Raw genomic sequence first — 144,179 nt, 5'->3', positions numbered from 1 at the left:
ATAACACCCTATCTTTTCATTATTTCCAAATAAGCCCAATCTTTTGATTATTTTTCCAAATAACGCCCTATCTTTTGATTCTTTTGAATATTTCTAAATAGTATCTCTATCTTTTGATTTATTGCTTTCTTTTGATTATTTCCTATTTCCAAATAATGCCCTAACTTTTGAATATTTTCAAATAACACTATCTTTTAATTATTTCCAAATAATACCCTATCTTTTGAATATTTCTAACTAATGCTCCACTTTTGATTTATTTCTAAATAACTTCTTTTGAATATTTCAAAATAGGCACTCTCTTTCTAAAATAGATCAAATGATCCCAATTCATTTAATTATTATCTTTTGATTATTTCCAAATAACGCCATGTCTTTTGAATAATGCCTTATCTTTTGAATATTTCTAATTAGCACCTCATCTTTCATTTATTTCTTATTTTTTATATTACTAAAAAGTATCTTGCTGAATATCTATTTTTTAAATATTTTCAAATAATACCCTATTTTTAAATATTTCTAAATTATGCCCATCTTTTGATTATTTCCAAATAAGCCCTAACTTTTGATTATTTCCAAATAAAGCCCTATTTTTAATAAATAACGATTATTTCCAAATAGGCCCCTATCTTTTTGTTTATTTCCATATAAAGCCCAATGTTTAATCTACAAATAATGCCCTATTTTTTTTATTTTTTATAAATAATACCTAATCTTATAATATTTCAAAATAAATGTATCTTTCATTTATTTGGAAATAACGCCTAATATTTTGATTATTTCTAAATATCTTTTGATATTTCAAAATAATCCAAATCTTTAACGGGGCCTTTCATTTATTTCTTATTAAGGCATCTTTTTAATCTAAATGGCACCCTCTATCTTTTGATTTATTTCCAATTAAATCCCTTTTTAGTATTACTAAAAAAAAAAAAAAACCTTATCTTTTAGATTATTTCCATATAATCTTTTGGATATTTCTAAATTTCACCAACTGTATCCAAAACTCAGGTGGCCCCAAGAAGTACAGCTCACCAAAACTCAGGTGGCCCCAGGTGGATATTTCTGATTTTTAGATGATATAACCCAGTTGAGTTCCGAATACAATTGATTTTTGGGATGTCCCATAACCTATAAGGGACCCACCAAATACACAGTGTGGATGTCCAATGCACATCACAGTGGAGCCCACACAGGTCAACCTCGTGGAAAGCTCGCATAAGGTCCACCTCATAGTAAAATATCCAAAGACACCCTGATCCATAGCTCAAGCGGTAGATTGAGTGAAAGATACCTCGTTTCAACACTGAGGTCTTGGCATCGATTCTCTAGTAGGGGTGGCTAACAGTGAAGTGTGAACTGACAGTGGGTGTACTAACAAGCTAACCAAATATATATATATATATATATCCAAAATTTTAGGCTAATCTGTAAATTGAATGGAATATTGGCAGAGGATCCACCATGGAAACTTCGAAATGGAATGCCACTCATCAGATGCACCCTACCAGGACAATGGGTACCAACCACACAGATATATTGTAGGCTTGACTTTCTCCCTTTGCTATGCCCCACTTGAGTTTCAGGATAAGATGATTCTTGGGATGTATGGTTAACATGATGAGGCCCGGATGCATGGTTTAAATTACACGTACTGTAGTCTCCACATAGATAAAACATAATTACAATGATTTCCCCCCTTGGGACCCTGGACCAAAAATCAGACTAGTCCACACTATCTGGTGGACCATGCGTATGATATGAACTAATAAAGCCGAAAAAAACAACACGGTTTATATTTCTATCTACTTGTGCAACTCACTGATTTTAGAGGGGAAATGATCATGATAGAGATATGGATGAGTGGCCCATATCTTCCATATGTTTGCAGCTTGCATATTTCCTTAAATTTATCTTCGAGCAAGTAGTATTAGATCTAAATTTTTAAATTTTACAAAAAAAAAAAAAAAAAAAAAAAAAAAAACCACTTTAGTCAGTAGCCTAAAAAGTCAGCCCCATCTGTGATTCAGGTGGACCACATTAAGCATAGAGAAGACTTTTGGTTCTTGGATCTAAAATAGGATGACGCATCTGGTAGGCCCCACCTAACACAACACCTTTTCCATCCTGCCAATTTAAAAACATACCCTAAGCTTTTTTTTTTTTTTTAAAATTATTTTATTTTACTACAGGAGTATCCTTCCAATATTTATAGGCGGGCCAAGCCGCATTTGGGCATGGCTGCATTTAATACTGAGCCCAACCCTTGGGCCTGATACCACAGCCTAATCTGGCCAAAGGAGATATAAGCCCAAGAGCTTGACAGGCTACCCCGGCCTAAGAGCTACCCCATTAATTAATTTAAGTAATTATCCCTGATCACCACCAGGTGTGTCGCCCCACACCTAGGGCCCAAAAATCATCCCCATCTATGATTCAGGTGGACGATTCAGGTGGACTACACGATTGAAAACAATGTCCAGGGCAACGCCCACCCTCCAAATTATTTCCCTTGGTGTGGCCTATTTAAAGCATGTGTAGGTTTGACCTTTGCGACATAGGCCTAAATTTTGGTGTAGAGTCTAATTGTTAAAAGTGACATCACATAATCATCATACTAAGCCCTCTAAAAATCAAGGGCAGACGTCTCTCCCAAAGATTTTCTTTGGTGTGGCTCACCTGTATCACATGTCAAACTGATTTTTTATCCCTAAGCTGAACGTAGGATTACACATCCAATTAGACGAAGTGGAGTGGATGTCACATAGACTTCAAGGTAGGCCCTGTAAAAAATCAAGGTCACTTTTTTATGACCCTGATTACATATTGAATGGTCAAAGCAGATTTCAAAAACACATCAAGTTGAACCCTAAGAAATCAAGGGTGGGCAATATATAGGACCGATATATTAAAAATAATAATAATAATAAATTTTAAAAAAAAATCTCAAGTCCAACCAGTTGGACTGTGCACAAAGTAGATAACTTCCTACATGTTTGTTAAGTGCTAACGAAATCGAATCTTTCTAGTAGGTTGGCCTCACCATGAGGATAACCTAGTGCAAACATCATTCTATCTACTCATCAAGTGACCCACACTATAAAAAACAGTGTATAGCCATTGATATATAACAAACATGATTAGTGGATGGGGATGACTTCCATGGAAAATATTGCTTACTATGGCGAAATTGCTTGAAGGTCCCATTCACTTAATAAATTAGAAAGTTACCAATTAGGTGGACTATAACCTGTGGTTCAACTGGTTAAACTTATACCTTCAATAAATAAATAAATCAAACCTCGATTTTTGACAGGACCCACCATGATGATATATATATATATATATATATATATCATTACAAAATTGCCCTTCCTAATCCTAATTAGGGGGTAATAGTATTGAACATGGTCCAAATCATTAAGAAAATGAGCTTGAATTTTAAACCTAAGCTCCCAAAAGCCCAACGGGTAGGGTTGCAAATGGGATGGGTTGGGTTAGGTTGGGTCCAGGGGGCGCCTCATACCCGACCTATTTAAGAATCCACTTGGAATTTTTGGACCTAGCCCTAACAGACTAAAATTCAGGCCAGTTTAGGTTAGGTTGAAATCAAAAGGAGTCGACCCTCTAATTTTATGGGTCGATACTGGCCCCCTATCCAAATTCGACCTATTTATCACACGAGTCGCATTAAAGTTGATAGGGATGCCAATGGGTACCCAAAGCCGTGGGTACCCGATGAACCCAAACCAATTTTCTAAACCTGACCCATTAAAATTTGGGCCAATTTGGGTTAGGTCGAAATCTAAAGCAACCATCCCACTAATTTAATGGGTCGATACTGGCCTCTTATCCAAATCCAACCCCATTTATCATAGGGGTCATATTAAGGTCTATAGGGATGCCAATGGGTACCTGAAGCTATGGCCTATGAACCCGACCCAATTTTAAGGAGCTTAGCTAGGTTCAATCAATTGGACTGAAGAAATCATGTTGAGTTTGGGTCTAGGCTCATCCGGCTCAACCCATTAGGTAGGTTCAACCCCAGCCTAACCCATTATTTAAATGGACAAATTTCTAGCTCGAACCCAACCCACTACCCAATTAGTTTGGCTTGAACCCACCTCAAAAGCAGGTTGGGTCTGTTAACACATAGGCTAACCTGACTTAGGCCTAAGGCCAACCCATTTTAAATTAGAGCTAGGCCTATCAATGGGTCTATATTAGGCCCAAGTCCAACCCAGGTTGGGACTCAAACCCAGACATGTTCCTTTCTCATGCAAGGTACAATTTCTACAAGGAAAATAAATAGCAACCAAAGTTCAAAAGTGAAGTGCTTTTCCTTACCTTCGTTAATTATTTCATACCCCGTTGCCTTCATGATCTTCACCACTGGAAAATAAAAAAGAAAAAGAAAAAAGTAAAGTAAAAACCAAAGGAACTGTAACTAATTGCTTTGACAAACAGTTGATGACCTGAAAGTGGCTATGCTGCATCAAACCAGCATTCATTTTCAGGTTTTTTTTAAAAAAGCCACACATATATATATATCTATATCTATATATATATATATATATATATATATATATATATATATATATATATATATATATATATATGGCCACAGGCAGCCACATGTTCATCTACACCCTGTTACAATAATTTATAACAGCATGCATACCTTACAATTACGGGTCAGCCCAACAGGAGTTTTCCCATATGCAATAGAGAAGTTGAGCATTTTCGCTTTTCATCTCTCAAAAGCAAAGGCATCCTGAAATAAGCACGCATATATATATAATTAAAAAAGAAAAAAAAAAAAATCATTACCAAGAAACAGGTTAAGCAGCATAACATAGTTAAAATATGTTCACGAATATTTTCAAACTTTGCGGGTGTGTTTGGATCGGCTATTTGAATTCAGATGACAATAACTATTAGTCTAGTATACTGTGGCTCCAGATTGGAACTATCCTACTTGAAGTTGGACTTAAGAGACCTATAACTAGTACTACAATATAAGAGTTACTTCCTCATCACTTTTTAGTAATTCATGAGGCACTGCTCATGATTGTCTTATTCTTTCATATTATAATTCTATATTCCTAGGTTCATTGTCTTTTTTTTTCCTTTTCATAAGATAAGTGAAATGAGAAGTTTTCTGTATAAGTACCTTTAATAGAGGAACTGGAGGTTTGTCTTCCCCAGGTTGAGGCTACCATTCAAGCAACACCCCTTTTCCCTCTACAGCCTTGCGAATATGTGGGTACATATTCATTGCCATCCCTGAATGGAAATCCCCACCAGCCTTGAAGGCATTCAACATGCTCTGACAGTTTGCAAGATGCATAAAGATCCGAAGCTCCAGCTACAAGATAAAGTTTGCTTCCATAATTAAATCTAATGTGGCAATTTTAAAATACACTAATCACCTCGCTGACTCAACTAAGTCAGCCTGGTTTGGCTGAGCTCCAAGTACCAGCCTAAACTCAAATCTTATATGAAAATGGCCATGCGGATCAATTTTTATATAATTGGTAAGCTTGCAACTGACTTGGCTAAATTGTACTCAGAAATCAGGAAACGAGCTCTGTAATGCCAACTATCACAAAGAATATTAAAGAGCGGAAGCAAATGCTACCAGGGGCTCTGTGTTATCAATAAAATATTTTCTTTGCTCCTCTGATATCTTGATTTTATGAAGGACTGAACCAAAATCTGACAAGAGAAGCATAGTAGTACGAGTAATATCAAGCTTCCATAGAAAAATATGAAGAAAGATACATACATGAGACTTGGAGAAAACAACAATCCCCACCATGTCTCCACCATTAAATATACATATAAATAGACACACAAATCATACATATAGAGCACAAAATGAGGTATCCATTTAAATAGAAACACATTAAGGATATGTTTGGGTGTATGTAGAAACCAGAGATGTAGGTAGGCAGGATGCTTTCTGCCAAATAATATCATTTGTCTCAAATCCTAACTGATGTGCAATGGATATGATTTGGGGTACATAATGTATTTCTGGGTTATCACATGGCCACAAATGCTCTCAGCAGAATGGAATATCTGTCTAATGTGTGTGGTATCACTTAATGCACCCAGCTCAAGAACCACAATGACCCTAGATTGGAGGATTTCCAAAAACTCTACCAATTTTATACCCACCATACATCAATTCAAAAGGCCCATGACAACCTCAATTTAAATGGAACATACCCCAAAATCAGATTGACTGGGGACATGCGAAACCTCATAGAAACTGTTTGTTAAACTTGGACTGTGTTCAGACTCACTTTTGGATGAATAAGGCACATATTGTGAATGGTCTAAATTGTGGTGGTTGTGCACATTATCATGGATCATCACACTCTGCCTTCATATCAATAGCTTCTCTTATACACAAAAGTTCCACCTGTACAACCTCTTACAAGTTGGAACTAGTTGATACCCATGAGAGAGATTGAGAATAGGTTATGTTATTGAAGCAGGTCGACATTTTTTTATTCCCAGACCCTGGAATAGTTGTGGCATAGTGTGATAAATAGGCGCACATTAACTACTCGATTAATGGATATGCAGCGTACGTATCGAATTACTCAAGTTTGTCCTTGTAGAGAAGCATTTTCGTCATTTAAATAAATAAATAAATAAATAAACAGCCATTTCAATTTTCAACTAGCATTCATTACAGCAATCTAATGGAAGGTACCAGAATCTAAAATCCTTAAGAGTTAGCTCAACGGAGGTAATTAGATTAGGTACGGAATGAAAATTCCCGCCTAATGAGTTACTATCTACTACCTCATTGTTCCCGTTAAACGCTGATAGCCTAATAGGGATTGGTGCTTTCCAAATGCTGTGGAGTGTGGAGGCCACCCTCCAGAGGTAGGAGAATGAAAGAAAAGATGGGGTCAAGAAAAACAACTCGAGAAAACTTCTGCTCATATTTTTCAGTAATGCGGCAGCCAATAAAGATGGACTAGCTTAGGAATCTGAGAAATTTAATTTTCGCTGTAAAAGAATTATACTTGAGAAAACTCCCACTCAATTTATCAGTCATGTGGCAGTCAAAAAGATGACTAGGTTAGGAATATGAGAAATTTATTTTTTGCTGTAAAAGAATTATACAATTTCGTCTCGATATGGCACAAATTAACCAACATCCCATATTCTAATAATGAATTCATGACTCTAAACTTAAAAAGATGCTACAAAAAAAATGTATAAAGGAACTCGCAGCCAAAAAGATAAACATGATTATATATAATGTATATTTTGTTTTAGGTAAACTGATTTTATTTTCAGTTTATGGTCGGTCTGCTCGAATTGAAACTTTCAAGATTAACCTAAGTAGTTGATTTTTATGCAACTTTTATGATCCTGCCCTACTGAGTAGTTTATTTTGTCCAAAATGCACAAGGACAGTGAAGATATTCTTTGTCAAGTAGACATGGATAGATTTTCTTTTCACAAGTCTTGTTGACTACCTCGAACTTGCAAATACTAGTGGAGGATTATGTTTTCAGATCTTAGCTAATAGGTTGTTTTGATATTTACAACCAATGTGGATGTTTCATTGTCAGCCAGTCACTTTGAGAATACAAGTTTAGATTGGAATTTAAGGAGCAAAGACTTTGATGTATTGATTTTATTTCAGAGTATATAGTCTTATGGTATTCTTCTCATCAATTTATTTCTTAATTGTTCAAAATTTTCTAGTGTTTGATTCTAGCGCAGAATCCTTTTGTAGATGATGCATAAAATTTGTCCATTTTAAATGATGCTAGCTCCCTTGATTGGGGGTTTCAAAAAGTGAGAAAAAGAAGAAGAAGAAATGACAAATTGGATTAGAGAATTTGGGATATCCTTTTGATGGAACCAATTGTTACACGCACATCTTCCTTGTCTACAATTGAGATAAGGGAGTGATTTTGAGATGGGAAAGTGGTGAGGGTTACGTGATTGTTATCAACTTAAACTATCTATCATATTTGAATATGGTAGCTTCTAGGGAGTTTAATCATTTTCTCAGCAAACATTTTATCATTCTCAATAACCTAGACCCATGTTACTGATTTTCTTTGAACTGTATTCCAATCCCCTTTATCATTTTTTTCATCTTTTTTTTTTTTATTTTTTAATATTTAAACTGTGTTTTTTTTTTTTTTTTTTTTTTTTTTTTTACTTTCTTTCTTTTTAAGGTAAATCCAATGAATTCTTTTTAAATTTTGGGCATTTAGCATTTTCTTCTTTGTTTTGTCATTCTAATGCAATTATTGGAGTAAGCAATTTTTATACAAGGTAATATCATCTAACCCATACGAGGACTTCGATACATTTAATCCACTATTGATAGATACCACAATCCTCTGACTCGAATTCTAATTTTTTTCCCCTAGCCACTATGACAATAGAAAGTATAGATTGGAATATAAGGATCAAAAGGTTTTGATGTATTGATTTTATTTTAGAGTAGATCGTCCTTTGGTATTCTTCCTATCAATTTATTTCCTAATCATTAAAATTTTCCTAGTGTTTGATTCTGGCGCAAAATCTTTTTAAAGATGATGCATAAAAATTTATCTATTTTAAATGACGCCCCAATATTTTCAGCTAAAAAGACATTTTGTTATGAGTGACTTCCTAATCTAATTAGTGTCCTTATCCAAGCCTAACTTCATCTTCAGGTAAGAGTCTGACTGTTCTTATTTGTCTTGATCCTAATTAAAGATCGACGGTTATTACTTTGATTCAACGGCCAATCAACCCTTGTGTAAAGTGGTGTGTGATTTTGCCTATTGAAGATAAAAAGTCAAGTCGTGTGCACATTCATGGAACCTTACCCCATCGTCTAGGACAAACCAAAATCTGAAAATGATCACGGGAAGGAGTGAAGTGATAAGAGGTAAGGCAGGATTTCTAATTCGAATATGGGATGTAGACTGACTTTTTGGTCGAGAGAACATATTATAGGCAATAAGAGCCGGTCAACCAACACCAGATATTAAGCCACTTCGGGGGGTCGGGCAGGCTTGGGCCCTAATAAATCCACTTTGAGGAAAAAAGATATCTATATATTGAAGTTCGGGCTGAAGGCTTTGACTGGAAAAGCCATGTTGTTCATGTAATTTTATTGATCTAAGAGTAGCTCCCATGCTTCGGGAGTCACCACTGCAAAATACGACGACCTAATCAAGAGAGCTATAAGCTAGGCTAATAGGAAAGGAGAGAAAAACATAGCAATGCCAACAACGGAGTCAATCCGTTATTCATTGACAGATGAAGATCTCGTTCAGTCGTTAAGCATCACTATAGCTTACCCCTATAACGGCCGGATGAATATTGAAAGGAATGGTTGGGCGTAGGCTTAATAGTGAACATAGAATTGAGGGTTTCAGGAGTCTCCAGATTTGAGGATTTATAAATAAATAAATAAATAAATAAAACTTCCCCTGTTACACCACGTGCATCGAGTAATCTACGGGAAGGGGAATCAAACTTGTGTCTGTGGGGAGCAAACCCACAACCAAAGTCGTCACCCAAACTCATGATGGGTAATCCACGGGAAGGGGAATCAAACTCGTGTCTGTGGGGAGCAAACCCACGAGCAAAGCCATTCTCCCAAACTCATGTTTGTAGGGAGCAAACCCACGACCAAAGACGTTATCCCGAACTTGTGACCGGTAACCCACGGAGAGGGGAAATGAACTCGTGTCTGTGGGGAGCAAACCCAAGACCAGAACCATTCGCCCAAACTCGTGACGAGTTTTGGGATTTATTTATTTATTTATTTTATTTAAAGACAGGGTGTCCCTGTCCCTTTAAGGCGAGACCATTCCCTGCAGATGCACGCAATCAATCGCCAACCACGAGCATCTAAAAATCCACAGGGATGAAATTGAACTCAGTCATTAAGCATCATGAGCATACACCTATAGGGGCGGGATCAAGCTTGAAAGGAATGGACAGGCGTAGGCTTAATAGTGAACACTGAAATTGAAAGTTTAAATTTTAGGAATATCCAAATGTGAGGATTAAAAACAAAAACTTTCCCTAATACATGGCGTGTAGAACAAGTCTTATCACCAGCCTCAAAGAGGAGGACGCTAAACGAGAATGATGAGTAACAGGCCACATTCAACAGGGAAAACTCATGAATGTACATGTTTTTGGCCTAGTGCCAAACCATATGGTGACCCACAAGATCTACTGCCCCAATCACTATATTTCCCATGCATGCTATACTACATTCATGTAAAGCCTTATTAATCTCTAATATAAAAGATTAATATAATAAGGCTTTACAAGAATGTCTTCTGCTACACCTCACTGTTAGAATAGATGAAAACCATTGTTTACAAACAAGAAACTATTTGACATTTTGCAACTAAAAATCACAAAATAAAATAAAATAAATAAATAAATAAATAAAAATAAAAATTCAGAGTACCAAGTTTCAATCAGTTACCTCTCCCATGGATGGGTGCATTTCCAGCCTTCTCCTAACACACAAGTACGTTGTCCTAGCCATATGGTACAGTTCGTATGTGTCGTAGGATTCTCCAACACGAGGATTAATCAGTTCATGTAATGCAAGCTTTTCGATCAGCACTTCTGCCTAAAATATAAGTAAAAGCGTAGATATATTTGTTGAAATCAGGACAGAATTTCATAAGGCCCAATTAATTTAGCAATATCTGACATCCATATATAACCAACATCTGCAATGCATTCCATAGTAAAAGAGAGATTGAGAATGAGGAATGCTGTCTCTGGACACCCATCTTGAAGCAAACAACACAAACGCCCCCACATGTGCTGACATGGCACGTGCAAGAACCATATCGTTCATAGGGTGATCCCAAAAAGTCTGTTCCATAGCCCAAGAATCAGTTGGTCCATTCATCAGATGGGCCAAAAGTACATGAAATGGGCAGTTAGAAAAAGAGAACCAGCAACCTACATTCAACATACATTTTGCCACTTGTTGATTCAATTGGCCTGATTTTTAGGACAGGACACAAACTCTAAGTGGACCAACAGATGAATCTCACGGATCCTACAGATATATGCCATGATAAAGAGTATGGGGCATTTCTCTTTCACAACTTAATTAAAAAGAGTTTGTGACCAACAGATATACACAAATTTCATACCCATCGAAGTAGAGACTGGCTTTGCTCTTCTTGATTTTCATTGATCACATTGCATCCTGATATCAGTTGCAACAGAACAATTCCAAATGAATAAACATCTGTCCTTACAGAAACTATGCCAAGGTATCTGCACAAGATAAATGCTGATAGCTCGGTTAAAAATTCCCACCAAAACCTAACCCAGAATCCATTACTCTCTTGCCCAACAGGCTCAGTTAAAAATTCATCAAGTCTAACCTGACTCATTTAGTGCCAGGCTCCACTGACCCTTTTACAGATTGGACATACACATGCATTCTTAAACCTGATCTCGTAGGCTGAACATGAATTCCAACATTCAACCTGATCTACCAAGTTACAAACAACCATAAAACAAACCCGATTACATCATCACACAGTCCATTTTTGGAAACGAGTCCAAGACTTAGAGAGCAATTTGGCATCATCCTCCAAGGAATAGACGGCCACTTTGGAATTTTCCGTAAAACAGTAACACTGCATGGCAAGAAAATACCCGATTACATCATCACAGTCCATTTTTGGTAAATATAATGCATGCATCTAAGATCCTCTAATCCCCTTGTTTTACTAATGCAGTTAACCTTAAAGAAAAGAAAAGAAAAAGGAAAGTATCTAAGATAGTGAAGAGTGAAGAATTTACAGATTCTCCCAGGTCAAACTATCTTTTGCTAATTTTAGACAAATTTATATAGGAGTGTGGGCAGCAAATGCAGATATGAACGGTACATTCAGTCCCTTCAGGTTCTAAATAATGGTTAGGCATTTTCTTTTTATAAGCTGTTTCTTTTTTCTTTTTGTGGGCAGCAAATGCAGATATGAATGGTATATCCAGTCCCTTAAGGTTCTAAATAATGGTTAGGCATTTTCTTTTTATGAGCTGTTTCTTTTTTCTTTTTTTGGCCAATCCAATTCATGTATAGGTTGTGTTTAGAATTTTGTAAGATGGCTTGGTTCCCATTTACTGTTGGTGTTGAAGAGAGATTTGGAAGGAGCCAAACCTAATACAAGAGACTGGGTTGGGAGAACCTAGGTGCTGCAGAGGCTGTCATGCTAATATCATGTTGCAGAAAACCTATGGAGAATATTTTGATACTCTGGCGAAGAGTATTGGATTATAAATAAGCACTTAATTAGAAATTGCATGTGGCATATGAATCATGAAGTTCTGTTGGATGGTAGACAACGAAAAATATTTACGCAACAAACTGATGCCAAACACTAAACAGGTATGGACCACCTGATCAGAATCATCCGACTAATCACATTATTAGCCAATTTCGAATCATTTCTCCACATGTGTAAATCTTGCTCATGTGAGCAACGTCCAATCATCCACCTAATTCAAGCATGCAATTTACAATTTCCAATTAAAAATCTGAATTTAATGGCATACACTCCATAAAAAATAAATGATTATTTTTGAGACATCATCAGTCATCACACATCATTGTTTCAACCTTTGAACTTTTTGAGACATGATTTTGAGATAGTCTCAGAACCCCACTGTTTTCCACCTGCCAACAACATGATATGCTTTTTTCTTGTCTTTAACTTGACATTAAACCCAATACCCCAACCCCACTAAATGGATTTCTGTTTGGCTTCAAATGACTACATGAACAAATGTTTTCTTCATAGAATAGCTGCAACGAGGCAAGCTAATTGTACAGGTTTTTTGCATATATGAGTTCCCATCGGAACACCACTCTTCCAGCAAGTTCTAATGTACGTGGGCCATGGCCCGAAATCAGAGTGGTTGGGAGATCCTAAGCTCGATTTGAGGAAAATCCCATCTTTCAGTCCTGTTCCGACACAACACTTAGGATCATCCGATTGATCTGATTTTTGAGTCATGGCTCTTATATGGTGCATCCTGCTAGATGTGTGGTCCAGATCTTGCACACATCTAGTGTTGCATATCCCCATGAATTTGGGTTCCAAAATGCACCTAGTAAGTAAATGAGCATTCCTCAACCACAAGTTTCCTCACAAGACCATGAGCAGGAAAGAAAAATGTACCAAACTAACAGTAATGCTGCAAAATTCTGAAAACTGTTCTCAAGCAATGAAAAAACATAAAATTTAAATGAGAGAATTGAATTAAATCTAAGTCGATGGATATTACCTTGGCTGGAATTCAAAAACTTCCGCACGCTTGTTGCCATTCCTATCATTCCATTGCACTTTCCACCATAGATTCTTCAGTCTTGTTGACATTCCGCCCCTTCGAGGTGGCAACAACGACTTCAATTCCTCATTTTCTTCCCTACCAAAATCGACCTCCCTCTGAGAAACGACATGAAAATTTCAACCAAAGTTTTGGTGTAGTGGGAAGAAAACTTCTTTATAGTTGAAAATTTCATTTACTAGTTATTGGGAATTCATGGGACCTTACCCCATCGTATAGGAAAAACCAAAACCTAAAAATAATCACGAGGAAGGAGTGAAGTGATACGAGGCAAGGCAGGATTTCTAATTCGAATAGGGGATGTAGATGGACTTTTTGGTCGAGTGAACAACCTATAGGCAATCAGAGTCGGTCAACCAACACCCGATGATAAGCCCCTTCGGGGGTTCAGGCTAGCCTGGCCCTCGATAGATCCACTGTAAAGAAAAAGAAATCTATATATTGAAGTTCAGGCTATTTTTTATTTTTATTTTTTCTACTTCATCCCAGTGATAATGACCTTATAAATGGTTTGGATGGCATATAAACATCAAGGTGGAGCCCAAGAAGGTTTCAACGTTAGGTATTTCTTTCCCCAATTTCCCCCCTCTTGTGGCCCACTTGAGTTTTGGATCTACCTCATTTTTGCTATCTTGTCCTGAAATGAGCTTGCCAAAAGGATAAAAGGGGTAGATTTCCGAAGAACATAACGGTGGGCCCCACCCAGCATCCTTGCGCAGGAACTTCCTGCGAAAGGCAGTCCAAATCCTTCCCCTTTTTCAAAGTGCGTTGCTGCTTGAAAACCCAGCGAGGGTGGTCCCCACTCGTGCAACCCAGCATAATGTATCTGTTGAATCCACACCGTCCATCTGTTTCTCCAGCTTATTTTACATCATGGGACCATAAATGAGGCCGGTCCAGATCTTAGGTGGACCACACCACAAAAAACAGTGAGGACATGACGTCCAACATTGAAACCTTCATGAGATCCACCTTGGTGTTTATTTGCCATCTGACCTACCAACAAGTCTCGTAGACCTGGTGGAAGGGAGAACAGAAATGTCAAGTTGATCCAAAAACTTGTGGAGGCCACATGAGTGGGCCACACTGAATGGAAGACCACCTCATTGGGCCCAACAAAGATGTTAGCTGTTTGGGCCAAGCTTAACAGCCGGGCTCATTCAAAATTTTAAATGTGCCTAGCCTGGCCTTAGCCCATTCAGTCCTAATCGAAACTGGGCATATACCTTATAAAATCAAGGTATAGTACAATCATATGCATGGCCTAAGAGATTGTACAATAATGCATGGGATTTCAGTTTGTACAAAGTGGGGCCTATTGCTCCCCGATCTGAAGCGTTCATATTGTGGTGGACCTCCCTAGTGAGTGAGGAATGCAAAATTCCTAATTTTTTTTAATACGTGGGCCAACAAAGAAACAGGTTAAAACAGTTGGGATGGTGACGCCAGGGTCCGCTGTATATTGTATGTTCATAAAGTGCATTTTACAATGATGAATGCATGTCCAAAAATCAAGGATATTCCAAAACTCAGGTGGGGAGGCCACCCTCCAAAGGTAGGAGAATGAAAGAAAAGATGGGGTCAAGAAAAACACCTCGAGAAAACTTCTGCTCATATTTTTCAGTCATGCGGCAGTCAATAAAGATGACTAGCTTAGGAATCTGAGAAATTTAATTTTTGCTGTAAAAGAATTATACTTGAGAAAACTTCCACTCAATTTATCAGGAAATTTAATTTTTGCTGTAAAAGAATAATACAATTTTGTCTCTAGGTTAATCTGAAGATATGGCACAAATTAATCAACATACAGAAACTTTTCATCAGAATTCTGGAAAACTGAAACAGTTATCCCATATTCTAATAATGAATTCATGACTCTAAACTTAAAAAGATGCTACACAAAAATGTATAGTGGAACTCGCAGCCAAAAAGTAAGCTGAATAGTTCCTCAAGAAAATGTATTTCTGATTCAGATAAGCCTCTCCTGTAAAAGAAGAGGTTCAACAAATGAAACTAAGGAAATAATGTCAAATACAAAGATGACAGGGGAATACAGCCAAACTGCATCGGATCTGCAGAATATTACCAAACGGCCATTTTCATTGTCTTGGAAACATCCACATTGGTTGTAAATATCAAAACAACTTATTAGCTAAGATCTGAAAACTTAATCCTCCACTAACTGGTAACCATATTTGGCTCTTTTTATGTATTTGCAAGTTCGAGGTAGTCAACAAGACTTGTGAAAAGAAAATCTATCCATGTCTACTACAGAGAACATCTTCACTGTCCTTGTGCATTATGGACAAAATAAACTACTTAGTAGGGCAGGATAATAAAAGTTGCATAAAAATCAGCCACTTAGGTTAATCTTAAAAGTTTAAATTCGAGCAGACCGACCATAAACTGAAAATAAAATCAGTTTACCTAAAACAGAATATACATTAGTTACCATCATTGTGTGAGAACAGAATCAACATATTAGATAACCACAATTCATACAGCTAAGAGCTTAAACAATTCATACTACTATAATAACAAATTCCTAGTATCAGATACATCATCAGTATGAGATAAAACCTTTATGGCAATACAAAATGCCCCGTATCGTATGAGCACCATATTATTAAGCACAGAGAAACAGAAGATTTATGGCAAGACTTGGAAGCATTTGGATTCAGCGATACAAACAAGCATGGTTTAAAAGCAGCACCCACACCAATTTCACCTTTTCCTTGAGAATCCCACCAACCGCCTTATTTTCCGACACCACCTCATCCTAAAAACCTTGCAACAACTGTTAGAAAACCTCTCATGTTGCAGCATAGTTCAGAAACCTGAAAACTCAACTGACTCATTGTTCAGCCATTGTCCAATCCTGCACCCAACTCAATAACTAGATCCAAAGACCTAATGGGTACCAAAACTCGAGTGGATCCAAGTCTTCAATAATATATAGCGGCTCCGAGAGAACCAAACCCGGTTAGCTAAGCCCAGGTATGGGCACTAGGAACTGACCCAAACCCAACCCATCTGCAGCCATATCAACAAACTTTTCCAAGAGGTTTGTTAAGGCCAAGCACGTGTAAGGCAATGTTGTCTACTAGGCATCACATGTGTAGACCAATGGGATATAAAAGTTGTCCATCATTTATGTCCGATTGTCAAGATATTCTCATGAAAATTTAAATAGTAGGTTCCCCCAGGGTATTTGGGTTTACCTAGTAAATCTGACCTGATTTTAATGGGTATAGGTCTTGTTTATTGGGCAGATTACTAAATCAGGTCAAGTTCACATCTCACATTTTCGGAACCTGGGATTCCTTTCAAATCCATTTAGGAATTGAAACATTACCAAAATGTGCTATTTTGAAAAAGGTTTAAACATTCCTAAGCGCTCCAGATCAGTACAGTGAGACAATCGCATGTTATTGAAATAAGGAGTGCATATGGTTAGGTTGGGTCAGGTTTAGGGGCACCCATACCTGACCAATTTAAGAATCCAATTGTTGTTTAACAAATAGACCCAAGCAATATATATATATATATATATATATATATATATATATATATATATATATATATATATATATATATATATATATCTTTATTCATTGTCAGCCAGTCACTTTGAGAATACAAGTTTAGATTGGAATTTAAGGAGCAAAGACTTTGATGTATTGATTTTATTTCAGAGTATATAGTGTTATGGTATTCTTCTTATCAATTTATTTCTTAATTGTTCAAAATTTTCTAGTGTTTGATTCTAGCGCAGAATCCCTTTGTCGATAATGCATAAATTTTGTCTATTTTAAATGAGGCCTCAATATTTTCAGCTAGAGAAACATTTTGTTATGAGTAACTTCCTAATCCAAGTAGTGTCCTTATCTGAGCCTAACTTCATCTTCGGATAAGAGTCTGACCGTTCTTATTTGTCTTAATCCTAATTAAGGATCGACCATTTTTACTTTGATTCCATGGCTAATCAACCCTTGTGCAAAGTGGTATGTGATTTTGCTTATTGAAGATAGTCCAATAAAAGGGAAGCCGTGTGCACACTCATGGGAACTTACCCTAATCCTTTCGTCAATGAGGATAGATAATGAAATTGAGGGTTAAGATTTCAGGAGTCTCTAGATGTGAGGATATAGATATATATATATATATATATATATATATATATATATATATATAAAAGAATAAAACTTTCTTTAAGGCGAGACTATTCCCTGCAGATGCACGCAATTACCCGCCAACTACGTGCATCGGATAATCCACAGGGAGGAGAATCAAACTCGTGTCTGTGGGGAGCAAACCCATGGCCAAAGTCGTTCGCCCTGATGGGTAGTAATCCACGAGGAGGGGAATCGAACTCGTATCTGTGGAGAGCAAACCCATGACAGTTCGCCAAAACTCATGACAGATAATCCACGAGGAGGGGAATCAAACTCGTGTCTATGGGGAGAAAACCCACGACCAAAGTCATTTGCCAAAACTCATGATGGGTAATCCACGAGGAGGGGAATCGAACTCGTGTCTGTGGGGAGCAAACACACAACCAAAGTTGTTTGCCCAAACTCGTGAGTCGTGACAGGTAATCCATGGGAGGGGAATCGAACTCAAGTTTGTGGGGAGCAAACCCACAACCAAAGTCGTTTGCCCAAACTCTTGACAGGTAATCCACACAAGGAGGGGAATCGAACTAGTGTCTGTGGGGAGCAAACCCACGACCAAAGCCGTTTGCCCAAACTCGTGATAGGTAATCCCCACAGGGAGGGGAATTGAACTAGTGTCTGTGGAGAGCAAACTTATGACCAAAGTCGTTTGCCCAAACTCGTGACAGGTAATCCACCGGGGGAGGGGAAATCGAACTCGTGTTTATGGGGAGCAAACCCACGACCAAAGTCATTCGCCCAAACTCATGACGGGTTTTGGGAAGTAAAACCTCACATCTTTTGTATCCTTAGATCTAAGTAAAAGGTGAAAAAAAAAAGAAAAAGAAAAGGATTAGGATACGCTCATCCTCGAGTATGGATTTGACTATCCTTCTATTGGAGGTGAATGATGTTGCATTTAGTGAAGTTGTGTATTGTGTGTTTAGGGTGTAATTAGCTATATGTGTAAACTGTCAAACCTTACTAAGATTAAGAGTTTCCTAAAACAAGAAAGACCCTTAGCATGAAGATTAGTTTGCCTAGAACAAAAATACCATTCATAAGTGGTATTTTCAAATAATCTATTTTTAAGAGATCGTAAGTAAATCTATATATGGACTTTCATTGATTGATAAAAGGTCATTCCAACAAAAAATTTTAGGCATTATTTAGTTTTCACCTACTTGGAAATCTTGCTCAAGAACCATGTTTTGTTAAGATTCTTCTTTCTTTTTTACTTTTCTTCTTCTTCTTCTTCTTCTTCTTCTTTTGTTCTTCTTCAGCTAAGCTTGTATGGAGAGCATTGAGAACGTAGTTCCACGCCTTTCAAGCAATCATGCAGTTAATGAAGAGGTGATCAATTGACTTCGCATCTCCCATACACATTATACATATGTTAGGAAGGATAAGGGATCTTATTTGCAAATTATTGATTGCCACACCCAAGGTGTCCCGTATCGGTATCGGTTGGCGTAACGGTGCCCTCCGAAACCGATACAGATACGGGGGTGTAACGGCGATACGGGGGCGTAACGGCCCGTAACGGCGCAATTTTTTTTTTTTTGCCAAAAAAATATGAAAAAATATGGATTAAATCCAGAATATTCTAAGCATTCCAAATATGTATTCATTTATAAATTGGAACATGTTTATGGTGGTGTAACGGTCCACTCTTTGGTGAGAAGTTGTATCGGACTGTCTGATTAATTTTTTAACCAGGTAACTTGAATTTGACTACAAAATTCATATATTTAATTTTTTAAATATGTAATTTATATACTTAACATCTTGATATCATTTCTCCCAATAGTTCTTTAAAAAAATAAAATTAAATTCAGGTAGATGGCGTTGCCAATTTGGGGCTGACTTGGAGGACCAATTTATTCTCCAAATCAGCCTCAAATTCATGCCATTTATTGTCATTATCCCACTTATAAATTGGTGGACATTTATTGGATAGTGAATCATAAATAAATTAAAAATAAATAAATAAAAATAAAAATCAAAAGGCCCTATTTTAAAAAATAAAAGTTCACAAATTAACAATTAAAACTATTCAAATAATTTGATTTTGGCATTGTGAGTTAGCAATTGCAGTTCATAATTTAATTGTCAAATTTCAAGTTAATATGTCTCGTGTACAATTTTTAAGGTTTGAATTAGGAGGGATTCGGATGTAAAGTGCAGCACACGTGTCAAAGTTTTTTGGGCCTCACCCGTGATGAATGTGTTATATCTACACCATTCATCCATTTTGCCAAATAATTTTAGGGCATGAGCCCAAAAATGAGGCACATCCAAAGCTCGGGTGGATTGCACCGTAAGAAACAATAATAATTAAACGTTCACCATTAAAAATTTATTGAGGGCTAGAAAAGTTTTAGATCAAGCTGACATGGGTGTTTTCCCTTCATCCACGTCAATGTGACCCAATTAACAGGTTAGATTGAAAATAAACATTACAGTGGACTTTAGGAAATTTTTAATGGTGAGCATTCTATAACCACTATTTCCTATGGTGTGGTCCACCTGAGATTTGGATATTATTAATTTTTTGAATCCTGACTTAAAATGACGTTGCAAAATGGATGGATGATATGGATAAAATATATACATTATGGTGAGGCCCACTCGGGTCTGATATGATTGGATGGAAAATAAACGTTACGTGCGCCCTAAAAATTATTTAACCGTGAAAATCATTATCCCTACTGCTATTTTTGGTGCGGTCCAGATGATCTCTGGATATAATTCATTTTTTGGCTGGTGCTCTAAAATAATCTCTGAAAATAGGTGAACGGTGTAGATGTAATAAATACATCACCGTGGAGCCCATATAACTTTGATCTCCTTTGAACCGTTCGTACAACTCGGAGCTCGAGGAGTGTCAGCGCTCGTCTTTGCGTGACACGTCAGCTGCGGCAAATAAAAAAAAACAGAGAGAGAGGGAAACGAAAAGAAAAAAAGAGGGAAAGAAAGAAAAGAAAAAAAGAGGGAAACGGGAAAGAAGAGATTGAGAGAGAGACAGAGAGAGAGTGAGAGAGAGAGGAAGAAGAAGAAGAAGAAGAACAGGAAGCAGCCGCAGCCGCAGCCGGGCGCAGCCGGGCGCAGCCGCAGATACGAACCCGAAACGCGTAACGGGTCCCACCGTTACCGTTACGTATCGGCCGTTACGGCCGATACGTAACCGATTTGGGATACCCTGGTCACACCCTCTTTCTTCTCACAAGTCAAGTGAATGCTACCACCCTTTGTGGAGCTCTCTATGACCATACGAAGAAGATATGGGTGACCAATGTACTGACCTATGTACTCAACTGTCACAAATGGGTGAAAATACAAGCACAGTTCCAGTAAGGGTTGTATCACACCGATTATTTGGATCACTAACAAGGGCCTTAGCATATTCATGGTTTGACAGTAGTGGCATATCAATCCTACAAACACAAGCTAAAAACAACCTCAATAATACGAGAGGGTTTGTATTAGTAAAATAGCCCAAATTACATGAAGGGTTTGGATCACTTTGCTTGGTTGTTAAACATGGGCCTTTGCATATCAAATGACTTGGATCACAGAAAACAACCTCAATAATATGATGCGGGTGGATCACTAAAATGGACCAAATTATATAAAGGGTGTGGATTACTAAAATGGCCCAAATTATATAAAGGGTGTGGATTACTAAAATGGCCCAAATTACGTGAAGGGTTTACATCACTACGCTTGGTTGTTTAAACATGGGCCTTTGCATATCAATTGATTTGGATCACTGAAAACGACCTCAATAATATGAAGCATATGGATCACTAAAATGGGCCAAATTATATAAAGGGTGTGGATCACTAAAATGGCCCAAATTACATTAAGGGTCCTACAAAATTGAATTGTGTTTAGAACTGAAGAGGTTCCTACAAAATTAACGATGTGGATCACTGAGAAACAACCTCAAATATTACGAATAGATGGATCAACTTAACATATCCATTGGGATGAGTCATGGAAAGAGGTTCAATCATATGATGACTTTAGATCACTAACACCAACACGAATCATATGATGCATTTGGATCGTGGAATGGGGCGAATCATAGAAGTTCAAATCCGTTAAAATGGCCCAAGCATGTCAAAGGTTTGGATCATTAGAAATGGGCGAAATCATATGGACAGTTTCGATCTTTTGTAAAGTTGAAGAGGGTCCTACAAAATTTAGGGAATGGATCAACTTAGCATATCCATTGCCATGGATCATGAAAAGTAGTTTCAATCATATGATCAGTTTGGATCATGGAAAGCATCTCCAATCGTATGATGAGTTTGGATAGCGAATGAGCCGAATCATATGAACAATTTGGATCCACTAAATGGACAAAGCATGTCAATGTTTTTATCCATCGAAATGGCCCATTTCAAAGGTTTGGATGACTAGAAATGGGCCAAATCATATGAATTTGGATCGTTGTAAAAAGAAAATTGATTGTTTGAATTGTGTATAGAACTGAAGAGGGTCCTACAAAATTAATGATGTGGATCACTGAGAACCAACCTCAAATATTACGAATAGATGGATCAACTTAACATAAACATTGGGATGGGTCATGGAAAGAGGCTTCAATCAGATGATGAGTTTAGATCACTAATAGCAACCCATATCATATGATGCGTTTGGATCATTGAATGGGACGAATCATATGAGAAGTTCAAATCCGCTGAAATTGCCCAAGCACGTCAAAGGTTTTGATCCATTAAAATGGCCCACGCATGTAAAAGGTTTGGACCACTAGAAATTGACCAAATCATATGAACAGTTTGGATCATATGTAAAGTTGAAGCGGGTCCTACCAAAATTTAGGGCAAGGATCAACTTAACCTAAGCATTGACATGGATAATGAAAAGCAGCTTCAATCATATAATGAGTTTGGATCATGAAAAGTAGCTTCAATTGTATGATTAGTTTGGATCGCGAATGAGCCGAATCGTATAAACAATTTTGATCCACTGAATGGCCCAAGCATTTCAATGTTTTTTATCCATCGAAATGGCCCATTTCAAAGGTTTGGATAATTAGAAATGTGCCAAATCATATGAACTTAGATCGTTGTAAAAAGAAACCTGATAGTTTGAATTGTTTAAAGAACTGAAGAGGGTCCTACAAAATTAACGATGTGTATCACTGAGAACGAACCTCAAATATTATGAATAGATGGATCAACTTAACATATCCATTAGGATGGGTCAAGGAAAGAGGTTTCAATCATATGATGAGTTTAGATCACTAATATCAGCGCGAATCATAAGATGCATTTGGATCGCTGAGATCACTATGAATGGGCCGAATCATATAAACAGTTTGGATCGTTTGTAAAGCTAAAGAGGGTCCTACAAAATTTAGCGCATGGATCAACCATATCCATTGCCATGGATCATGTAAAACAACTTCAATCATCTGATGAGTTTGGATCATTAAAAGCAGCATCAATTGTATAATGAGTTTGGATCGCGGAATGAGCCGAATCATATCAACAATTCAGATCCACTGAATGGCCCAAGCATGGATCAACCATATCCATTGCCATGGATCATGTAAAACAACTTCAATCATTTGATGAGTTTGGATCATTAAAAGCGGCATCAATTGTATAATGAGTTTGGATAGCGGAATGAGCCAAATCATATCAACAATTCGGATCCACTGAATGGCCCAAGCATGTCAATGTTTTTTATCCATCGAAATGGCCCATTTAAAAGGTTTGGATCACTAGAAATGGGCCAAATGATATGAATTTGGATCGTTGTAAAAAGAAACCTAATTGTTTGAATTGTGTATAGAACTGAAGAGGGACCTACAAAATTAACAATGTGGATCATTGAGAACCAACCTCAAATATTATGAATTGATGGATCAACTGAACATATCCATTAGGATGGTTCATCGAAAGAGGCTTCAATCATATGATGAGTTTAGATCATTAATAGCAACATGAATCATAAGATGCATTTGGATCGCTGAATGGGCCGAATCGTCAAAGGTTTGGATCACTAGAAATGGGCCAAATCATATGAACTATTTGGATCATTTGTAAAGCTGAAGAGTGTCATACAAAATTTAGGGCATGGATCAACCTAGCATATCCATTGCCATGGATCATGAAAAGCAGCTTCAATCGTATGATTAGGTGGGATCACGAATGACCCGAATCATATAAACAATTTCGATCCACTGAATGGCCCAAGCATGTCAATGTTTTTTATCTATCGAAATGGCCCATTTCAAAGGTTTGGATCATTAGAAATGGGCCAAATCATATGAATTTAGATTGTTGTAAAAGAAACCTGATTGTTTGAATTGTTTAAAGAACTGAAGAGGGTCCTACAAAATTAACGATGTGTATCACTGAGAACCAACCTCAAATATTATGAATAGATGGATCAACTTAACATCCATTGGGATGGGTCAAGGAAAGAGGTTTCAATCATATGATGAGTTTAGATCACTAATATCAGCACGAATCATAAGATGCATTTGGATCACTGAATGGTCTAATACATATAAGAAATTCAAATCAACTGAAATGGCCCAAGCATGTCAAAGGTTTGGATCATTTGTATTGGTTTGTATCGTTGATACGTTCCATAGAAATGAAGTCCCAGATAATATTAATTGAATTCAACATCATTTCAATGTCAATAACATCGGAATGTATCAAATTCATATTGAAATGAACGATGATGAACTCATACAATTACAAAATGTATCTGAAACTTGACAAGAAGCACAAGCGCTCCTTCTCCTATACAGTACAATTTGCAACAAGAGCTCATCTGCTTATCATATTCTAGAAAGAATTGATGAAGATAACAGAGTCAAAACAGTAAGGAAATGGAAGATTTAAATTTGCAGAGCAGCACAACAACTAGAAAGTTGGCACAGCTCTAGGAAGAAAACCGGGAAAAAAAAACAGCTGGGAAGCCAGATAAATCTAAGATCTACAAGGTTAATTAAAAATAGACCACTCCTGTCATGCTACAGCTAGCTATCCACAACCGCTACTAAATGTAAAATTCTCCGAATTGAAGATGAATCACATCCATCTCCAATGTGGATCGGTTTCTGCTAGCAGGGAGTGGGATGCAGGAAGTGCATGCTCCTAAAAAACAACACATAACAAATCTTCCTCTATTTTCCTAATCTGCACTCCAGATCAAAATTTAACATTACACAGTTCATGAACCAGGTATTTATCCTAACAAAAACAATAGCTTCCTATGAAGAAAAAAAAAATAAAACACTGTAATAAGCAGGAAAAAAAATAAATCAAAGAAGTAGGTTTGTCATAGAATTGGGAAGTTGGGTTTCTTGAGAGAGATGGAAACAAAAGAATGATGTATTGGATATTTGGATGGAGTGAAATACCTGGAGCTGCTGCCCTTCAACTGATGAACATGGGCATCAACCTTTTTGAAATCTACAGGCTGCTGATCTCTTCAAGAAAAGAAAAACATAGAAAAAGTGAGCTTTTCAATGTCCAACAAGAGAGAGAGAAGCAGATTCCTCACAGAGCTCTGCTCAAATCATTGCGAAGCTTCTCAGAATCATCAAAGAAGAGAGACACCACTTCAAAAACAAAATCTGGGTTGCTCTCATCTTGCAACTGCTGCAGCTGTGTGTAATGTATTGATCATCCAAGAATCCCTTCCAAACAGGAGGAAAAAAAAAATCAGATGGTTACACCCATATGATAGTTCACCAACACTTTGATAATGGTGGTGACTCATCCTCCTCAAATGTGGTGCCCATGTACTACCCAGACCATCCAGACCATCCAATCATCCAAATTGTGGGGCACATTATGGATGGAGCATATCTCAAATACCATACTGATCAAGCAATCCAAACCATCCAATTAATGGTACTTCAAAAATGTATGGTTAAGAATAAAACAGTAAGTACTGATCAAGCAAACCAAACCATCCAATTAATGGTACTTATCAAATGTATGGTTAAGAATAAAACAGTGAGTGGCCCTAGTTCCAACTGAAAAAATCAGATGGTTCCAATATCTGCTTACTTTTACTTTTGGGTTATGCTCCATCTATAATTCAGTCAAAGATTTGGGAGGTTTCAATATATGGCAATGAGGTTCCAAAGGTTTATGGTAAATGGAAGAGCCCTTGTGGATTTCGTAATGTAAATCTAGGCAAAAGTAAGACCAAGAGAACCAGTCATTTAAAAAGAAAAAAAAAAAACAAAAAAACAAAACAAATAAAGACACCATCACTTGTCAGTTTTCTTTACCAATTTCGTGCAATCGTGTGCTTCAGTAGATAAGCTAGGATCCAGCCCATGATCTTAAGGTTGAGACACAGTGATAATCCAATCAAGTTACAAGTGTTATCATAGTCTTGGTAAGAAGTGTTTCAGAATACAAAGAAAGAAATATCTATTATAAGAGGCATCACTGTAAAAATTGAAACCTGCTCAATCTTGATAAACTTTTCTCCACGCCCACGATCAAGGTTTTTACATACTTCATAAAACTTAGACAACCTTTCAGCCTGCAACAGGGAAGTAGCTTGAGGCATGGCGAATAGGCAAAAATTTTCAACTTAAATCAGCATGTAGTGAGTGACAAAGGGCATATGGACAAATTGGATGAGGAGAACAACTACCTGCTGCCCTGATTTCCGGTATATCTCAAGGGCTTTGATAGCGTAATGCTGTTGCATCCCCAAGTATTTCCATAGAAAAAAATAATAATAATAAAGAACCAACATCATCAATTGCCCACATCCCCGTTAAGCAAAAGTTTCCTTACAATTTATATCATGATCGCTTATTTTCGATGAAGGCTTACTTTTCTGAAAATAATCAACATATAAACAAGTTAGAAGAGTCATCCATGCAAAATACACTGCAAATGAAGGAGAGAAAAATAAAATCGCCTACGTTATTTTAGAGTAGATCGTCCTTTGGTATTCTTCCTATTAATTTATTTCTTAATCATTAAAATTTTCCTAGTTTTCTATTCTGGCGCGGAATCCTTTTGAATATGATGCATAAAATTTCTCTATTTTAAATGATGCCCAAGTATTTTCAGCTTTTAAAAAAACATTTTGTTATGAGTGACTTCCTAATCCAACTAGTGTCCTTATCCAAGCCTAACTTCATCTTCAGGTAAGAGTCTGACTGTTCTTATTTGTCTTGATCCTAAATTAAAGATCGACGGTTATTACTTTGATTCCATGGCTAATCAACCTTTGTCTAAAGTGATGTGTGATTTTGCTTATTGAAGATAGTCTAATAAAAAGTAAGTCGTGTGCACATTCATGGGACCTTACCCCGTCTTCTAGGACAAACCAAAACCTGAAAATGATCACGGGAAGGAGTGAAGTGATAGGAGGCAAGGCAGAATTTCTAATTCAAATAGGGGATGTAGATGGACTTTTTGGTGTAGCAAACAACTTATAGGCAATCAGATTCAGTCAACCAACACCAGATGATAAGCCCCTTCGGGGGGGTCAGGCTGGTCTGGCCCCTAATAGATCCACTTTGAAGAAAAAAGAGATCTATAAATTGAAGTTCGGGCCAAAGGCTTTGACTGAAAACGCCATGTCATTCATGTAATTCTGTTGGTCTAGGAGTAGCTCCCAGGCTTCGGGAGTCGCCATAGGGGCCACACAATAATAATTAAATGGATTACTAAAAGATGGCTCAATCATATGAATGATATGGATCAACTTAGAATATCAATTGGCTTGGGTCACTAAAACTAGCATCATCATGTAAACTACTCCGGATCATTAAAAGCAACTCCAATCATATGAAGCATTTCAATCGTCAAATATGCGTAATCATATGAACTACCCAGATCCAATGAAATGGCCCAAGCATGTCAAAGGTTTGGATCTCCAGAACAGGTCAAATCATGTGAAAAGCTTGGATCACTATAAACAAACTCAACAATATTAGCGAAGCATTAGTATGAATGGTTTGGGTCCGTGAAAACAGGCCCAATCCTTGAATGGTTTATAAACTGAAGAAGTGCTATAAAATTAACAGTATGGATCATTGAGATACAACCTCAGCAATATAAATAAGATGGATCAACTTAGCATATCCAGTAACAAGTGCCATAGAAAGCAGCTTCAATCATATGATGAGTTTAGATCACTAAAAGCAGCATGACTCATATGAGGTATTTGGATCACCGAATGAGCTGAATCATATGAACCGTTCGGATCCACTGAAATGACCCAAACATGTCAAAGGTTTTGATCCATTGAAATGGCACAAGCATGTCAAAGGTTTGGATCACTAGAAATGGGCCAAACCATATGAACAGTTTGGATCATTGTAAAATGAAACCATATCATTTGAATCGTTTGTAAAATAGAAGAGGGTCCTAAAAAATTAATGGTTTGGATCACTAAGAACCAACGTCAATAATATGAATAGCTAGATCGAACTTAACATATCCATTGGGATGGGTCATGGAAAGAGGCTGCAATCATATGATGAGTTTAGATCACTAACAGCGGCACTAATTATATGATGCATTTGGATCGGTGAATGGGTCGAATCATATAAGAAGTTCAAATCAGTTGAAAGGGCCTATGCATGTCAAAGGTTTTGATCGATTGAAATGCGCAAAATCATATGAACAATTTAGATCATTTGTAAAGCTAAAGAGGATCCTGCAAAATATAGCACATGGATCAACATTACATATCCATTACCATGTATCATGAAAAGCAGTTTTAATCATACGATAAGTTTGGATCATGAATAGGAGCTTTATCGTATGATGAGTTTGGATCGTCGAATGAACCGAATCATATGAACAATTTATATCCACTGAATAGCCCAAGCATGTCAATGTTTTTTATTCATCGAAATGGCCCATGTCAAAGGTTTGGATCGCTAGAAATGGGCCAAATCATATGAATTTGGATCGTTGTAAAAAGAAACATGATTGTTTGAATTGTGTGTAGAGCAGAAGAGGGTCCTACAAAATCAACAATGTGGATCACTGAGAACCAACATCAAATATTACGAATAGATGGATCTAACTTAACATATCCATTGGAATGGGTCATGGAAAGAGGCTTTAATCATATGATCAGTTTCGATCACTAACAGCGGCACTAATCATATGATGCATTTGGATAGCTGAATGGGCCGAATTATATAAGAAGCTCAAATCTTTTGAAATGGCCCAAGCACGTTAAAGGTTTTGATCCATTGAAATGGCCCAAGCATGTCAAAGGTTTGAATTATTAGAAATGGGCCAAATCATAGCAACAGTTTGGATCATTTGTAAAGCTGAAGAGGGATCTACAAAATTTAAGGCATGGATACACTTAGATATCCATTGCCATGGATCATAAAAGCAGCTTCAATCATATGATGAGTTTGGATCATTTAAACCAGCTTTAATCATATGATGAGTTTGGATCATGAAATGCTGCTTCAATCGTATGATGAGTTTGGATCGCCGAATGAGCCGAAGCATATGAACAATTTGGATCCACTAAATGGCCCAAGCATGTCAATGTTTTTTATTCATCGAAATGGACCATGTCAAAGGTTTGGATCACTAGAAATGGGCCAGATCACATGAGTTTGGATTGTAGTAAAAAGAAACATGATTGTTTGAATTGTGCGTAGAGTTGAAGAGGGTCCTACAAAATTAACAATGTGGATCACTGAGAACGAACAACAAATATTATGAATGGATGGATCAACTTAACATATCCATTGCCATGTATCATTAAAAGCAGCTTTAACCATATGATAAGTTTGGATCATAAAAAGGAGCTTTAATCATATGATGAGTTTGGATTGCCGAATGAGCCGAATCATATGAACAAGTTATATCCACTAAATGGCCCAAGCATGTTAATGTTTTTTATTCATCGAAATAGCCCATGACAAAGGTTTGGATCACTAGAAATGGGCAAAATCATATGAATTTGGATCGTTGTAAAAAGAAACATGATTGCTTGAATTGTGTGTAGACTTGAAGATGGTCCTACAAAATTCACAATGCGGAACACTGAGAACCAACATAAAATATTATGAATAGATGGATCTAACTTAACATATCCATTCAGATAGGTCATAGAAAGATGTTTCAATCTTATGATTAGTTTAGATCATTAACAGCAACACTCATCATATGATGCATTTGGATCGCTGAATGGGCCGAATCATATAAGAAGTTCAAATCCGGATCTTCACAATGTGGAACACTAAGAACCAACATAAAATATTATGAATAGATGGATCTAACTTAACATATCCATTCGGATAGGTCATAGAAAGATGTTTCAATCTTATGATTAGTTTAGATCATTAACAGCAACACTCATCATATGATGCATTTGGATCGCTGAATGGGCCGAATCATATCAAAGGTTTTCATCCATTGAAATGGCCCAAGCATGTCAAAGGTTTGGATCGCTAGAAATGGGCCAAATCATATGAACAGTTTGGATCATTTGTAAAGATGTAGAGGATCCTACAAAATTTAGGGCATGGATCAACTTAACATATCCATTGCCATGGATCGTGAAAAGCAGCTTCAATCATATGATGAGTTAGGATCATGAAAAGCAGCTTCAATCATAGGATGAGTTTGGATCATGAAAAGCAGCTTCAATCGTAGGATGAGTTTGGATCATGAAAAGTAGCTTCAATCGTCTGATGAGTGTCGATCGCCGAATGAGCCGAATCGTATGAATGATTTGGATCCACTGAATGGCTTAAGCATGTCAATGTTTTTTAATCTATCAAAATGGCCCATGAAAAAATTTTGGATGATTAGAAATGGGACAAATCATATGAATTTGGATTGTTGTAAAAAGAAACTTGATTGTTTGAATTGCGTATCGAACTCAAGAGGGTCCTACAAAATTAACAATGTGGATCACTGAGAACCAACCTCAAATATTATGACTAGATGGATCTAACTTAACATATCCATTGGGATAGGTCATGGAAAAAGGCTTCAATCATATGATCAGTTTAGATCACTAACTGCAGGACGAATCATATGATGCATTTAAATCGCTGAATGGGCCGAATCATAAAAGAAGTTCAAATCCATTGAAATGGCCCAAGCAAGTCAAAGGTTTTGATCCATTGAAATGGCCCAAGCATGTCGAAGGTTCGGATCACTAGAAATGGGTGAAATCATATAAATAGTTTGGATCATTTGTAAAGCTGAAGAGGGATCTACAAAATTTAGGGCATGGATCAACTTAGCATATCTATTGCCATGGATAATGAAAAGCAGCTTCAATCATATGGTGAGTTTGGAAAATGAAAAGCAACTTTAATCATATGATGAGTTTGGATCATGAAAAGCAGCTTTAATCGTATAATGAGTGTCGATCGCCGAATAAGCCGAAACACTGAATAGCACAAACATGTCAATGTTTTTAATCCATCGAAATGGCCCATGTCAAATATTTGGATCACTAGAAATGGGCCAAATCATATGAATTTGGATTGTTGTAAAAAGAACCCTAATTGTTTGAATTGCGTATCGAACTGAAGAGGGTCCTACAAAATTAACGAGGTGGATAACAGAGAACCAACCTTAAATATTATGAATAGATGGATCTAACTTAACATATGCATTGGGATAGGTCATGGAAAGAGGCGTCAATCATATGATGAGTTTAGATCACTAACAGCGGCATTAATCATATGATGCATTTGGATCGCTGACTGGGCCAAATCATATAAGAAGTTCAAATCCGCTTAAATGACCAAAGCACGTCATAGTTTTTTATCCATTGAAATGGCCCAAGCATGTCAAAGGTTTGGATCACTAAAAATGGGCCAAATCATATGAACAGTTTTGATCATTTGTAAAGTTAAAGAGGGTCCTACAAAATTTAGGGAATGGATCGACTTACCATATCCATTGCAATGAATCATGAAAAGCAGCTTCAATCATATGATGAGTTTAGATCATGAAAAGCAGTTTCAATCGTATGATGAGTTTGGATCGCCGAATGAGCCGAATCATATGAACAATTTATATCCACTAAATGGCCCAAGCATGTTAATGTTTTTTATTCATCATAATGGCCCATGTCAAAGGTTTGGATCACTAGAAATGGGCCAAATCATATGAATTTGGAATCTTGGATCGTTCTAAAAGGAAACATGATTATTTGAATTGTGTGTAGAGCTGAAGAGGGTCCTACAAAATTAACAATGTGGATCATTGAGAACCAACATCAAATATTACGAATAGATGGATCTAACTTAATATATCCATTGGGATGGGTCATGGAAAGAGGCTTCAATCATATGATTAGTTTAGATCACTAACAGCAACACTAATCATATGAGGCATTTGGATCACTGAATGGCCCAAATGGGCCAAATCATATAAGAAGTTCAAATCCATTGAAATGGCCCAAACATGTCAAAGGTTTTGATCCATTGAAATGACCCAAGTATGTCAAAGGTTTGGATCACTAGAAATGGGCCAAATCATATGAATTTGAATCGTTGTAAAAAGAAACATGATTGTTTGAATTGTGCGTAGAGCTGAAGATGGTCCTACAAAATTCACAATGTGGAACACTGAGAACCAACATAAAATATTACAAATAGATGGATTTAACTTAACATATCCATTGGGATGGGTCATGGAAAGAGGCTTCAATCATATGATTAGTTCAGATCAGTAACAGCAGCACTAATCATATGATGCATTTGGATCGTTGAATGGGATGAATCATATAAGAAGTTCAAATCCGTTGAAATGGCCCAAGCACGTCAAAGGTTTTGATCCATTGAAATGGCCCAAGCACGTCAAAGGTTTGGATCACTAGAAATGGACCAAATCATATGAACAGTTTGGATCATTTGTAAAGCAGAAGAGGGTCCTACAAAATTTAGGGCATGGATCAACTTAAATATCCATTGCCATGTCAAAGGTTTGGATCATTTGTAAAGCTAAAGAAGGATCTACAAAATTTAGGGCATGGATAAACTTTGCATATCCATTGCCATGAATCATGAAAAGCAGCTTCAATCATATGATGAGTTAGGATCATGAAAAGCAGCTTCAATCATATCATGAGTTTGGATCGCCAAATGAGCCGAATCATATAAACAATTTGGATCCACTTAATGGCACAAGTATGTCAATGTTTTTTATCCATCGAAATGGCCCATGTCAAAGGTTTGGATCACTAGAAATGGGCCAAATCATATGAATTTGGATCGTTGTAAAAAGAAACATGATTTTTTGAATTGTGTATAGAACTGAAGAGGGTCCTACAAAATTAACGATGTGGATCATTGAGAACCAACCTCAAATATTATGAATAGATGGATCAACTTAACATATCCATTGGGATGGGTCATGGAAAGAGGCTTCAATCATACAATGAGTTTAAATCACTAACAGCAACACTAATCATATGATGCATTTGGATAACTGAATGGGCCGAATCATATAAGAAGTACAAATCCGCTGAAATGGCCCAAGCACATCAAAGGTTTTGATCCATTGAAATGGCCCAAGCATGTCAAAGGTTTGGATCACAAGAAATGGGCCAAATCATAAGAAGAGTTTAGATCATTGAAAAAAGAAACCCAACCATATCAAGAATTTAGCTTACTAAATACGGTTTAAACTTTTGAAACAGTTTGAATTTAATAAAATGAGCCCACATACTGACAATTTCAAATTAGACCAAATTATAAAAATAAATTGGATCACTAGAAATGGTCCTCCTAATACTTTATGTTTAAGACAACAAGAAATAAACCACTGTAGCCAACTCTTGTACCAAACTCTAAAAAGAGAAAAGTCACCATTGTACCTCCCAAGGGCCAAATCAATTCAACTAACTAGATTAATGAATATGGGCCTGAACATATTGATGGTTTCGCATAAAAAATTGAAATGCTATATTCCTCCAACCCAAAGGGGTATGGGTCATTCAAAACAAGCCACATATATGAACAGCTAGGATCACTTAAAATGGCCCGGGCACATCAATGGCTTTTGTCACTAAAAGTGAAAATGGGCCCAACAATTAGTTGGGTTAAGTATTAGATGATGATGATGGTTCATATTATTGGAAACGCACCAAATCATATGAGTGGTTCATATTATTGGAAACAAACTCTACCTATTAATAATTTGAATCACTAAATACTGATCAATCATGTAACCAGTTTGGATTATTGAAAATGAGCATAATTCTGAGACGAGATACCTCCCCTCTTAACATTTTTCTACGCTCGTGCAATCCAACGAGTATATAGCATTAAGTGATAAGATAGGTAAACGAAGGTCTGATTATATCAAACTGATCTAGATCCAATCAAATGAAGGGTTTAGATCACTGAAAACAACCCCAAAATATTAAGTGTTGTATTAATGAATAGAGGCCTAAGTATCAAAAGATGAACTTAATGGATTTGTGAAAAGATGCATAAGTATACCTACTGGTTTGGATCACTAAAAAAGGCCTCAACTAATGAAGGGTTTACATCACCAAAACAACTCTAATCATATGAAGGGCATGGATCACATAAAACAAGACTAAGCATATGAACGGTTGAGATCACTTGAAATGGTTCAAGCACATCAAAGGTTTGTGCCATTGAAAATGAGCCCAATCATTAGCAAAATTTGAATCATTAATAACTTTTGGTTCATGCGACATTCACTGATTGATTCGTTAAGTGTATGCCTTAATACGAATGGTGTGGATCACTAAAATATCTTGAATTATAAAATGGACCAACTATAGCCGACTCTTGAACCAAAGTCTCTGAAAATGGAAAATTCATCAGTGTACATCCCCCAAGAGTCGAATCACCTCAACCAACTAAATTGGATCCAATAAGATGAAGGATTGACGAAATCAGGCCCGATCATTTAAATTGTTTGTAAAGTTAAAGAGGGCCCTACAACATTAACAGTATGGATCACTGAGAACTGATCTCTATAATATGTATAATATATTAATATAGATCAACTTAACATATCTATTGGCATGGGTCATTGAAAACAGCCTCAATCATATGATGAGTTTGGATCAATAAAGAAGCGAAAATAAGACAAAGGACCGAATCACCTCAATTAACTAAACTAGAAGCAATAATGAAGGATCAACAAAAATAGGCCTGATCATTAAAATTGTTTGTAAAGTTAAAGAGGGCTCTACAAAATTAGCAATGTCGATCACTGAGAGTTGATCTCAATAATATGAATAATATAGATTAACTTAAAATATCCATCAACATCGGTCATTGAAAGTAGCCTTAATCATATGATGAGTTTGGATCACTTAAAAAGCACAACTCAAGCATTTGGATCACCAAATGACCAAATCATCTGAACGGTTCAGATCCACTGAAATGGCCCAATCATGTCAAAGGTTTCTATCCATTGAAATGATCCCAATCAATATGTAATTACTGTAAAAATTTCGAATCCAAACAGCAACATCAGTGCATTTTGGTGGCGATTTGACATTCAGGCAATGTAAAAATGCCATCATTTCAATTTACCACAGCAATCAGTGGTCAAATGCAGATGTTGTCAGGAGGCAGGTAAAGCGATTTGTAATTATTGCACATTTTCTTTACACTACCAAGGTAATTGGTGAGAAAAACAGGCCCTGAAGTGTGCAAAAATCAGCACTCTTAGTTCTTAGTCTAAGTGTCTAACTATGCATGTCAAAGAATGCCAAAAGAACACCAATGCATAACTTCTATAGCAAAGTGAGTGAATCATATTAATGGAAGCAGCACCTGAAATTATGACAATCAAATAAACATACCGTGCTTGTAGAAATATTCCCCTTAGATACCAAGGAACCAACTATAAATTCTAGAGCTGCTAGATCGCCGATGCTAGATTCTATAGCAATGCTCGATAGATTTGCAGCAGTTTCTGTAGGGTTTCTCGTCAAATAAATTGTGATGAATGCATCCTCAACAGCTGCATGGATAGGCTTGTCCTGTGAAAATGCCTACAGAAATCCAATGCAAACACACCCTTAAATGCTTGCCAAGATTGCTTTGTAAGTCTAGAAGAATTGTAACACAAATCAAAGAGGATGCTTACAAGTGGCAAAATTTTCCGGAGAGAGGCCTCAGAGTCATCAATTTGGAACTGTCTGCACCTCATCAGCAAAACAATCGTGTTCTCAACATCAGTGGCAGAAGATGAAGACAGCAGTTGGACCAGAGTCGGCATTGTGGAGGATATGCACTTTGAGAACCTCAAACATGTCTCAAGTGATGCAGCCAAGGCCCTGGTCTGCTCCAGGTTCTCAAAATCCAGCATGGAAGAATCCTTACTGACCCCATCTTCCACACCAGGCAAACGACTGTCAGTAACACTGTCTTGCTGCTCTGACTTCAGCCTGATAAACCTTTCCATCTGCTTCACATGTCTCATTGTCTGAAGGTATCCCGTCCAAAAACGCTCTCAGAAGGTGCATTGGGTTCCATCTCTTCCAGTTTCTCCTTGTATTTCTCCAAGGGCGCTTCAAATGATGCAATACGAAGTTGTAGACCAAACGGGTTATGCTACAACATCGTGATGAGTAGATTCAATGCCGCTTTCCTCACGAATGCGCTCTTATCCTCCAATCTCCCAGAAGCAACCTCGTTCCACAGACCAATTGAAACAGCATGTTCTTCGCATGGTTCTGCCCACACCTGAAGAACCTTACTCCTCGAATAGGCTGAAACATCCCGAGACCGCTAGAGCAAGATGTCCAGCATAGCTTGCTTGCTGCACAATCGGAAGGACCTGGTACTCGAATCACCATCTACATCCTTAAATGCCTTTGAAACCAAATTCCCCAAAACCCCAAGAATAGATGGAGAATACAGATGGAGAGATGACCTGGTGGAGAATACAGATGGAGAATCGATTTCCCAGAGGCCAATCAATAGATCAAATCAAAAGAATAGAGACAAAATACATCTATCTGCCCTAGAAATCCCTGAATCGCACATCAAAGAACAGGATATTAAAGGACATTCAACCAGAGAGAGAGAGATGACCTGGTGGTTGTTGCCGGGGTTTGGCTGCCATGAAAATGCAGACAAACGGACCAGATCATATCATCATCTTCTCACCATCATCGCCATTATAGATAGGAGAGAGATCGAGGGTTTCATGGGGCGAGAGGAGACCGGTGAGAGAGGGAGGAGGGGGGTTGGGTCAGCAACATGAGTTGAAACAAAATCGAATTTGTGGATTAGTTGCATTGCATCATTTGGGGAGAAGGAGGAGATGGAAATTGGGGATTCGACAGAGAGGCGGATGATGTCATCACAACCGTCGAATTCGAGGTCGTGGAGGCTAGATGGGAAGGTGAGAGGTGGACCATCGACCGATATCGATCGAGAGAGAGCTCTGAAACCCTAGAAAAAGCAGAGAGAGAGAGAGAGAGAGAGAGAGAGAGAGAGAGAGAGAGAGTGAGGAGGAGGAGGAGGAGGACGAGGAGAGACGCTTATTGGGACCGAGTCGGGAGAACGAAAAAAGAAGTGGAATGTAACGGGGGGAGAGACGACCGTTACATGCCTATTTCTTGCGTCTTAAGCAAGATTACTTAATAACCAAGATTAACTGGGCAACCGTGGTTTTTGAAATCGGATTGCGTACTGAGTTACTCAGTACGCTCTTATCGTACTGAGTAAACTCAGTTGGGCCCACCCTGAATGTATGTAGTCTATCCACACCGTCCATCCGTTTTTCTAAATAATTTAAGGGGTTGATCGCAAAATTGAAGCATATCCAAAGATTACCCAGATCATACCACACGAAACATTGAGAATAGCGATTTCCACCGTTGAAACCTTGCTAGGCCCCACAGTGATGTTTATTTGTCATCCGACCTGTTCATAAGATCATACAGACATGGATGAATGGAAAACATAAAAATAAGCTTGATCCAAAACTTATGTGGCCCCAAGAATTTTTCAACGGTAAATACTCAATTCACATTGCTTCTTATTGTGTGATCCATTTGAGTGTTCGATATGCTTAATTGTTAGGCTCAAGTCCTAAAATTATCCGATAAAATGGATGGACGGAGTGGATCAAATACATAAATCATGGTCTACCTAATATAGTTTACTTGATACGCTAAGCGTGTTGTGTTACTCAGCACGCAATCCGCTTCCTTGATTTTTGTGAGAAATCCTTCGGAAGAAAAACGGATTGGCTACTCCCCCTACCACCAGCCCCCGTGCTCTGTGGGCCCCACCATGATGTATCTGTTTCATCCATTCCGTTCATCCATTATTAAAGATAATTTTAAAGCCCTATCCCCAAAAAGTATAGGGATATAAATCTCAGGTGTACTACACCACAGGAAAAAATAGTGATTGGATATCCACCATTTAAATCATTGTAAGGCCCAATGTACTATTTATTTGAAATCCAATTTGTTGATTAGGTCATACAGACCTAGATGAAGGGAAAAACAAAGATCATCTTGATCCAAAACTTCTACGGCCCTCAAAAAGTTTTCAATGGTTGAAGCTCATTCAACACTGTTTCCTACAATGTGGTCCACTTGAGCTTGGGATATACTTTATTTTTGGTTTAACAACATAAAATGATCTATAAAAATAGATGAACGACGTGAATGAAACACATACATCATTGTGGGGCCCACAGAGCACCGACCACGGGCTATTGACTGGTGAGAGGAGAGTGGCCAAACCTTTTGCTTGAAGTTCCTGCGCAAAAATGTTAGGTGGGCCAACTGTCATCTCCATGAGAAATCTATCCGTTCATCCGTTTTGTGAGCTCATTTTATGATATTAGACCAAAAATGAGGTGGTTTCAAAACTAAAGTGGGCCGCAGAGCGGATACAGTGGGGATTCAGTGAGAATCGTTGAAACATTCTTATGCCCATGAAAGCTTTGCTTCAGGCTTTTTTTTTTTCCCACTCCATCCCAGTGATAATGACCTTATAAACGGTTTGGATGGCATATAAACATCAAGGTGGAGCCCAGGAAGGTTTCAACGGTATGTATTTCTTTCCCCAATTTTCCCTCTCTTGTGGCCCACTTGAGTTTTGGATCCACCTCATTTTTGCTCTTTTGTCTTGAAATGAGCTCACCAAAAGGATAAAAGGGGTAGATTTCCGAAAAACATAGTGGTGAGCCCCACCCAGCATCCTTGTGTAGAAACTTCCTACCGAGGGCCATCTAAATCCTTCCCTTTTTCAAGGTGCGCTGCTTCTCGAAAATCCCAGCGAGGGTGGTCCCCACTCATGCGACCCACCATAATGTATATGTTGAATCCACACCGTCCATCTATTTCTCCAGCTTATTTTAGATCATGGGCCTATAAATGAGGCCGATCCAGATCTTAGGTGGACTACACCACAAAAAACAGTGAGGACATGATGCCCACCATTGAAACCTTCATGAGATCCACCTTGGTGTTTATTTGCCATCTGACCTACCGACAAGTCTTGTAGACCTGGTAGAAGGGAGAACAGAAATGTCAAGTTGATCCAAAAACTTGTGGAGGCCACACGAGTGGGCCACACATGGAAGTGCCTTTGCACGCTGTACAAGCGGGGGACCACCTCATTGGGCCCAACAGAAATGTCAGTTGTTTGGGCTAGGCTTAACAGCCAGGCTAATTCAAAATTTTAAATGTGCCTAGCTTGGCCTTGGCCCATTCAGTCCTAATCGAAAATGGGCATATACCTTATAAAATCAAGGTATGGTACAATCATATGCATGGCCTAAGAGATTGTACAATAATGTATGGGATTTCAGTTTGTACAAAGTGGGGCTTATTGCTCCCCAATCTGAAGCGTTCATATTGTGGTGGACCTCCTTAGTGAGTGAGATATGCAAAATTCCTAATTTTTTTTTAATACGTGGGCCAACAAAGAAACGGGTTAAGAATGAGAATTTGAAACTTTGAATATTTGAGATCCTATTTCAATGATCCCAACTTTTTTATAAGATGGATCACCTTTTTAATGGAAAATATTTGAAAACTAATAACTCTTGTATTGAAATGTTTCAATATGTTGATTGTTTGACCTTTCCTTAGAAGATGGAACGCCTTCCAGGCATTGGAAGCTAGTCCTAAAAGCTTAACGGGCAGGGTTACAAATGTGATTGGTTGGGTTGGGTTAGGTATGGGATGCTGGGTCGGGTTGAGTTTAGTGGCATCCCCATACTTGACCCATTTAAGAAACTAATTGCAATTTTATAACAAGACCTGACCCATTAAAATTCAGGGCAAATTTAGGTCGGGTCAAAAATCAAAAGTGGCCGACGCATTAATTTAATGGGTCGATACTAACCCTCTAATACAAATTTGACCCGTTTATCACATGAGTCAGGTAAGGTCGATGAGGCTATCAATGGGTACCCGAACCGTTTATCACACGGGCCACGTTGAGGTCAGTAGGGATGTCGGTGGATACTTAAAGAACACTTCCCATGAAGCTGATCCAATTTTAATGAGTTTAAGTTGAATAAATGACCCAATAAATCATCTTAAGTTTGGTCTAGACAATGGATTTATCTATACTTTTCTTCTTCTTCTTCTTTTTGGATTTTGGGTAAAATCAAGTCGGGTTATCTAGCCCAACCCATTAATAACTTATGTGGACACATAGGGTTCAACTCAAACTTGACTCATTTACTTAAATGACCATTCTAGCCTGAACCCACCTCAAAAGTAGATTAGGTCAGTTAACCTGCAAGTAGGCTTGACCTAGGCTAGGCCTATTAGTGGGTCCATATCATAGGCCCAAGCCCAACTCATTCAGGTAGGGACTTAAATCCACAAACCAATTTGGCCCAGTCATTGCATAATGTAAGTTATAATTCCTATAGGAAAAATAAGTAGCAAGCAAAGTTCAAAAGTAAAATGGCTTCCTTATCTTCATTAATTATTTCATAACTTGTTATCTTCATGCTCTTGGATAGCGATGCTAGAAAAAAAAAAAAGAAGTTAAGCATGAGATACCAACAACATATATTGGTTACGTGGCATGAAACTTCATAGGCAATTGCAGGGCTTTTTTTCTTTTTTTTTTTTTTTTTAACACGCACACACACCGCCACACACTCACGCCATAGTGGGATTTCACCACCTATGGGTACTCAAACCCTTGACCAGGTTTTGAAACTCCTAAGAGTCTACCACTGGAGCAAGAGCAAGGACCCAGGCAATTGCAGGGCTTAATCTATCAACAAGTGTGGTTTGCAATGCATACACGTGGAGCCCATGTTTGGGTGATCCAGAACATCAATCTGATGAACACCACCATGAATTCTAGATCGAGTAAGCAATTCTAATTATGGGTCATTTTCCAATACAAATTGCTATTTTTAATGACCCATGATCCATATAACCTTGACCTCCCTAATTGGAAGACCTTACGCTTCAATCAATGGTCTAGAAACTAGATAAGGGAAATCTACCAAATTCAATGAAAAATGGGCCAACAATCAAACAGTCATGCGGTATTAGATCAGTGGCCCGATCACTATGGCTCCCATGTGTGCCTTGATCAATGGCCATACCAAAATAGAAATGCAGAAATAATACACATTTAGCTATAAAAAGGCTGAAGACACATTATGTTAAAGTGTGCTACTTACATACCACTTCCCATGTCATTTTTACTTGCAGACACATTATGTTAATTTTTGGCTGTTTCTAGTCCTAGATCAATAGTTAAAAGAATTATGATTGACTTGTATATGTGTTGGGTTGAGTTTAGCCATTTTAGGTTACTTAGACCAAACTTATCTCATCAATAACAGGTTTGTTAAGTTCACGCCCACCTAGATGCAGGGTTCTTATGTCTTTTATTTACTTTGTGAAGGGGGAAGCTGACAATAAATCCAAAGTTGCAGATATTTTCAATAGTGAGATGTTTGAATGAACACAGAGCTTGCTCTCCTAAACTTTGTTCTACACCCATGAAAACACGAGTATTATTATTTTCAGAGGAATGTAATGGTCCTTGATCTGAGACCATAAAATGTATAATATTTTCAGAGGAACTTACGTATATGTCACATGTGGCCCACATCATATTGGGACCAAGATCTTGAGCCCATAGATGGTTACAATGCCTTTAAAACTGATGCCCGCCATCTGAACATGGCCTAATCCATGGGCTGAAATTAGGAATATTGTCCCCTCTTGGGGTATATAGTCAAATTGACTTTAAATACATGCCAGTTTTGGAGAAGAGGTTATATCAACTTGGATTTTTTTTTGTGCATTTTGGTGAATCTTTACTATTGATGCAGGCTTTTCTCATGTGTTTAAAATTGTATAATGTGTTGCTACACATTTATTGGATTTTGCTCGTAGTTGCACGGTTTTTTCGGTTTAAAACCGTTCCAAATAAGAAAAATACCATTCCCAAAAATTAAAAAGGATTGTATTGGGTTGGAAATTGAAAATTTGCGACGGTTTTTAACCGTCCCTAATATTTTGTGATGCCCTATTCCTCAACTGTTCTAAAATTGAAAATGTTGGAATGGTTTTCAACTGCCCCTAGGTTTTTGCGATTCCCTATTTAGCCACAGTTGAAAACCGTTCCTAAATGCTCTAGGAATGGTTTTCAACCGTTCCTGAAGAGGGATATTGGTGTAGTGAATATTTTGCTTTGATTAGTTGTGCGCAATCCATTAATAAGTTATTTTGGAAGTCTAACGTATCTCAAGCAACTTGTTTGAGATGTTATTCTCGTACTTCAATTATAAAACCACTTAATGTGTGTAAATAGATATTAATGCTTTATTCTTTTGTTGGAAATATTTAACTTTCCATTTTTGGACTTATTATGGAGAGAAATTAGGAGGTCCTTAGTCTCGACAAATATATGGGCACCCCATTGTTCAATGATTTGGATCATTGATCTGATTAAACACATTATAGGTGGGAGACTTCCAAAAAATTTATGAAAGAGGAAGATTCCAACCCTCTTAACCAATTTGATTAGGTTCATATGAGGCTATGCAAGCATGTGCGGGACATCCAAGTTGTGGATCGGGTAGCTCTATTCTATAGGTAACTTAACCCAAAAAGGTGGTACTGTCAACCTTTGCCTCCTCTCTCTCTCTCTCTATAGCATGCTAAGAGCCAATTGATGCATGCAAGGTTGGACATCCAATGCATGCCAGGTGGCTATGAAGAGAGGCTCGTGATTAATGGTAGATGTAGCATACATTACGCAAATAAAGACCCTTAAAATCATTAACTCATTTGGACAATCAGGAGTTTGTTATCATTGTTTTAAGCTAGAGGAGTTATTTAATGCTCTAGTCACCCAAAAACATGGTAGAATGAAGGATCCTTGCTACATCAATCTTCAGCCTTTTTTTAGCTGAATGTGTATTATTTCTGCATTTCTATTTTGGTATGGCCATTGATCAAGGCACACATGGGAGTCATAGTGATCGGGCCACTGATCTGATACCGCATAACTGTTTGATTGTTGGCCCATTTTTCATTGAATTTGGTAGATTTCCCTTATCTAGTTTCTAGGTCATCGATTGAAGGGTAAGGTCTTCCAATTAGGGAGGTCAAGGTTATATGGATCATGGGTCATTAAAAATAGCAATTTGTATTGGAAAATGACCCATAATTAGAATTTCTTACTCAATTTGGAATTCGTGGTGGTGTTCATCTGATTGATGTTCTAGATCACCCAAACATGGGCTCCACGTGTATGCATTGCTATAAGACCCGACCCGAGTGCATGTGTATGTATGTGTGTGCATTTCATTTCTCTTGGTCCCGCGGTCCTACCGGTCGAATCCCGGCGACCCGCGAACGTTGGATAATGTTTGCGGTCATCCTTAAGTCCGGTCATATAGACCCGACCCAGATCAAGCCGAAACTTATGCTATCTTGTTCGCATCGTCGTTGCGGTTCCATTGATGCGTCTTATGCGTCCATCCAATATGTAGATCATAAGTTGTGTGCATCTCATTTTCTAGCCCTTGATCATGATCATGTGACCCATCTAGGGATGGTGCACACGTTTTTTTAGATGGCCTTATTGTAAGACCCGTAACCTAGCCTGTACCATTCCATAAACTTCTACGGTTCCCTCTAGTCGAGTTTCGGCGACCCGGGACGAGTAGATAGCATTGGCGCATGCTCTTGAGTCACATCCTGTAAACCCGAGCCGACTCAAAATGAGACCTATGTCATTTTGACCGTGCCGTCGCCGCGGTTCCGACGATGCGTCTTGTGCGTCAATACGATGCTCAGATTATAAGATCCGGCCCGTGCATTATCTAGGCCGTTGATCGCTTGATTGTGGGACCCACCTATTCCTATTGTTGTACTTCCCTAGAAACATTAATTACTATGATGTCACCCTAGGGGTGACATCACCCTACTATACCACCTTACCTTCCCTTTTCCCCATAAGTCAAACTCATTAATTCCCATTACCTCACCATCCCTCTCTCCCATCACTCCCTTACATCATTTCTCTCTTTCACTTCTCTCCATTCCAAGCAATCCCTCCATGGAGCAACCCACGTCCATGGCTCCCATGAGAGAGCTAGTGTGGCCCACCTCCCTATCTCCCATCTCCACCATCCAATGATCATCTCCACCATTGAAATTGTTTCTTTGGGGCTCTATCATGCATTGGCGGAAGAAGGAAGAAGAGATCTCGAGGTGGGTGCTTCTTTCTCTCTTTTTCTCTCATTAATTTGGTATGATAATGTGGCCGTGTGGCCCATCTGGATGTACCCCACCTTGATGTATGTGATGTCCAAGCCGTCCACCAAATGGACCCTACGGCCGTCCAAGCCATGTGGGCCCCACTTAACGGCAATTGGAAAACATAAATATAAGATTGACCCAAATCAAGTGGGCCATGTCCATGTGGACCCCACACGTGGGACCCACCTTCAACAATACGTGCACACGGTCCGTCCAGCGTCCCTGGACGCTGGACGTTTTTCACAAGTAGGAGCAATGCACTGTCTGCCAAAAAAAAAAAAAAAAGGAGAGGGGGGAGAACTTTTGGGGCAGGCTACTTATGTAGGCCCCACCTTGATGTAAAAATCGAATCCACACCATCCATTTCATTTCCAAGCCAATTTTAGGCGTTGAGCCAAAGAATGAATCCAATCCAATTTTCTGGCGGGCCCTGGTGGGGGAAACAACTTTTTTTTACCTTTAAGATCCATTAGGACCCACCTTGATGTCCCTACCCGTCAAAAACATACTGCATAGCGGACTCGTTTGATCCGTCTTAGGCCATGGAATCTAATGGACGGAGTGGATTCTCAAGACACGGGCCCCACATATGAAAAACCTCGAGAACAATAAAAAAAATAATAATAAAAAAAAAAACCACAAGGACACGCTGCTGTCAGCAGTAGCGTGCGTGGGTGCTGCTGGCGGACAAACGGGCTGGCCTCACGGCCTTAGTTGTGGGCCCCACTGTGATGCTTTTCGAACATCAACGCCATGCATTTGATGGGTCCCCTCGGACCAGGTGGTCTCCCCAAAAATCAGCCGTATACGGAACTCAGGTGGGCCACACCATATAAAATCATGTGAAGATATGCCTAAAACATATAAAATCACTTGGTGGGGCCTACCTGAAATTTGGATGCAGATGAAACTTGTTTTGGACCCCTAATTTTGTGTGACACATACAATGGACGGAGTAGATCTGATTAATGTGGGTCCCACCTAGGATAAATAAATAAATATATGTATGTGGCATGCATTTGCTACTTGACGTCCAGAGGAGTCTGGACGTCTAACGTTAAACAGGGAGGCCCCCCTTGGCCCCAGTTGTGGACACTACCATGATGTATGTTCTACATCCATGCCGTTCATTTAATAGGTCCCCTTTTATGATGCGTTGGTTCCAAAAATCAGTCACAAAAAGTTCTCGAATGGCCCACACCATCACCTTTCATGCGGTGGTATGCCAAGCCACATGGAATCAACTGCTGGGGTCCACATGCAGCTTGGATCCACCTGAAACTCGGTTTGGACCCTTAAATTGGTGGGACACACATAATGAATGGGTTGGATTTATGAACTACATCATGGTGGACCCCCAGGACCACATAACCATACCCAAAAAAAAGAATAAATTTGGTGGACAAATAAATATTACAGTGGGCCAAAGGCCCACGTGACCTTATGAACTGGTTGTATGGTAAGTAAACATTACAGTGGGCCCCTGGCCCATGCGACTTTATCAACAGATTGGATGCAAGTAAACATTTCAGTGGGTCCCATGATCATGTGACCCTATCACAAGGTTGAAAAAAAAAATAATAATAATAATAATAATAAAAATAAATAAATAAAATAAATACTGTAGTGGGCCCCAGGTCTGTATGACCTTATCAACAGGTTTGAATGGAAATAAACATTTTGGTGGGCCCCAGGTCTATAAGACCTTATCAACAGGTTGGATGCAAATAGATGTTATAGTGGCCCAAGTTGGATGATAAATAAATATTACAGTGGGCCCTAGGCCCATGTGACCCTATGACTAGTTTGGATGGAAGATAAACATCATGTTGGCCTCATTTTGGATGGACAGTATGTTGGGCCCTAGGTTGGGTGGAAAATAAACATTTTGATGGGTCTTACTTAAGACTTATTTATGTATGTGTTGTGTCCACAACTGTGGACCTCCATCATGGAACATGTGACTTATCTATTCCTTCCATCCCTATGGGACCCACTATGATGCATGTGTTTCATCCAACCGTCCAACCATTTTTGGAAAATGATCCTTTTTTTTTAGGTTTGGGACGAAAATAAGTCAGATTTACTTATCAAGTGGACCATAGTGCACGGTGAGGATTGAACGGCTATCTTTGAAATCTTGAGACCCTATGATTAGATTAAATGGGAAATAAATGTTATGGCGGACCTTGAAAATTTTAGTAGTGGAAATCATTATCACCACTTATATTGAGTGTGGCCCATTTAACATACATGGGGCCCATTGATGTGGCCAATTTGATGTATGTATGACCATGTTATGAGGCCTACTTTGATGTATGTTGTGGCCCATTTGTCAGGCCCACTTTGATGTATCTTTATCCATGCCATCCAGGGCAGGCACCCCATTATGATATATATATCAGGGCCCATGGGTCGAGGCCCATTAGTGCTGCCTATTTGATACAACCCACTTGATGTGTACGAGGCCCATTAGGGCGGCCCATTGATGCAAGGCCTATTGTGACATGTATTAGGCCCATGACGCGTGACCCATTTGATGTGTATAAGACCCATGGGTAGGGCCCACATATTATGTATTTGAAGCCCATGAGCAGAGCCCACCTGAGGTTTATATATGGGCCCCATTAATGTGGCCCACTTGTATTTGAGGTCCACGGGTTGTGGCCCATGGGTCGTGGCCCATTGTGATATATACTCGGCTCATATGTCGTGGCCCATTGAGATGTGTTTCCGACCCATTTAGTGAGGCCATTGTGAAATATTCCTACTCTTGTGATGAGGCCCATTGAGATGTATTTTTGGCTCATTGATGCGGCCCACTTGTTGAATTGAGGCCCATTGGTGTGGCGTGCGGCCCAATGTATCGACCCACCGTGATGTATAGGTCCACGTGCTGTATGTGTAAGGCCCACCTGTGATGACTATTTGAGGCCCACTTGTTGGATATTTGGGCCCATCTTATGTTTGACTCTATGTGGACCACTCCTTGGGAGCAATGTTGGTTAAATGTCCACATTGCTGGGCAGTGATGGTTGGATGTCCACATTGTGACCCTTCCTTAGGCCTTATCAGGCCCATTCTCATCATTCTCTTAGTGGGTTAACCCAAATAAGTGGGCCCCATTTACCATGGACGGATGGCTCCATGCTACCAGATTTGATATAACCATGGTCGAGGGCTGATCTTTATATTATGATTGATCAGATGTTCATCTATGGACCCAGTCTTGTCTAGGTGACCGGTCGTCGGTGTTGATTATCGAAGCTGATTGTTGGTGCTAATTATCGATGTAGATTATCGGTGTCGATTTGTCGAGGTCGATTGTATTGGCCGGTTCCGATTGTCGAGGCCGATTCTGAGTATCGAATTCGATTGCCATGGCCGATTGTCGAGACCTGCATGATGTATATGTGACCCGTAGTTGAGGGCCATTATGATATGTATTAAGCCTATGATGCATGGTCCATTTAATGAATTCAAGACCCATGTGTAGGGCCCACATGTCCTGTGTTTGAGGCCTATGGGCAAGGCCCATTGTGATGTATTCATGGCCTATGGGCAAGGCCCATTGTGATATGTATTAGACCCATGAGCAGGGTCCACCTGTTGTGTATATGTGGCCTTTGAGTAAGACCCATTGTGTTGTATATTAGGCCCTTGTGTGAGGCCGTGGGCCCATTATATGTTTGACTCTATGTAGGCCATTCCTTGGGGGCAATGTTGGTTAAGTGTCCACATGGTCGAGGTCGATTATCGATGCTGGTTGTGGATACCAGTTATGAGTATGTGACAACATAGCATCATGATACATGCCCATACGCATCATCTGCATGTTTGTTATGAGAGGTGGTTGATCATTGCATATGTCATTGAGCATGTTGTTATGAGACTCCCTGATAGGTGGAGGTTATCTCACATGAGCACACGGTATGTGCAGGATTGATGCATGACTGGATTGTATGACTCATGCATCTCGCATTATGATTACTATACGCCTTAACGACACCAAGGCTGAGCCTCCACAGGCATATCGTGGATGGCCAAATAGGACACCGGAAATGTTTGGTTCTAGCATACGGGCGCCATAGATGTCCCTGGGTGAAAATCCCTAAACCTCCGTGGCCAGGAGACGCCCCAACGTCGAGACCGAGTGGATACATGAGCGCCCGAGTGCCAAATACCAGGAGGCCGCGTCTCCCACTGTGTCGTGGTCGGTTGGGAGGGGGTGTGGCCTTACTCGCCCGAGGGTAGGGGGCAATACTAGGCTGAGTTTGACCAGCTCGTGAATGGGTCCGCTATCGACGTGCCGGATAGGTATTGGCAGACTATTGGCAAGGCGGATAGTGAGGTTTCTTATGCTCACTTGGACTGTGCGGCTGGGAGAGCGGCAGTGCCATTTGGAGTGTACTAAACCCCGGTGATGATCCCAGAGATGAACCGTACTGATATGTGGATTTAGTGAGCAGGAGTTGCATACTCATTCATGCATTCATTCATTCACTATCTACTCGGGTTGGTGGTAAGCAACTAGTTGATACGTGTGCCTTCGCAATGGCCAGGATTTCGGTTGGGGGGGCACGACTAACCTGAGATCAGGAGTTTACCACATTGAATTTGATTATCCAAATTTAGGTATGGGATGAGTTTGGATAGAAGACCCTTGTGATGGACCCCATAGCCTGCGATACTACGTACTATCATCCCGACTTCACACTCCAGTATGGTCATTCCATCCGCACCGCATATTGCATTACATCCGCGGCATACGACATCTTGGGTTACTGTGTTTCTACATTTATATGGTTTAGATATGGCTGACGTGTTTGTGAACACATAAGGAATTATATACCCAATTGCATTTATATGGTTATATGGTCTAGGTACGACTGATGCTATTTGTGTTACTCATCAGAAATGTATATTGTATTGCATCCTCTACATTTGATATTTGGTTCTTTATGACTCCTCGTTTGCGTAGCTGTTATATATTGCGTATATATCGATTGGCTCATGGACTTGTTCATATTTCCGCTTACTCTGTTATCGTATGATCTATGATCTTGTGAGTATTTCTGTTTACTCAGATAATTCATGATCTTGCTAGTATCTTTGCTTATTCCGATATTGTACGGTTTATGGATTACCAGTACTTCCAGTTTGTATGATAATGGCATTGTATCGAATACTTGGCACTTACCTTGTGCACACACTTACACCACCCTCTAAGCTTTCTATAAGCTTATGCACGATAGATGCGTGCAGGTGTTTTTAGGTTGCAGCAGCGTTGAGCTTGGAGCGTGCAGTTGTATTCTGGAGCTTTGATTTCGATTTATGTATTTCCCTTTCAGCATTGTATTCAAATGATTATATTAGTGGATATGTGATGATGATGTTTATGATTTGGGTATACTTGTAGTTATGCTTATTACGAGATAAATGTACATTGGCAAAAAAAAAAAATCCTCCTTGTAGGATCCCAGGATCGGAATCTGGCGTGTGAACGCTAGGATCCGAGAATGGGGTACTACGGAGGCTGTCAGCACCAGATTCGGCAATCGGGATTTCTATGAATCCGATTTCCGGGTTTGGGGCGTGACACTTATCTATTCACAAGTTCCAACACACACCACCCAAACTCCCATATCTTACACCACCCACTACCCACACACTACACAACCCTAGTCTTTAGCCTCCATTTAGGCTTTCCTTTTTGCTAGCTCATCATAAGACTCTCTAACCAAGCACCTCAGTTCTAGAGAAAATCAGATTTTTTTTCTTCCCTATGCCATTTTGCAATCATCACCATACTACTACACCTCTCTCTCTCTCTCTCTCTCTCTCTCTCTCTCTCTCATTCCTCTCTTTCTCATTTTCATTCTCCCTAGCTAGAGAAGGGTGGGACGTCCTCACCAGCCCCCCTACCATTCCAACCACTTCTCCTCTTATTTCCTCCTCATCCCTCCATTAAAGACCCATCTTAACCATCAATTTACCTTCCTTGGAGCACTTGGAGCTTGGTGATCTTAGTTTTGGTGGAGATCCAAAGTGGGTGCTCCCTTAGATCATGTAATTTCTTTTTCATAGTGTTGATCTTCTCCTTCTCTCATTTGGAAAGTGTAGGACCCACCAATCAATGGTGGAGATTCTACACAACCCCTTAGATGTGGCCATTTGGCCTATCTTACCCATGCATGTCCCATGCATGGGGTTTCTCCTTGATGGACCCCATCATGGACGGTTCTCCTAATTTCTTAAGTATGATGGGTCAGCCAGACCCTTGCATCATGGTTGGGATGGCATTCCAACCATTCATCTTGAATATAGATCATGCATGATGTAGATCCATGATGTAATATGTATATGAATGAAATGTGTGGGTGTGATTGTCTTGGGAAATGCTCAATAGTAGCGGAGCCTTCTCCCTATGGCCAGGAAGTTCTTCATCTTCTCTCTCTTTTCTTTTATTTTTGCTGAGGATGTGTGTGGCCCACTTAGTGGGCCTGTATCATCCAGAAAACCAGCTATGGTGGATGCCCATACCCACCTACACCAGCGGTTTGGGTGTCCCTATTGCTACCTTAAATGATGCATGCAACTGATGTGCCCTAGGAATTTGATTTGGACACTAGTGGGGCCCACCAAGGAAGGCCACACCACCCTTGGATTGATGTATAATCCCAGATATGGGCTCGAATATCCAGCCATATATGGCTACCCAAAATTTTGGGACGGATTTATTGGACTGTTGTAGCAGAAATTTGGCTTGGGATTGGCCCACGTTTTGGACCCCCTTTCTTACCTAATATGGGGTGTACCTTGGAGTTGTAATACCCCAAATTCCACCTTAGGTTGTCCATGCAATGGGACCCAAAAAGGGTGGCCCATGGGGGTGGACGGTCCACCTTGCTGGACCGTCCAGCCTTAAGGTATGAAGGGAAAACACAGATTTCAACTTGGTTTTTGGGAGTGGTGGGCCACTTTTGTGGACCCCACCTTGATGTATTTTATGAGAAAAATATTAGCCATTCACCCCTCCCCTTCTAGGCATAGATTGGGCCCACTTTCTTGGGTAAACATTGTCTGGACAACAATGTATTTGGTGTAGCAGAAATTCTGTTTTACCTTGCTATTCATGTTGCTTTTCCATGTTCTGCTTGGGCTTTAGGCTTCCTTATTGGCCCATTGTGTGGTCCAACATATTGGGACCCTTCTTGGGGGTGTGGGCCACCACCCTTCCAACCAAAATGGGAGAAATTACCGCTGGATGGACAGCTACAGCTGGACATTTCGGCTAGGCTGGCATCCAGCCATGGCTAGCCGTCCCAACCCCAAACGGCCCACCGTGATGTATTTTGTATCCACACCGTTCATCCAGATTGTGGTCCACATGGGACATGGCCCACTTCCCTATGGGATGTCCACATATGGGACCCACTTTGATGTCCATTGGGGCAGCCGTCCATGGCCCCATGGACTACCCAAGCAAGGACGCCCAGGCCCATTGGGCTGTTGCTGGACGTCCAGTCCAGTAGCATGGCCCACCTGATTTAGGTGTTTTATGCACTCCATTTATCTGGTGGGGTCCACAGTGATGTGTGTGGGTCACCGGGGAATTATAATTTTATAAATTAATATTTATTGCTGGACTCTAGCAGGCCCAAAAGCAGGTGGGCTGGAATTCCAACAATAGGCCCAAACTTGCTGCACATAAATTGTATGTTTTGGGGCAGCATAGCCCACCAGATTTGGGAATGTTTTAAACACATATCATGTCTTTTTCCTAATGTGCCTTTGGGCTAAATTAATGCACACTTGAGGCCCACTCCAGTCGGGTTTTTATTGGATCAATGTTCATAGTTAATTGTTGGATTTCCCTAGGCCCTTTTGTCCCGGAACTTTTTGGATAGGTCCCTTGACCTTTGGGACTATATTTACTACTTATCATGATGGGTTTATGGGCCGTAATATGCAAGTAGTTGAGCCCTTGGTTGCCCACCAAAATAACCTTGTACTTGGGCCAAGTTGTGAGGCCCAACTCACTTGAATTAAGTATAAGGATTGCCCTTATGGTTGGATTACCGGGCTGCCCATTAGGCCCATCACAATATGTGGGTTTATGACCCTTATGTTTAGGCCAAAATTTTGCTTATGGGCCCATAATGTTGCCTATGAGTTGGGCTTTGTATGATTGCCCACTAGGCCCATGATTGGTATAGGCCTTGGGCCTTGATTCGTATTTGGTTAGAGGCGAGCTACCTCTTGGGAACCAGTTGAGGTTATATGTCCTCCTTGGTGATCCTAAGGTGTGCCCATGGGTTTTCTATGGGTGGTTAAAGGCCCACCATAGACCCTTATTAGGACCGCTTATCCTTCTAGGCTCATATATTGTATTCCTTAGCCTTGTGGGCTACCCCAATCTATTGGGCCCCCACTTGAGGATTTCTCCTTAGAGTATCTATCTATATGTCTAGACTTGATCTCTCCTTGGGAAGGAGGAGTGTATTCCACATCATCATCACCTTGAGGCGCACGTATTTCACCCTCATGACCCATATGCATCATTGAGTGGTTGGATTGCATTTGTGTGTGGTCATTGGGTTGATATGATAGAGGGATGAAGTTTTTCCCTCTTGTGCACATTTAGTGCTTGGAGTGGGTGCATGATTGGTATGCGTGATTCATGCATCACATCTCATGGATATTATCACCCTTACTTCACTAGGGCTTTGCCTCCACAGGTATATTCGTGGATGGCTGTATGTGGACACCGAAAATATATTATTTGAGCATTTGGGGTACATAGGATATCCCTGGGTGAAAGCCCCTAAACCTTCAAGGTACCTAGAGGATGCCTCAACGTCGTGACCGAATGGAAATTATGAGCGCCGAGTGCCTTACACCGTTAGGCCCGTCTCCCACTGTCGTGTAGTCGATTGAGATGGGATGTGGCCTTATCCGCTTGAGTGAGTGGGCATTACTAGGCTGAGTCTGACCAGCTCGTAAGTGGGTCCGCTACCGTCGAGCCTTGCTAGTGATTGACTGTCCATAGGCGGGTAGTGTGGTCTCGCTCGTTTGACTATGCGGTCTTAAGAGCGGCAGTCATCCTGTAGTGCATTAGACCTCGGTGATATTCCTTATGATGGAACTGTATTTGGTATGTGGACTGGTTATGAGCATTGACATTACTTAGCATTGCATTGGTATCAGCTGTATAAGCCTTATTACATTGCATAACCTTGGTATGGCTTCCTGCATTCATGGCTTAGCCTGGGTAAGGCTAGCGATATTGACATTGATCATGTTTCCCTTCTGCATCCCCTATTATTCTTCTGTGCACCATTGTTACACACCTTCATCACCCACTAAGCTCTCTATAAGCTTATGCACAATTAATGCGTGCAGGAGATCCTACGTCGGCATCTTAGTAGCAGAGCTTAGATAGGAGTTAAGCCGAGGACCCCAGTGTTATAGATCTTTCCCTCTTTCTTCTATTATCATATATATTTCCTTCAGCCATGTATCTAAAGTTTAAATTTATAGTGGATTTTGTGATTGTATTCCTTATTATTTCTAAGATTTACTTGCTATGATCTTGGGTGTGCTCTATTGGATTGGAATTATGATATGAAAATCCTCCTTGTAGGATCCTAGGATCGGAATCCTGCCTCAGGAGCTGAAAATGGGGTGCTACGGAGGCTGTTGCGGCCGGAATCGGCTATCGGGTTTCTCATGAGTCCGATCACCGAGTTTGGGGCGTGACAGGAGTTGGTATCAGAGCATAGCAAGTAGCTTTGTGATAACTTGGGATAACATTGCATATCTACTGCAAGCTTAGGACAAGTAGTGTCCGAGAGCCTTCCTTTCATTTGAACCTGCAATATCTGATCCTATGCGTCGTCGCTCTTGTTCTTGTGTAGACGATGCCGCCTAAGCATGGCGCCCGTGGCCGTGGTGCCCGCGGTCAAGGCGTGAGAGGTAGAGGCACTCATGATACCCGATCGACCGGAGCACACCCTACTCCACCCATCGTGGACCCTAGTCCCGATCCTATCCCTGAGGTCGTGATTCTGCCCCCTATGGCGCTTGTTCTATCGCCCGAGCCAGCTGTTCCAGTTTCAGAGGCTCCAGCTCCTTCTGCCGCACCCATGCCTCCACCTGAGGTGAGGGCCACCCCCGCTCATCCTACGATTTCAGTTAGGGTTTAGCAGTTTCAGCAGATGATGCAGGCTGTCACTACTGTCCTACAGTCTCGCCAGCCTGCCGCCGAGGTTCCTGGGCAATCTGACCTCCCGCGTGCGAGCGCGATCTTTCATGAGTTCCGGCAGCATGATCCCCCGAGGTTCATGGGTGAGCCTAACCCTTCTGCTGCTGAGGCATGGCGCACAGAGATCAAGAAGATTTTCGACACTATGTAGTGTCCGGCTGATCAGAGAGTTTCCGTAGCTACCTTTCTTCTTTAAGGCAAGGCCCGACATTGGTGGTCATCTGTATCAAGGATGGTTGGGCCTCAGTTTGTTTGGACTTGGGAGGAATTCGTGGTCCGTTTCGACCAGAAGTTCTTCCCCGAGCATGTTCAGGAGCAGAGGGCTATGGAGTTCGAGACTAGTCCAGGGTGATATGTCGGTGTCGCAGTATGAGGCCCGTTTCTTGGCTTTGTCTAGGTTTGCTCCTCATCTCACCAGTGACGAGAAGATGAGGGCTCGCTGTTTTCAAAACGTCTTGTGTAACGCCCTGAAAATCGAGGGTTGAGCATAAACTCAACTTCCGAGTTCCAACGCATCACTTATGCAACATAGATAATGATGATTAAATGTTGTCCATATTAGTGCCTTAAACATGAATGAGATTATACCAAAACAACATATCATACTTTAGAGGCAATTAAAGTACGCTAGCGGAAGACTGTGCTGTGTATATAAACTGTACAAAAGTAACAGTAAGCCCTCAAAGTATGAATGTCATTAGGTTAAATAATTACAAGTTTAATTCAAAATATACAAAATTAGAATGTGTAATGTTCTCTATTTAAACCCTACAGCCCTGTCAGCGCAACTCCAGGTCTACATAGACCTGCCAGAGAGTTGCATATAGGAGAACTCCTCCTCGTCATCGTAATAGTCCGGCTCTGCCTCATAAGCATCGCTATCACCTGTAGCTAAGACAGAGTCTGGTTGGTATTTAAAACACCGTCCCAGAATGTGGGAGTGAGTGATCAACTCAGTGGAGCTATAAAGCAAAGGTTAACATGTTATCAATTTAATCAAGCAGTAATGATAAAGCAATACAATAGTACTCTGGTTAATGCAAAAATGATATGTATTAATGATGCATGCCCTCGCCTGCACTCCCTCTGCGATCTTCCTCTTATGGTTGCTGCATGCACCCCTTCCTCTGTACTCAACACCAACGCCAAAGGCACATGCAATGCGGTGCATGAGCATGATTACCGAGTTCTTATTAGACCTTTTCATACAGCAAGATTGGGAAGCTAAGGCACCTCCCTTTATATCATATACCTAAACCTTGATCCATCTAGGGTCATCAATCCTAGCAATCACATACGATAGGCAGTTCCAGGCTGCTTCGGAGAGGCTCGTCACCTCAGCGCAGGCCTGGTTTATACTCTAGTTTACTATGGAAAGGCTCGTCACCTCAACGTAGTTTTTAGCTTACACTCGAGGTCACTACGGGCTCGTCACCTGGTCATAGGCCGACAGCTCGAATGCAGTGTCTCATACCACCGTATTCAGCTCACGAGTTTAAGTTGCTCACTGGTCAGTACGGGGAGGCTCGTCGCCCCAGCGTAGGCCGACAGCACGACCATGGTGTCCCATACCACCATGTCCAGCTCATGAGTCTTAGCAGATCGAGGTACCAAGGTTAAACGGGTTTTCCACTGGTGAGTTTAGTACCTTAGATTCAAGCAGTAACGTCCATACATGGTGAACATTCATTGGGCCAATCGGGTTACTCGACAAGCTTGACTGGTACGAGCATACGTCGAGCCGATCGACATGGAGCACGTAAGCACTCCGCGTGGCCTAACCATTGTTGACTAGCAGCGTACGACTCGGATTCCTCAAACCTGTCTAGTGTGGCGAAACAACCTCGGCCACTAACTCTGAAATCATTACCGATCGCCTGGACTACATCATAGCCCCAAACACATTTCATGTACATTAGGCATTCATATGTACCAATCCAAAACCACGTGTGCCAACTGAAATCAGATACAAATCTTACTTGAGCAATTTAATCACACACATACTATACATATTATCATACACAGACATTTCATTCATACAGTATATAATAGTAAGATAGGTTATAGAAAGGGTGTTATATCCATAGTTAAGGGGATTGAGAATCCTATCTCAACACCCTCCATACATGCATTTAAACAAGCATTTTCTCATTTAGGCATTTTATCCAACACTTAGACTACACATATTACACACATGCAACACATATCATAGCAAATCCTTCTACATTGGAGTTGCCATATCAACAACAATCATGTATTCTCTAACGACAATCGTATCAAACACGAATCATAATTCCACATGCATTCAGACATTTATACAAACACATGGAATGCATTTAAAACCAACATAGTTTACATATATGTGTAATTTATGGAAAATATCGTATCTAACATATGTGATAGCAATCAAGTCAGACATAAATCATTGCTGACATTGAAAGCCTTGAAAACCATAACCTAAACGTTTATAGTCCGCACCTTACGCCGGTAGACACGTAACGAACTCAGTTCATTCTCTAACTCGTCGTCTATGGCCCAACTGCAACCTACAATATGAAATAGATTAGCTATTTCATCCTTTACTCGAAACCCTAAAATAGGTTAGGGTTGGGATTTTTTACCCGAAAACGGAACCAGAATCGCTGGTGTAGCGATACGGTAGTGGTGATACGATACGTAGAGCGGCAGGGGAGAATCTTTGCAGCAAACCCTAGCTTTCCCTCACACTTTCTCTCTCTCTCTCTTTCCTTCTCTTTCTTTTCTCTTCTCTCACCTAGGGTTTCAAATTCGTATGGAATGAGAGAAAGAGGGTTTAAGGCCCTTATATAGGCCCAGAACAGATGGGAATGGCCCCAGGGCCATAGTATACTTAGGTTATAACCAAATAGTGACTGTTCCGATCTAACGGAGCACATCTGGAGGTCCTTTTTCCACATGCGGTCAGACTTAAGCTTCCTGACGTTGGATCTAGGTCAGGTTAAGTTTTCGGTCCGATCGGATTTACAAATCGACCGCGGAGGACCAGTTTCAGTTCGACGGTCACCGGCACTCGATTAGGGCCACAAGTACACTGACATGTGTTGGAAATTTTCCCTGATCTGAGGGTGTAATTGGGTCAGAAATAGACGATCTGAATCCTTAGATTCGGCCTACAAGTGAATGACTCAATTCACTTAGGTTTTAGTTCATTTCCTAAAGATATTCGCATTTCTCACACACTTCGCTCTGGGCTCAAGTTGTGCATTTCGGGATACTATCTAGACTTGATTTTCGAGGTGGTAGTCAAGTCCAACAAAGCGGTGATAACCATATAATTTTGGGGTAATCGGACCTTCGACGCGTCGTCCAGGTCCAATACGGCGTTTTAAAGTGCTCCCAAGAGCAACTGGGTTTTGAGATGGATCCTAAGTTTTAAGGTAATATAGCGTTAACGGTTTTACTCAATTTGGGTCTTACAGATCGTATTTAAAGTAAGTAGTGCTAATTTCATAGGTAACCTAGTTTAGCACTTAGTTAATTCTCGTCTAATTTCTAAAGGATTTGGTCCTTAGTGATTTCTGCTTGAGGTGGTGCTCGGGTCTTTGTACGGATTTTTCTGAGATGTTATAGCTTGCATCCCACTCTCCGTAGTTGAGTAGTGGGTCATTGCTTGAGGACGTTTGATGAGGTTGTGTACAGGGCCTTAGTGTACGAGGAGGACTGGGTTATGACCCAGAGATCGCGAGAGCAAAGTTCCGATGGAGATCGGAAGAGGAGAGCATCAGCCGGCAGTTCCCGTCAGCACTGTCAACAGAGACGGAGGGGCAGATATGAGTTTAGGTAGCCTGCAACTTAGACAACAGCTTCATCATCATCATCAGTGCAGCCAGCCGCTCCATCTTTTGGCCCCTTTTGTAAGACCCGTATCATAGCTCGTACCGTTCCGTATGCCTCTGTGGTCCTCCCGGTCGAATTTTGGTGACCCGCGACCTGTAGATTTCATTTGCGCTTGACCATGAGTCACACTCTATTCACCCGAGTCGGTTCGACCCGAGACCTATGTCATTGCGATCATGTCGTCGCTACGATTCCGATGCCGCGTCTCGTGTGTCAATCCGACATCTAGATCTCAAAATATGACCCGTGTACGATCATAGCGGTGGACCACACGTTGCGGGCCATGGTGTACACATTTTTCTATAATCATAATGAGGATGATGTCATCCTAGGGATGACATCACCCTATTCTACAACCTAACCTACCCCCCTTACCTAGCTTACTCCATAAATGCTCTCTTTTTTTTTTTTTCAAAACTCATTATTACACCTCTTACAACCCATCCTTTCACTCTCTCTATCCTCTCACTTTCTCTCTCTTCTTCTTCACTCCCATTGCTAGCCATGAACGTCCTAAGCAAGCTCCATTTCCAACCCTCTTACATCTAGATCCTTCCTAATCTAACCCTTAGAAGCCCATCTCCACCATTAGAAGGAGTCCTGGAAGGCTTATGAACCCATGAGAAGAAGAAGAATGAGAAGATCAAGTGGGTGTTTCTCTCTCTTTCTCTCTCCCTCTCTCTCCCTCTCTTGTTCATTTGTTTTGTCTATGAAGATGTGATTGTGTGGCCCACTTAATGAGTCGTGAATGTCCAAACGGCTCATCAAATGAACCTCACTTTGATGTGTGTATTACCCACATCATTCAACTATTTGGGTGACCCATCTGGACAACATGTCCATAGGTGGGGCCCACCTTAAAATGCATGTCTTAGACAACGGTCCAGCGTTGCCACTGTAAAGTATGAGGACAATGGGTGTACAATCGTCCAGAGAAAGAAAAAAAAAAGGGGGGGCTTTTGGGATGGGCTGTTGATGCAGGCCCCACCTTGGTGTATGTATAAAATCCACGCCGTCCATTTCGTTTCTCGGCCTATTTTAGACGTTGAGCCAAAAGATGAGGCTGATTTGACAATCAACCGGGCCATACTATAGGAAATAGTAGTGGTTACTGTTAAAGAAACCATCTTGATGTTTTTATTTGCCAAATATGCTGCATATTGGTGTTGTTTGGCTTGTCTTAAGCCGTAGAAGTTAATGGACGGGACGGATTTCCCTGATGTTGGCCCTACCATGGAAAATCTTTAGAAAAACTATTCTCTTAAAAAAAAAAAAAACAAGACAAGAGGAAGCATCGCTGACGCTGCTGCTGTCACTGCCAGCGTACGAGCTGGGCCTCACGGCTCCAGCTGTGGGCCCCACCGTGATGTGTGTCGACCATCAACACCGTGCATTTGACGGGTCCCTACAAACCAGGTGTCCATCCCAAAAATCAGCCTTATACAGGACTCAGGCGGGCCACACCATCTAAAATCATGTGAAAACATGCCTAAACATATAAAATCATTTGGGGGGGCCTACCTGAGTTTTGGATGTAATTGAAACTTGGTTTGGACCTCTAATTTTATGGGACACATATAATGGACGGAGTAGATCTGGTTAATGTGGGTCCCACCTAGGATAAGAGAAAAAAATAAATAAATATGCACGCATGTACCTTGACATCCAGACTCTCTGGACGTCCAACGTTAAGTAGGGAGGGTCCCATTGGCCCCAATTGTGGACCCTACCATGATGTATGTTTTACATCCATGCCATTCATTTAATAGGTCCCCTTTTTTGATACGTTGGTTCTAAAAAATCAGTCATAAAAAGTTCTCGTATAGCCCACACCATCACCTTTTATGCGGTGGTATGTCAAGCCACATGGAATCAACTGCTGGGGTCCACATGCAGCTTGGATCCACCTAAAACTCAGTTTGGACCCTTAAATTGGTGGGACACACACAATGAATGGGTTGGATTTGTGAACTACATCATGGTGGACCCCAGGATCATATAACCGTACCAAAAGTTTGGTGGACAAATAAACATTACAGTGGCTCAGTGCACGGGACCTTATAAAGAGGTTGTATGGCAAGTAAACATTGCAGTGGGCCCCTGGCCCATGTGACTTTATCAACAGATTGGATGCAAGTAAATGTTGTAGTGGGTCCCAATGTCGTGTGACCCTATCAACAGGTTAAAATAATAATAATAATAATAATAATAAATAAATATTGTAGTGGGCCCCAGGTCTATATGACCTTATCAACAGGTTGGATGCAAATAAATATTACGGTGGCCTAGGTTGGATGCAAATAAATATTATAGCGGGCCCTAGGCCCATGTGACCCTATCACCAGACAAGTTTGGATGGAAAATAAACATCATGTTGGCCCCAGTTTGGATGGACAGTATGTTGGGCCCTAGGATGGGTGGAAAATAAACATTTTGGTGGGTCTTACTTAAGACCCATTTATGTATGTGTTGTGTCCACAATTGTGGACCTCCATAACGGGATATGTGACTTATCTATGCCTTCCATCCCTATGGGACTCACCACGATGTATGTGTTTCATCCAACCGTCCAACCATTTTTGGAAAAATGATTTTAAGGTTTAGGATGAAAATATTACAGATTTATTTATCAAGTGGACCATAGTGCACGGTGAGGATTGAACGACTATCTTTGAAATCTTGAGACCTTATGATCAGATTAGATGGGAAATAAATGTTATGGCGGGCCTTGAAAATTTTAGTAGTGGAAATCATTATCACCACTTATATTTGAGTGTGGCCCATTTGATATACATGGGGCCCATTGGTGTGGCCCATTTGATGTATGTATGACCATGTTATGAGGCATACTTTGATGTATGTTGTGGCCCATTTGTCAGGCCCACTTTGATGTATTTTTATCCACGCCATCCAGGGTAGGCACCCCATTATGATATATATCAGGGCTCATGGGTCGAGGCCCATTAATGCTGCCTATTTGATACAACCCACTTGATGTGTACGAGGCCCATTAGTGCGGCCCATTGATGCAAGGCCTATTGTGACATGTATTGGGCCCATGACGCGTGACCCATTTAATGCGTATAAGACCCATGGGTAGGGCCCACATATTATGTATTTGAAGCCCATGAGCAGGGTCCACCTGAGGTTTATATATGGGCCCCATTAATGTGGCCCACTTGTATTTGAGGCCCACGGGTAGCGGCCCATGGGTCGTGGCCCATTGTGATATATACTCAGCCCATACGTCGTGGCCCATTGAGATGTGTTTCCGACCCATTTAGTGAGGCCATTGTGAAATATTCCTACTCATGTGATGAGGCCCATCGAGATGTATTTCTGGCTCATTGATGCGGCCTAATGATGCCACCCACCGTGATGTGCATATTAGGCTAATGGTGCGGCCCAATGTATCGACCCACGGTGATGCGTAGGCCCACGGCTGCATGTGTAAGGCCCACCTGTGATGACTATTTGAGGCCACCTGTCAGATATTTGGGCCCACCTTATGTTTGACTCTACATGGGCCACTACTTGGGAGCAATGTTGGTTAAATGTCCACTTTGATGGGCGATGATGGTTGAATGTTCATATTGTGACCTTCCCATAGGCCATGTTCGACCAATCAACGAGGCTGATTATTGACCGATTCTAATTGACGAGACTGATTTGCCGATTCTGATTATCGACTACCGATTATGATTGTTGTGGTCGATTGGCTGATTATCGATCAAGGCCAATCATCGTGGCCGATTGTGGATTCCGATTGTGATGTATATTCTGCCCGTAGGTTGAGGCCCACTATGATGTATAAAGGCCCATAGACGTGGCCCATTGTGATGTATATGTAGCCCATGTGATGCGTATTAGCCCCATGTGACGCGGCCCATTATGATTGTACGAAGCCCATTATGGTGTGTTTGAGGGCTAGGCTATGGAGCCATTGTGATGTATGTTAGGCCCATGTGAAAGGCCCATCGTGATATGTATTACGCTCTTGAGTAAGGCCCATGGTGTTCTATATTTGGCCCTTGTGTGAGGTCATGGGTCCCATTATTATTTTCAGTTTTAAAGGCATTGTAACCACCTATGGGCTCAAGATCTTGGTCCCAATATGATGTGGGCCACATGTGACATATACAAAAGTTCCTTTGAAAATATTATACATTTTATGGTCTCAGATCAAGGACCATTACATTCCTCTGAAAATAATAATACCCATGTTTTCATGGGTGTAGAACAAAGTTCAGGAGAACAAGCTCTGTGTCCATTCAAACATCTCACTATTGAAAATATCTGCAGCTTTGGATTTATTGCCAGCTTCCCCCTTCACAAAGTAAATAAAAGACATAAGAACCCTGCATCTAGGTGGGCGTGGACTTAACAAACCTGTTATTGATGAGATAAGTTTAGTCTCAGTAACCTAAAATGGCTAAACTCAACCCAACACATATACAAGTCAATCATAATTCTTTTAACTATTGATCTAGGACTAGAAACAACAAAAAATTAACATAATGTGTCTGCAAGTAAAAACGATATGGGAAGTGGTATGTAAGTAGCACGCTTTAACATAATGTGTCTTCAGCCTTTTTTTAGCTAAATGTGTATTATTTCTGCATTTCTATTTTGGTATGGCCATTGATCAAGGCACACATGGGAGTCATAGTGATCGGGCCACTGATCTGATACCGCATAACTGTTTGATTGTTGGCCCATTTTTCATTGAATTTGGTAGATTTCCCTTATCTAGTTTCTAGGCCATTGATTGAAGGGTAAGGTCTTCCAATTAGGGAGGTCAAGGTTATATGGATCATGGGTCATTAAAAATAGCAATTTGTATAGGAAAATGACCCATAATTAGAATTACTTACTCAATCTGGAATTTGTGGTGGTGTTCATCAGATTGATGTTCTGGATCACCCAAACATGGGCTCCACGTGTATGCATCGCAAACCACACTTGTTGAGAGATTAAGCCTTGCAATTGCCTGGGTCCTTGCTCTTGATCCAGTGGTAGACTCTTAGGAGTTTCAAAACCTGGTCAAGGGTTCGAGTACCCATAGGTGGTGAAATCCCACTATGGCGTGAGTGTCTGGTGGTGTGTGTGCGTGTTTAAAAAAAAAAAAGAGAGAAAAATAGCCCTGCAATTGCCTAAGAAGTTTCATGCCACGTTACCAATATATGTTGTTGGTATCTCATGCTTAACTCTTTTTTTTTTTTTTTTCCAGCATCGCTATCCAAGAGCAGGAAGATAACAAGTTATGAAATAATTAATGAAGATAAGGAAACCATTTTACTTTTGAACTTTGCTTGCTACTTATTTTTCCTATAGGAATTATAACTTACATGATGCAATGAACGGGCCAAATTGGTATGTGGATTTAAGTCCCAACCTAAATGAGTTATGCTTGGGCCTATGATATGGACCCACTAATAAGCCTAGCCTAGGTCAAGCCTACTTGCAGGCTAACTGACCTAATCTACTTTTGAGGTGGGTTCAGGCTAGAATGGCCATTTAAGTAAATGAGTCAAGTTTGAGTTGAACCCTATGTGTCCACATAGGTTATTAATGGGTTGGGCTAGATAACCCGACTTGATTTTACCCAAAATCCAAAAAGAAGAAGAAGAAGAAAAGTATAGATAAATCTATTGTCTAGACCAAACTTAAGATGATTTATTGGGTCATTTATTCAACTTAAACTCATTAAAATTGGATCAACTTCATGGGAAGGGTCCTTTGAGTATCCACTGACATCCTTACTGACCTCAACATGGCCCGTGTGATAAACGGTTTGGGTACCCATTGATATCCTCATCGACCTTACCTGACTCATGTGATAAACGGGTCAGATTTGTATTAGAGGGTTAGTACCGACCCATTAAATTAATGCGTCGACTACTTTTGATTTTTGACCTGACCTAAATTTGCCCTAAATTTTAATGGGTCAGGTCTTGCTATAAAACTGCAATTAGTTTCTTAAATGGGTCAAGTATGGGGATGCCACTAAACTCAACCCGACCCAACATCCCATACCTAACCTAGCCCAACCAATCGCAATTGTAACCCTGCCCGTTAGGCTTTTAAGACTAGCTTCCAATGCCTGGAAGGCGTTCCATCTTCTAAGGAAAGGTCAAACAATCAACATATTGAAACATTTCAATACAGGAGTTATTGGTTTTCAAATATTTTCCATTAAAAAGGTGATCCATCTTATAAAAAAGTTGAGATCATTGAAATAGGATCTCAAATATTCAAAGTTTCAAATTCTCATTCTTAACCCGTTTCTTTGTTGGCCCACGTATTAAAAAAAATTAGGAATTTTGCATACCTCGCTCACTAGGGAGGTCCACCACAATATGAACGCTTCAGATTGGGGAGCAATAGGCCCCACTTTGTACAAACTGAAATCCCATACATTATTGTACAATCTCTTAGGCCATGCATATGATTGTACCATACCTTGATTTTATAAGGTATATGCCCATTTTCAATTAGGACTGAATGGGCCAAGGCCAGGCTAGGCACATTTAAAATTTTGAATCAGCCTGGCTATTAAGCCTGACCCAAACAATTGACATTTCTGTTGGGCCCAATGAGGTGGTCCCCCACTTGTACAGTGTGCAAAGGCACTTCCATGTGTGGCCCACTCGTGTGGCCTCCACAGGTTTTTGGATCAACTTGACATTTTTGTTCTCCCTTCCACCAGGTCTACGAGACTTGTCGGTAGGTCCGATGGCAAATAAATACCAAGGTGGGTCTCATGAAGGTTTCAATGGTGGGCATCATGTCCTCACTGTTTTTTGTGGTGTGGTCCACCTAAGATCTGGACCAGCCCCATTTATAGGCCCATGATCTAAAATAAGCTAGAGAAACAAATGGATGGTGTGGATTCAACATATACATTATGGTGGGTCACACGAGTGGGGACCACCCTTGCTGGGATTTTCGAGAAGCAGCACACCTTGAAAAAGGGAAGGATTTGGACGGCCTTCCGCAGGAAGTTCCTGCACAAGGACGCTGGGTGGGGTTCACCACTATGTTTTTTAGAAATCTACCTCTTTTATCCTTTTGGCGAGCTCATTTCAGGACAAAAGAGCAAAAATGAGGTGGATCCAAAACTCAAGTGGGCCACAAGAGAGGGAAAATTGGGGAAAGAAATACATACCCTTGAAACCTTCCTGGGCTCCACCTTGATGTTTATATGCCAGCCAAACAGTTTATAAGGTCATTATCACTGGGATGAAGTGGAAATAATAATATAAAAAAAAAAATTAGCCTGAAGCAAAGCTTTCATGGGCATAAGAATGTTTCAATGATTTTCCCTGAATCCCCACTGTATCCTCTCTGCGGGCCACTTTAGTTTGAAACCACCTCATTTTTGTTCTAATATCATAAAATGAGCTCACAAAATGGATGAACGGATAGATTTCTCATGGACATGACAGTTGGCCCACCCAACATTTTTGCGCAGGAACTTCAAGCAAAAGGTTTGGCTACTCCCCTCTCACCAGTCAATGGCTAGTGGTCGTGCTCTGTGGGCCCCACAATGATGTATGTGTTTCATTCACGTCGTCCATCTATTTTTATAAATCATTTTATGTTGTTAAACCAAAAATAAAGTATATCCCAAGCTCTAAGTGGTCCACATTGCCGAAAACAGTGTTGAATGAGCTTCGACCATTGAAAACTTTTTGAGGGCCATAAAAGTTTTGGATCAAGATGATCTTTATTTTTTCCCTTCATCTGGGTCTGTATGACCTAATCAACAGATTGGATGTCAAATAAATAGTACATTTGGCCTTACAATGATTTAAATGGTGGATATCCAATCACTATTTTTTTCCTGTGGTGTAGTACACCTGAGATTTATATCCCTATACTTTTTGGGATAAAGCCTTAAAATTATCTTTAATAATGGATGAACGGAATGGATGAAACAGATACATCATGGTGGGGCCCACAGAGCACCGGCCACCAGCCACGGGCTGGTGGCAGGGGGAGTAGCCAATCCGTTTTCCGTCCGAAGGATTTCTCACAAAAATCACGGAAGCGGATTGTGTACTGAGTAACACAGCACGCATAGCGTACCGAGTAAACTATATGAGGTAGATCATGATTTATGTATTTGATCCACTCCGTCCATCCATTTTATCAGATAATTTTAGGACTTGAGCCCAACAATTAAGCATATCGAACACTCAAATGGATCACACAACAAGAAGCAATGTGAATTGAGTATTTACCGTTGAAAAATTCTTGGGGCCACATAAGTTTTGGATCAAGCTTATTTTTATGTTTTCCATTCATCCATGTTTGTATGATCTTATGAACAGATCGGATGACAAATAAACATCACTATGGGGCCCAACAAGGTTTCAACGGTGGAAATCGTTATTCTCAATGTTTCCTATGGTATGATCTGGTTAATCTTTGGATATGCTTCAAATTTGGGATCAACCCCTTAAATTATTTGGAAAAATGGATGGATGGTGTGGGTAGACTATATACATTCAGGGTGGGCCCAACTGATTTTACTCAGTACGATAAGAGCGTGCTGAGTAACTCAGTACGCAATATGATTTCAGAAACCACGGTTGCCCACTTAATCTTGGTTATTAAGTAATCTTACTTAATACGCAAGAAATAGGCCTGTAACGGTCGTCTCTCCCCCGATTACATTCCACCTTTTTTCGTTCTCTCGACTCGGTCCCAAGAAGCGTCTCTCCTCCTCCTCCTCCTCCTCCTCTTCCTCCTCCTCTCTCTCTCTCTCTCTCTCTCTGCTTTTTTAGGGTTTCAGAGCTCTCTCTCAATCGATATCGGTCGATGGCCCACCTCTCACCTTCCCATCTAACCTCCACGACCTCGAATTCGACGGTTGTGATGACATCATCCTCCTCTCTATCGAATCCCCAATTTCCATCTCTTCCTTCTCCCCAAATGATGCAATGCAACTAATCCACAAATTCGATTTTGTTTCAACTCATGTTGCTGACCCAACCCCCCTCCTCCCTCTCTCACCGGTCTCCTCTCGCCCCATGAAACCCTCGATCTCTCTCTTATCTATAATGGCGATGATGGTGAGAAGATGATGATATGATCTGGTTTGTTTGTCTACATTTTTATGGCAGCCAAACCCCGGCAACAACCACCAGGTCATCTCTCTCTCTCGGGTTGAATGTCCTTTAATCTCCTATTCTTTGATGTGCGATTCAGGGATTTCTAGGGCAGATAGATGTATTTTGTCTCTATTCTTTTGATTTGATCTATTGATTGGCCTTTGGGAAATCGATTCTCCGTCTGTATTCTCCACCAGGTCATCTCTCCATCTGTATTCTCCATCTATTCTTGGGGTTTTGGGGAATTTGGTTTCAAAGGCATTTAAGGATGTAGATGGTGATTCGAGTACCAGGTCCTTCTGATTGCACAACAAGCAAGCTATGCTGGACATCTTGCTCGAGCGGTGTCGGGATGTTTCAGCCTATTCGAGGAGTAAGGTTCTTCAGGTGTGGGCAGAACTATGCGAAGAACATGCTGTTTTAATTGGTCTGTGGAACGAGGTTGCTTCTGGGAGATTGGAGGATAAGAGCGCATTTGTGAGGAATACGGCATTGAATCTAATCATCACATGTTGCAGCATAACCCGTTTGGTCCACAACTTTGCATTGAATCATTTGAAGCGCCCTTGGAGAAATACAAGGAGAAACTGAAAGAGATGGCATCCAATGCACCTTCTGAGAGCATTTTTAGACGGGATACCTTCAGACAATGAGACATGTGAAGCAGATGGAAAGGTTTATTAGGCTGAAGTCAGAGCAGCAAGACAGTGTTACTGACAGTCATTTGCCTGGTGTAGAAGATGGGGTCAGTAAGGATTCTTCCACGTTGGATTTTGGGAACCTGGAGCAGACCAGGGCCTTGGCTGCATCACTTGAGACATGTTTGAGGTTCTCAAAGTGCATATCCTCCACAATGCCGACTCTGGTCCAACTGCTATCTTCATCTTCTGCCACTGATGTTGAGAACATGATTCTTTTGCTAATGATTGATGAGGTGCAGACAGTTCCAAATTGATGACTCTGAGGCCTCTCTCCGAAAAATGTTGCCACTTGTAAGCATCCTCTTTGATTTGTGTTACAATTCTTCTAGACTTCCAAAGCAATCTTGGCAAGCATTTAAGGGTGTGTTTGCATTGGATTTCTATAGGCATTTTCACAGGACAAGCCTATCCGTGCAGCTGTTGAGGATGCATTCATCACAATTTATTTGACGAGAAACCCTACAGAAACTACTGCAAATCTATCGAGCATTGCTATAGAATCTAGCATCGCCGATCTAGCAGCTCTATAATTTATAGTTGGTTCCTTGGTATCTAAGGGGAATATTTGTACAAGCACGGTATGTTTATTTGATTGTCATAATTTCAGGTGCTGCTTCCATCAATATGATTCACTCACTTTGCTATAGAAGTTATGCATTGGTGTTCTTTTGGCATTCTTTAACATGCATAGTTAGACACTTAGACTAAGAACTAAGAGTGCTGATTTTTGCACACTTTGGGGCCTATTTTTTTCACCAATTACCTTGGTAATGTAAAGAAAATGTGCAATAATTACAAATCGCTTTACCTGTCTCCTGACAACATCTGCATTTGACCACTGATTGCTGTGGTAAAGTGAAATGATGGCATTTTTACATTTCCTGAATGTCAAATCGCCACCAAAATACACTGATGTTGCTGTTTGGATTCGAAATTTTTACAATAATTACATATTGATTAGGATCATTTCAATGGATAGAAACCTTTGACATGATTGGGCCATTTCAGTGGATCTAAACCGTTCATATGATTTGGTCATTTGGTGATCCAAATGCTTGAGTTGTGCTTTGTAAGTGATCCAAACTCATCATATGATTAAGGCTACTTTCAATGACCGATGTCGATGGATATGTTAAGTTAATCTATATTATTCATATTATTGAGATCAATTCTCAGTGATCGACATTACTAATTTTGTAGAGCCCTCTTTAACTTTACAAACAATTTTAATGATCGGGCCTATTTTTGCTGATCCTTCATTATTGCTTCTAGTTTAGTTAATTGAGGTGATTCGGTCCTTTATCTTATTTTCGCTTCTTTATTGATCCAAACTCATCATATGATTGAGGCTATTTTCAATGACCCATGCCAATAGATATGTTAAGTTGATCTATATTAATATATTATACATATTATAAAGATCAGTTCTCAGTGATCCATACCGTTAATGTTGTAGAGCCCTCTTTAACTTTACAAACAATTTAAATGATCGGGCCTGATTTCGTCAATCCTTCATCTTATTGGATCCAATTTAGTTGGTTGAGGTGATTTGACTCTTGGGGGATGTACACTGATGAATTTTCCATTTTCAGAGACTTTGGTTCAAGAGTCAGCTATAGTTGGTCCATTTTATAATTCAAGCTATTTTGGTGATCCACACCATTCGTATTAAGGCATACACTTAACGAATCAATCAGTGAATGTCGCATGAACCAAAAGTTATTAATGATTCAAATTTTGCTAATGATTATGCTCATTTTTAGTGACAGAAACCTTTGATGTGCTTGAATCATTTCAAGTGATCTCAACCGTTCATATGCTTAGTCTTGTTTTATGTGATCCATACCCTTCATATGATTAGAGTTGTTTCGGTGATGTAAACCCTTCATTAGTTGAGCCCTTTTTTAGTGATCTAAACCAGTAGGTATACTTATGCATCTTTTCACCAATTCATTAAGTTAATCTTTTGATACTTAGGCCTCTATTTATTAATACAACACTTAATATTTTGGGGTTGTTTTTAGTGATCTAAACCCTTCAGTTGATTGGATCTAGATCGGTTTGATATAATCAGACCTTCATTTACCTATCTTATCACTTAATGCTATATACTCATGGGATTGCACGAGCATAGAAAAATGTTAAGAGAGGAGGTATCTCGTCCCAGAATTATGCTCATTTTCAATAATCCAAACTGGTTACATGATTGATCAATATTTAGTGATTCAAATTATTAATAGGTAGAGTTTGTTTCCAATAATATGAACCACTCATAGATTTGGTGCGTTTCCAATAATATGAACCATCATCATCATTTAATACTTATCCCAACTAATTGTTGGGCTCATTTTCACTTTTAGTGACAAAAGCCATTGATGTGCCCGGGCCATTTTAAGTGATCCTAGCTGTTCATATATGTGGCTTGTTTTGAATGACCCATACCCCTTTGGGTTGGAGGAATATAGCATTTCAATTTTTTATGCCAAACCATCAATATGTTCAGGCCCATATTCATTAATCTAGTTAGTTGAATTGATTTGGCCCTTGGGAGGTACAATGGTGACTTTTCTCTTTTTAGAGACTTTGGTACATGAGTTGGCTACAATGGTTTATTTCTTGTTGTCTTAAACATAAAGTATTAGGAGGACCATTTCTAGTGATCTAATTTATTTTTATAATTTGCTCTAATTTGAAATCGTCGATGTGTGGGCTCATTTTATTAAATTCAAACTGTTTCAAACGTTTAAACCGTATTTAGTAAGCTAAATTCTTGATATGGTTGGGTTTCTTTTTCAATGATCTAAACTCTTCATATGATTTGGCCCATTTCTTGTGATCCAAACCTTTGACATGCTTGGGCCATTTCAATGGATCAAAACCTTTGACGTGTTTGGGCCATTTCAGCGGATTTGTACTTCTTATATGATTCAGCCCATTCAGTTATCCAAATGCATCATATGATTAGTGTTGCTGTTAGTGATTTAAACTCATCATATGATTGAAGCCTCTTTTCATGACCCATCCCGATGGATATGTTAAGTTGATCCATCTATTCATAATATTTGAGGTTGGTTCTCAATGATCCACATCGTTAATTTTGTAGGACCCTCTTTAGTTCTATACACAATTCAAAAAATCATGTTTCTTTTTACAACGATCCAAATTCATATGATTTGGCCCATTTCTAGTGATCCAAACCTTTGACATGGGCCATTTCGATGGATAAAAAACATTGACATGCTTATGCCATTAAGTGGATCCAAATTGTTCATATGATTTGGCTCATTCGGCAATCCAAACTCATCATATGATTGAAGCTGCTTTTCATGATCCTAACTCCTCATATGATTGAAGCTGCTTTTCATGATCCATGGCAATGGATATGCAATTTTTATCCATGCCTTAAATTTTGTAAATCCTTCTTTAGCTTTACAAATGATCCAAACCTTTGACATGGCAAGGGATATTTTAAGTTGATCCATGCCCTGAATTTTGTAGGACCCTCTTCTGTTTTACAAATGATCCAAACTGTTCATCTGATTTGGCCCATTTCTAGTGATCTAAACCTTTGACATGCTTGGGCCATTTCAATGGATCAAAACCTTTGACGTGCTTGGGCCATTTCAACGGATTTGAACTTCTTATGTGATTCATCTCATTCAGCGATCCAAATGCATCATATGATTAGTGCCGCTATTACTGATCTGAACTAATCATATGATTGAAGCCTCTTTCCAGGACCCTTCCCAATGGATATGTTAAGTTAAATCCATCTATTCGTTATATTTTATGTTGGTTCTCAGTGTTCCACATTGTGAATTTTGTATGACCATCTTCAGCTCTACGCACAATTCAAACAATCATGTTTCTTTTTACAACGATTCAAATTCATATGATTTGGCCCATTTCTAGTGATCAAAACCTTTGAAATGCTTGGGCCATTTCAATGGAACAAAACCTTTAACGTGTTTGGGCCATTTTAATGGATTTGAACTTCTTATATGATTTGGCCCATTCGGGCCATTCAGCGATCCAAATGCATCATATGACTAGTGTTGCTATTAGTGATTTAAACTAATCATATGATTGAAGCCTCTTTCCATGACCCATCCCAAGGGATATCTTAAGTTAGATCCATCTATTCGTAATATTTGATGTTGGTTCTCAGTGATCCACATTGTTAATTTTGTAGGACCCTCTTCAGCTCTACACACAATTCAAACAATCATGTTTCCTTTTAGAATGATCCAAATTCATATGATTAGGCCCATTTCTAGTGATCCAAACCTTTGACATGGGCCATTATGATGAATAAAAAACATTGACATGCTTGGGCCATTTAATGGATATAAATTGTTCATATGATTCAGCTCATTCGGCGATCCAAACTCATCATATGATTAAAGCTCCTTTTTATGATCCAAACTTATCATATGATTAAAGTTGCTTTTAATGATACATGGCAATGGATATGCTACGTTGATCCATGCGCTAAATTTTGTAGGGTCCTCTTCAACTTTACAAATGATCCAAACTGTTCATATGATTTGGCCCATTTCTAGTGATCCAAACCTTTGACATGCTTGGGCCATTTCAATGGATCAAAACCTTTGACATGCTTGGGCCATTTCAACGGATTTGAACTTCTTATATGATTCGGCCCATTTTGTGATCCAAATTCATCATATGATTAGTGTTGCTGTCAATGATCTAAACTCATCATATGATTGAAAGCCTCTTTCCATGACCCTTCCCAATGGATATGTTAAGTTGATCCATCTATTCATAATATTTGTTGTTGGTTCTCAGTGATCCACATTATTAATTTTGTAGGACCCTCTTCAACTCTACGCACAATTCAAACAATCATGTTTCTTTTTACAATGATCTAAACTCATGTGATCTGGCCCATTTCTAGTGTTCCATACCTTTGACATGGTCCATTTCAATGAATAAAAAACATTGACATGCTTGGGCCATTTAGTGGATCTAAATTGTTCATATGCTTCAGGTCATTCGGCGATCCAAACTCATCATAAGATTGAAGCAGCATTTCATGATCCAAACTCATCATATGATTGAAGCTGGTTTAAATGATCCAAACTCATCATCTGATTGAAGCTGCTTTTATGATCCATGGCAATGGATATGCTAAGTTTATCCATGCCTTATATTTTGTAGATCCCTCTTTAGCTTTACAAATGATCCAAACTGTTCATATGATTTGGCCCATTTCTAATGATCCAAACCTTTGACATGCTTGGGCCATTTCAATGGATCAAAACCTTAAATTTTGTAGATCCCTCAGCTTTATATTCCTCTCATTTTTGTTATCAAGCCCTAAAATGATCTTTAAAAATGGATGAAACACATACATCATGGTGGGGCATAAAGAAGTTTCACAGGTTAAAAGTTGATTTTGTGTTGAGCAAACAATTTAAAGAGAAAAAATTGCCGTAGTAACTTGAAAAGGGGTAATTTTGGAAGCAAAAATTTTTGTTTAATGAAAAATTCATTGAGCGTATTCCACATTCACCATTAAGCCAGACTCCTTTCACGGAAAGAATTCAGTGAAAAACCACTTAGCGCTTTCCTTCTTTCACGTTATCGATGCATTAACAAACACCACTAAACACGGAACATTTTCCCAATTCTGCGTTAAGTGCAAAAATTCAGCGTTAACAAACAGGCCCTAAGTTGATCCATACCATTCATATGATTGAGCCATCTTTTAGTGATCCATTTAATTATTATTGTATGGCCCCTATGGTGACTCCCGAAGCTTTGGAGCTACTCTTAGATCAACAGAATTACATGAATGACAAGGTGTTTCCAGTCAAAGCGTTCGGCCAGAACTTCAATTTATAGATCTCTTTTTTCTTCAAAGTGGATCTATTAGGTGCCAGACTAGCCCGACCCCCCGAAGGGGCTTATCATCTGGTGTTGGTTGACTGACTCTGATTGCATATAAGTTGTTTGCTGCACCAAAAAGTCCATCTACATGCCCTATTTGAATTAGAAATCCTGCCTTGCCTCCTATCACTTCACTCCTTCCCGTGATCATTTTCAAGTTTTAGTTTGTCCTAGAAGATGGGGTAAGGTCCCATGAATGTGCACACGACTTACTTTTTATTGGACTATCTTCAATAGGCAAAATCACACACCACTTTAGACAAGGGTTGATTAGCCATGGAATCAAAGTGATAACCGTCAGTCAGACTCTTACCTGAAGATGAAGTTAGGCTTGGATAAGGACACTAGTTGGATTAGGAAGTCACTCATAACAAACTGTGTTTTTTTTTTTTTTAGCTGAACATACTTTGGCATCATTTAAAATAGACAAATTTTATGCATCGTATTCAAAAGGATTCCGCGCCAGAATAAAAAACTAGGAAAATTTTAATGATTAAGAAATAAATTGATAGGAAGAATACTAAAGGATGATCTACTCTAAAATAACGTAGGCGATTTTATTTTTCTCTCCTTCATTTGCAGTGTATTTTGCATGGATGACTCTTCTAACTTGTTTATATGTTGATTAGTTTCAGAAAAGTAAGCCTTCATCGAAAATAAGCGATCATGATATAAATTGTAAGGAAACTTTTGCTTAACGGGGATGTAGGCAATTGATGATGTTGGTTCTTTATTATTATTATTTTTTTCTATGGAAATACTTGGGGATGCAATGGCATTACGCTATCAAAGCCCTTGAGATATACCGGATATCAGGGCAGCAGGTAGTTGTTCTCCTCATCCAATTTGTCCATATGCCCTTTGTCACTCACTACATGCTGATTTAAGTTGAAAATTTTTGCCTATTCGCCATGCCTCAAGCTACTTCCTTGTTGCAGGCTGAAAGATTGTCTAAGTTTTATATAGTATGTAAAATCCTTGATCGTGGGCGTGGAGAAAAGTTTATCAAGATTGAGCAGGTTTCAATTTTTATAGTGATGCCTCTTATAATAGATATTTCTTTCTTTGTATTCTGAAACACTTCTTACCAAGACTATGATAACACTTGTAACTTGATTGGATTATCACTGTGTCTCAACCTTAAGATCATGGGCTAGATCCTAGCTTATCTACTGAAGCACACGATTGCACAAAATTGGTAAAGAAAACTGACAAGTGATGGTGTCTTTATTTGTTTTGTTGTTTTTTTTTTTTTCTTCTTTTTAAATGACTGGTTCTCTTGGTCTTACTTTTGCCTAGATTTACATTACGAAATCCATAAGGGCTCTTCCATTTACCATAAACTTTTTGAACCTCGTTGCCATATATTGAAACCTCCCAAATCTTTGACTGAATTATGGATGGAGCATAACCCAAAAGTAAAAGTAAGCAGATATTGGAACCATCTGATTTTTTCAGTTGGAACTAGGGCCACTCACTGTTTTATTCTTAACCATACATTTGATAAGTACCATTAATTGGATGGTTTGGTTTGCTTGATCAGTACTTACTGTTTTATTCTTAACCATACATTTTTTACATACCATTAATTTTTTAATGGTGAGTGTTCAAGCACCACTCTTTTCTATGGTGTGGTTCGTATGAGATTTTTATATGCTCATTTTTTGCTCCATGCCATAACATAGTCCGGAAAAAAATTGGATGGAAGGCGTCGATAATATACATACATCGTGATGGGGCTCACAAAGTGCTGTCAGTATCCACCTTGCTACTCATGCTATAAGTACGCAATCCGTATCCGGGAAGTGGATTGGCTGGTGTACCGCACACCAATATGTCGTGTATTGACGTCACCAAGTTATGTGGGTCCCATCACGAGGTATGTGTTATATCCCAACCGTCCTTTCATCTGGCGAGATCGTTCTACGACTTGATCTGAAAAATAAGACAGATCCAAAGATCAAACAGACCATACTGCAAAAAGCTATGGGGATTGAACGTCTACCGTTGAAACCCTTTTGGGCGTCATAGAAGTTTTAGATCGATATGATATTTGTTTTTACTCTTCATCAAGGCCTATGTGACCTTATGAATAGATTGGATGGAAAATAAACAAACGGTGGGCTACGAATATTTTAACGGTGAGAATCATTGTCCCACTGCTATTTCTAGTGTGGTCCACTTAAGGTTTGGATATGAATCATTTTTTGTATCATTCTCAATAATGATCTCACAAAATGGATGAATGGTGTGGATATAATAAATACATCATTTTCGAGCCTTGTAACCTTGATCTCCTTTGAATCGTCTTGACAACTCGGAGCTCGAGGAGTAGCAACGGCCGTCTTCGCACGACACATACCCACAGAGCCATATCACTGTGTGCGGTAGACAAGTGAATCCACTTCCTTGAAAAAGGGGATGGACGAGGAGGATTTCTCACAAAAATCACAGTGGCCCACCTACTCTTGCTTAATGAGCAAGAAAGAATCTCAAAATCCATTTCCAACGGCTCTCTATTCGGAAACTTGATACCTAAGAAAAAATCAAATCTCTCTCTCCCGTTCGACTTCTCTCGCAACGTTCGTCTCGTCTCTCTCTCAGCCCACGGCTTCCCTCTCTCTCTCAGCTCGTTCCCACCATTCAAATTTATCTTTTACCTCCTATCAACGGCATTCTCTCGCCTCTGCCTCGCCTTCTCTTCCCCAAGAAAAACCCTACCCCCCTCCTCCCTACCTCTCTCACTGGTCTCCTCTCGCCCTATGAAACCCTCGATCTCTCTCCTATGTATAATGGCAATGATGGCGAGAAGATGATGATGTGCGCAGCAAGCAAGCTATGCTGGACATCTTGCTCGAGCAGTGTCGGGATGTTTCAGCCTATTCAACGAGTAAGGTTCTTCAGGTGTGGGTGGAACTATGCGAATAACATGCTGTTGCAATTGGTCTGTGGAACGAGGTTGCTTCTGGGAGATTGGAGGATAAGAGTGCTTTCGTGAGGAAAATGGCATTGAATCTACTCATCACGATATTGCAGCATAACCCGTTTGGTCCACAACTTCGCATTGCATCATTTGAAGCGCCATTGGAGAAATAGAAGGAGAAACTGAAAGAGATGGAACCCAATGCACTTTCTGAGAGCGTTTTGGACAGGATACCTTCAGACAATGAGATGTGTGAAGCAAATGGGAAGGTTTATCAGGCTGAAGTCAAGTCAGAGCAGCAAGACAGTGTTACTGATAGTTGTTTGCCTAGTGTGGAGGATGGGGTCAACAAGGGTTCTTCCAGGCTGGATTTTGGGAACCTGGAGCAGACCAGGGCCTTGGTTGCATCACTTGAGACAGGTTTGAGGTTCTCAAAGTGCATATCCTTCATAATGCCGACTCTGGTCCAACTGTTGGCTTCATCTTCTGTCACTGATGTTGAGAACACAATTCTTTTGTTGATGAGGTGCAGACAGTTCGAAATTGATGACTCTGAGGCCCGTCTCCAAATATTGCCACTTGTAAGCATCCTCTTTGATTTCTGTTACAATTCTTATTGACTTCCAAAGGAATCTTGGCAAGCATTTAAGGGGTGTGTTTACATTGGATTTCTGTAGGTATTTTCCTAGGACAAATCTATCTATGCAGCTGTTGAGGATGCATTCATCAGAATTTATTTGAGGAGAAACCCTACAGAAACTGCTGCAAATATATTGAACCTTGCTATAGAATCTAGTATTGGTGATCTAGCATCTCTAGAATTTATAGTTGGTTCCTTGGTATCTAAGGGGGATATTTCTACAAGCATGGTATGTTTATTCCTTAGTATCTAAGGGGGATATTTCTACAAGCATGGTCTGTTTGCATTGGATTTCTTTAGGTATTTTCCTAGGACAATTCTATCTATGCAGCTGTTGAGGATGCATTCATCAGAATTTATTTGAGGAGAAACCCTACAGAAACTGCTACAAATATATTGAACCTTGCTACAGAATCTAGTATCCGTGATCTAGCAGCTCTAGAATTTATAGTTGGTCCCTTAGTATCTAAGGGGGATATTTCTATAAGCATGGTATGTTTATTCGATTGTCATAATTTCAGTTGCTGCTTCCATCAATATGATTCACTCACTTTGCCATAGAAGTTATGCATTGGTGTTCTTTTGGCATTCTTTGACATGCATAGTTAGACACTTAGACTAAGAACTAAGAATGCTGATTTCTGCACACTTAAGGGCCTATTTTTTTTTTTTCACCAATTACCATGGTAATGTAAAGAAAATGTGCAACAATTACAAATTACTTTACCTGCCTCCTGACAACATCCGCATTGAAGTTGCTTTTGATGATCCCTTGGCAATGGATCTACTAAGTTGATCCATGCCTAAAATTCTGTAGGACTCTCTTCAACTTTACAAATGATTCAAACTGTTCATATGATTTGGCCCATCTCTACTGATCCCAACCTTTGACATTCTTGGGCCACTTCAATGGATCAAAACCTTTCATGTGTTGAGCCATTTAGTGGATTTGAACTTCTTATATGATTCAGCCCATTTACCCATCCAATTGCACCATATGATTCGTACTGCTGTTAGTGATCTAAACTCGTCATATGGTTGAAGCCTCTTTCCATGACCCATCCCAATGGATATGTTAAGTTGAACCATTTATTCGTAATATTTGAGGTTGGTTCTTACTGATGCACTTCGTAATATGTTAATATCCCAATGGTATGTATTAAAGAAAACATGTTAGACAAGTCCCTCAAATCTTTTGAATTTTGTTGTGTGGTGATGATTAGGTTGGGTGCTTCTGAGAAAGAGATTGTAAGTTGGATGAGCGAGAATTGTGGGGAAGATTTCGAGGACATGATTGTGAAAAAGCTAACGGAGGATGCAATATATATATCTCCTTCTACTCCCAATAGGAGGTGGATAGTTTCCTTACCTAATGTAATGGGCACAGAGATGGTACAATATAAAGGGTCCAATGATGGGAGGAGTGGATCTGGGACCTCCCTCTCGAACTCTGGATTGAAGAAGTAATACAAGAAGTGGGTGCTTGTGTGGGCTTGGCGGTGGCGATTGATGCCTGAATGCTAAACTGTGAGAAGATCCGATATGATAGAATACAGGTAAGCAGGAAGATCTTTATATTCTCAGACAAGGTGTGTATTTGAGTAGGGCAGGAGAAGCTCGTGGGGAGTATCTGCCGAGAAGAGGCTTTTGTTGCCTCTCGGTTTTAGAATTCGGTCACGTGTGATGTGCGCAGGCGTGCTAGAACCAACTGTGCAACTCGATTCCAACCGAACAACTTTGACCCCAAGTGCCAAGATAGGCAGATACGTCAAAATTGATAGCATATGACTGAGATTTGAGGAGACTGGTCACCTATTCAACCATTCACAAGATGTAGTTTAAAATGATCTAGCGATTATTGGAGGGTAGGGGTTCATCCTTTGAAAATGGGTTGCACCTTGCCTTCTGTACGAAAGGACTTTCAAATACAAAAGCAAACAAAAGGGAAACACTTACAGTTGACTACAAGGAGTAACTACAAAGCACCCCTCTGGAAGAAGAACTACTTGTATTTCAATGGAAATCATCCAGTTTATGAGTGTAGACTTGGATTACAACTAAGAATTATAGCTACTAGATTACTGCTACTCCTAATGTAGGATTAAGCTATTGGTTACACTAAGGAATGTTAAAGAATGATTATGTTAAGAAGCATTAAGGATAATTAATTGTTTGATTTGTTTGATTGGGTTGGTATGAGACACTTTGCTTCATTAAATTCTTTTGCTATTTATAGACTTCTTCTGAGATGGCTATCTAGATGCTTCTTCCCACATTCAATGGTTACAACAATTGCTGCAGCACCACTCCAGCCTTCCAGACTCTTCTTGGACACCTGTCCTGGTAACTACTTCAGCACCGCTTTTCTCTCGACCACATTCCATCTTTCATTGCTTGGCCACGCTCCACCTTCGGATGACGTGTACTACCCAACCAGTGCCAGTTGTTGTTTCCGCAACACACACTCGAAGTATCTTCGAAGACCTTAAGCGTGCTCTATACTTCTCATACAATGACACGTGTCTTTTCCTAATTGGTTCTTTTTAGCAACAGTAAAAAAATAGGGTAAAACATTACCCCTCATGTCACTTTGCCTTTGGGCAAAAAGGTTAAAGTGACAGTGATGCTTTGCTCAATGCAAAAAATGCGATCAGCCTATGCTTCCACGTGTCAACTCCCTATTGATTATGCTTGGCCGAGACAAAAAACTTGAATGATGGTTTTGCTTTTCCCACGGCTATTATTGCAACACATAGCACACAATTGAATCCTACGATGAGTCAATTATCCTTTCATTAATGCGCACGTTCTTGACCGATATATACGCATTTTCAAATCATTTTTTATTTTTTTTATGCCTCTCGCTCTCTTATCTCTCTTCTTCTTCTAAAATTTCTATCACCGCCATGGTTGCTTCTTCATCTTCTATTCTTCCGACCTTCCATTAGGAAGATTTCACAAGGGAACTTAACAATTTCTCTCTAAAGATCATCATCTTCAACGTTCTTGTCGATCAAAGATCATTTCTCTCACTTGGACTAGCTTTTCACCCCGAAGTCACTCACTAAGAAATTCTGACAATAGACCAGTTCTTCCCAGGCTGTCCATGTGAAAAGTTATTACTGCGATCCAACCTTCCAGACCCTGCGAATGCCTTCAAAGCTCCAAGATCCTGGCCGAGACCAATGAAAGGATGGGTAGAATGGTATAATCGTATATCCAAACAACACGATGATACATAGAGACAGCTAGCATCTATGAATACATCAGGCTCTCTTTTTGAATATCCATCATACACATCCCTCCTTACTGCTACTTCAACATTTTGGAGCCCATCGACCAACACCTTCCATTTTGGATGTAGTCCCATGACTCCAACAATCATTGATGTTTGTACTTTCACTCATCTTCTTCCTTTTGGCGAAGCAGTCTTCCTAGGTTTTGCTGAAAATGATGATCACTACTTCCACCTTCTAGACAAAAATGGAAAAACTTATTCCAACTTCTTGCTTCTTCAGCGCAAGAATTGCACTAAAGTTCATGATCAGGAACATACAGTGTTCTTATTAATGTAAATCTGTCATAATCTACTCTGCATGAATACCGTACAAATCACGAAAGAATACGTTCATTTGGCCGATGCGCTAGCTAAGGACGACAACTAGTTCTTACTCTGTTTGTGCTTGACCATCTATATTGCAACATGGATGAAGCAAAAACCAAAGGTTTTTACCACAGCAAAGGACCTCTATGGCTTCTCTAAATGTGCCTTTGTGAATACTTCCATTCTTTTACCTGCAACCCTACTATTTCTTTCGATCTCCATTCCTCTTACGGTAAGGATAATATCCTGTATTCTAGGATTACCTGCACATTTGTGGAAGTACATCATTCAGTTTTCTCGAAGCATTATACATCTGGTTATATTGTACTTGTTGTGTATGGATGACATTATAATGATAGGTTATGTCTTGAAGCCTATTGAGAAGCTAAAGTTGTATCTTCAATCTTGGTTCCAAATCAAAGACCTTAGTCTTCTTCAATACTTTCCAAGCACTGAAGTGGTGAGATCTAGAGCTGGACAGGAATAAAAATACGTCAAAGGAAATGTGTTTGTGACTTACTGGAAGAGAGGTATGCAAGGTGTTAAACCTACAGATACACTAATGGACCGTCATCTCAAACTTGAACATTAAGAAGGAGAGTAATTTGTAGATCTTGACATGTATAGAAGACTCATTGACAAGCTCATCTACTTGACTATCACCAGACCTAACATTGCATTTTTATCAGCGTGGTAAGTCAATTGATGTAAAGTCCCAGAGCTCCACATTTAGCTACAGTTATGGGAATCCTTGGGGACTTAAAAGTGTGTACTTGAGAAAGGTATCTTGTACAAGTCTTATGGTCATCTTCAGATAGCTAATTATTTAGATGTAGATTTTGCAAGGTCAAGATATGATAGGTGGTCGACTATAGGTTACTGCACCTTCTTGAGTGGCAATGTGGTTAATTGAAAATGTTAGAAGCAAAATGTGGTTGCTAGGTCAAGTGCTAAAGTAAAATTTAGATCAATGGCATAGACAACTGGTAAACTTATCTAGTTGAAATTTCTTCTTGAAGAATTGGGGTTCGTAGTTTAGATTCCAATACTTCTACATTGTAACAATCAAGTAACTATCAGTGTTTGAAATATCGGTATCGCATTATGTATCGCATCCTTGGGATACAGATATGTACCGGTTATCGCACAGGATATATCGTTTGTATCGGGTAATTTATCACACTTTTTGGGAAACATTAGGAAGCATTGGGAAGTGGTTGAATTTTTCAATGAAACTTCATAGATTGTTAAAAAAGACCTTAATACACACTTTTAAATCATAACATCTCAAAAAAGAATTGCACATAATAAGTTTAATTTGTATAGCGTCCTAAGCTATGTGATGTCTGACTTAACTAATGCAACTATATTCATTTCATCAAACGCTCCTAAATACCTCAAAATTAGTCTCAATTGACAGTCGGTTGAAGGAAATTTTTGAAAAAAAAAAAAATTTTAATAAATTTTTATTAATTTTTACTTAAAAATGATTTTTATTTTCTGAAAATTGACAAGGACTTAACAAATCAATAGATCAACCCACATACATGCTTGATTTCGTGTTTGGAGTGCAACATTGCAAGCAATTTGGGAGAAATTGGGAAAATTTTGAATTTTCCCCAATTTTCCCCAAATCAAATCACCTACACTCAAATTTCAAAATTAGAGTGTATAGATGATCATTTCATCAAATACTCCTAAATACTTTGAAATTACTCTTAATTGATAGCTTGTTGAAGGAAAGTTTTGAAAAAAATGGAAAACATGAACCAGTGGATATCGAAATCAAAGTTCCAACTCTATGATTTTTCATGCAAAACCAGTGGATTTATAACCATTTGACACCAATTTAACATAATTTTAAAAAAAAATGAGCGGAAATTGAAAATGCTCATTGGATCGAACATGTAGAATATATCGGCACTACTCGTGTGTTTCGTTTCACACAGGTGGGATGTAAGATATATTGTGGGATATATCGGCCGATATCATCGATATTTGAAACATTGGTTACTATACATATTGCCGATAATCCAATGTTCCATGACAGAACAAAGCATATAGAGGTCAACTGTCATTTCATCCAGGACAAGATATCTCAGAAAGAAAATTACACTCCGTATATTTCATCCCACAATCATATTGTAGATTTATTCACTAAAGCATTTGGGAAGTCTCACTTCGAAAAGCTTATCTCCAAGCTAGACATGTATAATATCTATGCTCCAACTTAATGGGGGAGTGTTAGAACGTTAAAAAAGGTTGTTTGGAATGTTAGTTATGTCAATTGGGTTGTTTGGGCTTTATTGTATGTATTTGGGTAGTGTTTAGGTCCATTGAGTAGTATTTGTGTTAGTTCTTAAGGAGGCAAACTTGTAATTTCCCCAGTTTTTAGAGAAGCCCCAATAAAACATGAGGTGACAACATGAGGAGGGGTAGACTCTCCAGCTGTCCCAATCTCCTTTCATCTCTCTTCTTTCTTTCTCTTTTCTTTTCTATATTTTCTCTAATATCCTTGTTTCACACTAGTCTACAGGAAGTACCCAATCTGATTCGATACCATAAGTCAACACACCACCCTTGACTATGCTTAGGCAGACTGATTTAGTCTGATGCAGACATCAGTGGTGCGCCCTTTAGAGTGTACCAGAGGAGGCGGCATCGCCGACAAAGTACCAGACCAAAGGAGTTGATGTGGATGGACAACAGGTCCATCGGACCCACTTTCTGATGCGCTACAAGTGTAGGAGCAGTAAGACTGCACCCCGACCATAGATCCATGGGTCGGATTTCACACCCTACCACACAGGTGTTCACTCCGACCATAGATCCATAAGTCGGATTTCACACCCTACCATATGGGTGTTTTAGTTTTGGACTTTTTTGATATTTTTCTTGTTTTAGGGGCTTTATTGCAACTTTCTTTATTTTTCATCTTTTTGTTATTTTTCTTATTTCCAAGGGCTTTAGTACACTTTTACTTTTTCCATAGCTTATATATACGTTGTGAGGAACCCTATTTTCGTTACTATTAAATGAATAAGAATTCGTATATTTTCTTCCTCTTTATTCCAGATATTAGAGTTTCAGGATTGGGCCTTGGATGTTGAGGATTCCACCCCAATTTCGGGTTTCCCTCTTTCTAAGATCTTCGAGGTGAAGGAAAAGGTAAGAATCATCCTTCTCCTTTTCTTTTGACGACAAAGAACCTATACCTTCTTCATCTCGAACCCCTCATCCTTCACCCATTTCGTTTCTCTCTAGATACCCTTTTCTAGTTCGATCGGAAAAGAGAGATGGTTAGTCACTAGAATCAGATCCAAGCTTACTTGTGGAATGACTTATGCTAGATCTAGGATATCCTCATATCCCGAGGTTCTCCCTTTTTACTGTTTACGTGATCTTATACTAAAGGACATGATCCTGACGGAATAACCTCATCTTTGTGTTGAGATTTACCTAATCTCTTTATTTGGAAACAGTTAGTTAATTGGTGTATTTATTTGAATGTTCTTTAACCTAATTATACATGCATCTAGGGTTAGGTTATCACATGTCCCTACATCATAGTCCCTACTCAACTCAAGGCTGAACAAGTCAATCCAAGTCACCAAGTCTTTTAAACATGTGTAAGAGTGCAACCACTGTTTAGTCGTGTGAACATGACCCATGCACAATGTTGTGAGAAATCCTTCAGACGCGGATTTCTTGCGATACCCTTTTGTGGGACTAGAATGCTGGGTGGGGCCACTGTCATGTCTCTGAGAAATCTATCCATTCATCTGTTTTGCTAGCTCATTTTAGGATATTATACTCGGGTGGATCCAAAACTAAAGTGGGCCGCAAAGATGAAATGGTGGGGATTTAGTGGGAACCGTTGAAACATTCTAATGGCCATAAAAGCTTTGAGTCATACTATTTTTTTCTTGTATTTTCACTTCATCCCAATGGTAATGGATGCCGATTGCCGTCCGGGCAGAGCTCTATGGGGCCCACTGTGATGTAAGTGTTTTATCCATGACGTCCAATGCTTTTATCAAATCATTTTAAGATAAGAACCAGAAAATGAGAAATGTATAAGGCTTAAGTGGACCACAAAGTGGGGATTGAACTTCCACCATTAAAAACTTCTTGGGAGCTGGAGAAGTATCGGATCAAGCTGATATTTGTGTTATGGTATAAAAAAACATCACGTTGGACCTTAGAAAGGTTTCAACGTTGATTGTCATTATCTGTCTTTTGATGTGTTCCACTGGAGATGTGGACCTGATTCATATTTAGGATAATATCTTAAAATGATCTGATAAAAGCGTAGAACGGTGTGGATAAAACACTTACATCACAGTGGCCCCATAGAGCCCTGCCCCAATGGTAATTACCTTATAAACGGTTCGTATGGCATATAAACATCAAGGTAGAGCCCAAGAAGGTTTCAACGGTAGATATTTCTTTCCCTCATTTTTCCTTTCTCGTGGCCCACTTGAGTTTTGGATCCACCTCATTTTTGCTCTCTTGTCCTAAAATGAGCTTGCCAAACGTAAAAGGGGTAAATTTCACACAAAACATGGACGGATAAAAGGGGTAAAATTCACACAAAACATGGCAGTGGCCCCATCCTTACGCATGTACTTCCTGCCAAAGGCTCTGCATCCAAATCCTTTTCTTTTTCAAGGTCGCTGCTGCTTGAAAAACCCACAAAGGGTGGACCCCACTCGTGCGACCCACCGTGATGTATATGTTAAATCCACACCGTCCATCTATTTTTCCAGCTTATTTTAGGTTGTGGGCCTAAAAATGAGCTCGGTACAGATAGTTGTGGGCCTAAAAATAAGCCCGGTACACTATCCACTCCTCTTCACCAGATGATTTTAGTCATAGGCCCAAAGATAAGACAGGTCTGAACCTGTGGTGATCCACACCATAGGAATCAGTGGGACAATGGTGTTCACCATTAAAACCTTCTCAGGGCCCATCCATAATGTGTATTTTCCATCTGACTTGTTCATAAGTCACACAGGTATGGTTGAAGGGAAAACCTAAATATTAACTTGGTCCCCAACGGTTGGGGCCACAAGAACGCCCATCTTAATGTTTGTATTTATCCAGCTGCCCATCCGACAGCAGGACCCATCGTGATGTTTGTATTTTGTCCACACTGCCCCATCTGACAGGAGGACCCACCATGACTTATCTGTTCCATCCATACCTTCCATCTATGTTTCTATATCATTTTAGGTCATGAGCCCAAAGGTAAGGCTGATCAGACCCTCAAACGGGCCACACCAAAGGAAATAGTGGGGATTGAGTACCTACCATTGAAAACTTCCACAAGTCCATTGTAATGTTTGTTGCGAAAACGGATTGGCTACTCCCCTGCCACCGTCCCCGTGGCTGGTGGTCAATGCTCTGTGGGCCCCACCATGATATATGTGTTTCACCCATTCCGTTCATACATTTTTTAAGATCATTTTAGATCTTGATCCCAAAAATGAGAGGGATATAAATCTCAGGTCGATCACACCACAGGAAAACAATAGTGATTGGATACCCATCATTAAAATCCTCCTAAGGGAAAAAACAAATATCAGCTTGATTCAAAACTTTTATGGCCCCCAAAAGATTTTTAATGGTCCACACTCATTGAACACTGTTTCCTTTAATGTGGTCCGATTGATATTCGAATATACCTGATTTTTGGTCTCTTGATATAAAATGATATGGAAAAATAGATGGACGTAATGGATGAAACACATACATCATGGTGGGGCCCACAGAGCACCGACCACCAGCCATTGGCTAGTGGTAGGGGGAGTAGCCAATCCGTTCCCATTTGATGCCACCCAACTTGTCCGTAGGGATTATTGTGGACCCCACATGGCGCACGTGTTTGTTTAAGCCATCCCAAGTAAGATCCACCTTGATGTATATATTATATCCTTACCGATTATCCGTTTTATTATACTAGTTATATGCAAAAGGCCCAAGTGTATGGCCGATTATAGTCTCAGGTGGGCCATGCCATGTAAACCCTTACATTGCTAGAGGAGCCCACTGAATGGTTCCCACTCTCTATATATCAAGCCATTTAAAATCGATTATTATATGATATGTTTGATAATATGATAGTGTACTTATCCTGATAGGTCGACACTGACTATATGCTTGGTGCAAGAATATGATGCTCATTCATGTGCTCTTGACACTGACTATATGCTTAGTGCAATGAATATCATGCTCATTCATGTGCTCATATGCATAATCTGTATACATGTTATGAGTGACCATTAATTATAACATGTGCTTTTTTGGCTTGAGATATTTAGGGGACCTGTACAGGATAGGGTTACCCCGCATGATTGGGATTGGCCCATATTCATGGCATGTGTAGCAATCAAATTGGGATATGTTGACAGTCTAGATCCAATTTGAGCCCCACACGTTGCCACCTCCAACACTAAGGGCCCTTTGTGGGCCCACAAGTTCATTAATTATGGCATAGCTTATGTTATGCCCATGCCAGGCTTGGGCTTTAGACCCTGTAATGTTAGCTAAGTCTAAAGCTTAGGTCTACTTTTGTCCCGATGGTAGACCCACAAGAGTTTCAACACCAGGTCAAGGGTTGGAGTACCCACAGGTGGTGAAAACCCACTACTGTGTGAGTGTGTGGGTGTGTATGTGTGTGACAAAAAAATGTTAGGCCAAGTTAGGCCTAGTCTAGCCAAATTTAAATTTAAACCCAGCCTATTGTCACCTGTAACATTGTGTATAAGTGTTTCAATTAAGCCCCCACATGTATAGATGATGTCATCTCACACACAATTACCATTTAGGACACAATGTGCGAGATACAAAGCTCTCCATTTGGTGAAACGGGTTTAAAAAATCAAGACATGTTTCATTTCATACAATGCCATATAAAAAAAAGGTAACATTTGGGTCTTTGTTCAAGAAAAAATCAAGGGCTTAGAAACTTTATTGGGTACAGAAGTTTTGAATCAAGCTAATATTTGTATTTTTCCCGCATCCAACTATAAAAATAGATAGCAAGTAAATATTGCATTGGGCCCTAGGAAGTATTTAATGGTGGGCATTCAATCACCACTTTTTTCCTGTGATTACAAGGAAAAAGGCTTTTAGTCTTAAGTCCAAAACTGTGGCTAAAAAGGTTAAAAAATAAGGATAAAGTCTTTATCCTCAGTTACCCAAATTGAGGCTACAACCCCATGGCTAAAGACTTTTGCCTTGGTTTTGGAAAGGAGGTAAAAAGGTTGTTATTGCCTCGGTTCTTCGAAATTAGGCTAAAGCAAGTTTTTAGCCTCCATTGTTTCCAAATGATACTAAATCCAAAATTTAGCCTCAGTTGCCTCCAACTGAAGCTAAATCTATTTTTAACCTTGTTAATCTGAGGGTAAAGATGGATTTAGCCCATGTTGGTATCAACTAAGGCTAAATTCAGTTTTTAACCTTACTTCTCAACAACCGGGGCTAAATTTGGTTTGATATCTCGTTTGATGTCAATAGAGACTAAATTATCTTTAGCTTTAGTTTTTGCTAACCGAAGCTAACAATATCTTTTAACCTTAGTTACAAACCATGGCTAAAAATGTTCAATTTTTTAAATATTTGTTTAAATAAAATTGTGCATGTTTCACCTATTTAACATGTATATATAATCATTCATTTCTGGGAGCGGATTAGGTGTTACCTTATCGTGTGTGGGCTGCATTGATAGATTTTCTGTATATCCATGCTGTCCATCCATTTTCTCATATTATTTTAGGATGTGATTCCAAGCCTTAAGCAAATAAAAATATCAGGTGGGCCACGCCACTAGGAAACAGTGGTGAATAAACATTAAAAGCTTATTGTAGGACATAAAAAGGTCAGATATAGTGAATAGGCACTGCAATTGGACTTATTTTGATAGGAAGATTCAATCTCACATATGTGCCACGTCTTCCATTAGGGATGTTTTAATTGGGTGATTTTTTCTTTTCATCATGCAAAAGTTGTGTGCCCAAAAGTCCTGCAAGGCCAACTCATACCTCCATGTGAATCCAAATCCTGTTTACCAACATGGCACATGTAAGCTGGATCCAAGCCAACTATAAGTTTGGAACAGACAACTATAAGTCGTTCATTTGTTTCAATATGTGGTGTTCCACTTGAGGTATAAAATGGCCGACCTATTGGAAATTTAGATCTGCCAAGCGTTTAGACAAGGATAACACACGTGCGGAACTAACCAGACTTTAGGGTTCTCATGGATTTAAATGTTTACACGAGGTTTGCTTGGGGCATTACAACGAGCTCAGTTGGAACTTTAGCCATTGGATTTAAATTAGAGAAACCTACTATTTGATGGGGTTATCCGTGGGATGCAGAATGACATATTTCAATCCCTTAATTATCAAAAGGTTATAAATGGAACGTGAGAAAAAAAAGGCCATTTATCATGTAGCATCTTCCCTAGACATGCATAATTATTATTTTCGAAATATAGTAGACCTACAAAAGGCCCCTAAGGTGAATGATTCCAAGTGCCAGGGTTTCATGTCCCAATTACTCACTTCACTCATAAACACTCTGAGTTTCTCAAATAGTTGCACCCAAGAAACATTGTAGGTTTAGTATTAAAAATTACATCAATGGCACATTCATAACTACTTGGGATAAGTATTAGAATTACATCAATGGCAAAATCACAATCATCTTGGGATTTAAATTTCGTGAGTGGTAAAATTTTAGCTAAATCCAATCCTTTGCTTAGGTAGTCAAATTGAGCTGGCAAAACAGATGGATGGAGTGGATAAAATACATACATCACAGTGGACCTCCGAGAACTTGGGCCACGTTGCGCTTTAGAGATATTCTTATAGGCAATCTACATCCTATTGCAATGGACCAAATCACCATATTTTGAGGTATTTTGAGGGGTTATATGATACTCAGGTAGTGTATGACGCTTGATGCACAGTACTGGGAAATAACAGACATAACATACAATTGAATCAAATTAAACCGGTTGAATTGTGGAACCAACTTTGGGTAAGGGAAATACATTGTATTAAGTGAAGCCTGCGTTTAATGGATCATGCAATTGTAATCAACACATGCAACTTCAATATCACTTGTGAAGGGAGCATGGATGGATGGCTTGGATAAAACATGCATCAACATGGGGCCTACGGATGTAGTAGATTTTAAAATCCACTAGAAATCTTGCAATATCTACTACTGGCTCTGAATGATATGATACCGTGATTAATCCAATCCTCCCCGCTGTTTACAAACACCGAATAACCTCATTTTCCATCCAAATCATTCATAAGCTATTTGGTCAGCCCACTTGAGTTTTGGATTTACCTCATTTTTTGTTCATGTCCTTAGAATGATTTGGAAAAACCGATGGTCGGGTGGATTTCTAACAAACATCAAAGTGGGTCCAACCTACAACAGGGTGGGGCCCAATGTGATGTTTGTGAGTGCAAGGAACTTCCTGAAACAGGGTGTCGCAAGCAATCCGTGTCCTAGGCGGTGTGGGCAACACCAACTAACTGCGTCGGCCTTCTTTGGGCTTTTATCATTGGGGTCCATGGTAGTTTGAAGATAGAAGGTAACGTTGTCAACCCGCTAGGCCAAGAGATTGTACAATAATGCATGGGATTTCAGTTTCTACAAAGTGGGGCCTATTGCTCCCTTATTTGAAGCGTTCATATTGTGGTGGACCTCACTTGTGAGCAAGGGTATGCAAAATTCCTAAAATTTTTAATACGTGGGCCAACAAAGAAACGGGTTAAGAATGATAAGTTGAAACTTTCAATATTTGAGGTCCTATTTCAATGATCCCAACTTTTTTATATGATGGATCACCTTTTTAATGGAAAATATTTGAAAAATAAAAACTCCTGGATTGAAATATTTCAATCTGTTGATTGTTTGACTTTCCTTAGAAGATGGACCGCCTTCTAAGCATTGGAAGACAGTCCCAAAAGCCTAACGGGTAGGGTTATAAATGCAATTGGTTGGGTTGAGTTAGGTATGGGATGTTGGGTCGGGTCAAAAATTAACAAATTGACCTAAACCATTTAAGAAACTAATTGTAGTTTTGGACCTAAACCTGACCCATTAAAATTTGAGGCCAAATTAGGTCGGGTCAAACATCAAAAGTGGTATACACATTAATTTAATGGGTTGATACTAACCCTCTAATACAAACCTAACCTATTTATCACATGAGTCATGTAAGGTCGATAAGGCTGTCAATGGGTACCCGAACCGTCTATCACACGAGCCACATTAAGCTCATTAAGAATGTCAGTGGGTAATCAAAAGAACCCCACCATGAAGCTGATCCAATTTTAATGAGTTTAAGTTGAATAAATGACCCAAGAAATCATGTTATGTTTCGTCTAGACAATGGATTTATCTATACTTTTCTTCTTCTTCTTTTCAGGTTTTGGGTAAAACCAGGCCAAGTTATCTAGCCCAACCCATCAATAACCTATGTGGACACATAGGGTTCAACTCAAGCTTGACTCATTTACTTAAATGGCCATTATAGCTAGAACCCACCTCAAAAGTAGATTAGGACAGTTAACCTGCAGGTAGGCCTGACCTAGGCTTGAGGCCAACCCATTTTAAATCAAGGCTAGGCCTATTGGTGGGACTATATCATAGGCCCAAGCCCAACTCATTCAGGTCGGGACTTAAACCCACAGACCAATTTGGCCTATTCGTTGCATAATGTAAGTTATAATTCCTATAGGAAAAATAAGTAGCAAGCAAAGTTCAAAAGTAAAATAGTTTCCTTATCTTCGTTAATTATGGGTCATTTTCCAATACAGATTGCTATTTTTAATGACTCATGATCTATGTAACCTTGATCTCCCTAATTGGAAGACCTTAACCTTCAATCGATGGCCTAGAAACTATATAAGGGAAATCTACCAAATTCAATGAAAAATGGGCCAACAATCGAACGGTTATGAGATTCCAAAATGGGAGGCTTTTGGGGTGCCCTGTCAATGATAGGCCCCATCAAATCAATGGTCTCGATAATCAAATCATGGCCCCACATGTTAGGAATCTTGATGCATCAAGTGTTGGGGATTAGTGTTGTGGAATCACACAGATCTAGATTTAGGATAACAATCTAATAACGTCAAGCAATCACAAGAGAACACAAAGATTTAACGTGGAAAACCTTTACGGGAAAAAACCACAGCACAAAGCGATAGAAATCTACTATGAAATAGAAATTACAAGAGAGAAGACTTACCCGATTCGAACAACCTTGAATCTCACCCTTGCTACACCCTTTGATAACCCTAAAACCCTCTTAGGAACCCTTGGAAAACTTTTAGAAAGCCTTAGAATTCTTTAGAATAGCCGTAAGGATCCCTATTTATAGTTTAAGAAACTCCACTTACGCACCTCCTTTGAAAAAGTCTGGAAACCGCCTCAAATTTACGCAGTCCACGCAGGATTTGCGTAACCTTGACTAGTCGAAGGAGGGCCTCGACTGGTCGAGCCATCCCCTCGACTGGTCGAGCATTCCGGACACCCAAAACATGTGCTCACTAGACTTTGAGTCGAGCGGCACACCGTAGACTCACGAGTTGTAGTTTGCTCATACAAATAATTTATACTTTTTCAAGATGCGTTTAGCAACAGGGTGCATGCAAGAGTTATTGGAGCTTGCTATTTCTTCATTGTTGTTGAGATGATTGTGCATCTATATGTGATATGGAATATTGTATATGATTATTATAATGGCTAGAGCGAAAGTGCTCTTTAAAAATCAAGGGTGAAATTCTCTTACATCTCTTAAAAAAATAAAAAATAAATAAAGGTTGGCATCGATAAAATTCCTTTCAAAGGTTTAAGTCCATTATTTGGACCACGGGTTTCTACCTAATGGATAAGTTCTAATGGCCACATGGTTTTCTATTACTCATCAAGTGGCCACACATTGTTTTTTTATAAGTCATCAAATGGCCACACTTCTATTTTGTTATTTATCAATGGCTATACACTATTTTCTATAGTAGGGTCACTTGATGAGTGGATAGGATGATGTTTGCACCAGGTGATCCTCATGGTGGGGCCAACGATTTCACAAACACATAACAAGTTAGAAGTTGTCCACTGGGTGGACCTTAAACTGGTCCAACCTTGGACCTGAGACATTCTCTTTTTAAACAGGAGCTATGGCAGCCATGCCTACTCTTTTTTCTTTAGGCTGTAAAATCTACTCAGACCATTCAATGTGTAATCATAATTTATGAAGACTGAAAAATCTACTTGTGATTGAAGTGGGCCACAACAAAGGAAAAAAGTTGAGAGAGAGACCACTCTTGATTTTTACAAGGTCCACCATGATGATTATATGACTATATGAGACACTAAAAATGGGCCTGATGCCAAAAACAACAGGCCCATATGTGATTCAGATGGGCAACACCAATTGAAGCAGTTTAGTGTGTGAGTGCTGCCCTGTATACTGTCTCCAAGTACATGGTCCACCTGATGGGGCTGATTTTTTGGGACATATACAGTTGGGTTGGATTTCACGTAAGCACATCATGGCAGCTAGGATGGTCACACCAGTGTAAAGGAGAGCTTTCCATAAGAAAATTATATGATAGTCAAAGATACAGAAAGCTTCCCACATGAGAAAATTGGATGATAGGAATAATTATTTATAGTAGTACTTCAAGATTTTTATGATTTTCTTTTCCCATCCAACAGTGATGTTACAGCCCTTAGTGCCTGCCCAATGCCTATCTTGTAACTGTTTTTTCCTTTTACTTCCATGGCTTCATTTAAGAATACAACAGCTCTACAAATAAGGGAGATTGAGTTGGTGGACCCATAGAGGAAGTCCTTAAATTCATGAAAATAGCCTTCTTTTGCATTAGCCTTCAATGACTCAAGTCTCATGCTTATGAAACAGTAGATTTCACAGAAAGATGTTGACACCACCACACATCATACGGGACTTGATGGGGATTGGTTGGGTCTCAAGAATCACAAATTCCAGAGTATCAAATAATTACTTCATCTCCGATAGAAACTTAGGCAGCATAATGGGCAGCTATTTGATGCTTTGGTAGACAATGATGCTTGATACACAGGCACTTCAACATTGCACTCACGTAACTCATTGTTTCTAAGTCACTGAAAAAATCAGATTAGGTGAACAATACTAACATTTGACTCGTAGACACTTTCTTTCTTGAAATACCATTGGGTTATATTAAATTGACGGTTAGAATTACATTTCATTTGTTTTGAGATTCTGTAGCTCTTAACCTAATTTTGGGTAAAACGCTCAAATCAAACATGAGTCTCACATTGTGATTAATGAATTAAAAGAAAATTTTAGATTTCATAAGGTAAGCATTAAATGGAGAAAGAAAGAAAAAAAGCCAGCTCGCTCATCAAGTATGCCAAACATGCAGGTGGAATATGGGAGAATAGGCTCCTAGTACGTAGCAGCCTTTCATCTGGTAACAAATAAATATTTCTAATGGTACCTTATTTTTTGATTTATTTTCAAATAACAGCTATATTTGGTATTATTATATCCTTATTTTTATTTGTTTCCAAATAACACAGTACTTTTAAATATTTCCAAATAGGCCTAATTTTTTCAATACTTCCAAATAAGCTCTACCTTTAGAAATTTATAATATTTCTAAATAGTTCCCTATCTTTTGCTTATTTCTAAATAGTATACCTATTTTTTAATTATTTAAAGATAGACCTTATCTTTTGAATAATTCAAATTAGCACCTTATCTTTCATTTATTTCATATTTTTTATATAATTAAAAAGTAGCTTATCTTTTAGATTAATTCTAAATATCCATCTTTTAAATATTTCCAAACAATATCCTATTTTTGAATATTTCTAAATAACTCCCAATCTTTTGAATATTTCAAAATAACAGTTTTGATTATTCCTAACTAGGCTATACTTTTGATTTATTTCTAAATAATGTCAATATTTTGAATATTTCTAAATAGTACTCCTATCTTTTGATTTTATTTTATTTTTATTTTTATTTACACACCCCCACACACTCATGCTGTAGTGGGATTTCACCACCTATGGATACTCGAACTTATCTTTTGATTTGTTTCAAAATAGCACTTATATTTCCATATACTTAAATTATACCTTAACATTTTTTATCTGTTTCCCTATTTGTAAATATTTTTAAATTGGCTCAATATTATCAATACTTCCAAATAAGCTCTACCTTTATAATATTTCTAAATATTTCACTATCAGTACCCCTATCTTTTAATTATTTCTAGATAGCTCCTTCCAATATTTCAAATTAGCATCTTATCTTTCATTTATTTTCTATTTTTTTATATTACTAAAAAGTATCTTGATAATTCTAAATATCTAACTTTTAAATATTTCCAAACAATATCCTATTTGAATATTTCTAAATAAATCCAATCTTTTGATTATTTACAAATAACACCCTATCTTTTGATTAGTTTCAAGCAACGTCCTATCTTCTAAATATTTCTAACTAACGCTTTGTCTTTTGATTCATTTCTACATAATGCCAATTTTTTGAATATTTCAAAATAGGCACTATCTTTTGATTTATTTCTAAATACTATCTAATCTTTTTTAATATTTTTAAATTATGCCCAATTTTTTGATTATTTCCAAATAATCTCAATCTTTGGATTATTTCCAAATATAGCCTTATTTGTTGATTATTTTCAAATAATTCCAATATTTATACCTTAACTTTTTTATTTGTTTCCAAATAACAACTTATTTTTAAATATTTCCAATTAGGCCCAATCTTTTCAATACTTCTAAATAAGCACTACCTTTATAATATTTTTAAATATTTTCTTATATTTTGCTTAATTCTAAATAATACTCATATCTTTTAATTATTTCTAAATAATACTTACCTTTTGAATATTTCAAATTAGCACCTTACCTTTCATTTATTTACTATTTTTTATATTACTAAAAAGTATCTTGATTCTAAAATATTTCTAAATAACGCCCTATCTTTTAATTATATCTAACTGTTAGCTTCACCATTTCATTTATTTATAAATAATGCTAATCTTTTGGATATTTCAAAATAATCATTATCTTTTGATTTATTTCTAAATAGTACCTAATCTTTTTTAATATTTTCAAATAGTGCCCAATCTTTTGATTATTTTCAAATAACACCATATCTTTTGATTATTTTCAAATAAGCCCAATCTTTTGATTATTTTTTCAAATAATGCCCTATCTTTTGATTCTTTTGAATATTTCTAAATAGTATCTCTATCTTTTGATTTATTTCCAAATAAGACCTATATTTAGTATTATTATATTCCTATATTTAAATTATACCTTAAACTTTTTTGATTTATTTCCAAATAGCACACTACTTTTAAATATTTCTAAATAGGCCCAAATTTTTCAATACTTTCAAATAAGCTCTACCTTTATAAATTTATAATATTTCTAAATAGTTCCCTATCTTTTGAATATTTCAAATTAGTACCTTATTTTTTATATAACTAAAAAGTATGTTATCTTTTAAATTAATTCTAAATATCTATCTTTTAAATATTTCCAAACAATACCCTATTTTTGAATATTTCTAAATAATCCCAATCTTTTGATTATTTCAAAATAACACCTTATCTTTTGATTATTTTTAACTAAGCTCTGCCTTTTGATTATTTTTAACTAAGCTCTGCCTTTTGATTTATTTCTAAATAATGCCAATCTTTGAATATTTCTAAATAGTACCCCTATCTTTTGATTTATTTCCAAATAACACATATTTCCCTATATTTAAATTATACCTTAAAATTTTTGATTTGTTTCCAAATAACACCTTATTTTTAAATATTTTCAAATAGGCCCAATCTTTTCAATACTTTATATATATATATATATATATATATATATATATCCAAAATTTTAGGCTAATCTGTAAATTGAATGGAATATTGGCAGGGGATCCACCATGGAAACTTCCAAATGGAATGCCACTCATCAGATGCACCCTACTAGGACAATGGGTACCAACCACACAGATATATTGTAGGCTTGACTTTCTCCCTTTGCTATGCCCCACTTGAGTTTTGGGATAAGATGATTCTTGGGATGTATGGTTAATATGATGAGGCTGGGATGCATGGTTTAAATTACATGTACTATAGTCTCCACACAGATAAAACATAATTACAATGATATCCCCCCTTGGGACCCTGGACCAAAATTCAGACTAGTCCACACTATCTGGTGAACCATGTGTATGATATGAACTAATAAAGCCGAAAAAAACAAAATGGGTTACACGGTTTATATTTCTATCTACTTGTGCAGCTCACTGATTTTAGAGGGGAAATGATCATGATAGAGACATGGATGAGAGGCCCATATCTTCCATATGTTTGCAGCTTGCATATTTCCTTACATTCATCTTCGAGCAAGTAGTATTAGATCTAAATTTTTAAATTTTAAAAAAAAAAAAAAAAAAAAAAAAAAACGCACTTAAGTCAGTAGCCTAAAAAGTCAGCCCCATCTGTGATTCAGGTGGACCACATTAAGCATAGAGAAGACTTTTGGTTCTTGGATCTAAAATAGGATGACGCATCTGGTAGGCCCCACCCAACACAACACCTTTTCCATCCTGCCAATTTATAAACATACCCTAAGCTTTTTTTTTAAAAACAATTATTTTATTTTATTACAGGAGTACCCTTCCAATATTTATAGGTGGGCCAAGCCGCATTTGGGCATGGCTGCATTTAATCCTGAGCCCAACCCTTGGGCCTGATACCACAGCCTAATTCGGCCAAAGGAGATATAAGCCCAAGAGCTTGACAGGCTACCCCGGCCCAAGAGCTACCCCATTAATTAATTTAAGTAATTATCCCTGATCACCACCAGGTGTGTCACCCCACACCTAGGGCCCAGAAATCAGCCCCATCTATGATTCAGGTGGACTACATGATTGAAAACAATGTCCAGGGCAACGCCCACTCTCCAAATTATTTCCCTTGGTGTGGCCTATTTAAATCATGTGTAGGTTTGACCTTTGCGACGTAGGCCTAAATTTTGGTGTAGAGTCTAATTGTTAAAAGTGACATCACATAATCATCATACTAAGCCCTCTAAAAATCAAGGGCAGACGTAGGATTACACATCCAATTAGACGAAGTGGAGTGGATGTCACATAGACTTCAAGGTAGGCCTTGTAAAAAATCAAGGTCACTTTTTTATGACCCTGATTACATAATGAATGGTCAAAGCAAATTTCACAAACAATCAAGTTGAGACCCTAAGAAATCAAGGGTGGGCAATACATAGGACGGATATATTAAAATAAAAATAAAAAAATCCTCAAGTCCAACCAGTTGGACTGTGCACAAAGTAGATAACTTCCTACCTGTTTGTTAAGTGCTAACGAAATCCAATCTTTCTAGTAGGTTGGCCTCACCATGAGGATAACCTAGTGCAAACATCATTCTATCTACTCATCAAGTGACCCACACTATAAAAAACAGTGTATAGCCATTGATATATAACAAACATGATTAGTGGATGGGGATGACTTCTAGTAGGTTGGCCTCACCATGATTAGTGTATGGCGAAATTGCTTGAAGGTCCCATTCACTTAATAAATTAGAAAGTTACCAATTAGGTGGACTATAACCTGTGGTTCAACTGGTTAAACTTATACCTTCAATAAATAAATAAATCAAACCTTGATTTTTGACAGGACCCACCATGATGATATATATATATACACGGAAACGCTCACCTGCGAACCAGTTCGTACCTACTACGTACGAACTTTTTTGAGAACCCATCCTACGTGACGTGGTTCCAAAATCTGAACCGTTCATGTGAAGCAGAACCTCGTGAAACCCCCCAGGCCCAACTTTTACTTTGATCTAAAACTTTGATGGCCCATGAATAATGAAAATAGTTTCCTCCCTTGATTTGCATTTCTTTTTGCTATGGCCCACTAGAATTTTAGATCAGGGTGAAAATTTGTCACAGGTTTCATGGGATTCCGCATCACATGGACCGTTCAGATTAGACACCCATGACACGTGTGCAAAGGTGCGCACGTGCGTAGGTGCGTAGGGGAGCATGACTCTATATATATATATATATATATATATATATATATATATATATATATATATATATATATATATATATATATATATATATATTCATTACAAAATTGCCCTTCCTAATCCTAATTAGGGGGTAATAGTATTGAACATGGTCCAAATCATTAAGAAAATGAGCTTGAATTTTAAGCCTAAGCTCCCAAAAGCCCAACGGGTAGGGTTGCAAATGGGATGGGTTGGGTTAGGTTGGGTCCAGGGGACGCCTCATACCCGACCTATTTAAGAATCCACTTGGAATTTTGGACCTAGCCCCGACCCACTAAAATTCAGGCCAGTTTAGGTTAAGTTGAAATCAAAAGGAGTCAACCCTCTAATTTTATGGGTCGATACTGGCCCCCTATCCAAATTTGACCTATTTATCACACGAGTCGCATTAAAGTTGATAGGGATGCCAATGGGTACCCAAAGCCGTGGGTACCCCCGATGAACCCAAACCAATTTTAATGAGCTCAAGTTCAATCAATTGGACCCAATAAATCAAGTTGAGTTGGGTCCAAACAATAAATTTATCAATACTTTTCTTCTTATTTTGTTTTGGGTTTTGGGTGGAGTCAAGGCTCAACCCATTAATAACCTATGTGGGTAGGTAGGGTTCAACCCAAGCCTAACCCATTAGGAAATTTTTCTAAACCTGACCCATTAAAATTTGGGCCAATTTAGGTTAGGTCGAAATCTAAAGCAACCATCCCACTAATTTAATGGGTCGATACTGGCCTCTTATCCAAATCCAACCCCATTTATCATAGGGGTCATATTAAGGTCGATAGGGATGCCAATGGGTACCTGAAGTTGTGGCCTATGAACCCGACCCAATTTTAATGAGCTTAGCTAGGTTCAATCAATTGGACTGAAGAAATCATGTTGAGTTTGGGTCTAGGCTCATCTGGCTCAACCCATTAGGTAGGTTCAACCCCAGCCTAACCCATTATTTAAATGGACAAATTTCTAGCTCGAACCCAACCCACTACCCAATTAGTTTGGCTTGAACCCACCTCAAAAGCAGGTTGGGTCTGTTAACACATAGGCTAACCTGACTTAGGCCTAAGGCCAACCCATTTTAAATTAGAGCTAGGCCTGTCAATGGGTCTATATTAGGCCCAAGTCCAACCCAGGTTGGGACTCAAACCCAGACATGTTCCTTCCTCATGCAAGGTACAATTTCTACAAGGAAAATAAATAGCAACCAAAGTTCAAAAGTGAAGTGGTTTTCCTTACCTTCGTTAATTATTTCATACCCCGTTGCCTTCATGATCTTTGGTAGCACCACTGGAAAATAAAAAAGAAAAAGAAAAAAGAAAAGTAAAAACCAACTGGAACTGTAACTAATTGCTTTGACAAACAGTTGATGACCTGAAAGTGGCTATGCTGCATCAAACCAGCATTCATTTTCAGGTTTTTTTTTAAAAAAAAAACCACATATATATGGCCACAGGCAGCCACATGTTCATCTACCCCCTGTAACAATAATTTATAACAGCATGCATACCTTACAATTACGAGTCAGCCCAACAGGAGTTTTCCCATATGCAATAGAGAAGTTGAGCATTTTTGCTTTTCATCTCTCAAAAGCAAAGGCATCCTGAAATAAGCACGCATATATATAATTAAAAAAGAAAAAAAAAAATCATTACCAAGAAACAGGTTAAGCAGCATAACATAGTTAAAATATGTTCACGAATATTTTCAAACTTTGCAGGTGTGTTTGGATCGGCTATTTGAATTCAGATGACAATAACTATTAGTCTAGTATAGTGTGGCTCCAGATTGGAACTATCCTACTTGAAGTTGGACTTAAGAGACCTATAACTAGTACTACAATATAAGAGTTACTTCCTCATCACTTTTTAGTAATTCATGAGGCACTGTTCATGATTGTCTTATTCTTTCATATTATAATTCTATATTCCTAGGTTCATTGTCTTCTTTTTTATTTTTTCCTTTTCATAAGATCAGTGAATTGAGAAGTTTTCTGTATAATTACCTTTAATAGAGGAACTGGAGGTTTGTCTTCCCCGGGTTGAGGCTACCATTCAAGCAACACCCCTTTTCCCTCTACAGCCTTGCGAATATGTGGGTACATATTCATTGCCATCCTTGAATGGAAATCCCCACCAGCCTTGAAGGCATTCAACATGCTCTGACAGTTTGCAAGATGCATAAAGATCCGAAGCTCCAGCTACAAGATAAAGTTTGTTTCCATAATTAAATCTAATGTGGCAATTTTAAAATACACTAATCACCTCACTGACTCAGCTAAGTCAGCCTGGTTTGGCTGAGCTCCAAGTACCAGCCTAAACTCAAATCTTATATGAAAATGGCCATGCGGATCAATTTTTATATAATTGGTAAGCTTGCAACTGACTTGGCTAAATTGTACTCAGAAATCAGGAAACAAGCTCTGTAATGCCAACTATCACAAAGAATATTAAAGAGCGGAAGCAAATGCTACCAGGGGCTCTGTGTTATCAATAAAATATTTTCTTTGCTCCTCTGATATCTTGATTTTATGAAGGACTGAACCAAAATCTGACAAGAGAAGCATAGCAGTACGAGTAATATCAAGCTTCCATAGAAAAATATGAAGAAAGATACATACATGAGACTTGGAGAAAACAACAATCCCCACCATGTCTCCACCATTAAATATACATATAAATAGACACACAAATATTGACTAATACATATAGAGCACAAAATGAGGTATCCATTTAAATAGAAAGACATTAAGGATATGTTTGGGTGTATGTAGAAACTAGAGATGTAGGTAGGCAGGATGCTTTCTGCCAAATAATATCATTTGTCTCAAATCCTAACTGATGTGCAATGGATATGATTTGGGGTACATAATGTATTTCTGGGTTATCACATGGCCACAAATGCTCTCAGCAGAATGGAATATCTGTCTAATGTGTGTGGTATCACTTAATGCACCCAGCTCAAGAACCACAGTGACCCTAGATTGGAGTATTTCCAAAAACTCTACCAATTTTATACCCACCATACATTAATTCAAAAGGCCCATGACGACCTCAATTTAAATGGAACATACCCCAAAATCAGATTGACTGGGGACATGCGAAACCTCATAGAACTGTTTGTTAAACTTGGACCATGTTCAGACTCACTTTTGGATGAATAAGGCACACATTTTGAATGGTCTAAATTGTGGTGGCTGTGCACATTATCATGGATCATCACACTCTGCCTTCATATCAATAGCTTCTCTTATACACAAAAGTTCCACCTGTACAACCTCTTACAAGTTGGAACTAGTTGATACCCATGAGAGAGATTGAGAATAGGTTATGTTATTGAAGCAGGTCGACATTTTTTTATTCCCAAACCTTGGAATAGTTGTGGCATAGTGTGATAAATAGGCGCACATTAACTACTCGATTAATGGATATGCAGCGTACGTATCGAATTACTCAAGTTTGTCCTTGTAGAGAAGCATTTTTGTCATTTAAATAAATAAATAAATAAAATAGCCATTTCAATTTTCAACTAGCATTCATTACAGCAATCTAATGGAAGGTACCAGAATCTAAAATCCTTAAGAGTTAGCTCAACGGAGGTAATTAGATTAGGTACGGAATGAAAATTCCCGCCTAATGAGTTACTATCTACTACCTCATTGTTCCCGTTAAACGCTGATAGCCTAATAGGGATTGGTGCTTTCCAAATGCTATGGAGTGTGGAGGCCACCCTCCAGAGGTAGGAGAATGAAAGAAAAGATGGGGTCAAGAAAAACACCTCGAGAAAACTTCTGCTCATATTTTTCAGTAATGCGGCAGCCAATAAAGATGGACTAGCTTAGGAATCTGAGAAATTTAATTTTCGCTGTAAAAGAATTATACTTGGGAAAACTTCCACTCAATTTATCAATCATGTGGCAGTCAAAAAGATGACTAGGTTAGGAATATGAGAAATTTATTTTTTGCTGTAAAAGAATTATACAATTTCGTCTCGATATGGCACAAATTAACCAACATCCCATATTCTAATAATGAATTCATGACTCTAAACTTAAAAAGATGCTACAAAAAAAATGTAGAAAGGAACTCGCAGCCAAAAAGATAAACATGATTATATATAATGTATATTCTGTTTTAGGTAAACTAATTTTATTTTCAGTTTATGGTCGGTCTGCTCGAATTGAAACTTTTAAGATTAACCTAAGTAGTTGATTTTTATGCAACTTTTATGATCCTGCCCTACTGAGTAGTTTATTTTGTCCAAAATGCACGAGGACAGTGAAGATGTTCTTTGTCAAGTAGACATGGATAGATTTTCTTTTCGCAAGTCTTGTTGACTACCTCGAACTTGCAAATACTAGTGGAGGATTATGTTTTTAGATCTTAGCTAATAGGTTGTTTTGATATTTACAACCAATGTGGATGTTTCATTGTCAACCAGTCACTTTGAGAATACAAGTTTAGATTGGAATTTAAGGAGCAAAGACTTTGATGTATTGATTTTATTTCAGAGTATATAGTCTTATGGTATTCTTCTTATCAATTTATTTCTTAATTGTTCAAAATTTTCTAGTGTTTGATTCTAGCGCAGAATCCTTTTGTAGATGATGCATAAAATTTGTCCATTTTAAATGATGCTAGCTCTCTTGATTGGGGGTTTCAAAAAGTGAGAAAAAGAAGAAGAAGAAATGACAAATTGGATTAGAGAATTTGGGATATCCTTTTGATGGAACCAATTGTTACACGCACATCTTCCTTGTCTACAATTGAGATAAGGGAATGATTTTGAGATGGGAAAGTGGTGAGGGTTACGTGATTGTTATCAACTTAAACTATCTATCATATTTGAATATGGTAGCTTCTAGGGAGTTTAATCATTTTCTCAGCAAACATTTTATCATTCTCAATAACCTAGACCCATGTTACTGATTTTCTTTGAACTGTATTCCAATCCCCTTTATCATTTTTTTATTTTTTAATATTTAAACTGCGTGTTTTTTTTTTACTTTCTTTCTTTTTAAGGTAAATCCAATGAATTCTTTTTAAATTTTGGGCATTTAGCATTTTCTTCTTTGTTTTGTCATTCTAGTGCAATTATTGGAGTAAGCAATTTTTATACAAGGTAATATCATCTAACCCATACGAGGACTTCGATACATTTAATCCACTATTGATAGATACCACAATCCACTTACTCGAATTCTAATTTTTTTCCCCTAGCCACTTTGACAATAGAAAGTATAGATTGGAATATAAGGATCAAAAGGTTTTGATGTATTGATTTTATTTTAGAGTAGATCGTCCTTTGGTATTCTTCCTATCAATTTATTTCCTAATCATTAAAATTTTCCTAGTGTTTGATTTTGGCGCAAAATCTTTTTGAAGATGATGCATAAAAATTTATCTATTTTAAATGACACCCCAATATTTTCAGCTAAAAAGACATTTTGTTACGAGTGACTTCCTAATCTAACTAGTGTCCTTATCCAGGCCTAACTTCATCTTCAGGTAAGAGTCTGACTGTTCTTATTTGTCTTGATCCTAATTAAAGATCGACGGTTATTACTTTGATTCCACGGCTAATCAACCCTTGTGTAAAGTGGTGTGTGATTTTGCCTATTGAAGATAGTCCAATAAAAAGTAAGTCGTGTGCACATTCATGGAACCTTACCCCATCGTCTAGGACAAACCAAAATCTGAAAATGATCACGGGAAGGAGTGAAGTGATAAGAGGTAAGGCAGGATTTCTACGAGTAGCTCCCATGCAATTTAGACTGACTTTTTGGTCGAGAGAACATATTATAGGCAATAAGAGCCAGTCAACCAACACCAGATATTAAGCCACTTCAGGGGGTCGGGCAGGCTTGGGCCCTAATAAATCCACTTTGAGGAAAAAAGATATCTATATATTGAAGTTCGGGCCGAAGGCTTTGACTGGAAAAGCCTTGTTGTTCATGTAATTTTATTGGTCTAAGAGTAGCTCCCATGCTTCGGGAGTCACCGCTGCAAAATACGACGACCTTATCATGAGAGCTATAAGCTAGGCTAATAGGAAAGGAGAGAAAAACATAGCAATGCCAACAACGGAGTCAATCCATTATTCATTGACAGATGAAGATCACATTCAGTCGTTAAGCATCACTATAGCTTACCCCTATAACGGCCAGATAAATATTGAAAGGAATGGTTGGGCATAGGCTTAATAGTGAACATAGAATTGAGGGTTTCAGGAGTCTCCAGATGTGAGGATTTATAAAAAAAAAAAAAAAAAAAAAAAAAACTTCCCCTATTACACCACGTGCATCGAGTAATCTACGGGAAGGGGAATCAAACTTGTGTCTGTGGGGAGCAAACCCACAACCAAAGTCGTTCACCCAAACTCATGACGGGTAATCCACGGGAAGGGGAATCGAACTTGTGTCTGTGGGGAGCAAACCCACGAGCAAAGCCATTCTCCCAAACTTGTGTTTGTAGGGAGCAAACCCACGACCAAAGACGTTATCCCGAACTTGTGACCGGTAACCCACGGAGAAGGGAAATGAACTCGTGTCTGTGGGGAGCAAACCCAAGACCAGAGCCATTCGCCCAAACTCGTGACGAGTTTTGGGATTTTTATTTTTATTTTATTTTATTTAAAGACAGGGTGTCCCTATCCCTTTAAGGCGAGACCATTCCCTGCAGATGCACGCAATCACTCGCCAACCACGAGCATCTAAAAATCCACGGGGACGAAATTGAACTCAGTCGTTAAGCGTCATGAGCATACACCTATAGGGGCGGGATCAAGCTTGAAAGGAATGGACAGGCGTAGGCTTAATAGTGAACACTGAAATTGAAAGTTTAAATTTTAGGAATATCCAAATGTGAGGATTAAAAACAAAAACTTTCCCTAATACACGGCGTGTAGAACAGGTCTTATCACCAGCCTTAAAGAGGAGGACGCTAAACGAGAATGATGAGTAACAGGCCACATTCAACAGGGAAAACTCATGAATGTAAATGTTTTTGGCCTAGTGCCAAACCATATGGTGACCCACAAGATCTACTGCCCCAATCACTATATTTCCCATGCATGCTATTACTACATTCATGTAAAGCCTTATTAATCTCTAATATAAAAGATTAATAAGGCTTTACAAGAATGTCTTCTGCTACACCTCACTGTTAGATTAGATGAAAACCATTGTTTACAAACAAGAAACTATTTGACATTTTGCAACTAAAAATCACAAAAATAAATAAATAAATAATAAATAAATAAATAAATAAATAAAAATTCAGAGTACCAAGTTTCAATCAGTTACCTCTCCCATGGATGGGCGCATTTCCAGCCTTCTCCTAACACACAAGTACGTTGTCCTAGCCATATGGTACAGTTCGTATGTGTCGTAGGACTCTCCAACACGAGGATTAATCAGTTCATGTAATGCAAGCTTTTCGATCAGCACTTCTGCCTAAAATATAAGTAAAAGCGTAGATATATTTGTTGAAATCAGGACAGAGAATTTCATAAGGCCCAATTAATTTAGCAATATCTGACATCCATATATAACCAACATCTGCAATGCATTCCATAGTAAAAGAGAGACTGAGAATGAGGAATGCTGTCTCTGGACACCCATCTTGAAGCAAACAACACAAACGCCCCCACATGTGCTGACATGGCACCTGCAAGAACCATATCGTTCATAGGGTGATCCCAAAAAGTCTGTTCCATAGCCCAAGAATCAGTTGGTCCATTCATCAGATGGGCCAAAAGTACATGAAAAAGAGAACCAGCAACCTACATTCAACATACATTTTGCCACTCGTTGATTCAATTGGCCTGATTTTTAGGACAGGACACAAACTCTAAGTGGACCAACAGATGAATCTCACGGATCCTACAAATATATGCCATGATAAAGAGTATGGGGCATTTCTCTTTCACAACTTAATTAAAAAGAGTTTGTGACCAACAGATATACACAAATTTCATACCCATCGAAGTAGAGACTGGCTTTGCTCTTCTTGATTTTCATTGATCACATTGCATCCTGATATCAGTTGCAACAGAACAATTCCAAATGAATAAACATCTGACCTTACAGAAACCATGCCAAGGTATCTGCACAAGATAAATGCTAATAGCTCAGTTAAAAATTCCCACCAAAACCTAACCCAGAATCCATTACTCTCTTGCCCAACAGGCTCAGTTAAAAATTCATCAAGTCTAACCTGACTCATTTAGTGCCAGGCTCCACTGACCCTTTTACAGATTGGACATACACATGCATTCTTAAACCTGATCTCGTAGGCTGAACATGAATTCCAACATTCAACCTGATTTACCAAGATACAAACAACCATAAAACAAACCCGATTACATCATCACACAGTCCATTTTTGGAAACGAGTCCAAGACTTAGAGAGCAATTTGGCATCATCCTCCAAGGAATAGAAGGCCACTTTGGAATTTTCCGTAAAACAGTAACACTGCATGGCAAGAAAATACCTGATTACAGTCCATTTTTGGTAAATATAATGCATGCATCTAAGATCCTCTAATCCCCTTGTTTTACTAATGCAGTTAACCTTAAAGAAAAGAAAAGAAAAAGGAAAGTATCTAAGATAGTGAAGAGTGAAGAATTTACAGATTCTCCCAGGTCAAACTATCTTTTGCTAATTTCAGACAAATTTATGTAGGAGTGTGGGCAGCAAATGCAGATATGAACTGTATATTCAGTCCCTTAAAGTTCTAAATAATGGTTAGGCATTTTCTTTTTATGAGCTGTTTCTTTTTTCTTTTTGTGGGCAGCAAATGCAGATATGAATGGTATATCCAGTCCCTTAAGGTTCTAAATAATGGTTAGGCATTTTCTTTTTATGAGCTGTTTCTTTTTTCTTTTTTTGGCCAATCCAATTCATGTATAGGTTGTGTTTAGAATTTTGTAAGATGGCTTGGTTCCCATTTACTGTTGGTGTTGAAGAGAGATTTGGAAGGAGCCAAACCTAATACAAGAGACTGGGTTGGGAGAACCTAGGTGCTGCAGAGGCTGTCATGCTAATATCATGTTGCAGAAAACCTATGGAGAATATTTTGATACTCTGGCAAAGAGTATTGGATTATAAATAAACACTTAATTAGAAATTGCATGTGGCATATGAATCATGAAGTTCTGATGGATGGTAGAAAACGAAAAATATTTATGCAACAAACTGATGCCAAACACTAAACAGGTATGGACCACCTGATCAGAATCATCCGACTAATCACATTATTAGCCAATTTCGAATCATTTCTCCACACGTGTAAATCGTGCTCATGTGAGCAACGTCCAATCATCCACCTAATTCAAGCATGCAATTTACAATTTCCAATTAAAAATCTGAATTTAATGGCATACACTCCATAAAAAATAAATGATTGTTTTTGAGACATCATCAGTCATCACACATCATTGTTTCAACCTTTGAACTTTTTGAGACATGATTTTGAGATAGTCTCAGAACCCCACTGTTTTCCACCTGCCAACAACATGATATGCTTTTTTCTTGTCTTTAACTTGACATTAAACCCAATACCCCAACCCCACTAAATGGATTTCTGTTTGGCTTCAAATGACTACATGAACAAATGTTTTCTTCATAGAATAGCCGCAACGAGGCAAGCTAACTGTACAGGTTTTTTGCATGTACGAGTTCCCATCGGAACACCACTCTTCCAGCAAGTTCTAACGTACGTGGGCCATGGCCCAAAATCAGAGTGGTTGGGAGATCCTAAGCTCGATTTGAGGAAAATCCCATCTTTCAGTCCTGTTCCGACACAACACTTAGGATCATCCGATTGATCTGATTTTTGAGTCATGGCTCTTATATGGTGCGTCCTGCTAGATGTGTGGTCCAGATCTTGCACACATCTAGTGTTGCATATCCCCATGAATTTGGGTTCCAAAATGCACGTAGTAAGTAAATGAGCATTCCTCAACCACAAGTTTCCTCACAAGACCAGGAGCAGGAAAGAAAAATGTACCAAACTAACAGTAATGCTGCAAAATTCTGAAAACTGTTCTCAAGAATTGAAAATAAATAAAATTTAAATGAGAGAAATGAATTAAATCTAAGTCGATGGATATTACCATGGCTGGAATTCAAAAACTTCTGCACGCTTGTTGCCATTCCTATCATTCCATTGCACTTCCACCATAGATTCTTCGGTCTTGTTGACATTCCGCCCCTTCGAGGTGGCAACAACGACTTCAATTCCTCATTTTCTTCCCTACCAAAATCAACCTCCTTCTAAGAAACGGCATGAAAATTTCAACCAAAGTTTTGGTGTAGTGGGAAGAAAACTTCTTTATAGTTGAAAATTTCATTTACTAGTTATTGGGAATTCATGGGACCTTACCCCATCGTATAGGAAAAACCAAAACCTAAAAATAATCACAAGGAAGGAGTGAAGTGATACGAGGCAAGGCAGGATTTCTAATTCGAATAGGGGATGTAGATGGACTTTTCGGTTGAGCGAACAACCTATAGGCAATCAGAGTCGGTCAACCAACACCCAATGATAAGCCCCTTCGGGGGTTCAGGCTAGCTTGGCCCTCGATAGATCCACTTTAAAGAAAAAGAAATCTATATATTGAAGTTCAGGCTACTTTTTATTTTTATTTTTTTCTACTTCATCCCAATGATAATGACCTTATAAACGGTTTGGATGGCATATAAACATCAAGGTGGAGCCCAAGAAGGTTTCAACGTTAGGTATTTCTTTCCCCAATTTCCCCCCTCTTGTGGCCAACTTGAGTTTTGGATCTACCTCATTTTTGTTATCTTGTCCTGAAATGAGCTCGCCAAAAGGATAAAAGGGGTAGATTCCCGAAAAACATAACAGTGGGCCCCACCCAGCATCCTTGTGCAGGAACTTCCTGCGAAAGGCAGTCCAAATCCTTCCCCTTTTTCAAGGTGCGTTGCTGCTTGAAAACCTAGCGAGGGTGGTCCCCACTTGTGCAACCCACCATAATGTATATGTTGAATCCACACCGTCCATCTGTTTCTCCAGCTTATTTTACATCATGGGACCATAAATGAGGCCGGTCCAGATCTTAGGTGGACCACACCACAAAAAACAATGAGGACATGACGTCCAACATTGAAACCTTCATGAGACCCACCTTGGTGTTTATTTGCCATCTGACCTACCGACAAGTCTCGTAGACCTGGTGGAAGGGAGAACAGAAATGTCAAGTTGATCCAAAAACTTGTGGAGGCCACATGAGTGGGCCACACTGAATGGAAGACCACCTCATTGGGCCCAACAAAGATGTTAGCTGTTTGGGCCAAGCTTAACAGCCGGGCTCATTCAAAATTTTAAATGTGCCTAGCCTGGCCTTAGCCCATTCAGTCCTAATCGAAACTGGGCATATACCTTATAAAATCAAGGTATAGTACAATCATATGCAAGGCCTAAGAGATTGTACAAAAATGCATGGGATTTCAGTTTGTACAAAGTGGGGCCTATTGCTCCCCGATCTGAAGCGTTCATATTGTGGTGGACCTCCCTAGTGAGTGAGGTATGCAAAATTCCTAATTTTTTTTAATACGTGGGCCAACAAAGAAACAGGTTAAAACAGTTGGGATGGTGATGCTAGGCTCCGCTGTGTATTGTATGTTCATAAAGTGCATTTTACAATGATGAATGCATGTCCAAAAATCAAGGATATTCCAAAACTCAGGTGGGGAGGCCACCCTCCAAAGGTAGGAGAATGAAAGAAAAGATGGGGTCAAGAAAAACACCTCGAGAAAACTTCTACTCATATTTTTCAGTCATGCGGCAGTCAATAAAGATGACTAGCTTAGGAATCTGAGAAATTTAATTTTTGCTGTAAAAGAATTATACTTGAGAAAACTTCCACTCAATTTATCAGGAAATTTAATTTTTGTTGTAAAAGAATAATACAATTTTGTCTCTAGGTTAGTCTGAAGATATGGCACAAATTAATCAACATACAGAAACTTTTCATCAGAATTCTGGAAAACTGAAACAGTTATCCCATATTCTAATAATGAATTCATGACTCTAAACTTAAAAAGATGCTACCAAAAAATGTATAATGGAACTCTCAGCCAAAAAGTAAGCTGAATAGTTCCTCAAGAAAATGTATTTCTGATTCAGATAAGCCTCTCCTGTAAAAGAAAAGGTTCAACAAATGAAACTAAGGAAATACTGTCAAATACAAAGATGACAGGGGAATACAGCCAAACTGCATCAGATCTGCAGAATATTACCAAACGGCCATTTTCATTGTCTTGGAAACATCCACATTGGTTGTAAATATCAAAACAACTTATTAGCTAAGATCTGAAAACTTAATCCTCCACTAACTGGTAACCATATTTGGCTCTTTTTATGTATTTGCAAGTTCGAGGTAGTCAACAAGACTTGTGAAAAGAAAATCTATCCATGTCTACTACAGAGAACATCTTCACTGTCCTTGTGCATTATGGACAAAATAAACTACTCAGTAGGGCAGGATAATAAAAGTTGCATAAAAATCAGCCACTTAGGTTAATCTTAAAAGTTTCAATTCGAGCAGACCGACCATAAACTGAAAATAAAATCAGTTTACCTAAAACAGAATATACATTAGTTACCATCATTGTGTGAGAACAGAATCAACATCTTAGATAACCACAATTCATACAGCTAAGAGCTTGAAACAATCTTTATACTACTATATAACAACTCAGTATCAGATACATCATCAAAGGGAGATAAAACCTTGCAGCAATACAAAATGCCCCGTGATTGATGAGCACCATAATATTAAGCACAGAGAAACAGAAGATTTGTGGCAAGACTTGGAAGCATTTGGATTCAGCGATACAAACAAGCATGGCTTAAAAGCAGCACCTACACCAATTTCACTCTTCTGAGAATCCTACCAACCGCCTTATTTTCCGACAATTACCTCATCCTAAAAACTCTGCAACAACTGTTGAAAACTTCAGTGTTGCAGCATAGTTCAGAAACCTGAAAAATCAACTGACTCATTGTTCAGCCATTGAACCAACATCATCAATTGCCCACATCCCCGTTAAGCAAAAGTTTCCTTGCAATTTATATCATGATCGCTTATTTTCGATGAAGGCTTACTTTTCTGAAAATAATCAACATATAAACAAGTTAGAAGAGTCATCCATGCAAAATACACTGCAAATGAAGGAGAGAAAAATAAAATCGCCTACGTTATTTTAGAGTAGATCGTCCTTCTGTATTCTTCCTATCAATTTATTTCTTAATCATTAAAATTTTCCTAGTTTTCTATTCTGGCGCGGAATCCTTTTGAATATGATGCATAAAATTTGTCTATTTTAAATGATGCCCAAGTATTTTCAGCTTTAAAAAAAACATTTTGTTATGAGTGACTTCCTAATCCAACTAGTGTCCTTATCCAAGCCTAACTTCATCTTCAGGTAAGAGTCTGACTGTTCTTATTTGTCTTGATCCTAAATTAAAGATCGACGGTTATTACTTTGATTCCATGGCTAATCAACCCTTGTCTAAAGTGGTGTATGATTTTGCCTATTGAAGATAGTCTAATAAAAAGTAAGTCGTGTGCACATTCATGGGACCTTACCCCATCTTCTAGGACAAACCAAAACCTGAAAATAATCACGGGAAGGAGTGAAGTGATAGGAGGCAAGGCAGAATTTCTAATTCAAATAGGGGACGTAGATGGACTTTTTGGTGTAGCGAACAACTTATAGGCAATCAAATTCAGTCAACCAACACCAGATGATAAGCCCCTTCGGGGGGGTCAGGCTGGTCTGGCCCCTAATAGATCCACTTTGAAGAAAAAAGAAATCTATAAATTGAAGTTCGGGCCGAAGGCTTTGACTGAAAATGCCTTGTCATTCATGTAATTCTGTTGGTCTAGGAGTAGACCTCAGACTTCGGGAGTCGCCATAGGGGCCACACAATAATAATTAAATGGATCACTAAAAGATGGCTCAATCATATGAATGATATGGATCAACTTAGAATATCAATTGGCTTGGGTCACTAAAACTAGCATCATCATGTAAACTACTCCGGATCATTAAAAGCAACTCCAATCATATGAAGCATTTCAATCGTCAAGTATGCCTAATCATTTGAACAACCCAGATCCAATGAAATGGCCCAAGCATGTCAAAGGTTTGGATCTCCAGAACAGGCCAAATCATGTGCAAAGCTTGGATCACTATAAACAAGCTCAACAATATTAGCGAAGCATTAGTATGAATGGTTTGGGTCCGTGAAAACAGGCCCAATCCTTGAATGGTTTATAAACTGAAGAAGTACTATAAAATTAACAGTATGGATCATTGAGATACAACCTCAGCAATATAAATAAGATGGATCAACTTAGCATATCCAGTAACATGTGCCATAGAAAGCAGCTTCAATCATATGATGAGTTTAGATCACTAAAAGCAGCACGACTCATATGAGGTATTTGGATCACCGAATGAGCTGAATCATATGAACAGTTCAAATCCACTGAAATGACCCAAACACGTCAAAGGTTTTGATCCATTGAAATGGCGCAAGCATGTCAAAGGTTTGGATCACTAGAAATGGGCCAAACCATATGAACAGTTTGGATCATTGTAAAATGAAACCATATCATTTGAATCGTTTGTAAAATAGAAGAGGGTCCTAAAAAATTAATGGTTTGGATCACTAAGAACCAACGTCAATAATATGAATAGCTAGATCTAACTTAACATATCCATTGGGATGGGTCATGGAAAGAGGCTTCAATCATATGATGAGTTTAGATCACTAACAGCGGCACTAATCATATGATGCATTTGGATCGGTGAATGGGTCGAATCATATAAGAAGCTCAAATCAGTTGAAATGGCCTATGCATGTCAAAGGTTTTGATCGATTGAAATGCGCAAAATCATATGAACAATTTAGATCATTTGTAAAGCTAAAGAGGATCCTGCAAAATATAGCACATGGATCAACATTACATATCCATTACCATGTATCATGAAAAGCAGCTTTAATCATATGATAAGTTTGGATCATGAATAGGAGCTTTATCGTATGATGAGTTTGGATCATCGAATGAACCGAATCATATGAACAATTTATATCCACTGAATAGCCCAAGCATGTCAATGTTTTTTATTCATCGAAATGGCCTATGTCAAAGGTTTGGATCACTAGAAATGGGCCAAATCATATGAATTTGGATCGTTGTAAAAAAAAAAAAACATGATTGTTTGAATTGTGTGTAGAGCAGAAGAGGGTCCTACAAAATTAACAATGTGGATCACTGAGAACCAACATCAAATATTACGAATAGATGGATCTAACTTAACATATCCATTGGAATGGGTCACGGAAAGAGGCTTTAATCATATGATCAATTTAGATCACTAACAGCGGCACTAATCATATGATGCATTTGAATCGCTAAATGGGCCGAATTATATAAGAAGCTCAAATCTTTTGAAATGGCCCAAGCACGTTAAAGGTTTTGATCCATTGAAATGGCCCAAGCATGTCAAAGGTTTGGATCATTAGAAATGGGCCAAATCATATGAACAGTTTGGATCATTTGTAAAGCTGAAGGGGGATCTACAAAATTTAAGGCATGGATACACTTAGATATCCATTGCCATGGATCATAAAAGTAGCTTCAATCATATAATGAGTTTGGATCGTTTAAACCAGCTTTAATCATATGATGAGTTTGGATCATGAAATGCTGCTTCAATCGTATGATGAGTTTAGATCGCCGAATGAGCCGAAGCATATGAACAATTTGGATCCACTAAATGGCCCAAGCATGTCAATGTTTTTTATTCATCGAAATGGACCATGTCAAAGGTTTGGATCACTAGAAATGGGCCAGATCACATGAGTTTGGATCGTTGTAAAAAGAAACATGATTGTTTGAATTGTGCATAGACTTGAAGAGGGTCCTACAAAATTAACAATGTGGATCACTAAGAACCAACAACAAATATTATGAATAGATGGATCAACTTAACATATCCATTACCATGTATCATTAAAAGCAGCTTTAACCATATGATAAGTTTGGATCATAAAAAGGAGCTTTAATCATATGATGAGTTTGGATCGCTGAATGAGCCGAATCATATGAACAATTTATATCCACTAAATGGCCCAAGCATGTTAATGTTTTTTAATCATCGAAATAGCCCATGACAAAGGTTTGGATCACTAGAAATGGGCAAAATCATATGAATTTGGATCATTGTAAAAAGAAACATGATTGCTTGAATTGTGTGTAGAGTTGAAGATGGTCCTACAAAATTCACAATGTGGAACACTGAGAACCGACATAAAATATTATGAACAGATGGATCTAACTTAACATATCCATTCGGATAGGTCATAGAAAGCTGTTTCAATCTTATGATTAGTTTAGATCATTAACAGCAACACTCATCATATGATGCATTTGGATCGCTGAATGGGCCGAATCATATAAGAAGTTCAAATCTGGATCTTCACAATGTAGAACACTAAGAACCAACGTAAAATATTATGAATAGATGGATCTAACTTAACATATCCATTCGGATAGGTCATAGAAAGATGTTTCAATCTTATGATTAGTTTAGATCATTAACAGCAACACTCATCATATGATGCAGATCGCTGAATGGGCCGAATCATATCAAAGGTTTTCATCCATTGAAATGGCCCAAGCATGTCAAAGGTTTGGATCGCTAGAAATGGGCCAAATCATATGAACAGTTTGGATCATTTGTAAAGATGTAGAGGGTCCTACAAAATTTAGGGCATGGATCAACTTAACATATCCATTGCCATGGATCGTGAAAAGCAGCTTCAATCATATGATGAGTTAGGATCATGAAAAGCAGCTTCAATCGTAGGATGAGTTTGGATCATGAAAAGCAGCTTCAATCGTAGGATGAGTTTGGATCATGAAAAGTAGCTTCAATCGTCTGATGAGTGTCGATCGCCGAATGAGCCGAATCGTATGAACGATTTGGATCCACTGAATGGCTTAAGCATGTCAATGTTTTTTAATCTATCAAAATGGCCCATGAAAAAAATTTGGATCATTAGAAATGGGACAAATCATATGAATTTGGATTGTTGTAAAAAGAAACTTGATTGTTTGAATTGCGTATCGAACTCAAGAGGGTCCTACAAAATTAACAATGTGGATCACTGAGAACCAACCTCAAATATTATGACTAGATGGATCTAACTTAACATATCCATTGGGATAGGTCATGGAAAAAGGCTTCAATCATATGATGAGTTTAGATCACTAACTGCAGGACGAATCATATGATGCATTTAAATCACTGAATGGGCCGAATCATAAAAGAAGTTCAAATCCGTTGAAATGGCCCAAGCACGTCAAAGGTTTTGATCCATTGAAATGGCCCAAGCATGTTGAAGGTTTGGATCACTAGAAATGGGTGAAATCATATAAACAGTTTGGATCATTTGTAAAGCTGAAGAGGGATCTACAAAATTTAGGGCATGGATCAACTTAGCATATCTATTGCCATGGATAATGAAAAGCAGCTTCAATCATATGGTGAGTTTGGAAAATGAAAAGCAGCTTTAATCATATGATGAGTTTGGATCATGAAAAGCAGCTTTAATCATATGATGAGTGTCGATCGCCGAATAAGCCGAAACACTGAATAGCACAAACATGTCAATGTTTTTAATCCATCGAAATGGCCCATGTCAAATATTTGTATCACTAGAAATGGGCCAAATCATATGAATTTGGATTGTTGTAAAAAGAACCCTGATTGTTTGAATTGCGTATCGAACTGAAGAGGGTCCTACAAAATTAACGAGGTGGATAACAGAGAACCAACCTTAAGTATTATGAATAGATGGATCTAACTTAACATATGCATTGGGATGGGTCATGGAAAGAGGCATCAATCATATGATGAGTTTAAATCACTAACAACAACACTAATGATATGATGCATTTGGATCGCTGAATGGGCCGAATCATATAAGAAGTTCAAATCCGTTGAAATGGCCCAAGCATGTCAAAGGTTTCGATCCATTGAAATGGCCCAAGCATGTCAAAGGTTTGAATCACTAGAAATGGGCCAAATCATATGAACAGTTTGGATCATTTGTAAAGTTGAAGAGGACCCTACAAAATTTAGCGCATGGATCAACGTAGCATATCCATTGCCATGTATCATTAAAAGCAACTTTAATCATATGATAAGTTTGGATCATAAAAAGGAGCTTTAATCATATGATGAGTTTGGATCGCCGAATGAGCCGAATCATATGAACAATTTATATCCACTAAATGGCCCAAGCATGTCAATGTTTTTTATTCATCATAATGGCCCATGTCAAAGGTTTGGATCACTAGAAATGGGCCAAATCATATGAATTTGGAATCTTGGATCGTTCTAAAAGGAAACATGATTATTTGAATTGTGTGTAGAGCTGAAGAGGGTCCTACAAAATTAACAATGTGGATCATTGAGAACCAACATCAAATATTACGAATAGATGGATCTAACTTAATATATCCATTGGGATGGGTCATGGAAAGAGGCTTCAATCATATGATTAGTTTAGATCACTAATAGCAACACTAATCATATGATGCATTTGGATTGCTAAACGGCCCAAATGGACCAAATCATATAAGAAGTTCAAATCCATTGAAATGGCCCAAACACGTCAAAGGTTTTGATCCATTGAAATGGCCCAAGCGTGTCAAAGGTTTGGATCACTAGAAATGGGCCAAATCATATGAATTTGAATCGTTGTAAAAAGAAACATGATTGTTTGAATTGTGCGTAGAGCTGAAGATGGTCCTACAAAATTCACAATGTGGAAAACTGAGAACCAACATAAAATATTACGAATAGATGGATTTAACTTAACATATCCATTGGGATGGGTCATGGAAAGAGGCTTCAATCATATGATTAGTTCAGATCAGTAACAGCAGCACTAATCATATGATGCATTTGGATCGCTGAATGGGATGAATCATATAAGAAGTTCAAATCTGTTGAAATGGCCCAAGCACGTCAAAGGTTTTGATCCATTGAAATGGCCCAAGCATGTCAAAGGTTACTAGAAATGGACCAAATCATATGAACAGTTTGGATCATTTGTAAAGCAGAAGAGGGTCCTACAAAATTTAGGGCATGGATCAACTTAAATATCCATTGCCATGTCAAAGGTTTGGATCATTTGTAAAGCTAAAGAAGGATCTACAAAATTTAGGGCATGGATAAACTTTGCATATCCATTGCCATGGATCATGAAAAGCAGCTTCAATCATATGATGAGTTAGGATCACGAAAAGCAGCTTCAATCATATGATGAGTTTGGATCGCCAAATGAGCCGAATCATATGAACAATTTGGATCCACTTAATAGCACAAGTATGTCAATGTTTTTTATCCATCGAAATGGCCCATGTCAAAGGTTTGGATCACTAGAAATGGGCCAAATCATATGAATTTGGATCGTTGTAAAAAGAAACATGATTTTTTGAATTGTGTATAGAACTGAAGAGGGTCCTACAAAATTAACGATGTGGATCATTGAGAACCAACCTCAAATATTATGAATAGATGGATCAACTTAACATATCCATTGGGATGGGTCATGGAAAGAGGCTTCAATCATACAATGAGTTTAAATCACTAACAGCAACACTAATCATATGATGCATTTGGATAACTGAATGGGCCGAATCATATAAGAAGTACAAATCCGCTGAAATGGCCCAAGCACATCAAAGGTTTTGATCCATTGAAATGGCCCAAGCATGTCAAAGGTTTGGATCACAAGAAATGGGCCAAATCATAAGAAGAGTTTAGATCATTGAAAAAAGAAACCCAACCATATCAAGAATTTAGCTTACTAAATACGGTTTAAACGTTTGAAACAGTTTGAATTTAATAAAATGAGCCCACATATTGACAATTTCAAATTAGACCAAATTATAAAAATAAATTGGATCACTAGAAATTGTCCTCCTAATACTTTATGTTTAAGACAACAAGAAATAAACCACTGTAGCCAACTCTTGTACCAAACTCTAAAAAGAGAAAAGTCACCATTGTACCTCCCAAGGGCTAAATCAATTCAACTAACTAGATTAATGAATATGGGCCTGAACATATTGATGGTTTGGCATAAAAAATTGAAATGCTATATTCCTCCAACCCAAAGGGGTATGGGTCATTCAAAACAAGCCACATATATGAACAGCTAGGATTACTTAAAATGGCCCAGGCACATCAATGGCTTTTGTCACTAAAAGTGAAAATGGGCCTAACAATTAGTTGGGATAAGTATTAGATGATGATGATGGTTCATATTATTGGAAACGCACCAAATCATATGAGCGGTTCATATTATTGGAAACAAACTCTACCTATTAATAATTTGAATCACTAAATACTGATCAATCATGTAACCAGTTTGGATTATTGAAAATGAGCATAATTCTGAGACAAGATACCTCCCCTCTTAACATTTTTCTACGCTCGTGCAATCCAACGAGTATATAGCATTAAGTGATAAGATAGGTAACCGAAGGTCTGATTATATCAAACCGATCTAGATCCAATGAAATGAAGGGTTTAGATCACTGAAAACAATCCCAAAATATTAAGTGTTGTATTAATGAATAGAGGCCTAAGTATCAAAAGATGAACTTAATGGATTGGTGAAAAGATGCATAAGTATACCCACTGGTTTGGATCACTAAAAAAGGCCTCAACTAATGAAGGGTTTACATCACCAAAACAACTCTAATCATATGAAGGGTATGGATCACATAAAACAAGACTAAGCATATGAACGGTTGAGATCACTTGAAATGGTTCAAGCACATCAAAGGTTTGTGCCACTGAAAATGAGCCCAATCATTAGCAAAATTTGAATCATTAATAACTTTTGGTTCATGCGACATTCACTGATTGATTCTTTAAGTGTATGCCTTAATACGAATGGTGTGGATCACTAAAATAGCTTGAATTATAAAATGGACCAACTATAGCTGACTCTTGAACTAAAGTCTCTGAAAATGGAAAATTCATCAGTGTACATCCCCCAAGAGTCGAATCACCTCAACCAACTAAATTGGATCCAATAAGATGAAGGATTGACGAAATCAGGCCTGATCATTTAAATTGTTTGTAAAGTTAAAGAGGGCTCTACAACATTAACGGTATGGATCACTGAGAACTGATCTCTATAATATGTATAATATATTAATATAGATCAACTTAACATATCTATTGGCATGGGTCATTGAAAATAGCCTCAATCATATGATGAGTTTGGATCAATAAAGAAGCGAAAATAAGATAAAGGACCGAATCACCTTAATTAACTAAACTAGAAGCAATAATGAAGGATCGGCAAAAATAGGCCTGATCATTAAAATTGTTTGTAAAGTTAAAGAGGGCTCTACAAAATTAGCAATGTCGATCACTGAGAATTGATCTCAATAATATGAATAATATAGATTAACTTAAAATATCCATCGACATCGGTCATTGAAAGTAGCCTTAATCATATGATGAGTTTAGATCACTTAAAAAGCACAACTCAAGCATTTGGATCACCAAATGACCAAATCATATGAACGGTTCAGATCCACTGAAATGGCCCAATCATGTCAAAGGTTTCTATCCATTGAAATGATCCCAATCAATATGTAATTACTGTAAAAATTTCGAATCCAAACAGCAACATCAGTGCATTTTGGTGGCGATTTGACATTCAGGCAATGTAAAAATGCCATCATTTCAATTTACCACAGCAATCAGTGGTCAAATGCAGATGTTGTCAGGAGGCAGGTAAAGCGATTTGTAATTATTGCACATTTTCTTTACATTACCAAGGTAATTGGTGAGAAAAACAAGCCCTGAAGTGTGCAAAAAATCAGCACTCTTAGTTCTTAGTCTAAGTGTCTAACTATGCATGTCAAAGAATGCCAAAAGAACACCAATGCATAACTTCTATAGCAAAGTGAGTGAATCATATTGATGGAAGCAGCACCTGAAATTATGACAATCAAATAAACATACCGTGCTTGTAGAAATATTCCCCTTAGATACCAAGGAACCAACTATAAATTCTAGAGCTGCTAGATCGCCGATGCTAGATTCTATAGCAATGCTCGATAGATTTGCAGCAGTTTCTGTAGGGTTTCTCGTCAAATAAATTGTGATGAATGCATCCTCAACAGCTGCACGGATAGGCTTGTCCTGTGAAAATGCCTACAGAAATCCAATGCAAACACACCCTTAAATGCTTGCCAAGATTGCTTTGGAAGTCTAGAAGAATTGTAACACAAATCAAAGAGGATGCTTACAAGTGGCAACATTTTCCGGAGAGAGGCCTCAGAGTCATCAATTTGGAACTGTCTGCACCTCATCAGCAAAAGAATCGTGTTCTCAACATCAGTGGCAGAAGATGAAGACAGCAGTTGGACCAGAGTCGGCATTGTGGAGGATATGCACTTTGAGAACCTCAAACATGTCTCAAGTGATGCAGCCAAGGCCCTGGTCTGCTCCAGGTTCTCAAAATCCAGCATGGAAGAATCCTTACTGACCCCATCTTCCACACCAGGCAAACAACTGTCAGTAACACTGTCTTGCTGCTCTTACTTCAGCCTGATAAACCTTTCCATCTGCTTCACATGTCTCATTGTCTGAAGGTATCCCGTCCAAAAACGCTCTCAGAAGGTGCATTGGGTTCCATCTCTTCCAGCTTCTCCTTGTATTTCTCCAAGGGCGCTTCAAATGATGCAATGCGAAGTTGTGGACCAAACGGGTTATGCTGCAACATCGTGATGAGTGGATTCAATGCCGCTTTCCTCACGAATGTGCTCTTATCCTCCAATCTCCCAGAAGCAACCTCGTTCCACAGACCAATTGAAACAGCATGTTCTTCGCATAGTTCTGCCCACACCTGAAGAACCTTACTCCTCGAATAGGCTGAAACATCCCGAGACCGCTAGAGCAAGATGTCCAGCATAGCTTGCTTGCTGCACAATCGGAAGGACCTGGTACTCGAATCACCATCTACATCCTTAAATGCCTTTGAAACCAAATTCCCCAAAACCCCAAGAATAGATGGAGAATACAGATGGAGAGATGACCTGGTGGAGAATACAGATGGAGAATCGATTTCCCAGAGGCCAATCAATAGATCAAATCAAAAGAATAGAGACAAAATACATCTATCTGCCCTAGAAATCCCTGAATCGCACATCAAAGAACAGGATATTAAAGGACATTCAACCAGAGAGAGAGAGATGACCTGGTGGTTGTTGCCGGGGTTTGGCTGCCATGAAAATGCAGACAAACGGACCAGATCATATCATCATCTTCTCACCATCATCGCCATTATAGATAGGAGAGAGATCGAGGGTTTCATGGGGCGAGAGGAGACCGGTGAGAGAGGGAGGAGGGGGGTTGGGTCAGCAACATGAGTTGAAACAAAATCGAATTTGTGGATTAGTTGCATTGCATCATTTGGGGAGAAGGAGGAGATGGAAATTGGGGATTCGACAGAGAGGTGGATGATGTCATCACAACCGTCGAATTCGAGGTCGTGGAGGCTAGATGGGAAGGTGAGAGGTGGGCCATCGACCGATATCGATCGAGATAGAGCTCTGAAACCCTAGAAAAAGCAGAGAGAGAGAGAGAGAGAGAGAGAGGAGGAGGAGGAGGAGGAGGAGGAGGAGGAGGAGGAGAGACGCTTATTGGGACCGAGTCGGGAGAACGAAAAAAGAAGGTGGAATGTAATCGGGGGAGAGACGACCGTTACAGGCCTATTTCTTGCGTATTAAGCAAGATTACTTAATAACCAAGATTAAGTGGACAACCGTGGTTTTTGAAATCGGATTGCGTACTGAGTAAACTCAGTTGGGCCCACCCTGAATGTATGTAGTCTATCCACACCGTCCATCCGTTTTTCCAAATAATTTAAGGGGTTGATCCCAAAATTGAAGCATATCCAAAGATTACCCAGATCATACCACAGGAAACATTTAGAATAACGATTTCCACCGTTGAAACCTTGCTAGGCCCCACAGTGATGTTTATTTGTCATCCGACCTGTTCATAAGATCATACAGACATGGATGAATGGAAAACATAAAAATAAGCTTGATCCAAAACTTATGTGGCCCCAAGAATTTTTCAACGGTAAATACTCAATTAACATTGCTTCTTGTTGTGTGATCCATTTGAGTGTTCCATATGCTTAATTGTTGAGCTCAGTCCTAAAATTATCCGATAAAATGGATGGATGGAGTGGGTCAAATACATAAATCATGGTCTACCTAGTATAGTTTACTTGATACGCTAAGCATGCTGTGTTACTCAGGACGCAATCCGCTTCCTCGATTTTTGTGAGAAATCCTTCGGACGAAAAACGGATTGGCTACTCCCCCTGCCCGGTGCTCTGTGGGCCCCACCATGATGTATCTGTTTCATCCATTCCGTTCATCCATTATTAAAGATAATTTTAAGGCTCTATCCCAAAAAGTATAGGGATATAAATCTCAGGTGTACTACACCATAGGAAAAAATAGTGATTGGATATCCACCATTTAAATCATTGTAAGGCCCAATGTACTATTTATTTGAAATCCAATCTGTTGATTAGGTCAATGGTTGAAGCTCATTCAACACTGTTTTCAATGGTTGATCCAAAACTTGAAGGAAAAAACAAAGATCATCTTGATCCAAAACTTCTATGGCCCCCAAAAAGTTTTCAATGGTTGAAGCTCATTCAACACTGTTTCCTGCAATGTGGTCCACTTGAGCTTGGGATATACTTTATTTTTGGTTTAACAACATAAAATGATCTATAAAAATAGATGGACGACGTGAATGAAACACATACATCATTGTGGGGCCCACAGAGCACCGACCACTGGCTATTGACCGGTGAGAGGAGAGCAGCCAAACCTTTTGCTCGAAGTTCCTCCGCAAAAATGTTAGGTGGGCCAACTATCATCTCCATGAGAAATCTATCCGTTCATCTGTTTTATGAGCTCATTTTATGATATTAGACCAAAAATGAGGTGGTTTCAAAACTAAAGTGGGCCGCAGAGAGGATACAGTGGGGATTCAGTGAGAATCGTTGAAACATTCTTATGCCCATGAAAGCTTTGCTTCAAGCTAATTTTTTTTTTTTTTTCCACTTCATCTCAGTGATAATGACCTTATAAACGGTTTGGATGGCATATAAACATCAAGGTGGAGCCCAGGAAGGTTTCAACGGTATGTATTTCTTTCCCCAATTTTTCCTCTCTTGTGGCCCACTTGAGTTTTGGATCCACCTCATTTTTGCTCTTTTGTCTTGAAATGAGCTCGCCAAAAGGATAAAAGGGGTAGATTTCCAAAAAAACATAGTGGTGAGCCCAACCCAGCATCCTTGTGCAGAAACTTCCTATGGAAGGTCGTCCAAATCCTTCCCTTTTTTAAGGCGCGCTGCTTCTCGAAAATCCCAGCGAGGGTGGTCCCCACTCATGCGACCCACCATAATGTATATGTTGAATCCACACCGTCCATCTGTTTCTCTAGCTTATTTTAGATCATGGGCCTATAAATGAGGCCGGTCCAGATCTTAGGTGGACCACACCACAAAAAACAGTGAGGACATGATGCCTACCATTGAAACCTTCATAAGATCCACCTTGGTGTTTATTTGCCATCTGACCTACCGACAAGTCTCGTAGACCTGGTAGAAGGGAGAATAGAAATGTCAAGTTGATCCAAAAACTTGTGGAGGCCACACGAGTGGGCCACACATGGAAGTGCCTTTGCACACTGTACAAGTGGGGGACCACCTCATTAGGCCCAACAGAAATGTCAGTTGTTTGGGCTAGGCTTAACAGCCAGGCTGATTCAAAATTTTAAATGTGCCTAGCCTGGCCTTGGCCCATTCAGTCCTAATCGAAAATGGGCATATACCTTATAAAATCAAGGTATGGTACAATCATATGCATGGCCTAAGAGATTGTACAATGATGTATGGGATTTCAATTTGTACAAAGTGGGGCTTATTGCTCCCCAATCTGAAGCGTTCATATTGTGGTGGACCTCCTTAGTGAATGAGGTATGCAAAATTCCTAATTTTTTTTAATACGTGGGCCAACAAAGAAACGGGTTAAGATTGAGAATTTGAAACTTTGAATATTTGAGATCCTATTTCAATGATCCCAACTTTTTTATAAGATGGATCACCTTTTTAATGGAAAATATTTGAAAACTAATAACTCCTGTATTGAAATGTTTCAATATGTTGATTGTTTGACCTTTCCTTAGAAGATGGAACGCCTTCCAAGCATTGGAAGCTAGTCCTAAAAGCTTAACGGGCAGGGTTACAAATGCGATTGGTTGGGTTGGGTTAGGTATGGGATGCTGGGTCGGGTTGAGTTTAGTGGCATCCCCATACTTGACCCATTTAAGAAACTAATTGCAATTTTATAACAAGACCTGACCCATTAAAATTCAGGGCAAATTTAGGTCGGGTCAAAAATAAAAAATGGCCGACGCATTAATTTAATGGGTCAATACTAACCCTCTAATACAAATTTGACCCGTTTATCACATGAGTCAGGTAAGGTCGATGAGTCTATCAATGGATACCCGAACCGTTTATCACACGGGCCACGTTGAGGTCAGTAGGGATGTCGGTGGATACTTAAAGACCACTTCCCATGAAGCTGATCCAATTTTAATGAGTTTAAGTTGAATAAATGACCCAATAAATCATCTTAAGTTTGGTCTAGACAATGGATTTATCTATACTTTTCTTCTTCTTCTTCTTTTTGGATTTTGGGTAAAATCAAGTCGGGTTATCTAGCCCAACCCATTAATAATTTATGTGGACACATAGGGTTCAACTCAAACTTGACTCATTTACTTAAATGACCATTCTAGCCTGAACCCACCTCAAAAGTAGATTAGGTCAGTTAACCTGCAAGTAGGCTTGACCTAGGCTAGGCCTATTAGTGGGTCCATATCATAGGCCCAAGCCCAACTCATTCAGGCCGGGACTTAAATCCACAAACCAATTTGGCCTGTTCATTGCATAATTTAATTTATAATTCCTATAGGAAAAATAAGTAGTAAGCAAAGTTCAAAAGTAAAATGGTTTCCTTATCTTCATTAATTATTTCATAACTTGTTATCTTCCTGCTCTTGGATAGCGATGCTGGAAAAAAAAAAAAAAAAAAGTTAAGCATGAGATACCAACAACATATATTGGTTACGTGGCATGAAACTTCATAGGCAATTGAAGGGCTTTTTTTCTTTCTTTTTTTTTCTTTTTTTTAACACGCACACACACCGCCACACACTCACGCCATAGTGGGATTTCACCACCTATGGGTACTCGAACCCTTGACCAGGTTTTGAAACTCCTAAGAGTCTACCACTGGAGCAAGAGCAAGGACCCAGACAATTGCAGGGCTTAATCTATCAGCAAGTGTGGTTTGCAATGCATACATGTGGAGCCCATGTTTGGGTGATCCAGAACATCAATCTGATGAACACCACCACGAATTCTAGATCGAGTAAGCAATTCTAATTATGGGTCATTTTCCAATACAAATTGCTATTTTTAATGACCCATGATCCATATAACCATGACCTCCCTAATTGGAAGACCTTACCCTTCAATCAATGGCCTAGAAACTAGATAAGGGAAATCTACCAAATTCAATGAAAAATGGGCCAACAATCAAACAGTTATGCGGTATTAGATCAGTGGCCCGATCACTATGGCTCCCATGTGTGCCTTGATCAATGGCCATACCAAAATAGAAATGCAGAAATACTACACATTTAGCTAAAAAAAGGCTGAAGACACATTATGTTAAAGTGTGCTACTTACATACCACTTCCCATATCATTTTTACTTGCAGACACATTATGTTAATTTTTGGTTGTTTCTAGTCCTAGATCAATAGTTTAGATCAATAGCTAAAAGAATTATGATTGACTTGTATGTGTTGGGTTGAGTTTGGCCATTTTAGGTTACTGAGACCAAACTTATCTCATCAATAACAGGTTTGTTAAGTCCACACCCACCTAGATGCAGGGTTCTTATGTCTTTTATTTACTTTGTGAAGGGGGAAGCCGACAATAAATCCAAAGTTGCAGATATTTTCGATAGTGAGATGTTTGAATGGACACAGAGCTTGCTCTCCTGAACTTTGTTCTACACCCATGAAAACACAGGTATTATTATTTTTAGAGGAATGTAATGGTCCTTGATCTGAGACCATAAACTGTATAATATTTTCAGAGGAACTTACGTATATGTCACATGTGGCCCACATCATATTGGGACCAAGATCTTGAGCCCATAGATGGTTACAATGCCTTTAAAACTGATACCCGCCATCTGAACATGGCCTAATCCATGGGCTGAAATTAGGAATATTTTTCCCTCTTGGGGTATATAGTCAAATTGACTTTAAATACATGCCAGTTTTGTAGAAGAGGTTATATCAACTTGGATGTTTTTTTTTGTGCATTTTGGTGAATCTTTACTATTGATGTAGGCTTTTCTCATGTGTTTAAAATTGTATAATGTGTTGCTACACATTTATTGGATTTTGCTCGTAGTTGCATGGTTTTTTTGGTTTAAAACCGTTCCTAAATAAGAAAAATACCATTCCCAAAAATTAACAAGGATTGTATTGGGTTGGAAATTGAAAATTTGCGACGGTTTTTAACCGTCCCTAATATTTTGCAATGCCCTAGTCCTAAACTGTTCTAAAAATGAAAATGTTGGAATGGTTTTCAAGTGCCCCTAGGTTTTTGCGATTCCCTATTTAGCCACAGTTGAAAACAGTTCCTAAATGCTTTAGGAATGGTTTTCAACCGTTCCTAAAGAGGGATTTTGGTGTAGTGAATATTTTGCTTTGATTAGTTGTCCACAATCCATTAATAAGTCATTTTGGAAGTCTAACGTATCTCAAGCAACTTGTTTGAGATGTTATTCTCATACTTCAATTATAAAACCACTTAATGTGTGTAAATAGATATTAATGCTTTATTCTTTTGTTGGAAATATTTATTTAACTTCCATTTTTGGACTGATTATGAAGAGAAATTAGGAGGTCCTTAGTCTCAACAAATACATGGGCACCCCATTGTTCAATGATCAAGATCATTGATCTGATTAAACACATTATAGGTGGGAGACTTCCAAAAAAATTATGAACGAGGAAGATTCCAACCCTCTTAACCAATTTGATCAGGTTCATATGCGGCTATGCAAGCACGTGCGGGACATCCAAGTTGTGGATCGGGTGGCTCTATTCTATAGGTAACTTAACCCAAAAAGATGGTACCGTCAACCTTTGCCTCCTCTCTCTCTCTCTCTATAGCTTGCTAAGAGCCAATTGATGCATGGGAGGTTGGACATCCAATGCATGCCAGGTGGCTATGTAGAGAGGCTCGTGATTAATGGTAGATGTAGCGTACATTACGCAAATGAAGACCCTTAAAATCATAAACTCATTTGGACAATCAGGAGTTTGCTATCATTGTTTTAAGCTAGAGGAGTTATTTAATACTCTAGTCACCCAAAAACATGGTAGAATGAAGGATCCTTGCTACATCAATCTTCAGCCTTTTTTTAGCTGAATGTGTATTATTTCTGCATTTTTATTTTGGTATGGCCATTGATCAAGGCACACATGGGAGCCATAGTGATCAGGCCACTAATTTGATACCACATAACTGTTTGATTGTTGGCCCATTTTTCATTGAATTTGGTAGATTTCCCTTATCTAGTTTTTAGGCCATCGAATGAAGGGTAAGGTCTTCCAATTAGGGAGGTCAAGGTTATATGGATCATGGGTCATTAAAAATAGCAATTTGTATTGGAAAATGACCCATAATTAGAATTTCTTACTCAATCTAGAATTCGTGGTGGTGTTCATCTGATTGATGTTCTAGATCACCCAAACATGGGCTCCACGTGTATGCATCGCTGTAAGACCCGACCTGAGTGCATGTGTATGTATGTGTGTGCATTTCGTTTCTCTTGGTCCTGCGGTCCTACCGGTCGAATCCCGGCGACCCACGAACGTTGGATAATGTTTGTGGTCATCCTTAAGTTCGGTCATATAGACTCGACCCAGATCAAGCCGAAACTTATGCCATCTTGTTCGCATCGTCGTTGCGGTTCCGTTGACGCGTCTTGTGCATCCATCTAATATGTAGATCATAAGTTGTGTGTATCTCATTTTCTAGCCCTTGATCATGATCCTGTGGCCCATCTAAGGATGGTGCACACGTTTTTCTAGATGGCCCTTCCCTATTCACAAGTTCCAACACACACCACCCAAACTCCCATATCTTACACCACCCACTACCCACACACTGCACAACCCTAGTCTTTAGCTTCCATTTAGGCTTTCCTTTTTGATAGCTCATCATAAGACTCTCTAACCAAGCATCTCATTTCTAGAGAAAATCAGATTTTTTTTCTCCCCTATGCCATTTTGCAATCATCACCATACTACTACACCTCTCTCTCTCTCTCTCTGTGTCATTCCTCTCTTTCTCATTTTCATTCTCCCTGGCTAGAGAAGGGTGGGACGTCCCCACCAGCCCCCCTACCATTCCAACCACTTCTCTTCTTATTTCCTCCTCATCCCTCCATTAAAGACCCATCTCAACCATCAATTTACCTTCCTTGGAGCACTTGGAGCTTGGTGATCTTAGTTTTGGTGGAGATCCAAAGTGGGTGCTCCCTTAGATCATGTAATTTCTTTTTCATAGTGTTGATCTTCTCCTTCTCTCATTTGGAAAGTGTAGGACCCACCAATCAATGGTGGAGATTCTACACAACCCCTTAGATGTGGCCATTTGGCCTATCTTATGGATGCAAGTCCCATGCATGGGATTTCTCCTTGATGGACCCCATCATGGACGGTTCTCCTAATTTATTAAGTATGATGGGTCATCTAGACCCTTGCATCATGGTTGGGATGGCATTCCAACCATTCATCTTGAATATAGATCATGCATGATGTAGATCCATGATGTAATATGTATATGAATGAAATGTGTGGGTGTGATTGTCTTGGGAAAGGCTCAATAGTGGCGGAGCCTTCTCCCTATGGCTGGGAAGCTCTTCATCTTCTCTCTCTTTTCTTTTATTTTTGCTGAGGATGTGTGTGGCCCACTTAGTGGGCCTGTATCGTCCAGAAAATCCAGCTATGGTGGATGCCCATACCCACCTACACCAGCGGTTTAGGTGTCCCAATTGCTACCTTAAATGATGCATGCAACTGATGTGCCTTGGGAATTTGATTTGGACACTAGTGGGGCCCACCAAGGAAGGCCACACCACCCTTGGATTGATGTATAATCCCAGATATGGGCTGGAATATCCAGCCATATATGGCTACACAAAATTTTGGGACAGATTTATTGGACTGTTGTAGCAGAATTTTGGCTTGGGATGGGCCCACATTTTGGACCCCCTTTCTTACCTAATATGGGGTGTACCTTGGAGTTGTAATACCCCAAATTCCACCTTAGGTTGTCCATGCAATGGGACCCAAAAAGGGTGGCCCATGGGGGTGGACGGTCTACCTTGCTGGACTGTCCAGCCTTAAGGTATGAAGGGAAAACACAGATTTCAACTTGGTTTTTGGGAGTGGTGGGCCACTTTTATGGACCCCACCTTGATGTATTTTATAAGAAAAATATTAGCCATTCACCCCTCCCCTTCTAGGCATAGATTGGGCCCACTTTCTTGGGTAAACATTATCTGGACAACAATGTATTTGGTGTAGCAGAAATTCTGTTTTACCTTGCTATTCATGTTGCTTTTCCATGTTCTGCTTGGGCTTTAGTCTTCCTTATTGGCCCATTGTGTGGTCCAGCATATTGGGACCCTTCTTGGGGGTGTGGGCCACCACCCTTCCAACCAAAATGGGAGAAATTACCACTGGATGGACAGCTACAGCTGGACATTTCGGCTAGGCTGGCGTCCAGCCATGGCTAGCCGTCCCAACCCCAAACGGCCCACCGTGATGTATTTGGTATCCACACCGTTCATCCAGATTGTGGTCCACATGGGACGTGGCCCACTTCCCTATGGGATGTCCACATATGGGACCCACTTTGATATCCATTGGGGCAGCCGTCCATGGCCCCATGGACTACCCAAGCAAGGATGCCCAGGCCCATTGGGCTGTTGCTGGATGTCCAGTCCAATAGCATGGCGCACCTGATTTAGGTGTTTTATGCACTCTATTTATCTGGTGGGGTCCACAGTGATGTGTGTGGGTCACCAGGGAATTATAATTTTATAAATGAATATTTATTGCTGGACTCTAGCAGGCCCAAAAGCAGGTGGGCTGGAATTCCAACAATAGGCCCAAACTTGCTGCCCATAACTTGTATGTTTTGGGGCAGCATAGCCCACCAGATTTGGGAATGTTTTAAACACATATCATGTCTTTTTTCCTAATGTGCCTTTGGGCTAAATTAATGCACACTTGAGGCCCACTCCAGTCGGGTTTTTATTGGATTCATAGTTAATTGTTGGATTTCCCTAGGCCCTTTTGTCTTGGAACTTTCTGGATAGGCCCCTTGACCTTTGGGCCTATATTTACTATTTATTATGATGGGTTTATGGGCCGTAATATGTAAGTAGTTGAGCCCTTGGTTGCCCACCAAAATAACCTTGTACTTGGGCCAAGTTGTGAGGCCCAATTTACTTGAATTAAGTATAAGGATTGCCCTTATGGTTAGATTACCGGGCTGCCCATTAGGCCCACCACAATATGTGGGTTTATGACCCTTATGTTTAGGCCCAAATCTTGCTTATGGGCCCATAATGTTGCCTATGAGTTGGGCTTTGTATGATTGCCCACTAGGCCCATGATTGGTATAGGCCTTGGGCCTTGATTCGTATTTGGTTAGAGGCGGGCTACCTCTTGGGAACCAGTTGAGGTTATATGTCCTCCTTGGTGATCCTAAGGTAGGCTTATAGGTTTTCTATGGGTGGTTAAAGGCCCACCATAGACCCTTATTAGGACCGCTTATCCTTCTAGGCTCATATATTGTATTCCTTAGCCTTGTGGGCTACCCCAATCTATTGGGCCCCCACTTGAGGATTTCTCCTTAGAGTATCTGTTTATATGTCTAGACTTGATCTCTCCTTGGGAAGGAGGAGTGTATTCCACGTTATCATCACCTTGAGGCGCACTTATTTCACCCTCATGACCCATATGCATCATTGAGTGGTTGGATTGCATTTGTGTGTGGTCATTGGGTTGATATGATAGAGGGATGAAGTTTTTCCCTCTTGTGCACATTTAGTGCTTGGAGTGGGTGCATGATTGGTATGCGTGATTCATGCATCACATCTCATGGATATTATCTCCCTTACTTCACTAGGGCTTTGCCTCCACAGGTATATTCGTGGATGACTGTATGTGGACACCGAAAATATATTATTTAAGCATTTAGGGTGCATAGGATATCCTTGAGTAAAAGCCCCTAAACCTTCAAGGTACCTGGAAGATGCCTCAACGTTGTGACCAAGTGGAAATTATGAGCGCCCGAGTGCCTTACACCGTTAGGCCGCGTCTCCCACTGTCGTGTAGTCGGTTGAGATGGGATGTGGCCTTATCCACCTGAGTGAGTGGGCATTACTAGGCTGAGTCTGACCAGCTCGTGAGTGGGTCCGCTACCGTCGAGCCTTGCTAGTGATTGACTGTCCATAGGCGGGTAGTGTGGTCTCGCTCGTTTGACTATGCGGTCTTAAGAGCGGCAGTCATCCTGTAGTGCATTAGACCTCGGTGATATTCCTTATGATGGAACTGTATTTAGTATGTGGACTGGTTATGAGCATTGACATTACTTAGCATTGCATTGGTATTAGCTGTATAAGCCTTATTACATTGTATAACCTTGGTATGGCTTCCTACATTCATGGCTTAGCCTGGGTAGGCTAGCGATATTAACATTGATCATGTTTCCCTTCTGCATCCCCTATTATTCTTCTACTCACCATTGTTACACACTTTCACCACCCACTAAGCTCTCTATAAGCTTTTGCACGATTGATGCGTGCAGGAGATCCTACGTCGGCATCTTAGTAGCGGAGCTTGGATAGGAGTTAAGCTGAGGACCCCAGTGTTGTAGATCTTTCCCTCTTTCTTCTGTTATCATATATATTTCCTTCAGCCATGTATCTAAAGTTTAAATTTATAGTGGATTTTGTGATTGTATTCCTTATTATTTCTAAGATTTACTTGCTATGATCTTGGGTGTGCTCTATTGGATTGGAATTATGATATGAAAATCCTCCTTGTAGGATCCTAGGATCGGAATCCTGCCTCAGGAGCCGAGAATGGGGTGCTACGGAGGCTGTTGCGGCCGGAATCAGCTATTGGGTTCCTCGTGAGTCCGATCACCGAGTCTGGGGCGTGACAGGAGTTGGTATCAGAGCATAGCAAGTAGCTTTGTGATAATTTGGGATAACATTGCATATCTACTGCAAGCTTAGGACAAGTAGTGTCCGAGAGCCTTCCTTTCATTTGAACCTGCAATATCTGATCCTATGCAACGTTGCTCTTGTTCCTGTGTAGACGATGCTGCCTAGGCGCGGCGCCCATGGCTATGGTGCCTGCGGTCGAGGCGCGAGAGGTAGAGGCACTCATGATACCCGATCGACCAGAGCACACCCTACTCCTCCCATCGTGGACCCTAGTCCCGATCCTATCCCTGAGGTCGTGATTCCGCCCCCTATGGCGCTTGTTCTCTCACCTGAGCCAGCTGTTCCAGTTTCAGAGGCTCCAGCTCCTTCTGCCGCACCCATGCCTCTAACTGAGGTGAGGGCCGCCCCCGCTCATCCTACGGTTTTAGTTAGGGTTTAACAGTTTCAGCAGATGATGCAAGCCGTCACTACTGTCCTCCAGTCTCACCAGCCTGCCACTGCAGTTCCTAGGCAATCTGACCTCCTGCGTGCGAGTGGGATCTTTCGTGAGTTCAGGCAGCACGATCCCCCGAGGTTCAGTGGTAAGCCTGACCCTTCTGCTGCCGAGGCATGGCACATCGAGATCGCGAGGATATTCGACACTATGTAGTGTCCGGCTGATCAGAGAGTTTCCCTTGCTACCTTCCTTCTTCAGGGCAAGGCCTGTCATTGGTGGTCATCCATATCTAGGATGGCCGAGCATGATTTTGTCTGGACTTGGGAGGAATTCGTGATCCGTTTCGACCAGAAGTTCTTCCCTGAGCATGTTCAAGAGCAGAGGGTTATGGAGTTCGAGACTATAGTCGAGGGCGATATGTCGGTGTCTGGTATAAAGCCTATTCCTTCTTCAAATTTGTGGCCCTTGAGTTTCAGCGGCGAAATCCAGATCGGGTCAGTCACGGGTAAGCATTTATGTAACGCCCTGAAATTCGGGGGTCGAGCAAAAGCTCAACTCTCGAATTCCAACGCATCACTTATGCAACATAGATAATGATGATTAAATGTTGTCCGTATTAGTGCCTTAAACATGAATGAGATTATACCAAAACAACATATCATACATCAGAGGCAATTAAAGTACACTAGCGGAAGACTGTGATGTGTATATAAATTGTACAAAAGTAACATAAGCCCTCAGAGTATGAATGTCACTAGGTTAAATAATTATAAGTTTAATTCAAAATATACAAAATCAGAATGTGTAATGTTCTCTATCCAAAACCCTACACCCCGTCAGCGCAACTCTAGGTCTACATAGACCCGCCAGAGAGTTGCATATAGGAGAACTCCTCCTCGTCATCGTAATAGTCCGGCTCTGCCTCATAAGCATCGCCATCACCTGTAGCTAAGACAGAGTCTGGTTGGTGTTTAAAATACCGTCCCAGAACGTGGGAGTGAGTGATCAACTCAGTGGAGCTATAAGGCAAAGGTTAACATGTTATCAATTCAATCAAGCAGTAATGATAAACCAAGTACTTTGGTTAATGCTAAAATGATATGTATTAATGATGCATGCACTTGCCTATACTCCCTCTGCGATCTTCCTCTTACGGTCGCGGCATGTACCTCTTCCTCTGTGCTCAACACTAAAGCCAAAGGCACATGCAATGCGGTGCATAACCATGATTACTGAGTTCTTATTAGACCTTTTCATACAGTAAGATTGGGAAGCTAAGGCACCTCCCTTTATATCATATACCCAAACCTTGATCCATCTAGGGTCATCAATCCTAACAATCACATACGATAGGCAGTTCTAGGCTGCTTCGGAGAGGCTCGTCACCTCAACGCAGGCTTGGTTTATACTCTAGTTTACTATGGAAAGGCTCGTCACCTCAACGTAGTTTCTAGCGTACACTCGAGGTCACTACGGGTTCGTCACCTGGTCATAGGCCGACAGCTCGAATGCAGTGTCTCATACCACCGTATTTAGCTCACGAGTTTGGGTTGCTCACTGGTCAGTATGGGGAGGCTCGTCGCCCTAACGTAGGCCGACAGCACGATCACGGTGTCTCATACCACCATGCCCAGCTCATGAGTCTTAGCGGATTGAGGTACCAAGGTTAAACAGGTTTTCCACTGGTGAGTTTGGTACCTTAGATTCAAGCAGTAACGTTCATACATGGTGAACATTCATCGAGCCAATCGGGTTACTCGACAAGCTTGACTGGTACGAGCATACGTCGAGCCGATCGACATGGAGCGCGTAAGCACTCCGTGTGGCCTAACCATTGTCGACTAGCAGCGTACGACTCGAATTCCTCGAACCTGTCTAGTGTGGCGAAACAACCTCGGCCACTAACTTTGAAATCATTACCGATCGCCTGGACTACGTCGTAGCCCCAAACACATTTCATGTACATTAGGCATTCATATGTACCAGTCCAAAACCGCGTGTGCCAACTGAAATCAGATACAAATCTTACTTGAGCAATTTAATCACACACATACTATACATATTATCATACACAGACATTTCATTCATACAACATATAATAGTAAGATAGGTTATAGAAAGGGTACTATATCCATAGTTAAGGGGATTGAGAATCCTATCTCAACACCCTCCATACATGCATTTCAACAGGCATTTTCTCATTCAGGCATTTTATCTAACACTTAGACTACACATATTATACACATGCACTTAAGTAGTTTAAAACGCATATCATAGCAAATCCTTCTACATTGGAGCTGCCATATCAACAACAATTATGTATTCTCTAACGACAATCGTATCAAACACGAATCATAATTCCACATGCATTCAGACATTTCAACAAACACATGGAATGCATTTAAAACCAACATAGTTTACATATATGTGTAATTTACGAAAAATATCATATCTAACATACGTGATAGCAATCAAGTCAGACATAAATCATTGCTGACATTGAAAGCCTTGAAAACCATAACCTAAACGTTTATAGTCCGCACCTTACACCAGTAGACACGTAACGAACTCAGTTCGTTCTCTAACTCGTCGTCTATGGCCCAACTGCAACCTACAATATGAAATAGATTAGCTATTTCATCCTTTACTCGAAACCCTAAAATAGGTAAGGGTTGGGATTTTTTACCCGAAAACGGAACCAGAATCGCTGGTGTAGCGATATGGTAGCGGTGATACGATACGTAGAGCGGCAGGGGAGAATCTTTGCAGCAAACCCTAGCTTTCCCTCACACTTTCTCTCTCTTTCCTTCTCTTTCTTTTCTCTTCTCTCACCTAGGGTTTCAAATTCGTATGGAATGAGAGAGAGAGAGAGGGTTTAAGGCTCTTATATAGGCCCAGAACAGATGGGAATGGCCCCATGGCCATAGTATACTTAGGTTATAACCAAATAGTGACTATTTCGATCCAACGGAGCACATCTGGAGGCCCCTTTTCCACATATGGTCGGACTTAAGCTTTCTGACATTAGATCTAGGTCAAGTTAAGTTTTCGATCCGATCGGATTTACAAATCGACCGCGGAGGACCAGTTTCAGTTCGACGGTCACCGGCACTCGATTAGGGCCACAAGTACACTGACATGAGTTAGAAATTTTCCCTGATCCGAGGGTGTAATTGGGTCAGAAATATACGGTCTGAATCCTTAGATTCGGCCTACAAGTGAACGACTCAATTCACTTAGGTTTTAGTTCATTTCCTAAAGATATTCGCATTTCTCACACACTTCGCTCTGGGCTCAAGTTGTGCGTTTCGGGATACTATCTAGACTTGATTTTCGAGGTGGTAGTCAAGTCCAACAAAGCGGTCATAACCGTATAATTTTGGGGTAATCGGACCTTCGACGGGCGGTCCAGGTCCGATACGGAGTTTCAAAGTGCGCCCAAGAGTAACTCGGTTTTGAGATGGATCCTAAGTTTTAAGGTAATGTAGCGTTAACAGTTTTACTCATTTTGGGTCTTACAGATCGTATTTAAAGTAATTAGTGCTAATTTCATAGGTAACCTAGTTTAGCACTTAGTTAATTCTCGTCTAATTTCTAAAGGATTTGGTCCTTAGTGATTTCTGCCTGAGGTGGTGCTCGGGTCTTTGTACGGATTTTTCCGAGACGTTATAGCTTGCATCCCACTCTCCGCAGTCGAGTAGTGGGTCATTGCTTGAGGACATTTGATGAGGTTGTGTACAGGGCCTTGGTGTACGAGGAGGACTGGGTTATGACCCAGAGATCGCGAGAGCAAAGTTTCGATAGAGATCGGAAGAGGAGAGCATTAGCCGGCAGTTCCCGTCAGCACTGTCAACAGAGACGGAGGGGCAGATCCGAGTTTAGGTAGCCTGCAACTCAAACAACAGCTTCATCATCATCATCAGTGCAGCCAGCCGCTCCATCTTTTGGCCCCTTTTGTAAGACCCGTATCCTAGCTCGTACCGTTCCGTATGCCTCTGTGGTCCTCCCAGTCGAATTTTGGTGACCCGCGACCTGTAGATTTCATTTGCGCTTGACCGCGAGTCACACCCTATTCACCCGAGTCAGTTCGACCCGAGACCTATGTCATTGCGACCATGTCGTCGCTACGATTCCGATGCCTCGTCTCGTGTGTCAATCCGATGTCTAGATCTCAAGATATGACCAGTGTACGATCATAGCGGTGGACCACACGTTGCGGGCCATGGTGTACACATTTTCCCATAATCATAATGAGGATGATGTCATCCTAGGGATGACATCACCCTATTCTACAACCTAACCTACCCCCCTTACCTAGCCTACCCCATAAATGTTCTTTCTTTTTTCAAAACTCATTATTACACCTCTTACAACCCATCCTTTCACTCTCTCTATCCTCTCACTTTCTCTCTCTTCTTCTTCACTCCCATTGCTAGCCATCGACGTCCTAAGCAAGCTCCATTTCCAACCCTCTTACATCTAGATCCTTCCTAATCTAACCCTTAGAAGCCCATCTCCACCATTAGAAGGAGTCCTGGAAGGCTTATGAACCCATGGGAAGAAGAAGAATGAGAAGATCAAGTGGGTGTTTCTCTCTCTTTCTCTCTCCCTCTCTCTCCCTCTCTTGTTCATTTGTTTTGTCTATGAAGATGTGATTGTGTGGCCCACTTAATGAGTTGTGAATGTCCAAACGGCTCATCAAATGGACCTCACTTTGATGTGTGTATTACCCACATCATTCAACTATTTGGGTGACCCATCTAGACAACATGTCCATAGGTGGGGCCCACCTTAAAATGCATGTCTTAGACAACGGTCCAGCGTCCAGGGACGCTGGACGTTGCCACTGTAAAGTATGAGGACAGTGGGTGTACAATCGTCCAGAGAAAGAAAAAAAAAGGGGGCTTTTGGGATGGGCTGTTGATGCAGGCCCCACCTTGGTGTATGTATAAAATCCACGCCGTCCATTTCGTTTCTCGGCCCATTTTAGACGTTGAGCCAAAAGATGAGGCTGATCTGACAATCAACCGGGCCATACTATAGGAAATAGTAGTGGTTACCGTTAAAGAAACCATCTTGATGTTTTTATTTGCCAAATATGCTGCATATTGGTGTTGTTTGGCTTGTCTTGAGCCGTAGAAGTTAATGGACGGGACGGATTTCCCTGATGTTGGCCCTACCATGGAAAATCTTTAGAAAAACTATTCTCTTAAAAAAAACAAGACAAGAGGAAGCATCGCTGACGCTGCTGCTGTCACTGCCAGCGAACGAGCTGGGCCTCACGGCTCCAGCTGTGGGCCCCACCGTGATGTGTGTCGACCATCAACACCGTGCATTTGACGGGTCCCTACAAACCAGGTGTCCATCCCAAAAATCAGCCTTATACGGGACTCAGGCGGGCCACACCATCTAAAATCATGTGAAAACATGCCTAAACATATAAAATCATTTGGTGGGGCCTACCTGAGTTTTGGATGTGATTGAAACTTGGTTTGGACCTCTAATTTTATGGGACACATATAATGGACGGAGTAGATCTGGTTAATGTGGGTCCCACCTAGGATAAAAGAAAAAAAATAAATAAATATGCATGCATGTACCTTGACGTCCAGACTCTCTGGACGTTAAGTAGGGAGGGTCCCATTGGCCCTAATTGTGGACCCTACCATGATGTATGTTTTACATCCATGCCATTCATTTAATAGGTCCCCGTTTTTGATACGTTGGTTCCAAAAATCAGTCATAAAAAGTTCTTGTATGGCCCACACCATCACCTTTTATGCGGTGGTATGTCAAGCCACATGGAATCAACTGCCGGGGTCCACATGCAGCTTGGATCCACCTGAAACTCGGTTTGGACCCTTAAATTGGTGGGACACACATAATGAATGGGTTGGATTTGTGAACTACATCATGGTGGACCCCAGGATCACATAACCGTACCAAAAGTTTGGTGGACAAATAAACATTACAGTGGCTCAGTCCACGTGACCTTATAAAGAGGTTGTATGGCAAGTAAACATTGCAATGGGCCCCTGGCCCATGTGACTTTATCAACAGATTGGATGCAAGTAAATGTTGTAGTGGGTCCCAATGTCGTGTGACCCTATCAACAGGTTAAAATAATAATAATAATAATAATAATAAATAAATAAATATTGTAGTGGGCCCCAGGTCTATATGACCTTATCAACAGGTTGGATGCAAATAAATATTACAGTGGCCCAGGTTGGATGCAAATAAATATTATAGCGGGCCCTAGGCCCATGTGACCCTATCACCAGACCAGTTTGGATGGAAAATAAACATCATGTTGGCCCCAGTTTGGATGGACAGTATGTTGGGCCCTAGGATGGGTGGAAAATAAACATTTTGGTGGGTCTTACTTAAGACCCATTTATGTATGTGTTGTGTCCACAATTGTGGACCTCCATAACGGGATATGTGACTTATCTATGCCTTCCATCCCTATGGGACTCACCACGATGCATGTGTTTCATCCAACCGTCCAACCATTTTTGGAAAATGATTTTTAGGTTTAGGATGAAAATAATACAAATTTATTTATCAAGTGGACCATAGTGCATGGTGAGGATTGAACGGCTATCTTTGAAATCTTGAGACCTTATGATTAGATTAGATGGGAAATAAATGTTATGGCGGGCCTTAAAAATTTTAGTAGTGGAAATCATTATCACCACTTATATTTGAGTGTGGCCCATTTGATATACATGGGGCCCATTGGTGTGGCCCATTTGATGTATGTATGACCATGTTATGAGGCCTACTTTGATGTATGTTGTGGCCCATTTGTCAGGCCCACTTTGATGTATTTTTTATCCACGCCATCCAGGGTAGGCACCCCATTATGATATATATCAGGGCTCATGGGTCGAGGCCCATTAATGCTGCCTATTTGATACAACCCACTTGATGTGTACGAGGCCCATTAGTGCGGCCCATTGATGCAAGGCCTATTGTGACATGTATTGGGCCCATGACGCGTGACCCATTTGATGCGTATAAGACCCATGGGTAGGGCCCACATATTATGTATTTGAAGCCCATGAGCAGGGCCCACCTGAGGTTTATATATGGGCCCCATTAATGTGGCCCACTTGTATTTGAGGCCCACGGGTTGCGGCCCATGGGTCGTGGCCCATTGTGATATATACTCGGCCCATAGTGTTTCCGACCCATTTAGTGAGGCCATTGTGAAATATTCCTACTCATGTGATGAGGCCCATCGAGATGTATTTCTGGCTCATTGATGCGGCCCAATGATGCCACCCACCGTGATGTGCATATTAGGCTAATGGTGCGGCCCAATGTATCGACCCACGGTGATGCGTAGGCCCACGTGCCGCGTGTGTAAGGCCCACTTGTGATGACTATTTGAGGCCACCTGTTGGATATTTGGGCCCACCTTATGTTTGACTCTACATGGGCCACTACTTGGGAGCAATGTTGGTTAAATGTCCACTTTGATGGGCGATGATGGTTGAATGTTCATATTGTGACCTTCCCATAGGCCATGTTCGACCAATCAATGAGGCTGATTATTGATCAATTCTGATTGACGTGACTGATTTGCCGATTCTGATTATCGACTACCGATTATGATTGTTGTGGTCGATTGACCAATTATCGATCAAGGTCAATCATCATGACCGATTGTGGATTCTGATTGTGATGTATATTCCGCCCGTAGGTTGAGGCCCACTATGATGTATAAAGGCCCATGGACGTGGCCCATTGTGATGTATATGTAGCCTATGTGATGCGTATTAGCCCCATGTGACGCGGCCCATTATGATTGTATGAAGCCCACTGTGGTGTGTTTGAGGGCTAGGCTATGGAGCCATTGTGATGTATGTTAGGCCCATGTGAAAGGCCCATCGTGATATGTATGAAGCTCTTGAGTAAGGCCCATGGTGTTCTATATTTGGCCCTTGTGTGAGGTCATGGGTCCACTATATGTTAGGATCCATGAGGGCCATTCCTTGGGGGGCAACGTTGGTTAAATTTCCACATTATCGAGGTCGATTGTCGATATCGGTTGCTGATACCGATTATGAGTATGTGACAGCATAACATCATGATACATGCCCATACGCATCATCTGCATATTTGTTATGAGATGTGGTTGATCATTGCATATGTCATTGAGCATGTTGTTATGAGACTCCCTGATAGGCGGAGGTTATCTCACTTGAGTACGCAGTATGCACAGGATTGATGCATGACTGGATTGTATGACTCATGTATCTCGCATTATGATTACTATACGCCCTAACGACACCAGGGCCGTAGCCTCCACAGGCGTATCGTGGATGGCCAAATGGGACACCGGAAATGTTTGTTCTAGCATACGAGCACCATAGATGTCCCTGGGTGAAAATCCCTAAACCTCCGTGGCCAGGAAACGCCCCAACGTCGAGACTGAGTGGATATATAAGCGCCCGAGTGCCCGAATACCAGAGGCCGTGTCTCCCACCGTGTCGTGGTCGGTTGGGAGGGGTGTGGCCTTACCCGCCCGAGGGTAGGAGGTAGTACTAGCCGAGTTTGACCAGCTCGTAAATGGGTCCGCTATCGACATGCCGGATAGGTAATGGCAGAATATTGGCCGGCGGATAGTGAGGTTTCTTACGCTCACTTGGGCCGTGCGGTTGGGAGAGCGGCGGTGCCATTTGGAGTGTACTAAACCCCGGTGATGATCCCGAAAATGTAACCGATATGTGGATTTAGTGAGTAGGAGTTGCATACTCATTCATGCATTCATTCATTCACTATCTACTCGGGTTGGTGGTATGCAACTAGTTGTTACGTGTGCCTTCGCAATGGCCAGGATTTCGGTTGGGGCGCGCGACTAACCTGAGATCAGGAGTTTACTACATTGAGTCTGACTATCCAAATTTAAGTATGAGACTGGTTTGGATAGAAGTCCCTTGTGATGGACCCCATAGGCTGCGATACTATGTACTATCATCCCGACTTCACACTCCAGCATGGTCACTCCATTCGCACCGCATATTGCATTACATCCGCGGTATACGACATCTTGGGTTACTGTGCTTCTGCATTTATATGGTCTAGATATGGTTGGCGTATTTGTGAACACATAAGAATTATATACCCTATTGCATTCTCGGCATTTGATATTTGGCTCTTTATGACTCCTCGTTTGCGTAACTGTTATATATTGCGTATTCTGATATTGATTGGCTCATGGACTTGTTCGTATTTTCGCTTACTCTGTTATCGTATAATCTATGATCTTGTGAGTATTTCTGTTTACTCTGATAATTCTTGCTCTTGTCAATATTTATACTTACTCACATAATTCATGATCTTGCTAGTATCTTTGCTTATTCCGATATTGTACGATTTATGGATTACCAGTACTTCCAGTTTGTATGATAATGGCATTGTATTGAATACTTGGCACTTACCTTGTGCACACACTTACACCACCCCCTAAGCTTTCTATGAGCTTATGCACGACAGATGCGTGCAGGTGTTATTAGGTTGCAGCAGCGTTGAGCTTGGAGCGTGCAGTTGTATTCTGGAGCTTCGATTTCGATTTATGTATTTTCCTTTCGGCATTGTACTCAAATGATTATATTAGTGGATATGTGATGATGATGTTGCCTTTGTGAATTGGGTAATCTTGTGGTTATGCTTATTATGAGTTAAATGTACAAAA

At 39.5% G+C, this 144,179-nt stretch overlaps 3 protein-coding genes and 1 long non-coding RNA gene across 6 annotated transcripts; 1 reads left to right on the top strand and 3 right to left on the bottom strand.

The window, feature by feature from the left end:
• Positions 1 to 10,465: 10,465 nt before the first annotated feature.
• Positions 10,466 to 36,087, bottom strand: LOC131232706 (condensin-1 complex subunit CAP-D2-like). 2 transcript variants are annotated; one of them, XM_058229130.1, is made up of 4 exons: positions 35,654 to 36,087; positions 35,338 to 35,558; positions 11,175 to 11,301; positions 10,466 to 10,636 (listed from the first exon to the last, which is right to left on the bottom strand). In XM_058229130.1, the coding sequence occupies exons 1-4, from the start codon at positions 35,987 to 35,989 to the stop codon at positions 10,475 to 10,477; spliced, it is 846 nt and encodes a 281-aa protein (XP_058085113.1). In that variant the 5' UTR covers positions 35,990 to 36,087; the 3' UTR covers positions 10,466 to 10,474. The 2 variants fall into 2 exon arrangements, with proteins under 2 accessions (XP_058085113.1, XP_058085114.1); XM_058229131.1 differs by having other exon boundaries at positions 10,504 to 10,632.
• Positions 36,088 to 74,558: 38,471 nt separating this feature from the next.
• On the top strand, positions 74,559 to 75,425 carry LOC131232709 (uncharacterized). The gene is made up of 2 exons (XR_009164917.1): positions 74,559 to 74,994; positions 75,109 to 75,425. It is a non-coding gene; the product is annotated as an uncharacterized LOC131232709 (long non-coding RNA).
• A 14,531-nt stretch (positions 75,426 to 89,956) lies between these two features.
• LOC131232708 (uncharacterized) lies at positions 89,957 to 102,205 on the bottom strand. Of its 2 annotated transcripts, XR_009164916.1 has the most exons (5): positions 101,906 to 102,197; positions 101,525 to 101,719; positions 101,030 to 101,122; positions 100,759 to 100,809; positions 89,957 to 90,228 (listed from the first exon to the last, which is right to left on the bottom strand). XR_009164916.1 is itself a non-coding variant. In XM_058229133.1 (2 exons), exons 1-2 carry the CDS (start codon positions 102,170 to 102,172, stop codon positions 101,567 to 101,569), a joined length of 333 nt encoding a protein of 110 aa, XP_058085116.1. In that variant the 5' UTR covers positions 102,173 to 102,205; the 3' UTR covers positions 101,459 to 101,566. The 2 variants fall into 2 exon arrangements, 1 of the variants encoding a protein (XP_058085116.1); XM_058229133.1 differs by lacking the exons at positions 89,957 to 90,228; positions 100,759 to 100,809; positions 101,030 to 101,122 and having other exon boundaries at positions 101,459 to 101,719; positions 101,993 to 102,205.
• A 10,376-nt stretch (positions 102,206 to 112,581) lies between these two features.
• On the bottom strand, positions 112,582 to 122,169 carry LOC131232707 (condensin-1 complex subunit CAP-D2-like). The gene is made up of 3 exons (XM_058229132.1): positions 121,910 to 122,169; positions 121,623 to 121,814; positions 112,582 to 112,657 (listed from the first exon to the last, which is right to left on the bottom strand). The coding sequence occupies exons 1-3, from the start codon at positions 122,129 to 122,131 to the stop codon at positions 112,595 to 112,597; spliced, it is 477 nt and encodes a 158-aa protein (XP_058085115.1). The 5' UTR covers positions 122,132 to 122,169; the 3' UTR covers positions 112,582 to 112,594.
• Positions 122,170 to 144,179: the final 22,010 nt, after the last annotated feature.

Source organism: Magnolia sinica, chromosome 18 (assembly GCF_029962835.1).
Source record: "Magnolia sinica isolate HGM2019 chromosome 18, MsV1, whole genome shotgun sequence".
Taxonomy (NCBI): Eukaryota; Viridiplantae; Streptophyta; class Magnoliopsida; order Magnoliales; family Magnoliaceae; genus Magnolia; species Magnolia sinica.
The sequence above is the reverse complement of the archived record's forward strand: the minus strand, read 5'-3'. Positions and strand labels throughout refer to the sequence as shown.

Coding starts and splice junctions, on each gene's coding strand:
- LOC131232706 (XM_058229130.1), bottom strand. CDS start 35,989: ATGAGACATGTGAAGCAGATGGAAAGGTTTATCAGGCTGAAGTCAGAG. Junction 35,559..35,653: donor TCCGGAAAATTTTGCCACTT/GTAAGCATCCTC, acceptor GGATTTCTGTAG/GCATTTTCACAGGACAAGCC. Junction 11,302..35,337: donor TTTGATTGTCATAATTTCAG/GTGCTGCTTCCA, acceptor TATCTTGTGCAG/ATACCTTGGCATAGTTTCTG.
- LOC131232708 (XM_058229133.1), bottom strand. CDS start 102,172: ATGGTGGGGATTGTTGTTTTCTCCAAGTCTCATGTATGTATCTTTCTT. Junction 101,720..101,992: donor TTGATAACACAGAGCCCCTG/GTAGCATTTGCT, acceptor TTTATCTTGTAG/CTGGAGCTTCGGATCTTTAT.
- LOC131232707 (XM_058229132.1), bottom strand. CDS start 122,131: ATGCTGGATTTTGAGAACCTGGAGCAGACCAGGGCCTTGGCTGCATCA. Junction 121,815..121,909: donor TCCGGAAAATGTTGCCACTT/GTAAGCATCCTC, acceptor GGATTTCTGTAG/GCATTTTCACAGGACAAGCC. Junction 112,658..121,622: donor GGAATATTTCTACAAGCACG/GTATGTTTATTT, acceptor GATTATTTTCAG/AAAAGTAAGCCTTCATCGAA.